Consider the following 144179-nt stretch of genomic DNA (forward strand, 5'->3'; position numbering starts at 1 on the left):
ATGGAAATCTACTCATGCAAGATTTAATTGAAACTAATAATGATAAATAACTAAATCTATGAATTGAAACTACAATGATTTAATGAATTGAAACTAGATTATGAAGAACTAACTAACTTTATTGATCTAATGAATAAAATAACAATACCGATTCAACTACTGAATTTAAAACAAGATAATAAAAACTAATTAATGGAATCTAAAAAAACTAGATCTAAAACTATTCTCTCAACGGCTACCTACAAACTAGAATGCTTAAGAGTTAAGTCTTGTGTGTTGAAATGGAGGAGACCAGATCCACATTTTTGTGCATGGGCTGAGGAGCCATGTTTTGGGCCGGAAAAACGAGCCCAAAACCCAATTTCTTCAGTCCACATAGGTCTTTTAAGTTGGATTTGACTTCAACAGACTTTTTGTCTACTTCGACTTCTCCTATTGGGTTAAGGCTTGGACCACTGGAAAGCCCTTTCCGATCCAGTCGTTTTGACATAAGGAATGCCCAATTCCGAGGTCTGAGTCCAAAGATACAGCCTTCGGAAGTTCTGCTGACTTTTGTGCACTGTTTCTACACGCGTTGACTTTGACTTGTTAGCTTTGACCGGGATTTAAAAAGGCTTTTTCTTCTTGAATCTTGGCCTTTAATCATAGAACTTCTTAGCAACCAACCCTTGCTTTTTTATCTCGCCAAAGTGACACATTTCTGCACATAATTGACTCCAATGCCTGAAATACATAAAAGCACGTAATCAGCATTAACTCTTATTTATTACTCGCATAATTGGTCTAAAAGTATTATTGTTAAGGGGTTAAAACTAATGTTTTTGGCTCTTATCAACTCCTTTACTTTATAATTTTTCATCATCCATATGTCAACAACTTGTTCAGAAGAGCAGTTTACCAATGACAGAGACCCCTCAAGCACCCGGAGTATGTAGTATTTTGAACAACATCTGAAATTAGTATTCAAGATAGGCAACTGACTCAGGTACTGGAATATTGCTGAACTCTTCTGCCCCCAATTGCCATGCTAAAATGAGCAGCCTGAAACTGGAAGATTGATGACCAGTGTGTTTTATTGGTTCCCTTGTTATCTAATGAAAGGAATCATTGATGAATGCCGACGAGACCTCTTCAAAAGCATTAATCAAGTGAGCGGAGCGAACGTTCTAGGCAGAAGGGGGGGGTACGCAGACCAAAATGTGTTTGGTTGGTTTTTGTCTGTCCTCATCTCTTCTCTTCTCTTCATCCCTCTCCCTCTTCTGATGGAAAGGAATCAATAAATGATGTTAGAAAAAGATGTAAGCATTTTAAAACCCTAATATTAAACTATTTTTTTCAATTCAACGATTTGGCTGAGATTTTTGGAGACGAAAAAGCTCAAAGTGCGCGTAATATATGGAACGGACCTCTTAAAACAGTTTATATAAGTGATTGTGGAGAGCTTAAAGTGGCCAAGTTTTTGCTTTCTCCTAGTCTGCCTTGATTGTTCCTTTTCGAGATCCATGTGGTATGTTCATAATTTGAATGTTTTACTTAATCTACTAATACATTTTGTTATCCCTTATTAATTACATGGTCAAAGTGGTAAACACGCTTCATGCTATTTAATTTTCTAAAATAGTATAAGCACTCCCCCCTAGGTCAGATTTCTGGCTCCGTTCAGCCGTTCCTGTATTTTGATTATGCGTATACACTTGCCCCCCCTAGGTTAGATTCCTGGCTCCGTCCCTGGTCACACTTTGCCAAGGATAATGGGCAACATACCAAAAGGCTATCACTTTAGTGTCTAAAAGTTTGTAACTAAAACTGTAAGTGTGAAACTTTTGTTATTGTAGCGGATCTAGAAGATGACCATGCGTGTGATGAAGAGAATATGTAAAAATGAAGTAACTTTGCAATCATATGTAATAACAACTGCAATACGCCAATACATCTGTTCATCATCTTCCCCACTGAGATACGTACACAGGAAGCTTAATTACAAATATTAAATATCAACGAACTTACTTTTTCGGATCGCCATTGTTGATTTCTCTGTTTCAAAACTGAAACTTTGATTTTGGAGTGTGCTGAAGTACTGAAGTGAAGTTGTGAGAATATATGAGAACTAGTGTGACAATGAGAACTAATGATTAGTCAAGGATGAGTGGGCCTAAGAGGGGCACTTTTTATGAAGAGTTGTATGGTTCAGATGATGATTTTTGCCAAGGGGCAAGTCTGTTGTGAGAAGTTTGTGAATGGATGTGGCCTTTAATGCTAGGCGCGAAGAAGAACAAAGTTGATGGGAAGTGTTTGTGTTGGTACTGATGCAATGCTAATGGTTGCATGATCTAACTTGATTACACTGATCTAAATGAAGGAAAATGTGCCAGCAAACAATCTCATCTAAAGTACTTCCCACATGGTCTTCATATAAGTTACTAGGTCAGTAGATCATTTGGTGTCTACTGTAGCATATCATTCTATAATTTTGATTGTAATGATTACATGTCCAATTACATACTCCCTATTGTCTGCATATGTCAGTTAACTAGAACCACTTACCACGTCCTAACCTAACACGCGCCCAAAATGCCAATCCTTTTGACATACACTCTCTTCCTAGTTGAAATCGTACATATGAATGCTCTACTATTAGCATAGTTTAGTTTGTAATATGTTGGTGATGGCAAAATAGATACTTAAGAGACTAGTCAAAATTAAGTGATCATTTCTTTAGATTAAATCGAAGTCATAAAGCGACTAAGCAAGAGTTAGGCATAAAAGGACCACAGGCATTATCTCAAGTTATGCACATACATGCATTCCTTCAAAATTATACATACATGACAAAATTCAATTGATAAATTCATTTCGAGAAGTAATTGTGCAAAATTCAAGATCCTGCACAAAAAAAATTATATGCTAGGTTTTCGTTTTAGGGCCTATATACCGTCTATAGCCTATACCAAGGAACAAAATATCGAATTCGGTGAATATCTCGATGTACCAAAAAACCTAGATATATCGGAAATATCGGAGATATTCATTTTTTTGTTGACTAGTCAAAATTTTATTTTGTATGTCAATGTATCGGATATATTGTCTATTATATCGGAAATATAGTCAATATATCAGTCAAAGTCAACAATATTCGGTCAAAGTCAAAAATATCTGTCAAAGTCAAAAATTTATATTGTATATATCGGTCAATATATATCGTTATACTTGAAATTACGAAATATATCGGGAAAAAATAAATTCAATATTCGGTTGAGATATATCGGGTATCCATCTCAGTGTACCCAAAAAACGATATATATATTGGCGATATCTCGGATATCTCGGCAATTATTTTGGCATGTTCAATTACATACCCTTCTATCAATTAGACTATGAACGAGGCAATCTAAGAAGGAAAAGATGGAATTGGAGAAAGTATGTCATCGAGCTCCAAGTGCAAAACGAGTCGAGCCGGGAGCCGTGTTGAGCTCTAGCTATTAGTAGCACTGGACGAGTCGAGCTTCAGCTTCAATATTAAGCTCGAAGTCTAATTCAAGTCAAGCTTCTGCATGTGTGAGTCAAGCTTTAGTATAGCAAAACTCGACTTGGGTACTCGGGTAGCTCGATGACCAGCCCTACCGAATATTCTTTGTTCATACCACAATTGGACTATGAACAATGATTGTTCATAGTCATGAGCTATGAACATTCTTTGTTCATATCGCAATTGAACTATGAATAGTGATTGTTCATAGTTCGGTAGCTATGAACACTCACTATTCATAGCTATGAGCTATGAACAATGAGTGTTCATAGTCCATACTGAACGTATATGAACAATCAATGTTCATAGTCATGAACTATGGCCATACGAGGCAATAATTCGTAAAATATCAATATCGGTTTGCTAAAAAACCGGCATATGTTGTCATATTTCGCGGCAGTGCAGGACTATAACATAATATATATCATACGTCAAAGTTATGTCACTCCCTGTGACATAATACATTGACTTTTCATATTCGGAACTCTACTGCATGGGAGGCTGACAAGAAGAGGATAAACAAATTTGGTTACAGATTAATTGTCAGGCATCATATAGCCTAGGTATAATTGTTTGAACCACTCACCGTTTTGATCAGATACACCATACATGTTACTTTTCCATTTAAGTATTTAACTATTGTACAAACTGTTGCCAGTGTGGATCACATATGTTGAAATTCTTCTGTTCGGCACTAAAGAGTCGAACAGAGCCAAATGTGAGATTAGAGTTTGGGGTATGACACTGTTGGTGCCATACACGTACCAATGTGTCTGTTTGGCATGCAGTAGAGTTCCGAATATGAAAAGTCAATGTATTATGTCACAGGAAGTGACATAACTTTGACGTATGATATATATTATGTTATAGTCCTGCACTGCAGTGAAATATGACGATATATACCAGTTTTTTAGCAAACCGATATCGATATTTTACAAATTATTGCCTCGTATGGCCATAGTTCATGACTATGACCATTGATTGTTCATAGTACGTACAGTATGGACTATGAACCCTCATTGTTCATAGCTCGTAGCTATGAACAATGAGGGTTCATAGCTACCGAACTATGAACAATCACTGTCATAGTCCAATTTTGATATGAACAAAGAATGTTCATAGCTCATGACTATGAACAATCAATATTCATAGTCCAATTGTGGTATGAACAAAGATTATTGCCGATACATCCACTGATGCCATGGCTACCGGTGAGATATTCTTGGCAAAAGAAGCTGCTGAGAAGAGAGCTTTAGAGCTGCAGATCTGGGTTGACCAGCTCTCGGCGAAAAAGAAGAAATTTGATACTGGCTTCAAGAAAATGAAAGATACTATCTCCAACCTTCGGAGCTCTCTAGAGAAAGCCCAAAAAGGAGCTGCTGATGCTGGCACTTGGAAAGTGAAGTTCCGAAATCGGATTGGTACCTGGATCACTGTTTGGCTTGAGTTACACCACTGGCTTCTGGTAAGTTGTTGTTCATGGATAGATAGCATCGAGAGGTGATTTTTTGTGAATCTATTAGTTTGCTCTATACCCCAACTTCTACTATGATGTGACGAATGACTTGAAAAGAAAATAAAATTGGTGTTCAAATAAATAGTCGGATGGTGACCTACCCATGCCCTATTGTTCTCAATCTATGATGGACTTGTCATTACAATAGTCTCGTTATTTTTGTTTACTTATGGTTAGTTCTATAATTGATGTAATCATTAACAGGTTATTGTAAGTTTCGTCTTTCTTGCAGAGGGAGCGCTCTGTTCAGTTTGCAAAGTTAGTTGAACCAATACTGCTAAATACTCGTGATCGAGAAATCCCTCCATAGTTGCGTTCGATGCTTGCTGAGATATTAAAAGATTCCTCAATACAGCAAAACCCACGTACGAGTAGCGAGCAATGTGATCTGACTGCAACTGATCCTGGATTGGTATCAACTTATACAAGCTCCGATAGTGGCAGTGACACGGACGAAGAGGCGGAAGATGGCAGTGATGATGATGCTCCAATTGGTGACACTTTAGCTACTCATCTTCATAGCAAATCAATTAGGGCCCATTATGGAGGGATTTGGGTTAGTAAAAAGATAAGAGGGATGAAAGTGTGGGTGTACAATGGTGGTCAAGTTGTTGATTCTCCAGAGATGCAGCTTAATGAAATGACAAGAGCGAAGTTGTTTAATTGGATACGAGAAGTTATTGAATGTCCCTCTGATGAAAATGTTACTGTTTGTTAGCTGGTTAGGGGCATGAACATTACACTAGAGACGGACGACGCGGTGATAGAGTTCTTTGCCAATTCGACTCCGTACGAAGATGGGCTCTTTCATATTTATATGGACTTTGTGCAAGATCTGACTGAGATGGTCCTACCAAGAATTCAACCAACCAGCCAAGATGGTGAGTATTCCTTTTCCATCTTCACTTGTCATTGTCACATGATTTTCCTAAGTTCAGTGGGTGAAACTGAGAAGGACTGAAAGACTAAGAGTATGAACACTGATTGTTCATAGTCCAACAAGAGTATGAACATTCTATGTTCTTAGTCCACTATGAGTATGAACACTGATTGTTCATAGTCCAACAAGAGTATGAACATTCAATGTTCATAGTCCACTAAGAGTATGAACACTGAATGTTCATAGTCCAACAATAGTATGAACATTCAGTGTTCAAACTCCTAGTGGACGAACACTGAGTATGAACAACAAAGGAAAGGAAGGAGAGAGAAGAAATGGGACCCATGATTGTCCTTAACTCATTACTAGTTTTGGCTATTGAGTTCTCGACTCAAGCTCAAAGCCATATTCCTCTGAACAAAGTACATGGCTGTCCACCTAAGCAAAAAACTGGCCATTAGATTAATTGATCCGACACGCTGATAAGAGCCCAAAACTGTAGTTTTAACCCCTTAATAATCATACTGTTAGACCAATTATGTGAATAATAAGTAAGAGTTAATACTGATTATGTGTTTTTATGCATTTCGGGCTTCAAAGTCCATTATAATGCGAAATGTGCCACTTTAGCGAGATAAAGGAGCAAAAGTCAGTGAGAACTTCGAATGCCATATCTTTGGACTCAGACCTCGGAATGAGGCCTACCTTATGTCAAAACGACCGGCTCGGAAAGAGCTTTGCAATGGTCCAAGCCTTGACCCAATCAGAGGAGCAGAAGTGGACGAAAAGTCTGTGGAAGCCAACTGCAGCTGAAGAGGCCTTTTTGGACTGAAAGAATTGGGTTTTGGGCCTGATTCTCTGGCCCAAAACATGGCTCCAAGCCCATGCACGATTTTTGGATCTGAATGTATAAGAACAAAAGCTTAACTCAGTGTTAATGGCAGTTAGGTTAGGTAGATAGCTTAGAATAGAAAGTAGCCATTAGAATAGCTTCTAGATATAGATTTAATTGTTTTATTTAATTAGTTTCAAATCCTTTATTAGATTAAACCTTTGGATCTTGTTCTTCATTTGATTAGATCAATAAAGTAGTATTTTTTATCAATTTCGATTTTGTCATTTCCATTTCTAGATCTAATTTCAATTCTTGTTATCATTCAATTCTTAGTTATTAATTAGATTCCATTATTGTTTCATTAAGTAAATTTCAATGCTTTATATTATGTTTAGTTTAAATTTAAATGGAAATGATTGCGGAATGATTCAAGGCTAAACCTCCATTAGAGGGGGTTGACAAACCTTGATGAAAGCTTGATTCCAATTATCGGAGATTGTCGTAGTTTCCTTTCCACTCTAGAAACGTTTAGTTCACCATGAGAATGGGTTTAATCGTTCACATGCTAATTATTAATTGGTAGAAATGCCATGTGTAGTTAGGGATTAGGAAGAACCGATTGTTCTGCTTAGCAGTTCAATTCGGATTACGACGACTCGTCGCTAGTGGATTAAGTTGAGTTAAGGTGGAATCAATCCCCCTCTAACTCCTTAACATCGAATCAACGTAGCATTCCTTAGTATTCGATAACCGACTAGTGCATTTAGGTGGGTAGTTGCATCGTAGTCTAGTCCCCTTTTAAGTAAAGCTCTCATTGACTTTAAGTAGAGTATTGAGACTAGAAAACAAGCATACGGAAGGACTAAGAGTGGAACGAATCACTCTACTCCACTATATCTCATAGGATTGAGAGTAGAAAATATCTTTGATAATAAGGAACAAAAGATAGTTGTTAGTTTACTTACGTTGTGAATTCATGACTCATTTCGTAGGTAGACTAATCATTTTTACATTATCACACGCTATTTAGAGTACGAAAGTGAGTAAACTGTGGTGAGTAAACCGATCCTTTCCCTATATCTATATTTCTTCGGCCGTTTGAGAGTCAGTTGACTGTGAATTTGTTCTTTACTTAAATAGTTCAATTTGTTATTTCGGTATATTAGAGGACATCTGATATATTTGACAATATAGCTAAAGACAATATAGTGTTCTTAATTGTATATTATTGTTTTTCACATATACTGATGTTCTGAGGCATCTAGCTCCATTGCCTAATTCCACAACTGTCAAGGAAACGCAAGCAACTACAACGACAGTGCAAGGGGCATCAGATTTTCAGCAAGAAGGACCTTCGGTGCAACAACTACAAAGAGATGTAGTTGACGTTAGCAAACAAAAGAAGGAGAATAAGCGGAAGCTTGGTGTTGAAGAGTCAAATTCCACTCCTAAAGTTGCCAAGATTACAAGATCGATGAAACGTTTGGAAGGCTGACATTTGTGGAGTTTTATGCCAAAGCAATGTTACATTGGTGTAGTGTTTCTCTTCATAAACAGACGAGTGATTCTCTTCAGCAAGTATTTTGGCAATGTAAATAATCAGGTGACAAAGTTACAATCTGAGTTTGAAGTGTGTTAGTTGGCAGCCGATGCAAATCCAGATGATTGTAAGCTTCTTCAAGACTTGGAAACTAAAGAAAGATGTTTAATCAATGCATAATCAAATAGATTCCATGCCAGCTTCAGGATAAAATCAAATAGATTCCATGGAAACTATGTCCCAATCGAAATTCAATTCTATTACTATTGAGACATCTGTACAGCCTAAGCCATGAAAATCCATGAAAACATATAATCAATCAATCAATTAGTATATGACATTTACGTTAACTTAATGTGAAATCCGTGGCAATCAATCCTCCCTACATCAATTGTACCAGTCATTTACCAAAAAACCAAACCCAACAGAGACTCAACTGTACAGAAATGAAAAGAAGCCTTGATTGCAGGCATCCATTGAGGGATTCAAGCCATCATCCGCACATTTTCGTTTAACTACGTACATGGGATTACAAGCCTGCCTAATACATCAGACCTAGTCAATTAGGATAACACCCTCCCAGCCACCACTACCATCACATCAAAGCCATACAATTCACTTTAATCTTCTTAGCTTACATGACCCATACTTCCACCAAATCTTAGTCTCATGTCTATCAAAGACTCATTTTAACACCACAATGATTCATTACATTTCAAAATCTTCATAGCCATCTTTGCACGATGTTTCAACATTTTCTGTGGAGTGAAGCTACTCTTATTGAGCTCTTTACAATTAAAAAAATTTCACATAATCCTGCACACAAATACGCCACAGTCCACCCTGTTACATGGAAAATATTATTAGTATCCGAACTTTATCTGTTGCGATGAAATGAACTAGTTCTTAAACATCTCTAACAACGACAGTATAATCAATATAAAGCTAAGATGACTATCACCATCCATTCCTTCTAGCTTGCCTGACCAAACCACCATGAATTATACATACACGTGTATTAACTTGCATTTCAAATCGAACATGTATACATTATCTATCACACATTATCTACTCAGAAATTCTCAGAAGATACCAGAAAGAAACCATAAAAAAATTATCTGGTAAAGGATATTTTACTCGGGATGGTTATATTCTGAGGAAGTTACCGGTTCCCCCAAATTGCTTATCGATACCTGAAATGCAACTTGATGGAATTAGCATTATGTCATCTATAAGTTCATACTTAATGTCACTGACTATTATTTCTCAAGTTATGCAACGGTGCTTTCAAGTCTTGGTGGTTCTTAATTCTTGTCGACCAAATCATGTAGGTGAACCTTATTTCGTTCAATTACCTTCTTCTTCAAATGTAATCCGTTCAGCAATTTTGAGTGGGAGACCAATTTTATTCACTTCAACCTGATGAGACTTGAAATTTGGATGACCCGATCTTGAGCTCTTTATAATTTCCACTTGTTTAAGAAATTTCCTGAGTATTGACCTTGCCTCTTTTTTGTGTGTGAGATATGGTATATGGATGATGTAGATGGTGTATAGTCGTTGAACAAAATAGAAGCATATCAAAACCTAATTATCCCTCAATAAGTAAAGGATGAGTAGGGTATCATTCCACTTTTAAGTGTATGTTATGTGAAGGACAGGACTTGAAAGGGGCTTTAAGGGATTAAAAACTATGATTGTAGAGATTTTAGATTCTAATGCTAAACTAAACTATTGAGAATTTATAAGAGAGGGAATTCAAGAGATTAGAATCCACCAATACTTTTGATCTATGACCTTCTACTTCATGGTTGTTCTCACAAGTAAACTACAATTAGGCAAACGAGCGAGTGCCGATGCCCTCTTGGACGAAACATCATTAACGAATAACTCTACTTAAGGTTCTTCCTATGTTCATGTTACTAGTATCTTCTTTACTCTTTACTTTTATGTGAGCTTGGGTAGCTATTCAATGAATCACCATCTAAGGCAAATACAAGGAATACTTCCCTTACTCTAAAACAATACACAACTAGAAGAAAAGTAGAGAATAATAGTATAATATTCAATTACAATAAATAAAACCCTATTCTTGCATTGTATTCAATTGCAATAAATAAAAGAATGTTACTAACAAATATTCAATTATAATAAATGAAACCCTAAATTAGCATGATATTCGATTGCAATAAATAAAAACCTTAATCTATACTTCCATCCCCTGGTCTGGGCAATGGAACTAATAACTAAAAACATAAAGAACTAACCTGATTGAAAAACACCATGAACCAGAAGAATCATTAAACCTTAAACACCGGCTTCATCTTCTCCCTTGAAGGAGAAGATTAGCCTTCCATAAAGAAGGAAGAATACGAAGAACGAGAAGAAGAAGAGTTGAAGAACATAAGACTAGAAAGACTAATTTATTAAGACTCGACTAGTTAAAACCGATCTTTTATTATTTCTCTCTCTGCCTCAAGTTCGAGACAAGAGTATAAGTGAATTGGCAAAATTACATGAGGCACTTAGGTCCTCTATTTATAGAGGCTACAATGAGCTCTAGAAGCATTCCAAACCGTCATTTGTTTCCTAATACAAATAGACTTCTTTTAGAGTCCAACTTTGTCTCCAAAACTGAGAAGGAATTGGCTATAGTGTCGATTCATACGTTCGGATGCACTATTCATGCGTCTCAGACGCAAGAAATGCGTCCGGACGCTTCGAACCATGCGTCCCAGACGCGTTAGCCGATTTCGTCTCTTCTGCTCTATCTTTCTATCCTCTTTTGCGGGCTTTGGTCCAAGCAATGAATCCTTTGGCCTTGGGCTTCCAAGTAGACTTTAAAATAGGTCCAAGTTGCATCTTTAATAGCTTCAATTCCTTAGCCTTCTCCATGATTGTCCACGGGCTTCCCATGTGATCCTTAATACTCCGAATTGCTTCGTTTTACCCCTTTTTCTCCAATATTCTACAAAACTCTTTTTTTCACCTGTAAAATCTTAAAGCATAAGTTACAAACACTATTAGTCCACTAAGATGGCTAAACAAGAGGCATAATCGAGGGTTAAATAGCACTTTTTGAGCATTTATCACAACTCCCAACTAGCCTTTTGCTAGTCTCTTAGCAAATAAGATAAAAACTAGATAAGTGATCAAAATCACATCTTAATAACAAAAATAAAATCCTAACTCATTTTCGCAAGCATCGCGATTGCATTTACCATATGCAACAAGGCTTTAAACCTTTAAGTTCCCCAAAAAGGACGAGTTATAGTCTCGTGAGGGTTTTAGGTGATATACCCACAAAATCAATCAATAGCATGTTCAAGACTGATAGTATTTTTCAGAGAGAGAAATTCCTTACCCACTTAGTACTTACCCCAACAAACGGTCTCCATTGCTAACTACACTACTGCAAAGACTCATAGATTATGATGGAAGATAGTAAAAATTGACAAAATTCTCAATCAAGGCTTATGTGTGTACTTAGTCAATCTCCTATACTCTCCTATCCAAGAAAAGGAATCCCTAGTTTACCATAGGTAGATAATCTCGACTTTCAATCCTCACCGGTCATACTCTCAGAAAAAAATCTCTCAGAAGATGGTCTACTATTTTACCTCATGTATGTGGGGAAAAGAATAATGTATACGAACATCCCACATACTACCTTGAAAAATAGAGTTCTGAATAAAAGTAGTCTCATTGAAAGAATGTCAATCACATATGAAATGTCGGGTCCTTCACTTTAGCATCCTCTCACCTATTCTAGACTTTGTATCATACTGTAGTGATAAGTCATGGGTTGTAACTTGGCTTGGGTATTGGTTTATGAAGGAAAGGTAAAAAGGATTCAATGGTTGTTTATGAAAAACACTAAGGGTTTTGCTTCAATATTTGGTGGAAGATTTCTTCAAATTCTGTATTATAGAGAAAATTCTTCCTTTGTCTTAGCTTTTCCATCCATTCTGTTCAACTTTTTTTTTTTTTTTTTTTTTTTTTTTTTTTTTTAGCTCAGTGGTATATCCTTGATTAGTACTGGATATGCTTGTTTTCCACTAGCTTCTTTCACTTAGAATAGAATGATGGTCTTCATTGTATCTCTCTGGTATTTCCTTGTAATCTTCCTTTTGTGCTCTTTCTTCCTCTTTATGCCCCTCGTATTCTCAGAAACATATGGGTATGGCTGATAAATATTTTGGATATACTCCTTGTCTGGAGTTGGGTAAAGGGTAAAGGGTTTTATGAAAGAAAATGGCTTATTGTAAGGCTTAAAAGGGTTTAATATGATGGTCCTACTAGGTGGGATAAAAGCTAAATGGGTTCACTACTTGACTTATTAGTATGATACTCTGTTTCAAATAGACTACAAGACCTAATGGCTATCTCCCCAGTTGATGTCACTTCGTGATTAACCAGATCAACAAATAATGAGACTATATTACAACGACATAAAGAACTGAAAGATGTTGAGTCACTAAGACTCGGATTTTTCGTAAGAACTCTCCAAAGAATGGGTATAAAGCTCAAGTCTCACGAGCTAAGTCTAAAAATTCTACTTCCAGTTTACCAGGGGTTTAAATCTCTCTTCTAGCAAAAGTACACAAAACTGACCAAGTATTATGGTGGTGGTGCCTTGATAAAGAATTCTATCAACAAGAACTATGTCCGAGCATAATAAATAGTCTAAGCGATAATGAAATCAATAATATCAACTATCTATCAAACTCAACACTAAGCAGTATAGAATATATCCCAGACTCATCATTAAAATTCATTTTTCTCATTCTACTGATATAGAAATACAAATATTTTTGTTTTTGAAAACTAATTTTCGAAATTTATTTCTCAAGTACACCCTCCCCCTACTTATGCATGCATTGACCTCAATGTATAAAGAAGTAAATGAAATGGATGAGAAAAAGTTAGGATATTACCATTGATGCCGAATATCAAGAATTAGTTCAAGAAACAAATTTTAAGTCTTTTTACGTCAGATCCCCAAGACGTAATGTGAGTCTTTTAAAGTCAGATTCTTAAGACTTTTGAGTCCTTTTATAGTCAGATCCTCAAGATTATATATCATGCATTATCAGTTTGGAGTGAGGAGATCAAATTTTCTTACCCAAATCTGATGAATGTTTGGAGGACAAAGAGGTCTCACCTTGTGGTTTGTCAAAAATACTCCTTGATATGCCGAAAAGATTGCTGGTGAAGTTGCTTCTCTACCTTGAACTATTTCAGGTCTGATGATTCTGTGATAGGCCTTGTGGTTCCTCTGTGTAGAAGATTGACAAAAATCTTTCTTTCTAACAGGACAATAGTATCTGATGTGCCCTTTACCACCACAGTGATGATAATGGATGTCTAGCTAATTGTGCTCAAGGTGGGCGGTAGACTGGTTCACATACTTCTCTCATTCAGACAATGATGGTGTAGAAGAGGCTTCAACAGTGCAATGCTTCTTATCAATATGGTCCACTTTCTGCTTCAGAAGACTCATTTTAGTTTCTAGATTCTGTTGTTTTTCCAAAACTTCTTTAAGCTGATTCTCTAGTAACTGATTTTTCTGGGCAGAAGTCTGTTGTTCATCCTTAAATGTAGAGTTCATCTTCTTAAGGTATGATACTCTCTCTGTTAATTTTCCATTCTGCTCACTTAAATCCTGAATTTTCTGCAAAGATTCCAAGAACATGGCTAGCAACGCCTCTGTGGTGGGGTTCTCAGGTTCATCACAGTTTTCTATAAATTGAGCACTCTCAATTGTATCTTTGAATGGGAAGAATTCTTGTATCATGCTATCAAGGAAGTATACCTCACCTTTGGCGTCATCACAATCCTGATGCAACAGGTGAAAGATATTTATGTCCATGGACATCTTACCAAAGTTGATCTTCATTTCACCGTTGTGACAATTTATCAAAGCTTTTGCGGTAGCGAGGAAAGGTCGGCCTAGAATAATTGGAATTTTATGAAAGGCCTCTTTGGTGTCTATCACAATTAAATCCACTGGATAGTAGAAATCGGCTACTTTAACAAGAACATCCTCAACTATACCTCTAGAAATCTTGGTAGAATGGTCAGTTAACTTCAATTTGACTTTTGTAGGCTTTAGGTTCTCCAGGCCCAACGCTTGTTACACATGATATGGCAAGAGATTAAAACTCGCACCAAGGTCTAAAAGAGCATTACCTATGAATTTTTCTCCTATCTTACATGAAATTGTAGGACTTCCTGGATCTTTGAGCTTGACTGGATCTTGCTGATGGATAATAGATGTTGTTTGTCCAGCTAGAAACGCTCGCTTCGGAACATGAGTACTTCTCTTTATGTTGCATGCATCTTTCAAGAATTTAGCATATGATGGCAACTGCTTGATCGCTTTGAGAAAGGGGATATTAATGTTATCTTTCTCAAATGCCTCCTTCATCTCTAAAAATTGCTTGTCCTTTTTGTTTTGAGCAAAAAACATAGGAAAAGGTTCCTTCAGTACAAACACATCAGCATGTGTCTGTTCTTCTTTCTCTTTGGCATTCTTGCATATCTTGTCTTGACAAATGGGAGTTGAAAGGATTTCTCCCACTTCCTTTTGATCTTCATTTGAAATCTTGACCGATTGCTCTTTAGCAATGTCATCATGAGAAGGTAAGTCAACCTTGTTGTCTATCTTCAATCCTGATCTGAGAGTAGTTACTGAGCTAACATGATCATGGAGTTGATTAGTACTAAAAGTTGTCCCAATGTGGCATACATCTTCACTCTTCAATATTGGTTCCAATAAGCTAGGTTGAATGGCTTGTGTCTTTACATACAAAGCAGTAGTAAGTTGGTCGACCTTAGCTTCTAGAGACTCCATTCTAGAACATTGACTTGCCTGAGATTGCTGGAGATTGAGCTGAGACTGTGCAAGAAGCTCTAGAACACTTTCAAACTTCTGATTTTTCTGTGATAGCAAAGTAATTGCATTCTCCAGGTTGGCAGGTGTGGCATAATTTCTCCTAGGATCAGGCACTAACTCTCCACTTGTATTGGAATTTTGTTAAGAGTATAATTGTTGTTGAGGGACCAACTGTGAAGCTTGACTTGTCTGTGGAATATAATTTTGATCTTGAGAACTTGGGGGTCCAGCGTTTTGTCTCCAATAATTGCCTTGAAAGTTATTACCACCTTGGTTGGGCCTCTGAAATGAGTTCACATTGTACTCTCCAACTGATGCATGTTGACAGTAACCAGGACTTTCTAGAGTTGCATGAGAAGTGTCCGAACAGACTTCGCAGTATTGGCTAGCTTGCATGACTGGGGGAGATTTAACTTGAGACTTGTTGATCTTGGAGGGATTCATAGAGAACTGGTTGAATTTCTTACTCAGAGTTTCAATGTTGGTGGCCAGGCTGACCAATGTAGACTTCAATTCTTGATATGCTTGTTCATGTGCTTGGTAACCAAATTGCTTTGGCTCCCCCTCCATGCTAGCGACATCCTCGTTGCTAGTAGTCCATTGTTGTGTTTCTTCAGCTAAATTCTCGAGAAAGTTGTAAGCTTCCTCTCCATCCATCGATGTAAACTTGCCTTTGTGCATTGATTGTATCTTCTACTTGTTCATCATCGAGAGCCCTTAATAGAAAAAATGAGCCAATGTGCTCTTGTCGTATCCATGATGTGGACATGAGACTAGCAGATTATTGAATTTCTCCTAGCTTTGATGATATTCTTCAGTCACCTTCCCTTTGAAATTGCTGATAGCTTGCTGCATGGCATCTGTCTTCTGGGGTGGGTAGAACTTGTTCATAAACTTTGTTCTCAACTTCTCCCAGTTATTGATTGAATTGATTGGTTGTGCAGTTAACCATTCGGAGGCTTTACCTTCTAGTGAGAGCAGAAAAAGAATCAACTTGATACTCTCATCTTTGATATTCTGGTTCTTGAAAGTTCTGAGGACTGATAGAAATTTGTTCATGTGAACATATGGCTGAACATTGTCTGAACCATTGAACTTTGGAAGCATAGAGATTACTGATGCTCTAAGTTCAAAGTGGTTAGATTTTGTCTCTGGAAAAACAATACTGCTGGGTGGGTCTCCAATGATTGGCGAATAGAAATCGCTCAGCTTCTTTCTCTGTTGTGCTTGCATGGGTGAGATAGCTTCAGGATTATTGGTGTCTACAAAACCTCCATCATTGTGTGCAGCCATTGTTTCAATCTCGTCTAGTATTCTTGTGAGTCGGTTGTTGAACCTTGTCCACTGTTGTGTTCTTACCAGATGATGATATGGATGACGGGGCATACATTAGAAAATATTATGCGAAAAACTATCCTACTATGCTTGAATGCAATTAAACTAATATGCAACTATTCTAAATTATACTAAAATGCAAAACTACTTTCCTTCAACTGGGTTGGGCTTTGCAGCTAGTATCTCGCCCGTTGTCTAAAGCTGTCTCTTCTAGGGTTATGGTGAATCACTTGGATTGCTTAAGTACCACAGCCCACAGACGATAGTCCGTTTGTCAAGATTCAGACAAGAAACACTAGAGTTTGATGTTTCACTGTATTGGCTTACAACTTTAATTGTTGAAAAGGTCCTAAATGCAATTATACTAGAAAGCAATAAAACTAAACTACGATGCAACTATACTAAGAAAGTACTAAAACTAAACTACGATGCAACTATACTAAGAATGAAATAAAAGAATGAAGATTCAACTAACCTGGATGGTAGATCTTGTCTTCAAGATGTCCTTCAAGCTTCTTTCTTTCTCAAAAGGATGGATGATGCGGCTAAAATTATGTCAAGATTCAAAATTCTAATCTTGAAAGAAAACGTTAAACATAAAGAACTTAAAATGGCAGCGGCGCCATTTGACCTTGCCTCTTTTTTTTGTGTGAGATATGGTATATGGATGATGTAGATAGATGATGTAGATGGTGTATGGTCGTTAAACAAAATAGAAGCGTATCAAAACCTAATTATCCCTCAATAAGTAAAGGATGAGTAGGGTATCATTCCACTTTTAAGTGTATGTTATGTGAAGGACAGGACTTGAAAGGGGCTTTAAGGGATTAAAAACTATGATTGTAGAGATTTTAGATTCTAATGCTAAACTAAACTATTGAGAATTTATAAGAAAGGGAATTCAAGATATTAGAATCCACCAATACTTTTGATCTATGACCTTCTACTTCATGGTTGTTCTCACAAGTAAACTACAATTAGGCAATCGAGCGAGTGCCGATGCCCTCTTGGACAAAACATCGTTAACGAATAACTCTACTTAAGGTTCTTCATATGTTCATGTTACTAGTATCTTCTTTACTTTTATGTGAGCTTGGGTAGCTATTCAATGAATCACCATCTAAGGCAAATACAAGGAATACTTCCCTTACTCTAAAACAATACACAACTAGAAGAAAAGTAGAGAATAATAGTATAATATTCAATTATAATAAATAAAACCCTATTCTAGCATTGTATTCAATTGCAATAAATAAAAGCATGTTACTAACAAATATTCAATTGCAATAAATGCAACCCTAAATTAGCATGATATTCGATTACAATAAATAAAAACCTTAATCTATACTTCCATCCCCTGGTCTAGGCAATTGAACTAATAACTAAAAACATAAAGAACTAACCTGATTGAAGAACACCATGAACCAGAAGAATCATTAAACCTTAAACACCGGCTTCATCTTCTCCCTTGAAGGAGAAGATTAGCCTTCCATAAAGAAGGAAGAACACGAAGAACCATGAGAAAAAGAGTTGAAGAACATAAGACTAGAAAGACTAATTTATTAAGACTCAGCTAGTTAAAACCGATCTTTTATTATTAATCTATCTCTGCCTCAAGTTCTGGAGACAAGAGTATAAGTGAATTGGCAAATTACATGAGGCACTTAGGTCCTCTATTTATAGAGGTTACAATGAGCTCTAGAAGCATTCCAAACTGTCATTTGTTTCCTAATACAAATAGACTTCTTTTAGAGTCCAACTTTGTCTCCAAAACTGAGAAGGAATTATCTACAGTATCAATTCATGCGTCTGGACGCACTATTCATGTGTCTCAGATGCAAGAAATGCGTCTGGACGCTCGATTCATGTGTCCCAGACGCGTTAGCCGATTTTGTCTCTTCTCCTCTATCCTTCTATCCTCTTTTGCGGGCTTTGGTCCAAGCAACGAATCCTTTGGCCTTGGGCTTCCAAATAGGCTTTAAAATAGGTCCAAGTCGCATCTTTAATAGCTCCAATTCCTTGGCCTTCTCCATGATTGTCCACGGGCTTCCCATGTGATCCTTAATGCTCCGAATTGCTCCGTTTTACCCCTTTTTCTCTAATATTCTACAAAACTCTCTTTTTCACCTGTAGATTCTTAAAACATAACTTACAAACACTATTAGTCCACTAAGATGGCTAAACAAAAGGCATAATTGAGGGTTAAATAGCACTTTTTGAGCACTTATCAAGTATTGATAAAGATCCTGGAAATTGGTTTGCCACTCGAAATTGCCCAAAGGATTACATTTGAAGAGAAGGTTACTGAACGAAATAAGGTTCACCTACAAGAGTTGGTCGACAAGAAATAGTTTACCACCAAAACCTGAAAGCAACATTCCATAACTTGTGAAATTATAGTCAGTGACATTAAGTAAGAACTTACAGATGACATCATGCTAATTCCATCAGAAATTTCGGGTATCGACATAAAATTTGGGGGAACGGGTAACTTCTGAAGAATATAGTCATCCTGAGTAAAATATCCTTGACTAGAAAGCTTCTTTCTAATATCTTCTGAGAATTTCTGAGAATTTTTTATTGGAAGATACTTTGTCATACTATGACGTATTTCTCAGAAGATACTCTGTGATACTCAGTATTTCTCTGAATATCAGAAGATACTCAATATTTCTCAGAATAAATTCTCAGAAGATACTCTCAGAATATATGGCATGTGTATATACATACACACGTTTGATTTGAATGCAAATTAGTACACGCGTACGTATAATATAAAGGATATAAGAATTCCCACCTAAAGCCAACTGAATATATATATATATATAAAGACTATGACCATTCAGGTTTCCTTCTATCTTGCATGACCAAGCCACCATGGATGAAGCTAAAGTTTCAATAGTCCAAATTGGTAACCAAAAAAACTAATATACAACCACAGTGACTCATCAAATGATATATTCTTCTAAAATATGAAAAGAGTTCTTACTTTAGACTCAGAAGAATAATCAAAATCATCTTAACCAATTTGGGCACCTAAACTGTCAAGCATCTCAAAAGCAATGAATTCAACTCTACCATGTCAACTTTTGATCTACAACTTTGGTGAGCCCATGACATGCCATTCAGGCCCCTAAACTTCAATGGTTTGATCATAAAGTTACCTAGTTGCCCATTTTCGTAAGAAACTCCACCAACCCTTGAGCAATGGTGTCATTTCACATAGCAGAAGTGAAGAACACTTCAACTAAGTTAAATAAGGTAATTGAATGGGAGAAGGGCACAAAAAATACTATTAATGATCAACAAATTGTGTACGTTTTCAAAGCTTAGTATCCTTTTAATGTATTGTCTAAGACTTGAATTCAACTAGGTAAACTAGTAGAAAACAACTTCCTACCAACAGTAGAACTCAAAATAACCATTAATTTTCTTTTCTAAATAATTAAATATAAATTATTGAGGGCATAAACTATTAACTACTGAATGACATGACAACTTTAATTGGTAAGAAATTAAAATAAACTAATACTAGAAAAACTAAAGGTTGTCGATTTTGTGATTGTCGGACACTTAGTTATAGGATCCTTGTATACCACACGTGTTGCACCCACTCCGAAACCTCAATTTTGCGCTCCCCAATAGGATCCTCCTTTGAACCTTGCTCCTAACTAGGTTACAAAATAGGTTCAATAACTTGCATGATATAACTCGCTATGGAATATTCGCTTATTTACCCTTTTCATTTACATAGTAATAAGTTAATGAATTCAAATTGATGTATGTCACACTTTATAGCAGTATAAATTTGGATTTCTCTATTATAATTATGACGCTAAGAAATTGAAGAATGGAAAACGATATATGATACGATATACGATTTGATAACTATGAATCTTAATATCTTGTAAGTCCTTACCACAGTACTGTTAGAGTATGCCACTATTGGCAACATATGTTTGAATCTGTTCGGCATTACAGAGCCGAACATATCCAAATGAAAAATATGACACTATTGGCAACATACATGCAGAATTATGTCTGTTCGGTGTTTTAGTTCCGAATGAGAAAAGCGGCCTGCTGAAGTGACATAACATTGAAGTATGGCTTTTATAATGTCATGGTCGACAAAACTTAGACCTGCACATGTGCCCACACTATATAAGGGAACATTGTTTTTAGTACAACAAGTACCACTAGACTTCCATTGCACAACAAGTACCACTAGACTAAAACACAAACAAACCAAATACTAGTAGTATTCAGCACAAAACTTTATATCTTGGGATGAAATGAAATAGTTCTTAGTACTTACGAATCCGAAGGTTGTTGTGGGCAATCAGCAATCGATATGGCTTTTCGTGGATTCTGATCATGATGTGGAGGTTCCAACTGAGTGTTTGCAACTTCTTCCTAAACCTTTGTCTTCTGTTGAATGAGAAAATACAGGTCTAAATATTAAGCTTAATATTAGATTGAAGGAGCTAACTAATAAATTTGGTTATGGAAGACATATTACACGTGTTATTCTATTTTCATTTTTTACCATTTCCAGTGCAGCTTTGTAGTGTGGGCAATTATTTGGATTTCCTCTTGCTTTGATGGAGTTGTAGAATTTCCAATTCATTTCTAAACTCAAATCTATCTCCAATAGTGTGAAGTGGCTGTCCACAACGATAGGGAAGTGCACATGATGCACCTCGCTATGGTCTTTGGCCATCATTTCCAACCTTCTCGTCACCAAGCGCTTAAAACACTTTTCTCTTAACTTCTGATCCTTCGTCTCGAGTGATATGTATCTTTATGGGGAAAAAAAAACTGTAATATTAGATGTCAGGTGTTATAGACTATATATTGCCCTCATAAACTATAAGTATGTGGAATTGAGTTTGATGTTCTTACGTATGCCCAAGAACTAAACATGAGCGATTTGATTTCGGTTCTTGGGTTATTTTCAACATAACTTCCGTACCAGTCGACTAACTGTAAAAAAAATAAAATAAACAGAAAAAGATGTGTAGTTAGTAAAATGTTGAATTACAGTAGTGTATGATTGAGAATTTAGGTAATAACTTACGTTGCCTGAGAGCATATTACTATGCAGCAGCCGTTCAAGCTCCACTCCTGCCAAACAACTTTCTCCTTCTTTGTCCTCCCATAATATTGTGCTCTTGAAAATGTTTTTATAGCATTGCGTTAATCTTTCTCTGTCATCGTCCCTGATATATCTCAAGCATTTTGATCGTTTTAGCTCTTTTAACCTCACTTCCTGTTGACTAACAGAAGTGAAATCATCGAGATCAATAACATTGACCTCTTTTTTATTCATCTCAGTAGAAATCCTTTTCTTCTTGTTTTTCTCCCCTGCCACTTCGTTGCCTCCTGTTTCACCCGAATACATGAAGAAACCCTTCTTTGATATGGTTATTCTGCCAACAATTGGTGAAGAAGTAAACTGTGTTTCTTCTAAAGCAACAGTACAGCACCGCTTTTTACAAATACTTACTCCGGCTACTGGTGGCTTCAATGTGGGTCCAATTTCAATCTGTAGGTCTGATGGTTGTTGCTCTTGCACTACTTCTTGTGAGGATCCTGCAATAGATGGACTTCCGTGAGAAAGACTAATAAAATAAGCCATGAAACGACATACAAAAAAAAATCACAATGACACAATTCCTTATGAGTGAGACTTATAAGAAATTTAACTAACTACATTCTTACTGCATTCAAAGTAAATAGTTCGCCATTCGCTCAATAAGTTGGATCGCCATGCCAAAGAATGGATTGAACATGGTCATAATTCATAACAGCTATCCTAACCCCACATGACTCAACATGGTCTGTATGCCCACTTCTTTCAGAGTGGGGGGTTTAAGAATTTCGACTTGAGCAATATGGGTTCAACTTGAAGTCATCACACACAACCAACAATAACAAACAAGAGTATGACAATTTTCCCAAGTATATACATTGCAAAACTGCAAGAAATAAAACCTCAGGAGTCAGGAGTCGAAACAAAATTGTTGCCGTCAAAACAATCTTTTAAGACATTATCTATATATATGATAAGACTATCTATATGACAATCACTCCTTGATACAATTTCAGACGATCAGACCTCATCGTGTATGACTCCCTATACCGGTGACCAAACCCGACACTCGTACCCGTATGCATACAACAAAAGAGTAAACAATATGCAATTGACAAAGTAAGAATTAGGTTAAAAAAAAAACTTACCTTTAGTACAAGCAGCCGAACTTTGCTCACCGAGCCTTTCATTTCCCACAACAGTGGCAATCTTTCCTGGATCACCTCTACTTTGGGTTTTTGTAGTTCCTTTCTTTAATGGAACATCTATATAAGAAAAGGGATTGTTATAGACAGACATGTTATATACACAAGTATTGACAACTGAAAAGGGATACTGACCATTTCCAGCTTCATCAGTGTCTTCTTCTGAGTCTCTACCACTATATGACCTTCTAGCACCATGCTCACTCAACAAACCCATTCCACTATCCCCCTGAACTGCTTCTCTTGCAATCGATTTGCCTTTATTATTGCTATCTACACAAAAATATCAGATGCATTAGAAATGGACATAACATATTTAATGCACAACTGCATTTACATTGAGGAAGATGGACATGCTCAAGTGGTGACCGCATGGAAGTTTTTGGGTGACCATTGGTTTCAGCCTGTCCATCAGTGTTACTACCACTAGTTGGGGAGGAATAAGTGGGTGCCACATAAAGATCCACTTCCAGATGGTCCGTTTGCAAACCACTTTCTTTCAACCGGCTTCTACGCGATCTCTTAATATTTCATTGTGCAAGTCTCTCAACTCTTGAGGGATAATGACACCAGGGATTTGCTGAAAAACAGGTTCAAGCATTCTCGCTAAGCGAAAACAACGATTACTCTATTAGAAAGCATAAGTAGTGTTAGTTACAAAGATATTGGGACTTGACACATATGCAAAGTATAAACCGTAGGACAAGAAAAACTCACATAAGTAGTTAAGGTTAACTAAAAGTGCCAAAGTTCAAGCTTTATAAAGATACAAAATCCAATTTTTTTTTATAAAATCACAAAAGCATGGCATTATGCATTCACAATTACTACATATATAACCTGATTTATACCATATTATATGGCCTACTGCCTAGGCCCATTGCCCATAATGCGTATGCATGATCAAGTTAATACCATAAATAAAAATTTAAAATTTAAAAAAAAATTAAAAATATAAATTGACCCCTCACAACTTAAACCCAGAAGTCATGAATGATCAAGTTTGATTAATTGTAGGTCAGGTCTAAAAGAAATCATGGCATTCAATCAATACAAAATCAATAGATTGTGGCAATAAGGCAAATGAATAAATCATGAGGCATTCAATTTGACGATGAACACAAAGTGCAAAGGTTTTAAGAGATTATTTACTATTGCTCACAAAGGCATATATTTCCATAACATGTACTACTTCTACAAATTTGAACTCAGCAGAACATGTTATGGATATTTTGCACTTACCACAACATTAAGTACTATTAAGCGCCGATTTTGCATAACCAATTAGTTATTGAATAAATTAGTAAAGAAGTACTGGAAGTAAACAAACTCGCAGATTTATAAAAGTATCACCTGTTCGTTTAGTCTATCCTTTAGCAATGACTCGCGACTAGACAATGGTCTGATGTGAGTGACACTATGAATCTCATACCATTCAAGATACGCTGCCTGTGTTGCTGCAGAAAATCTTACTTCCGCCTCGACATAGTCCCACAACCGCCATTGATCCCACTTTGTGCATGCGGCCGTCATATTAGCTCCTTTTGCTTTCCGGTTCCATCTAAGTGGGATAGGCGGTATGTGTTGTTGTAAACCATACTGCCTCAAACATCTCTCAGGCATAAACCTCTCGAGGATGTCAAAGTGGATCAACCATGTAGACAAGGGTTGAATACAAAAAGAATCCAGGGCTAACTTAGGAGCATCCCCCCATGAATACCACGGCAACCAAATTACCTAATGAAATACACGTTAGTTTATATTTAACGTATACATTTATTTCAAATTCAAGAATACCCGACTCATAATCATAAAGGATAGCTTCATGTTAGATATATATAATATGACTGGTATTATTAACTACTTTTTCACATGACCGCTAAAAAGTTGAATTGAGAATCAAACACACAACTAACCTGATCTTCCCGAAGTTTGTCCAACTCCTCACTCAAAAATCCGTATGTGTGCTTGCAAGGTCGGTTTAAAGAGTTGTTCCATCGGCAAGCAGCAGGGAATACAATCGCTGGTTGACGCCTTGGTTGCCATTTGCTAAACCTCTCGTAAAACCACGACTACAACCAAATTTTCATTAGGGAACAACAATTCATCAATACACAATAAATAATTAAAACGATTAAGTTTGGAACCAAAAATACCTACCGACAATAGAGTAGAAGAGCCACACAGATTCGAAACAATGCAATTACTTCTTCGACCATGCATGTTTGGTTCACGCCGAAGTGACGCCCTCCAAAGTGCGTTGAATAGGAATGCAAGAACAGCACTGCCCCAAGCATACTGACCACACTTGAGCGTATTTGCAAGGATAGGTAGGTGATAAAAGATAAAATGATAGTCTACCTATGAAATGAACGATGAAACTCAAAATGTAAGTAAACTAAAACTAATTTATGAGCCTAAGATTTATCAAGTTTTCTACTCTCAAATCTATCGAAATAGAGTGGAGTAACAAATTCGTTCCACTCCTAGTTCTTTAGCATGTGATGTTTTCTAGTTAACTAATCGGTCTTAAGTGTAATGAGAGTTTTACGAGGGGGAATTATACTACGATGCAACTACCCACAAGATACAAACTATAATTGATTCAACTACGGAAATACTACGTTGATTCTATAATAAGGAATTAGGGGGGATTGATTCCACCTTAACTCAACTTAACTCACTAACCAATAATCGTCAGAATCGAATGAATCGCTACGCGAGAACAATTGGTTCTTCCTAATCCCTAATTACACATGACATTTCTACCAATTCATAACTAGCATGTGAACGATTAAACCCATTCTCATGGCTAATTAATCATTTCTAGAGTGGAATAGAAATTACTTAATTTACTCTACGATAATCGAATCAAGCTTTCATCAAGGCTTCTCAACCCCTCTAATGGAGGTTTAGCCGAGAATCATTCTGCAATCATTTCCATATGAATCTAAACTAAACATAATATCAAGATTCGAAATTTACTAATCTAAATTAAACAATAATTAAAATCTAATTAACAACTAAAAAATGGTAACCAACAATAATTTAAACTAGATCTAATAGATTGAAATAACAAAAATCGAAATGACAAGAATAATAACTATTTTATTAATCTAATGAATGATATTCAATGATTCAAGAAATTAATCTAAAACAAGAAATGAAATTCTAAAACTAAGTTCTAAAACTCATTAATGGAGGCTAACTAATCTAATTCTAATCTAGGTCTAACTAGGGGTGTAAAATGGGCCGGGCTGGCCCAGCCCCCTTATGCTATGAGGGTCGGGCTTGTGAGGGCCAACACTTGAATTATACAGCCTTTGCCCTCACCTCAGCCCCCTTTAGAAAACGTGGGCGGGCCGGGCACGAGGGGTCTATGGATCGGGCTGTACAACTTGTCAATTATTCAAAACTCTTGAATACAACTTGTTTAGACTTCATTAGCATATTTGGTTTTTATCAGATTTCATTAACTGATTAATATATTCATTACAAAAATTCATTAAAACCTATCAAACTTCATTAACATATACAATAGAATATATGAATATATTCTATAGAATAGAGATATATCCATATAATACAGCTGTATCCTATAGAATATATTCACATATTCTAACAATATATTCATTACAAGAGAGAGAACCTCCATCAAGGACATTATACGTACAACTAAGGGTATTATACGTAATTTTGTTTAGAAAATCTAAATATCAATGAGGGCCTTAATACGGGCTTTGTGAGGGCTTTAGAGGGTCGGGCTGAGGGCCGCCCTCATGTTTCCATATCTAGGCCCTTACCCTCCCCTCAAAACATGAGGGTCGGGCCGGACCTGCCCTCAAATTGCATGCGGGCTTAAATTTGAGGGCTTTTTTTGTCTATGGGCGGGTCTGGCGGGCTGAGGGCTTGAGGGCCGTTTTTACACCCCTAGGTCTAACTATCTACCATTAACAAAGAGCTAAGCTTTTGTTTTTATACTTTCAAATCCAAAAATTGTGCATGGGCTTGGAGCCATGTTTTGGGCCAGAGAATCAGGCCCAAAACCCAATTTCTTTAGTCCAAAATGGGCTCTTCAGCTGCAGTTAGCTTCGACATATGTTTCATCCACTTCTGCTCCTCTGATTAGGTCAAGGCTTAGACGATTGGAAAGCTCTTTCCGAGCCGGTCATTTTGACATAAGGTAGGCCCATTTCCGAAGTCTGAGTCCAAAGATATGGTCTTCGGAAGTTCTGCTGACTTTGTGTGCTGTTTCTGCCCGCGTTGACTTTGACTTTTCAGCTTTGACCGGGCTTTAGAAAGGCTTTGTCTTCTTGAATCTTGGCCTTTAATCACAGAACTCCTTAACAACCAACCATTGCTCCTTTATCTCGCTAAAGTGGCACATTTCTGCACATAATGGACTTTGAAGCCTGAAATGCATAAAAACACGTAATCAGTATTAACTCTCACTTATTATTCACATAATTGGTCTAAAAGTATGATTATTAAGGGGTTAAAACTACAGTTTAAGGCTCTTATCAACCACCCCCAAACAGCATTTTGCTTGTCCTCAAGCAAATATGAGAAATTAGCATAAGTGACCAAAAATGGAGTTCTATCTACTCTCATTTCACTGAGTGCGATTGCATTGACCATATGCAACAAGGCCTTAAACCACTAGGAATTCCCTAGTGGACGAGTTATAGCCTCGTGAGAGTTTTCCAGTGAAGGTACTCACAAACTTCATCTATACTACAACGACTAAGAAAGAAAACTATTGTTTCCTTATTCATGCTCCAAATTATCTATACATCTCACTAGCTATGAACAAGAATAACCAAGTCAAAAACCTAAGCTAATATATGCATAATAATCAATCATCTACAATAAACATATATACAATGAGTAATACTATGAAATGCAATAGCAGGTCCGTTTCTGAAACTCGGAATAGCGTCCTTAAGTAGGTTCTCACAATAATAGTCAAGATACAATACTCTGATTTTTCCACTCAAGTTTCGCTACTCTTGTGCGCAGTGGGCACACTTTATCTTACAATCTCAATGACACACAAGGAAGCCGGAGTCGATCAAACACATCTGCCACTTACTATCACACTAACATATTCCTAATTGAACTAGAGGTCTTTATTAGGTGTTCCGGGGATTAGGAGATGGTTTAAGAAGGAAGAAAATGGATATTCAAAAAGGACAAGTTTGAGATAATAGAGTCTTCATATTATGTAACTAGAGAAAACCTTGTTATTTACTTTTGCTTCTACACTTTGTTTCCATCCTTAGCCATATTTTTTTTCTTTTTCTTTGGCTTTTGACTCCTTTTATTCTATTTTTTTGAGTTTTTATTTTTCTTTTCTTTGGATGGAAACTTCTTTTCTTTATTTTCTGAAGCAATTAACTAATTTTTGTTTACACAGGTTTTTCTCTTCTTCATTCTTCCTCATTCTATTCTCAGACTTATTCTAAATTGGGTAGGTTGATTTTTTTTTTTTTGTTTTGTTTTTGTAGCAGGGTAAAGGATTTGTGGTTTATGAAAGGCTAAAGAAAGGCTCAGAGGGGCGACTAGCGGAAAATAATTCATAGGTTTGAATTTCTGGCCATATTGATCCAAAGAGGGCCTAAATTCTCGCTTAGGATATGGTTTAGTGATCAAGCATGTGGACGTGTGATTTCTCTATCCGGATTTTACTTCTCCCTTGTGTCATTTCTCAAATGTTTCACTCTTATAAGGCTTTAGGCTATATTCTCACGGGATTTGTAGAATAAGTACTCTAGCCTAGATTTCAGAAACTTACTGCTAACAATCATAGATACTCATGTAATATATTTATAGATAGATGCAAAGATTATTATCTACATATTAACCTAAGTTTCTAAAAATTATTCTAATGCAAAAGCTACGTGAGACTTCTAGATTGTTAAGAGCATAGAGAAAGAAAACAATACCAATATTCCTAAGTGTATAGCATAACTTATTTATTTATATTTTTGAATTTTTAAAATTTTAACTAGAAAACAAGTGCATATTATACATATCTATATCCTAACAGATGCCTTAATTACACGTGTTTCTATGCCCACCCCCAAACAAAAAGCATGCTTTGTCCTCAAAGCATTTAAATAAAGAGGGTAGAAAAATACCATGGAAATGCGTGAAATTTTGGAACATCTGCAAAACAAGGTTAAAACATACTAATATAAAAACCGACGCAACTCTATAAGAGTTCCACCCATTATGGGGTTAACAGAATTAAATTGCTTGGGATATAAGCAGACACTAAATGGAATTAAAAACTGACCTTATCTCCCAGACATGCATATTATCTACCCAATAGCACCATGGGTCTTATATTTCAGCGGGCATGGCAAGTCCAAGAACAAATGCTAGCAAGAACCATAAGCGGTTCCCAGCCTACGTGTGTGATCACCTCGCGAGACCAAGCACCATAAGTAGTGCTTTGGAACAAATCTTCGAAAGACTGTTCCGGTATTATTGTAGGAGATGTCATCTCGAAACTACGCTCTGGAACAGCTGCAAATAACCCGGGAACAACCCGCAGAAAATTGATAATTTTCTGGTCTACGGAAGTCAGGGCGCAGGCGCGCTCCACTTGAAGCGCAGAAGTGCCGCTCGATTGCTAAATTCGGGAAAATGTGTAGAGCTTTGAGGTGCACTCTACTTGGGTGCCGGTGCACTCCGAGGTGCTGATGGTTGAAAATTGAGATGAACAACGGGAAACCTGGGAGTGAAAGGTGAGTGATGGAAGTTAGGTGTAGTGTGGGTTGTGAGTGTAGAATGAATGAAGTTTATCTAGGTTTTAAGTTGCTAAAACGAATCGGGAAGTTGCCAAAAAGCTTTTCTAACAATTTCCAAAAATACTAAATTTTCCGAACCCGAAAACGGAAACAACTCATATTCTTGATTCTAAAACAACCCTAATATCTTTTAGGTTGAATTTAGGATAGAACCTACCTATTTTATCAAGATTTCATCCTACCATGATATTTATTCATAGATATGCCTATTCGGCAATATTCTCACCCTGACTCCGAAATAACTTCTATAAAAAAAGGAGGTCATATAAAAATCATGCTGGACTACGTAATACCACCCCCAAACAATTTGGGAAAGTGGAATCAACATTAAACAACCACGCACAATGAAAATAACCACATTATATTAATATTGTCATTCAAACAACATTTCACTACAAAAGTCAAAATTAACTACGGAATTTAACAACGTAACATCCTATCTACTAAATATAATAAAAAAACAACATCAAAACAACAAACAAGAAGAAATCTAGCTACTCTTCAAGGGAGCGAGGTGGGGGTAAGAATAGGAATTTGAGTGATCAAGAATGGAAAAACCAACACCCCACCCCCAAACAAATTTTTGAAAACCGGTTTGTAAAAATTTGTTTTAAAACGTGGGTCTTTTAAAGTCAGATTCCCGAGACTTGCTAGATTACTATTTTTATAGCTTTAAACTTTTTTACTTTTTATGAATTAGGTTTAATATAAAGGAAAACAATAAGCAGTAAAGACATAATTCACACCATAGAGAAACATGACTCAAAAACCAAGAAAACATGCAAGAGTGGAAAACGTGAATTATGTGAAACGTGGACTTAGGATCCGGTACTTACAACCACACACTCCATAGGGAGGGCCCGGTTACCTGAATGGTGCATTCACCAATATATGAAAATAAAAGGAAATGCACCAAACACAAAAATTGAGTCGTTTATAGCCAGATACTCGAGACTTTATCTAAACATATGTATGAATATGCAATTTATCATATATCAACAACCGAAATAGTTGTGGATTGTTCCATAAATAAATATCACAGAAAACATATCCAAACACAATCAAGCACCAAGATTTCCTACAACGCAGCCTAGTGGAATGAAAGCGAAGTCGGATAGACCTATAACATAACCGAGCATGCACCTTGTGTTTCGTCTTTGAACGAGAGGGTGTCCTAGTGAATAAGTGTGGAAAAGTGAATGGTTATGGAAGATATGGTGGATTGGGATAAGTTTTAGAGGGAAAACATGGAAAAAATGAGGATGTGGGTTTAGCATAAAACTCATTCATGGTGTAGTTAGGGACTGTCTCAAGTCTGAAAATGAAGGTGTCAAGTGGTTTATCCTTGGGAAGTATTTGTTTACTAGGTGGATTTAAAAAATCATGAAGCACAGGAGAAACTAAAGGATCGAGTGCAAACTCGAGGTTCCTTTGAAAAGGTGGAGGGTGGGGAATATTGGTAATGGAAGGTGAATGATTCTCAGCTAGAGCTCTCAAGTCCATATCATCAGAAATCTTGATATATGCAAGACATTCCTCAATAGGTGGGTCAAAAGGATCACTGGGATAGAGATTGAAAAATTCATCTTCCGTCATAGCATCAAGGGATGAATGGTTGTTGGCAAGGGGGGACTCGCAAAGTGGTAAAGAAGCAGTGCAAAAGAGTTGCAGGAATTCTTCTTCGATTTTGTCTACTACCAGGGAGTCATTGTTAAAGTCGAAATTTCCGAAGAAAAGGAATTTGTTAATCTGTTTCTCCGGAAACATATTTTTGAAGTAATCTTGAGCTAAGCTCTCGATCATGCTAACCTCTCCATTTGTAGATGAATCGGGATATTGTGTCCTCGTTTTGAAAACATTTACCTCAATAGAAAGATGGCCAAAGGACAAGGACATCGAACCATCGCGGCAGTTTATGAGTGTGTTGGCAGTAGCCAAGAAGGGACGCCCTAAAATGATAGGTACAGAGTCGTTAGTGACTTCTGTGTCGAGGATAACGAAGTCGGCTGGGTAGTAAAAATTTTGGACTTTAACCAACACGTTTTCAACCACACCCTAGGATACTTAATAGACCGATCAGCTAATTGCAATGTCATTTTAGTAGGTTGCATCTCCTCTAGACCTATTTGTTTATACAAATAAAACGGGAGTAAGTTAACACTAGCCCCTAGGTCTAGTAGACGATCGTCGTGTGAGAATCTCCTAAGGTGCATTATCTGATGGGGCGACTAATTGGGGTCCTTGTACTTAACAATTCCATTATTTTCAGATAAAGTTGGGAACTGTTCAGTTAGAAAGGCGTCTTTAGGTATGTTGGTCTTACACCTAGTAGTGCACAACTCCTTAAGAAACTTAGCGTGGTTAGGTAGCTTTTTTATAGCTTCGAGAAAAGGAAGGTTTATCGTTAGATTTTGAAAACGTTCCTAATCTCCTCAAAGTTAGTATCACTGGTTATCATGGCTAATTTTGAGGGAACGGTGGTTTAAGCTCTATATTTAGCGTATGGCTCGACTTGATGTGTAACCTTGGCTTTCTGTTTCTTAGGTTGTGGTTTAACCGGGTACCTCTACGTGGTAGGTTCTTGAGTTTCTATTTCGTATCTAGTTCGATATCCGGTGTAGGGAGTACTGATGGGGTAACTATAGGCATAGTTACTTTGTTATCAACCACTCTTCCAGAACGGAGAGTGGTGATGGCATTTAGCTTACCTACGGTTGTAGTTTCCGTACTAGTATTACCGTTTACCTCAAAAGCTGTGTTTGCTGTTCTAGGGTTGGGTATCGCTTGGCCTGGAAACATGCCTTTTGGTTGGGCTTTCTCTTGGGCTAACTGTTGGTTTAAATTATTAACGGATTGTAGAATGTGTTGGTTAGATTGAGCTATGGTTTGGAAAAGTTGTTGGCTCACTTGTATGAAGGTGTCAGGACGATCCGGTTGTGTTGGTGTAGTAGTCACGGGTGGTGTGACTGGAACTATCTCGCGTTGATTATTTATAGGCGGATTGTGATAGTTATTATTTACTAGAACGATACCTCTATTAGCATTATAATTATTATAACTACATTGACCTTGTGCTTGACCTTGTCGAGGTTGCACTTGGTTGTTATAATTATTATAATTACCCTGATCCTGTCCTTGTTGTGGTGGAGCTTGGTTATAACTGTGCGTTGGCCTAACATATTGATTATTGTACCCTGTAGGTGTGACTTGTTGGTTATTTCTCCAATCAAAGTTGGGATTTTGTCTCCAAGGGGCTTTAGGTTCACTATTAATGGAACAAGAATGTTCATAGGCTATAGGACAGTGGGAGTCGGGATGCTCAGGACTCCAACAGAAACTACATGGATTTGAATTTACATTCATGACGGGGATAGGCTTTTGTTGCACAGAAATGGCCTCTACCTTTTTTGTGAGGGATTTAATTAGAGTTTTAAGCTCAGGATCTGATTTAACCTCAAACATACTGGTAGCCATAACTGTTGAAGAAAAACTAGCGGAGCGAGAGTAATCGTCACTACCCCCCCCCCCCCAATTATTATTACGCTTAGTCTGATCTTCCAAAAATTTATATGCCTCTGAGGCTCCTTTACTTAGGAAACTACCTCCATTCATTATGTCTAGGACTTCTTTATGGTGGTGTAGAAGTCTTTTGAAAAAGGCACGAACTAACGTGTCTTTTGCTAGGTGATGGTGTGGACACTCTATAAGGAGATCGGTGAAACGATTCCAAGCCTCGAAAATGATTCATGAGGATTCGCCGAAAAGAAGTGAATCTTGGAAAGCATTTTCATCCGCCTTTAGGGGTGGGTAAAATGTTCCATAAACAATTTGAACAAGTTTGGCCCACGAGTCCACGTAATTAGCTTTGGGAAGTTAACCAAGACGCCTTAGCAGCTAAGGTGAAAGGGAATACCCTCAATTTAATTTGTTCCGCACCAACCGTAGGATGGTGGAATGTTATAAGGACTTGTTCAATCCTACGATCTTTGATAAGGTTTTTCATGGTCTAAACCATGAAAAACGGGTAACAAATTAAATATATTTGGGGGGATGCGGAAATCCCCCACTGGGTCTGCTAGAACGATGCAAGATTTAGGGCTATCGCTCAAGGCTTTATAAAAGTCAGAGAGAGGAGTCTCTCTTTCTTCAGTCATAATATCAGGTGGTGTGTGTGAAATAGTAGCTAGAGGTGTGGTGGGCGGGAAACTAGATAGACTTGTTTGTTGACGTTGCTGTGTAATTACGTTAGTTGTTTTTCTTCGACCAGACCTTAATCTCATGCAAGACTAAGTCTAAACACGACAACCCTCCAAACAACCTTGATATATTAGTATAAACCTCTAACTAGAGATCCGAGGTATGGAAGAAAGGAATACCTGATTGCGTCCTTGCTTCGTTCATGAATAGTGTCTTGTTTACGCGTGTTCAGTGTATATAATAAGTTAGAACACTGAAAAACTTAAAAAATCGAAGTTCGAAACAAACCTGTAGAAATCCGGAAAAATTTAGCTTTAGCGGGTGCGCTTTGAAGCTGTCGCTCCGTGTAACTTCAAGTTACACAGTTTTTAGGGCTGGTCGCTCAAGGTTCCAGCGTTTGGGGCAGTGCGTTCGCCGCTTTTGTCGCTGGTCGCTCTCGTGTAATTTTTCGCGAAACTTTTCAATGCTGAAATGGACAACCACAGTATGAATCAAACAAGGGTGGGTGGGTGAAATGGGACTTAAAAATGACTAATTATACTATGAAAACAATGCTAAAGTGAAACTAAGATGGCAGCGGCGCCATTTGATAAAAGGTAAAATGATAAAGTTTACCTACGAAATGAACGATAAAACTCAAAACGTAAGTAAACTAAAACTAATTTATGAGCCTAAGATTTATCAAGTTTTCTACTCTCAAATCTATCGAAATAGAGTGGAGTAACAAATTCGTTCCACTCCTAGTTCTTTAGCATGTGATGTTTTCTAGTTAACTAATCGGTCTTAAATCTAATGAGAGTTTTACGAGGGGGAATTATACTACGATGCAACTACCCACAAGATACAAACTATAATTGATTCAACTACGGAAATACTATGTTGATTCTATAATAAGGAATTAGGGGGGATTGATTCCACCTTAACTCAACTTAACTCACTAACAACGAATCGTCGTAATACAAATTGAACTGCTACGAAGAACAATTGGTTCTTCCTAATCCCTAATTACACATGACATTTCTACCAATTCATAACTAGCATGTGAACGATTAAACCCATTCTCATGGCGAATTAATCGCTTCTAGAGTGGAATAGAAATTACGACGACTCTACGATAATCGGAATCAAGCTTTCATCAAGGCTTCTCAACCCCCTCTAATGGAGGTTTAGCCGAGAATCATTCCGCAATCATTTCCATATGAATCTAAACTAAACATAATATCAAGATTCGAAATTTACTAATCTAAATTAAACAATAATTAAAATCTAATTAACAACTAAGAAATGGTAACCAACAATAATTAAAACTAGATCTAATAGATTGAAATAACAAAAATCGAAATGACAAGAATAATAACTATTTTATTTATCTAATGAATGATATTCAATGATTCACGAAATTAATCTAAAACAAGAAATGAAATTCTAAAACTAAGTTCTAAAACTCATTAATGGAGGCTAACTAATCTAATTCTAATCTAGGTCTAAATATCTACCATTAACAAAGATCTAAGCTTTTGTTTTTATACTTTCAGATCCAAAAATCGTGTGTGGGCTTGGAGCCATGTTTTGGGCCAGAGAATCAGGCCCAAAACCCAATTTCTTTAGTCCAAAATGGGCTCTTTAGCTGCAGTTGGCTTCAACAGATGTTTCGTCTACTTTTGCTCCTCTGATTGGATCAAGGCTTGGACCATTGGAAAGCCTTTTCTGAGCCGGTCTTTTTAACATAAGGTAGGCCCAATTCCGAGGTCTGAGTCCAAAGATATGGTCTTCGGAAGTTCTGCTGACTTTGTGTGCTGTTTCTGCCCGCATTGACTTTGACTTTTCAGCTTTGACCGGGCTTTAGAAGGCTTTGTCTTCTTGAATCTTGGCCTTTAATCACAGAACTCCTTAGCAACCAACCATTGCTCCTTTATCTCGCTAAAGTGGCACATTTCTGCCCATAATGGACTTTGAAGCCTAAAATGCATAAAAACACGTAATCAGTATTAACTCTTACTTATTATTCACATAATTAGTCTAAAAGTATGATTATTAAGGGGTTAAAATTACAGTTTTGGGCTCTTATCAGTAGGTACTTAGTTTGTACATTATGGCCTCCGGGCTCTGAAAAAAGTGTGCTTCCAATTAGGAAGAGCACATACGCTATTGTGCATTGTCTTTCGTCAACATTTAAACCAGCTTGAACTGTGGAAAATGTCTGTGTCAACCAACATAGTTTAACACTCTTCCCTCGTACTGCTGTCTTTGGAGGTTGTGCACCCAAATATTTTTTACATGCTCGACTTGCAGACAATTTGGATTTCCCGACCACCGCTTTCCCAAACACATTTAAGCCCAGTATATACGCTACATCTTCAAGCGTAATGGTCATCTCAAAAGCAGGAAAATGAAAAGAATTGGTCTCCGGCCTCCAACGATCTACTAAAGCAGATACAAGGTGTTTATCTGCTTGAAAATGCTCAATGTTCCTCAGCTGCTTGAATCTCATATCTTCGATCATCTCCTCTTGGGTCTTCGACAGCTCCAATTGCTTTAGTTTCAAATTGTGGTCGTATATGCGCACAATTGGTCTAGGCTGTTAGCCAATTATAAGAGTTACTGATTCTAAAATAAATTAACAATCTGAAAATACTAAAAAAACTAATAATAAGATTAATTAATTGAGGATAGTTACCTCTCCAGCCAATAGTAAGGAAGAAATGTGGTCATCCTGCATATACAAATGTGATCTATTTATTAGCACTCTATCCATGGAGATTTAACAACACCTATGTCAATAGAGATTACAAAATTTAACAAAGCTTTGTCTGTTCAAGCACACACACATATTGTATCCATTGACTACAAACCGGGCATGTAACATGGCTCTTACCACATACATTGCTTGTCTCATGAACAATCAAGATAGTACCAAGAACTTCACTCATTTATTAGGATCACCAATTATTTCAAGGTCAGGTACATACTACATTCCACATGACAAGTGAAGCGATGAGAATCTAAAATACTAACTAAGGTATTATACAAAGAAGATGAACCATCACGAGACTCAAAGAATGGCCGCAAGAACCTTTTGAAGGAGAAGGAGACAAAATATATCAAACATCATTTAAGGCCTTAAGGGTCCCTTAGTTTTGTTTATCTAATCTCAATAAGGTTAATACTTTAAGGGGACCTAAACATTGTCTGCAATAACTTAGTGTATAAATTTGTATATATTTCATTGAACTGAATTATAAGTTGGACAGTGTATTGTAAGAAAGTAGTGTGCACCAAGAAACTTCAAATGTATCTATAGAAAGTAGAAACATTCATTAACCTTGTAGTAAATTATACAATTAGTCACTTTTAGTAAATTACACAATTAACTAGATCACTCTTATCTTTTTACAGGGTTGTCTCTCTGTATAGGTTATCTCTCAATCTTGATAGCTTTCAAGATTAGCTATCAAGATTGGGTTTTCTCTGACTTTTGTGATGCCTCTCTTGTGTTTTCTTGGTGTTAGGTTTTGCCAAAAACTCTAACTCTTATTGCAAACTCGCGGTCCCAAATTTCTTCTAAAAATAGACTTGGGCGCGGGTCGCGCTGAAAGTACTGGAAGTATTCCACGGCATGGGCGCGGGTTGCGCCTTGGTCAAGGCCAATCTGAGCACGGATCGCGCTCAAACATTTCCACGCAGAATGAAATCCTTTCGTCCTCATGTGAGGGATAAAGCCAACAATCTCCCCCTCCTGAACAGTGAGGGGGATACCTCCATGCAATTTCCAAGTCAATAGGAGGAGTGTGCTGCCATTCTAGCAATAGCACAACAAATATCAAACTTACCTTTCGGTAAGACTTTGGTCATCATATCCAACCCGTTCTTGTCGATATGGATCGTCTCAATACACAAATGCTTGTCTTCGAGTACTTCTCTAATCCAATGATAACACACATGTATGTGCTTGGATCTAGAATGAAAACTCGGATTCTTGCTCAAATGGATGGCGCTCTGACTGTCACATAGAACTACAAACTGTTTCTGCTTTAGCCCTAGTTCATCGAAGAACCTCTTCATCCATAGCAACTCTTTGCAACATTCAGTAGCTGCAATATACTCGGCTTCTGTAGTGGAGATAGCAACACACTTTTGTAACTTTGATTGCCAAAAAACTGCTCCCCCTGCAAAAGTAACCAGATAACCGGAGGTGGACTTCATCGAGTCAACATCACCTGCCATGTCTGCATCAGTGTAGCCTTCAAGTAAGGGCTTACTTCCACCAAAGCACAAACACAATTTGGAAGTGCCCTTGAGGTATCTCAATATCCACTTAACACCTTCTGAATGCTCTTTCCCCGGATTTGACAGAAAGTGGCTTACAACGCACACGCCAATAGTAATATCCGATCTTGTCCACACCATTGCGTACATCAAGCTACCCACTGTGGATGCATAAAGAATCTTTTCCATCTGACTCTGCTCATGCTCACCCTTTGGACACATCTCTTTGTTCATGCGAAACTGGCCACCAAACGGACAATTGACTGGCTTCGCTTGATCCATGTTGAATATTTTCAACACCTTCTCAATGTAGCTTTCTTGAGAAAGCCACAACTTCCCACTCTTTCTGTCACGAGTGATCCGCATCCCAAGTATCTACTTTGCTTAACCCAAATCCTTCATCTCAAAGGACTTACTCAAGTTTTTCTTCAGCTTGGATATCTTGTTGATGTTTGGGCCAACTATCAACATATCATCCACATACAATAATAGCTCTATGAAATCCCCATCTGGAAATCTCTGAACAAACACACAATGATCGGAAGCAGACTTCTTGTATCCTTGCTTCGCCATAAAGGAATCAAACTTTATGTACCACTGTCTCGGTGCTTGCTTCAACCCATACACACTCTTTATCAGCTTGCATACACCATGCTCCTTGCCATTGACCTCAAACCCCTCTGGCTGGTCCATGTAGACATCTTCTTCAAGGTCTCCATGAAGAAAAGTTATCTTAACATCTAACTGCTCAACCTCTAGGTTCATACTTGCGCTCATACCCAATACCACCCGGATAGAAGTCATCTTCACTACAGGAGAGAAAATCTCATCAAAGTCAATCCCTTTTCTTTGACCAAATCCCTTCACAACAAGGCGAGCTTTATGCCTTGGGTGAGGATTGTTCTCCTCATGCTTGACTTTGTATATCCACTTATTCTTCAGAATTTTTCGTCCTTGCGGTTTCTCAACTAACTCATAAGTGTGATTCTTATACAAAGAATCCATCTCATCATGCATGGCCTTCAACCACTTTTCTTTGTCTGTAACTTCAAGTGCCTCTTGATAGTACATAGGTTCTCCACCATCCGATAGTAAAACGTATGTATGTGGTGGATACCTGGTTGAAGCTAGTCTCTCTCTGTCTGACCTCCTTGACCTATCTGCTGGTGCCTCAGGAGGATGCACTTCTGCTTGCTCTGGTGGTGGTTCATGCATCTCATCTGAATCTTCTATACCAATAGGTTCTATCCCATCATGAGTAATAGGATTCTCGTCATGAGCTTCAAACTCATGGTTCTCTGCATTCTTAATGCCTTCTGCACGTTCCACGGTAGGAATAACTTTTGGTTCTAAATCAACAAGATCATTAGTGAAAGCTTGTAGCTTCTCACCCTCCTCAAAATCTTCTATGGTTTTGGTCTTCCAAGAACACAACATCTCGACTTCGGATTACCTTCTTGTTAATCGGATCATAGAGTTTGTAACCAAACTTTTCATCTCCATAACCCAGAAAAATGCACTGCTTGGCTTTGTCATCAAGCTTGGATCACTCATCCTTCGGAATATGTACAAATGCCCTGCACCCAAATACCCTCAAGTATCCATAATCAACATCTCTGCCTGACCATACTCTCTCAGGATAGTCACTATTCAGAGGCTTTGATGGCGATAGGTTGATCACATGCACGGCTGTACCCATTGCTTCTACCCAGTAGCTTCTAGGTAGCTTAGAGTGAGATAGCATGCATCTCATCCTTTCTACAATGGTACGGTTCATTCTCTCTGCTATTCCATTCTGTTGCGGTGTCTTGGGAATGGTCTGCTCATGACGAATCTCATGACTCTGGTAATACTCTTCAAACGGCCCAATGTACTCACCCCCATTATCTGAGTGAATACACTTCAACAACTTCTCAGTCTCTCTTTCCACCATGCTGTGGAATTTCTCAAACACGCCAAGTACTTCATCCTTGGTCTTCAGACTATAGGCACATATCTTTCTTGACGTATTATCAATGAATGTCAATAAATACAAAGCTCCCTGGTGGAACTTTACTCTTATAGGACCACATAAATCAGTGTGCACTAGTTTAAAGATATTGTCCTTTCTGTGAGACGGGAATCTTTGGAAAGATACCCTGTGTTGCTTTCTTACCAAACAGTGAGTACATGTATTTAAATGTGTACATTTAATGTCTGGCACGGCCTTTTGCTTAGCAAGAACTTCCATCCCTTTTATGCCCATATGACACAGTCTATTGTGCCACAGTTCGGAGGAAGCTTCTTCTTCTGCCGCATTCACTTCTACTCTACACAAACTAGCCTGTGTTTTGTAAAGAAAGCAAGTTTTCTTTCCTCTGGCTGCTACAATGGAACCTCTGCTCAGTTTCCATACCCCATTACCAAACGAGTTTACAAAGCCATCGTCATCTAATTTCCCAGCCGAAATTAGGCTTAACCGTATGTCAGGGACATGTCTTACATCCTTGAGTGTCAAGGTGTAGCCGACATTGGTTTCTACATGAATATCTCCAATGCATATAATCTTCGAGACTCCACTGTTACCCATCCTCACTTCACCATATTCACCACAGCTGTAGGTAGTGAAAAATCCCCTGTGCGGTGTGACGTGATAGGATGCTCCTGTATCTATCACCTACTCTGTATCCTGACATGAGGTACTAAGACAACACACACCACAATCTGACACAATTCCCACTAGGTCATCGACTAGTGCGGTAGTATCTCTACCTGTGTTTCCGTTCCTCTACACCATGTCTTCATGTTCACAGTTATTCTTCTCATCCCTCTTCAGTATTCTGCACTCATATCTGAAGTGGCCCTTGGTGGCACAATAATAACATTGCCTCTCTGCCTTAGGAGTTCTAGCTTCACCCCTAGATTTACTTCTGTTATCACCTCTAGAACGAGATGGTTTTCTGTATTTACCTCTCCCCCGTTTCTCTGTGACAAGGATCTCTGAGCAAGACGAGCTGCCTTTTGAACTCCTTCTAGTCTCCTCATTCAACAAAGACGTAGTAGTCATCTCCATGGTAACTATTCCATCTTTGGCTGCTCCGTGTAGAGAGACTGCTAATGTCTCCCAACTTTCGGGTAGAGAGCATAATAGAAACAAAACCTCAACTTCGTCTCCCAAATTAATCTTCATCAAATGCATCTGATTGATGATATTATGTACTTCGTTAAGATGCTCAGACATTGAAGAACCTTCTTGGTACTTCGTGTCAGCAAACTTCTTAACGACCAACACTTTGTTTCCTCTCGACTTCCTCTCGTAGAGGTCTTCGAGTTTCTTCCACAAACTGAAGGCTGTAGTCTCTTTGGACACATGGTGAAAGACACTGTCGGCAATCCACTGTCGAATGTATCCTATCATTTTTCTATCAAGCTTTTTTCACTCAACCTCATCAGTCTTTTCTGGTTTTACTCCCTCATTCTCAATGGGAAGTGTCAAGTCCTTGCAGTATAGCAAGTCTTCCATCTTGGCTTTCCAGATGGTGTAGTTCTTCCTATTTAGACTCGTCATGCGAGTGTTCACGAAATGGTCTATTTCTACAAGTTATTTAAACTCAAATCTTCTCTCAGGAGTTTTGTCAAACACCTTCTAACCAAGATTTAGATAACACCCTAGGCTAATCTAACCAACGCTCTGATACCACTTGTTGGGGTTTATACCAATACCAATCGATTCCCCCACTACACAGATAACTTGTATTTGAACACAATTCAACTCCAGACAAATTCTAAATATCAACTATAACCTATACTAACATGCCCAACTCGCTAAACAACTATTAACAACAAATAATAATGTAAAGCAGTAAAAGCAAACCACTACACAAAGATATACCATGGTTCGGCCAATGGTGCCTACTTCTACAAGAGCTACTTCTTTATAAAGTGGGAAGGAAGATTACAATCTCTCCCTTCAGCCCTCTCACCTTACTAGATCACTCTTATCTCTTTACAGGCTTGTCTCTCTGTAAAGGTTATCTTTCAATCTTGATAGCTTTCAAGATTGGGTTTTCTCTAACTTTTTGCTGTCTCTCGTGTGTTTTCTTGGTGTTAGGTTTTTGCCAAAAACTCTAACTCTTATTGCAAACTCGCGGTCCCAAATTTCTTCTGGAAATAGACTTGGGTGCGGGTCGCGCCTCGGGCAAGAACAAACTGAGCGTGGGTCACGCTGAAAGTACTGGAAGTCTTCCACGGCATAGGCGCGGGTTGCGCTCAAACATTTCCACGCAGAATGAAATCGTTTCCTCCTCATGTGAGGGATAAAGCCAATAGTTTATTGATTGATTGAGTTCTTAATTGGCTTCATTATGATGTTAAAGAAATATAGTGTTTTGAAAAATCGCCCGATTAATGTCAATTAATCCCCAACCAATTACACCTAGTCACTCTTCAAACGAGTAGTGACCGAGTACCGATTTAACTACGCATTCCCAACTTAAGTGCTTATATTTAGCTTATATTTTTCTATATTTATTATTTGTTTTTCTCATATTTGTTATCCCATCTATTTTATTTACGTTATTTGTTTTTGTTTTATTAGTTTAATACCATGTATCACTTACAACACCATCACCATCACATACAAATAGGACACGAAAAAATATTGTTCATTTATGACTGAGCCTATCTGACGATTAAGAATAGTAATCTCGTCATCTAAACTAACATGATGTTAATCGTTTCATTCTGAGCGAGAGAGACATGAATTAGATAATAAACCATAGTGACTACTATCCAAACCACCATGTTGCATTGGGCTACTGTATCACAGGTCGTGCAAAAAAAACCAAAAAGTATGTGTGAACATTTTGTGTAGAGCTTTTTGTGTATCCTAAAAAAGTAAAAAAGCTAAAAAGTGCAATGTGATCATTTTGTGTATCCAATTCAATTAGTCGAACCTTTTTAAAGCGTTTACACAATGAATTGTAAAACCTACACCAATACACATCATGGTCAGTATCATCTCTGATGTGTACATATCTCTTATTAATTCATGGAATGCTGGCAAGGGTTGACAGAGCCCTTGTAAGTAGGGCAAGGAATCGGGTCAGGTTTTACCCAAACCGGACCCGACCCAAATCTGAATAATATTTCAAGTTCGGGTCAATTTTCATATTCACTTGTTTATTTGGATTCAGTTTTGGATCTATTTTTTGGGCTTTTTTTGAATTTGGAGTGTTATCCGATCGGGTCGCTTCGGGTTCGGATTGAGAATTTAAATTTGATTCGGATTCGGGTTCGGATATTGTCAAACTATTAAGGTCCGGATTCGGAAATAGCCATATCCGACCCGAACCCGGCCCGTTCCCTGCCCTACTTGTAAGCATGGTCTTGAGTTTGGGACTTGATATACTTCAAATTGGCTTGAAACAATATAAGAAATTGCAGATTTGGCTTGTGCTTTTCATACTTACACTTTTCGGGCGGAGAAAGATATTGATCGTTGGATGGAAAACTCGTTATCTCTATCAACGAACTTTCTACACAATGTAGATGCAAAATCGGGTTTGAAGCTGGTTAGTGGACAACTGGACATGGATGATTACATGAAAACTGTGGGTTAAGATGGTGAAGTTCGGGTCGGACTAATCCTTATTGGTTTTGCAACAATAGCTAAAGTGCTGAACCGCCCATAAGGTGGCTATCAGATTTTGGGTTTGGCTTGGTAATTTAAGATTATTCTTATAATGTAACTTGTTAGGCTTGCTTAATAGGGGATTAGTAGATTAACTAGTTTGTAATGGTTGCTCCCTCTAATGATCATACTCTTAGAGTGGAATGTAACTTTGGTTATATACAGGTGGCGGTCTGCCTTAACCCCAGCTTATTTTGAAAAAATAAATGGTTTTGCAACTCCCCCTATTTGACCGGGATTCGAAACTCCCCAAGTTGACTTTTTACTATTGAACCGGGTTGAACGAGTTTTTTGACGGTTTGAACCATAGTACAAAATATTGCGATAAATATCTCATTTAAGCAAAAGATATATAAATATGCCCTCATATAAATATCGCAATAAGTTTAGAGATATATACAACTGTAAATATCATCAATATTTTGATGATATTTACGATATTTTAGGATATATTGTGATATTTGGGGATATTTAGTTTAGATAACAATCTTATTTAATATTTACCATCATATTTCAAATAAATATAAATGATATATCATGATATATTAAAAGATATCCACAATATCCACAATATTTGTCGATATAGCCTTTTAGATAGATACTAGATTTTGGATCCGGGCATACGCCCGGGATCTATTAAATATTTTATGTGCTGAAAAGGCTTTATAAAATATCTTACACAAATTTTCGAATAAGAATATATTTTTATTGAAAATAAACCGAAATACGTTAATGACCAGCGATTATGGTGCATAAGTACTTGGAAACTAAAGGATCAAATTGAGATAGCATCATCACTTTGTGGTTTAGGATATTAATCCGTAATTTTCAAATAGAATTATCTTAAACTCGATCTAGTTTGTATAATAGTTTTATTAGATTTATGGTGATTTAGCGGTAAATCATCACCGTTCGGCTTACGTACTAGTGTGTACAAATCACTAAAAACAAATTGATTTTTTTCATATCCTCAAAGAATACACTACTCCCACTTGAAAAGATTTACCACATGAACATGTCTTACGAACGGGTGCCACTATATTAAATTATTCTGACAAATATTAGCAACTATGCATAGCTATGAGATATAAAAATTATATTAATTACTCATTTAAATTTCTTGCACTGCTCTCTATAGAAAGGAAGCACCAAACCTTGATAAAACTCATCGACTTATTTTTATTGTTAGGTTTAATAATTGAAGTTTGATTGAAGTTTTGTGAGAATGCCCAATGTGGCGAAAATAATATTGAAGCTACTTGAATAGCAAGGCATTCTCAATCACAATAAAAAAAATTATAATAAACACTATTTAAAATGCAAAACTATATTTGTCGAGACATTTATTCCCCTTACATATAATACAAATATGTTTTAGGGTTATTAGTTCAATGCATTTGCATCAAGTTTCTGATTTTCCATTAATTATTCTTTGAGGTTAGTTTAATGTAGTACGTTGCATCCAGATTCCAATTTCTCATTAATTATTCTTTGAGGTTAGTTCAATGTAATTGCATAAGTTTTCGATTTCTCGTTAATTATTATTTGAGGTTAGTTCAATTCAATTGCATCCACTTTATGATTTCCCGTTAGTTATTCATTAAGGTTAATTCAGTACAATTGCATCCAGTTTTCGATGCTTCGTTAATTAGTCTTTGAGATTAGTTCATTGTATTTGCATCCAGGTTCCAATCTCCCATTAATTACTCTTTGAGGTTAGTTCAATACATCTGCATCCAGTTTTTGATTTCCCGTTAATTGTTTTTCTAGGTTAGTTCGATAGTTTACAATTTCTATACAGTTTGCATACATGTAAGAGTCTGTTTTTATAAACTCACTTTCATTTTGGGTTCCTAATTACTCATGTGAGAAGGCTAAAAAAGTGGATATTTATGCTTTGAGGTTAGTGTGATGCAGTTACATCCGACTTCTTATTTCTAGTTAACTATTTTTTGAGGTTATTTCAATGCATTTGCATCCAATTTCTAATTTCTGATTTCCCGTTAGTTAATCTCTTATTTTAGTTTAATACAGTTGCATTCAATTTTTTATTTTCCGTTAATTATTCTTTGAGGTTAGTTCAATGCAATTACATTTAATTTCCAATTTTATGTTAATTGTTCTTTGAGGTTAGTTTAATGCATTTGCATCAACTTTCCGATTTCCCGTTAATTATTCTTTGAGGTTAGTTTAATGCATTTGCATCAAGTTTCCGATTTCCCGTTAATTATTTTTTGAGGTTAGTTCAATGCAGTTACATCAAATTTATAATTTTCCGTTAATTATTTCATTGCAATTTCATCCATTTTTCAATGTTTTGTTAATTAGTCTTTGAAATGAGTTCATTGCATTTGGATCCAGTTTCCGATTTCCCGTTAATAACTTTTTAAGGTTAGTTCAATACATCTGCATCTAGTTTATGATTATTTATGCTTTGAAGTTAATTCGATATAATTATATCCGGTTTCTGATTTCCCGTTAACTATTCTTTGAGGTTATTTAAATGCATTTGCATTTAGTTTCCGACCCACTAATTATTCTATGAGGTTAGTTCAATGCAGTTGCATTCGGTTTTTAATTTTCTATTAATTATTTTTTGAGTTAAGTTCAATGCATTTGTATCCAATCTCTGGTTTCCCATTAATTATTATTTGAGGTTTGTTTAAAGTATTTGCATACCATTTCCGATTTCTTGTTAAATATTTTTCAAGGATTTGCATCCAATTTCTGATTTCCCATTAGTTATTCTTTGACGTTAGTTTAATGCAATTGCATCCAGGTTCCGATTTATAGTTAATTACTTTTTGAGTTTAGTTTATTGCATTTGCATGAAGTTTCCAATTTCTCGTTAATTACTCTTTGAGCTCAGTTATGTATTTGAATCCAATTTCCGATTTTCTTATAATTATCCAATGTGGTGTGTAATACCAACTTCTACTAATCCATTTGTAGTGTCCTTGCAAACATGACATAAAAATTAAATTATGCTTAATTTACTATGTGGGATCATCGAAGATTATCCAGTTCCCGATTTCCCGTTAATTATTTTTTAAATTATGCATGGCTCGCTATGTGGAATCTTTAAAGATTATCTACGAACGGGTGTTGTTATATTAATTATTCTGAAAAATATTTGCAAATATGCATAACTATTATGTATTAATATTATATTGATTACTCAACCAAATTTCTTATAACGTGAAAACCTCACTCTCCATTAAAAAAAAAACTCACCTTTGATAAAACCCCTCAACTTCATTTTGTTGTTTAATAATAGAAGTTTGATTGAAGTTTTGTGAGATTATCTAATAAGGCAAAGTTCATATATATTGAAGCTACTTGAATAGCAAGGAGATCCTAATCATACGGAAAGAGATAAGATAAACACTATTTTTAATGTAAAACTATACTTATCGAGACATTCCCACAACATATAACCCAACTATGTTTTGAGGTTAGTTCAATGCATTTGCATCCAGTTTCTGATTTTCTGTTATTTATATTTTGATGTTACTTCAATGCAGTTGCATCCAATTTTCAATTCCCGTTATTTATTTTTTGAGATCAGTTCAATGCAGTTGCATCAAATTTCTGATTTCTCGTTAATTATTCTTTTTCGGTTAGTTCAATACATTTGCATCCAATTTTCAATTTTCTGTTAATTGTTCTTCGAGGTCAGTTCAATGCATTTGCATCCAGATAATTATTGTATTAATCCAAATTCAAGAAATGTAAATTATTATTTGAGGTTAGTTATTGTTTGAGGTTAGTTCAATGAATTTGCAACCAGTTTCCGATTTCCCGTTAATTACTTCTTGAGGTTTTGCATCCAGTTTATTTTTTGAGATTCGTTCAGTGCAGTTGCATCCGGTTTCCAATTTCCCGTTAATTATTTTCTAAGATTAATTCCACACATTTGCATTATATGTTTCCAATTTATAATTAATTTTTCTTTGAGGTTAGTTCAATGCAGTTGCAACCAATTTCCGATTTCCCGTTAATTTAATCTTTGAGGGTTAGCAGTTAGCTAAATGCATTTGCATCCAGTTTTCGATTTTCCAACAATTATTTTTTGAAGTTAGTTTGATGCATTTCCATCCAAGTTTTGATTTCCTATTAATTATTCTTTGATATTAGTTTAATGCAGTCGTATCCATATTCCGATTTTATAGTAATTACTTTTTAAGATTAGTTTAATGCTTACCTTTGCATCCAGTTTTCAATTTCCCGTTAAATATTATTTGAGGTTAGTTCGATACATTTGCATCCAGTTTTTGATTCCCCATTAATTGTTTTTTGACGTTAGTTTCATTTAGAATACATATTTTAAAATATTTGTCATTATTGTTTTGCCGTTATTTTTTATTTTTTCATTTTCTATTATATCTAAGGTATGAATTTCTAACCAAATCGTGAGAACCCTTTATTCCGTTGCGCATGGTTTTCGCGGTTTGTAAACTGCAACCATAACGGTTCCTACAGGCGGTGCCATCTGAAGTTTTATATTGTGGTGTGTAATCTTCAAAAGAGTTTGTAAGAAGTGAGGTTCATCCTAAATTGTTTAGAGTTTGAGTGTGGGAGTTAAGAAAAAGAAAGGTAGACTCTTGGTATAGATTGATTAGTTTTAAGCTAAAGAAAACATGAAAACTCAAGTTGTTTGGTAGGGAAACGACATGAAAACATTGAAAGAAGTATTGAAATAAGAACAACAAGATAAGATTGATTGATTTAAACAAACAAAGCAAAATAACAAGATTTAAATAAAGGAAATGAAGAACAATAAAGTAAAGGACTTGAATTAAAAACTAGACAAGAAAATTAAAACAAACCAAATAGTTTGGACCCTAAAGCAATGAATGTTTTCTCTCTCCCTAACTTTTAGATTATATACCCCTACTTTTGCCTTTTATTGATTTGCCCTCCTCCATCACTTTTGAGACACCTCACACTTCACTTTTGCTTTTGCTTTTTGATTTCTTCTTGACCAAGGTAGGTTTTGGAGAATGTCATATTTTGAGATAAGGGCCTCCATCTTTGGTCTTCTGAGTTGAGGGCTTTGACCTTTGACTATTGACTTTGACTGTTGACTTTGACCGTTGACTTTGACTTTTTTAGCACTTTTCCATAGCAACTTCTGGTCTTCATAATAAGCGTGATTAAGGCTTTTTTTTTTGTGCTAAGACGTAACTTTTATGATAAGTGGTCTGAAATTCTCCATATCCTGAAAAAGACAATAAAAGCTATGAGTTGTCTTTTCGTTAAGCGTAAGACGGCCTGTAATGCAATAATATAAGAGTAATAAAACGTACATTTGGGACCTGATCATTAACCAACACTAATAAGCTATATGAATTAAAAATTCATAAAAAATGTGACAAAATAGTTAAAAAAAGGTTTTGAAAATGAGAGGTGTTACACTTTTATAGTTACAAAATGAAACAATGAGATACTATTGATGAATAATTAGACATAAAGAGAAGGTAATGTTTTTCTTCTTCTGGTAACGTATTTAATCTTCGTCGGTTGCTGCCCCTATATTCATAGGTGCGGTGGTCAATCAATTTGCAGGTACATTTATAACATGCCGCATTATTTGATTGTCCATCGTACCTATGAATATAAGGACACGATGATGAAGAAAAACGTTACCTAAAGAGGAGAAAACGTTACCCTCGATCATATATGTTCTTCTACAATTCAATATTATTTCAATATTCATTTTGTAACTATAAAAACATACTTTCACTGAATGAGAATCCATCTGAATTAGAGACTTTTATTTTTGAGTTTCTTATTGTTTCATATCACATATCACGTTATTAGCACGATTAGTTACCACTTTAGCATTTAGTTTTTGCTTAACCCTTTCAACAAGAAATTGAATCACCTTAAACATTACCACAAAACTTATTTCCAAAACTATTTTTCCAGTACTCGTTTAGCGGATCATTTCTTTGTGTTTAAGGTGAAGTTAAGAAATGAATCAATATTTGCTCTCTACTGGTTTAGTTTTAGAATCTTCTCACGTGCAGCAGGTAATCATTTATTTCTTAAGAAAGAAAGTAGCACAAATCACTTAACTGTCAATTTTAACAACTATACACATTATTTAAAATGATACCTTTTTCCTATTGAAACAGTCTTCTTGAAAGCTATCTCACAAGTTTAATATGAATAGTTAGCTACTATTCTTCTGTTAGAATACAGGGTATTACTCCGTGGGGTCGGCTTCGTGGTGGTCGCGCTTCACTTTGGGCAAGTGTGTGCTTTCGATGTAAACTTTCCGTTATTGTGTTTGGCTGGTCTACCAACTTAAACTTCGAAGTTACAAAGTGTTTGAGCTGAGCGAAGTCGCACTTTCGGTTTGGTTTGAAGTCGCCTCTGGAAACTTCAAGAACTTTAGCGCAGGTGTGCTCCTTTGGGGCGTAGGTGTGCTCCGTGCAATTTTATTTTATTTTTTTTTTTTTTTTTTTATTTTTCCGAGGAAGTTTAATGGTGAAAAAGGCAACCACAGTATGAATCAAACAAGGGTGGGTGGGTGAAATGGAACTTTAAGAATAGTACTTATACTACGAAAACAATGCGAAAGTGAAACTAAGATGGCAGCGGCGCCATTTGATAAAACATAAAAAGATAGTTTACCTACGAAATGAACGATAAAACTCAAAACGTAAGTAAACTAAAACTTAATTACGTGTCTAAATTTATCAAAGATTTCTACTCTCAATCCTATTGAGATATAGTGGAGTAGATGATTCGTTCTACTCCTAGTCCTTTCGCATGGTAATGTTCTCTACGTATAAGTAATCTTCTTAAAGTCTAATGAGAGATTTACGAAATGATAACTAGACTACGATGCAACTACCCACAAGATGCAACTAGTCGACTATTTAAACAACTATGGGAATACTACGTCGATTCTATGATAAGGAGTTAGAGGGGGATTGATTCCACCTTAGCTCAACTTAATCCACTAACGAATTTAATCGTCATAATCTGAATTGAATCATGAGAACAATCTAGTTATTCCTAATCCCTAATTACACATGGCATTTCTACCAATTCATAACTAGCATGTGAATGATTACACCCATTCTCATGGTGAACTAATCATTTCTAGAATGGAAAGGAAATTACGATGACTCTACGATAATCGGAATCAAGCTTTCATCAAGGCTTCTCAACCCCTTCTAATGGAGGTTTAGCCGAGAATCATCACGCTATCATTCCCAATCAAATTCGAACAAGACATGATATAAAGATTTGAACTTTACTTGTTTAAACTCAATTCAAAACTACTCATGCAATAATTGAATTAAAATAATAATGACAAATAAGTAAATCTAAGAATTGAACTAAATAAGTAAATGGAAAATGAAACTAGATTACCAAGAACACTATTTTATTAATCTAATGAATAATAAAACAATGATTCAAATACTAAATTAATAATCTACTTTGTTCTAAAGTAATTAATTAAACATGAAACTAGATCTAAAACAAGATATGAAAAACTAATTAATTAACTAATTAAAATTCTAAAACTAAGTTCTAAAACTAATTAATAGAGGCTAACTAATCCAATTCTTAATCTAGGTCTAACTATCTACCAGTAACAAAGAGTCAAGCTCTTGTTTTTATACTTTCAGATCCAAAAATCTTGCATGGGCTTGGAGCCATGTTTTGGGCCAGAAATTGGGTTTTGGGCCAGAGAATCAGGCCCAAAACCCAATTTTTTCAGTCCAGAAAGGCCTCTTCAGCTGCAGTTGGCTTCAACAGACTTTTCGTCAACTTCTACTCCTCTGATTTGGTTAAGGCTAAGACCATTGGAAAGCTCTTTCCGAGCCGGTCGTTTTGACATAAGGTAGGCCCGATTCCGAGGTCTGAGTCCAAAAATACGGCCTTCGGAAGTTCTGCTGACTTTGTGTGTTGTTTCTGCCCGCGTCGACTTTTCAGCTTGTGACCGGGCTTTAGAAAGGCTTTGTCTTCTTGAATCTTGGCCTTTAATCACAGAACTCCTTAGCAACCAACCATTGCTCCTTTATCTTATCAAAATGGCACATTTCTGCACATAATTGACTTTGAAGCCTGAAACGCATAAAAACACGTAATCAGTATTAACTCTTAATTATTACTCACATAATTGGTCTAAAAGTATGACTGTTACAGGGTTAAAACTATAGTTTTGGGCTCTTATCAATTGACCAGATATTTTGATGAATTAGTATATATATTTGTATACTTGTGAATTCTGACGTTTTAGTTTTTTTCTTTGGAATATATATATTTTAAAAGACTTTGGCTACCGTCTTTTTTTAGCCCGAGGAGATTGACCCCTCGTCCTGACCACATGCAGTTGTGTAAAAACACTTGAAACTTGTAAATGGCAGGACAATATACATGGATGTGTCTAGTAGACATGCGTAGGCTGTGAATTTCTTTCAGCACACAGCATACACTCCCTTAGTTCACATTTGTACACAAAAAACATGGATTAACTAGTACTAGTAAACGGGCACGTGCGTTGCACGTGCTAGGAAAGAAAAATTGAGAAAAAGAATGAACGCATGTAAATTAGAATAGTAAATTAAAAAATTCAATAAGGAAAAAACACTTCAATACGCTAGTTGTATTCTTTGTTCGATTCGAATTATTATGCTTTACCATCAACTCTTTTTTTTTTGTTGGTTTAAATAAGTAGGTAGCTTGGACAGAGAAAGAATTTGTAGCTAGCTTAAAAAAACAATTTTTATTTATTTATTTTGTTTTTATTTAGAAAAGATCACATTTGGAAACAATTAGAAAAAATGAATTGGACACTGTTAATATTTGGAGTGAATTGAATGTGTAAATAATAGATTTCCGAAAGATGGTTATGTAGCAAGATTACAATTTAAAAGCTTTCAATATAATGTGGATCTTATTTCATGTGTATAGAGATTGAATGATTCAAATGTTGGAGTGTTGATTTTTTCAAACCATATGTATGGAGTAGCTAGTTGCATCGCTGAATTCTTACATTGGTTATTGGTCCCCATTCTGAATTTGTTATTAGCACCCAACGCCACATGCTGAACTTTGGCAGGTTTTAGGCTTCAACTTGATTAACATAATGCAATGGAATGTTGGTTCTTTGAGAGTCAAATTAAGTGTAATGATTGAGTAGTTAGGAGCAGGTGCAGAGTGCACGGTGAAGGAGTGCAAAGGCATTATAAGCGTGATCCATTGTGCATAAGCACTATGCTATGCCTAGATGATTATAAAAACATTTTGTCAAGCGGCAACAATTTGATTATAGAGGCATCCTTAATATAGACGGGTGTGCTGGGAAAAATGGTAGTGTTCTTCAGAAGAAAAAAAATTGTTGAACTGGTATTAAAAACTCTAATATTGCTTCCAATAGACGGAACGTCTGTAGAGAGGTGCCATGTTGAATAAAAAACCTTATCTAAAAATGTCTTAAACCAAGGTTTTCTTCCATATGTTGGCTTCTTATCATTTAATACTCTGGAGTCAAAATAAAGAGTCTCCATGTTCAAAAACAAAATTCACCATAGATATAACTTGACCATCGTTTGATTCCATGAGTGAAGAAAATTTAAGGCAACAGAAAACAGTAGTATAAAAAGTAAGTTTATTTATAGTAGTGCAAAAAATAAACAAACTGCATCACACTTATACATGCAAGAAGGAAATAATGAGACTGGAACCTAAGCGTATTGGCAAAAAAAAATTTTGATGCGCTTTCTAAACCCTAAACCCTAAGTTTTACTGATAATTGCATGTGTTTTTTTCAGTGCAGTGAGCAACGCATTGTTTTTTTTATAGCTAATGTGAAAATATGAACTTACCCTAAGTAAAACTTATTTAAAAATATATCAGTATATATCAGCAAAAGTGCAATGTGATAGACATATATCATTATGGATATTAAGAGGAAAAACTAACAACCTGACATAATGGAATTGTGCAAAGGAGCACTTAATTCGTTGGTTAGTAAGTTGCTTATGACTTGTTACACATGATTGGTGCAGTAAGACATTTAGACCAATAGGTACCAAAATTCCTCGAAATGGTTTCATTTAATAATAAGTAATTACTTCAAACATGTATAGTGTTAAAATATATATCAATAACGTTTCAATATAAATCTAACATTTAGGCCTCAAAGTATTCCAAGTATTCAAAAATATATATGAACATTGAGACGTATATCGTGTCTCGGACAATTTTGCGTCCAACAATGTTGGTGAACATGCATCCTCTCTCACTTAATATCTTCATCAGAGAGTCTGCTAGATCTTGTCATGCAAGGTCAAGACGAAGGATGGAATGGACCGCGTGAGAAACTCCATCACCAAAACCCATACCTTAATATATATATTATCATAGTTCCCAAACATAATGACAAAAGGTCAGATACGGTTGTGTTAAATCCTAAAAACACCAACCTGTTGTACGACCACTGGCATAGAGAGAAAACACAGTCCGAATTGTAATGCTTACGCGATTGATCTTCCTTCTACATTCAACATCTCAAACACCTTTAATACGCAAACACCTTCCATACTAAATCCTCTTCTTTCTTGCTCAGTGAAGATCTCTTCATCTGTTTTCGTCTATTCGAGATTCTCGAGTCATCACATGATCAAACTCATAATACTTTAGTTGAGTCTTAATGTGGGAGGTGGCACACGGCATGTCAACATGACACTCATAATGGGATTCCCTGTCTCCATACACTGAAGCCGCATACACCCACACCAATGTATGTTTGTGGAACAATAGTTAAAGACTGATTTTTGTGGAACAAAATTTGTATCAAGAAACTATAAACTCTATTCTGATGTCCATCCAAGATGATATCTTTTGTTACAATCTTACAACTTCTATTTTATTTGGTTTATTTGTGGTTTTCTTTTGCTTGGAGCTTAAGAAACTCTTGTTTTTTAGGCCTTCAGAGCTTCCAATTTCAGTAGCTATTTTCGAGTAATAAAGACTTCCTTGTAATTAGCCTATTTATGGCTTTGTTCGAATTTAAATCGATTCTACATCTATGGTTTTTATCATTCAATATTCAATAGAAAGGAACAACATCCACTCTAAACGTAGCAAATTGGCTATGCAAAAAAGTACATACACCAAAAGACCAAAAAAAAAACCACATTGAATAAACATGTACGCAAATATATTAGCCAAAGCCCCAGACAATGGATTACACACTGGGCTTGTGATCGGGTTCCGGTTTTAAAGTGCCGCAGTATAATATATAATCAACATATGTGGTTGCGCGTTCACCCAATACTAAGGACCCAGTTTTCTCCTCGTCTTCACTAACCTTTTCTTCTAGTTCCGAATGCTGAGGCCTGAACTTGAACCCAACAAACACATACATCAAACATGCTGTGAATTCCCTGAGCATAACGCTGAGCCAGAGGTAGCGAGGCGTGGGCGGTAATGCCTCAAATCCAACGATAATTGAAAGCAGAATACAGTTGTAGAGCATAAATACCATGTAGAGTAAGCAAAATTGTCTGAGCTTACGGGAACTTTTCCCTATAGCTGTAAAGCCACAGTTCAGAAAGCAACACTCGTTTGATGGCCGAGGCTCATAATCAACTCCAAATGTGCCAAACAGACACAAAGCACAACCTAGTCAAATTATTTTATGCAGCCAATTTCACCTTGCATGAAACAATCTCATAGTCTCATAATTGTACGCACAAACTTACAGTACGCCTCAAGTCTTACACTTCTATTCTAGGCCATGGTATCATCACCCAAAGGTTTTACCGACTTTGCTAGTCAGCACCTGTCTTTGGTTATGCCTGTCAATTAATTTAAAAATGTTTAATATGTGTTACAATGTTTCGCAAAGGCACTCACTTATTTACACCATCGTTCCTTATCATGATTCACTCAATACAGGTATTGTAAAATTGTTAGTAAGGCGCGCTGCATTTGCAACTCTTCTGGTACTGGTTTTATGGAGAACTGTGGCCTTGCTTCTCTTCTTCAAGGATCTGAGTTTCCTATTGGTGGTGTGGTAAATAACATTGATAACTATAATGCATAGTTTTATTGTTGTGTTTTAGGGAAAATGGCTACCTCTACACACTCTAGCTGCATCAGGAGATTTCTATCTTGTGGATGCATTGCTGAAACACGCTATTGATATAAATGCAGCTGATAAGGTATATTTTCTTATCACTTGATGATAAGGTTTTGTTTTGTAGACCACTATTTAGTAAATTCATTTGTAGAACTCCAAGATTATGTCGGTCATTGACTCATTGCATTACATCATTAGCTTTGGTTTTGAGTTTTGCGGTTGATAAACCAATTTCCTTTGCAGGATGGTTTGACTGCACTCCACAAAGCAATATTATGCAGAAAGCAACCTGTTACCAACTACCTTTTGCAAGAGTCAGCAAATCCTTTTATCCATGATAGAGTAAGCCCGAACTTTCGAAAGACCACTATTATTTTCCAGTATTAGTTTTCAGTGACGCTGTCATTTTCCTTATTTCCTTGCATTTCAATACTAATCACTGATGGTTATTATTGCGGAACCAAGTTACGATTGAAAACTACTGATCAAATAATGAATTAGCATTATGTAATAACAAAAAGGAGAAAAATAAAGAATAGCAGTCAAATCTAAAAGTTTCCTGCCTGATTCAGGAATGCTTATGCATAATGCATAATTCTTTGTAGTGGTTGTGGTAGATTCCTCTGGGGCTTCTTCAATTCGTGTTTATTTGAGATCATAGAAAAGATCAATATGTCAGATAGACTCTTTTGAATTGATTTTTATCCATTCAATGACTAATATATTGAGAACAATATGCTTTTTAAAGGGCCAGCTGGGGAAACAAATGTATACACTTTGGGGTTTCTCAGGCACTGCTTAAGATGCTCTGACACAGGAAGATATTATATCTGGATTACCAAACAAATACCACAATGTTCTCTTTCACCCTTTCAGAAATTGTAAACAAACATATATTTATGTCCACTAACAATTATCTCCAACTACAAACTAAGTGGGATTTGACAGCAAAACAGAAATATAGATAGGAAATCATCAACAATTTATTTGAACTCACAATTTTCCTGACAGCATAAGCATAACGTAATTTTAAATATAAAGATACACATTACTAAATATAAAAGAAAATTCGACATACGCTTGATTCTAGACGGAAAATAAAAGTAGCAAGGGCATACCATCTCCATAAAAGAAACCCAATACACAGATGTACCAAGTCATTCAGCTGTCGTCAGCATTCCTTCGCGGTTTTTAACGATTGCAACTACCTCCATATTCCAAACAAAATATATGAACTTCCTCTAGTCGCCCTTCTGCAACCGACAACATGTTGTACGGTGGTTGCTTGATGTTAATTCTGCTCAGTAAGAACCCAATCCCAATTCAAAATTCCGTATCTGATACTAACCAATAGAGACTGATTGGCTTCAATTACCAATGTACTGATTTCAATGTATTCTGATTCACTCTTTACCTTTTTCTCTTAGTAAAATGCTACTTAATCCGAGTCTCTCCATCAGTATATTATCAATTGTATCATGTATGAGAAACCGATATGAATACCACAAATTGGCATCGCTTTCAATAAAGCTTCTCCATTAACCTGTAGCGGAACAAATTTGCAGAATACCAATGTTGTAGATCGTGAAAGAAGCTTTATGCTGACTCGCGTGAAAGTATATAAATCCATATACAGAAGAAGTGATGTTTCATGTAATTTTTCCAAATCACATTTACTAATTCAAAGCAGGTTAAGGGCTGAATCCAAACATGCAAACCCTGACAAAACCATAAGGATCTATTAGATGATCCAAACAGATACTTCATAATCCAAATGTAGATATACACTCAGGAAAGTGAACATATGGGGTGAAAAAGGAGCCTACGACTGCATCATCGAGCCAGAAGGGAAAGCAACTTCCAGGTACTATCAGCAAAGGACACATCCGAAAAAGCGAAAGTAGAGTAAAATAACTGTTTAAGCAACGAGCATCCGTAACAGGGGCCAAATTTGATAACATTATCCATAATCAAAGCAGTGTAAGTCATCTGAATTTGGCAAGCCAGAACTAAGATTAGCATAAGGACATCCCATATCTTAAGGTAGGGTTTCATGTGAGACCAACCAACTAAGATGAGAACCATCATTGTGACTGGAGGTGCTGTACTTAGAAACAGCGTAGCAGCTAAGCAATAGGAGGATGACGAACATTGGGAGCAGCCAGTGAGAAAGATATTATGTTCATTCACAATTTCCAACACCAAGCTAATTGCTTTAAAGATCAAAACAAAAAACATAGAGACATGAATCCTACACACTCGGGATTCATATTTGTGTAGAAAATAGGCCCACAGAAAAGCCAAAGAGACATAAAGTAATAAGATGCAGAATGGAATTTTCTAATGCAATATCTTCTCCATATCAGCCCAGTTGGTAACAATCCCATGCTCAATTAGGTATTTCAACATAAGGATACCTCTTTTAGACTGGGCTTCATCTCCCACATATGCATCTTTCTGCCCCATTGCAAAGAGAAGAGAACCATAAGTGCATAAGAGTTGCATCATAAACACACTTAAGTCGAATCAATCGAACATAAACATGGAACTATGAAACATTCATATGATCATGAACGAAAACAAAACAAACATACGATCCATTATCTAAAAGCACTATAATGAAACTTACTTTGTGCCATTTTTCCGAAAGCTCGTTGCTACTTGCAAGAAAATGCAAGGTTAAACCTCCTGGATGTGATGGATTCATTCATTCGTATCCAATAAAATTTCTTTTCTTTCCTTAAGAGCTGCTATCGAGCATGTTCTGTCATTCTTCCTATTATTTATGTTAACAAAACTATTTTCAGGGAATATTAGAAAAAAGAAAAGAAACCGACTATGAACATAAAGGTAATATTTGGCTTCTTGTTAAAATCTAGACACGAAAGTTATGCACTGTTTAACGTTGTTGTGGTAGTCGTAAATGTACCATCCTTATAAACAACGGTATGAGAATGTACAGAAACTGCATGTGCCGAGTTATTAGAATGTGGCAAACTTGGTGTGGTCCTTTTCCTCAAAAACTGATCGCACACACAATTATTATGCCTTTTGTTGAGTTTCTGCCCAAGGATATTTTTTCAAAGGAAACTTGACTTCCTGGCCTCCCTTCTCCCTTGTAACATAGACCATTGTTGCTTGAAGCAATCTAGATTCAGAACAAATACTTAAACAGAAATATCAAATGATAAAATTGACAATGTTAAACAAAAAAGAATGAACACAAATTCTATGGAACTAAGGAAACCACCATTATTTAAAGGGATAAAAAGTCAAAGTATAGACTAAATTAAGCAAATCATTTGTAGTCTGAGTATACCCCAGGTAACCATTAAGTTTGATAGAGTTACCTCTGTAAGTCTGTTCCTCAGTTGTTGAGCAATCACAGTGCTCCATATTAAAAGCACTCGCCATTTTTGAAATAGGTCGCAATTAATTTCGGAAATATGTTGCACTATTTGGTTTGAAGAAGAGGATGCATACCTAGTTGCTAGTATTCACATGTCATCGTTGATCATCGTCACCTTCGTAGTCACATGTCATTCTAATCATCAAACAACAACGATAACGATCGTGAAACAAAAAATAACAAATAGATGAAGATAATAAAAAAGGAAAGAAAGGAATTGAAGAGTTTCAGTAAATTCATCTATGAACTTGTTTGGATTCAATTAAAGAATTAGTTCTCTTCAAAACCCTGAATTAAGAAACGAATTCGTTTTCTTCAAAACTCCTAAATTCTACCCTTCTCTCGTTACACTAAAAATGACGAAAGAGAAGTCTGTAACAATGTATGTGAGACATTTTTATCAAAGAAAGTGATACTGTCTAAACAATTGATGCCTTTGAATTATACCACCCCTTGGTCTGTTAGTGTACTGAAGCTTCATGCTAGAAGCTCAGTCACTGTCCTCTGTTAGTAGCCCCCTTCCCCGCTAGCTTGTGGCCATTATCAGAATCAAGGCCGAGTTGGTCCCAAAAAAATGAAGGAAGAAAGAAAATGAACCATAATTTGTTTCTGAAAGGGATTAAGGGTGTAAAAACATATTATGTAGCCCTGTCTAGTGCCTACAATATTAACCATGCAATGCCTATACTATTAGTGAATAGTAAGCTAATGCGGAACTTGGAATAGTTGGAAAAAAAAACATTTGGAATTTGGATATAATTCATCATTCAAAAGAACAATCCGATCCATTGAAAACGTCAAAACCAAAACTTCAATTTTGAACATTCAAGGCAATACCATATATTGCAATAAAATTTTCATCCCATTAATTAAACAATTTCTAAACCATCAATGTAGAATTCATTTTTACATACCTCCTATTTGTGCTTGTTCAATTCCTTTCAGGGTTGTACTCATTCTCCCTCTTCTTCTGCTTTATAATAGGTTTAGAATATACCATAAGGTCGACAAGTATTTCCCTCATCAACACATCCTTTAACAAACAAACAATGATAAAACATTAAGATCATCCCTGAAAAATTCATAAAAGAAGGATTGAGTTGTCTATATCTAGTAGCTACTCACCAAGCACCGTAGAGATGAAGTCTCACAAATAGTGAGTCGGCCGGTCGCTATATGTGAAACTTGCGTGCATGGTTTCAAAATTACTGAGTTGAATGGGAAGGTCCTATACAAAGAGTTAGAACTAAAGTCTAGAAGAGAAATGAAAACAAAGCTTAAAGCATTATTTTCCAAAGTTATGCAACATAATGTCTACTTGAGCATATATACAACAACAACGCCCTATAGGAATTCAGTAACCACATAGGAATTCCTGTAACCTTGTGGTATTCATTAACCACATAGGAATTTGGCCACGGAGTGCACAATTGCCAACAGCAAGGATCATCAAGTTTTTAAACCCAGTAATATTTTGTGGAATTTCTTCTCTATGGAAATTCCTTGTGAGAATAAGAGTAGTTAGACTATGGCATTGCTGAAGTACACCCAACGCCCCTGGCAAATTCTTAAAGCTATTGTTTAACAAAGAGAGAAATGAGATGCGAGATTTGCAAAATCGTAAAGGATCTCCCCATGGAAATTATTCTTAGCAAGGCATAAGGTTTTCAACTTCCTACAACTCAATAGAGTAGAGTGAAGTTAGATTGGGCATTCGATCTTGTAAAATTGGGACTGATGTTCCCTGTAAGAAGAGAATTGTTCGAAGGTCGAGCACTTGAAGCGTTGGACAAAGCGATAAAGAAGGTAAAAGGCCGAGAAATTATTGGAGTGTGCACTGGACTGCTCTAGTTCTCTTAGATTTCCAAACACATATGGAAGAGGACGAGAAAATCTATTTCCATAAACAACTAAAGTTTTAAGTCTGAAAAGCTTACTTAGTCTCTTGCTCAACTGTCCAGAAAAGTTGTTGAAAGAAATAGATAGCTGCTCCAAAGATGACATCAAATATAGTGCGTTTGGAAGATGGCTAAAAAGCAAATTGGAATCGACATGCAGCTGTCGAAGAGACGTACTGCAATTGGTTAAATCTTCCACAATGAGCCCTCCAGAGAAATGATTCATAGATAAATCCAGAATCTGAAGCGCATTTGAGGCATCACTTATATTGAGTACATCAAGATTCGGATTCGGATAAGCATAAATTTCAAGCAAACCCCCAGTAAAGAAATTGTTTGATATATTAAGCGACAGGATAGATGTCAGACCACCGAGCACCTGTGAAACTGATCCAGATAACAGGTTGTAGCTGATATCAAGAACCTCCAACTTCTGCAAGTTAGAAAAAGAATTAATGTCAGGGATTCGGGTAGTAAATTCTCCGACAGAACTTCCCAGATGTCAGGAATGGAGAAGACGAACAATTTTTTTTCCTTCTTCATATGTACAATAGAAGGGAGCGCACCTGTTTATGAAAAAGGATTGCCTACAAATTGGAAACAAAGAATAACAAATTAGGAATTCAGTGAATTAGAATTTGATTATGAAATTTTAAGAAAAAATAAATCAGCAAACTAACCTCATCCATTGCGGTTGCAGAGTATTAAACGTTGGTAACAATTCGTAGGAAAAAAAATGAGGGAGAGAAGATACGATCACGAAGATGGAGAAATCAGCGAGGGATTGAAGGACGCCTTTTTTTTTTCTTTTGTGGAGATAGAAAGATCTGAAAGAGGGGTGATTGGTCAAGGAGATTCGAACTTTTTTGGGAGAGAATAGCGAAGACGAATAGTTATTTGGGGAAAACAGGCGACGGAAAATGGGGTCGAAACGATGTCTTTTGTGAAAGCAGAATTTCCCGTGTTTTTATCCGTTTTTTGTTGAATGACAAATTTACCCTTGTACATAAGTTCTGTAAAAAATTTAAAGTTGAAATTTCGGATACCCTTTTGATTTAAATGATTGGTTTAAATTGTAGAATACGGGAACTAGTAGACCGCGGCTAGTTTTTCCATTATATCTCTACACTATATGATAGCCGGGTTTGTAGGAACCACACTTCTCAACCGAATAGTGTATTTCTAATCTCTCAATTTTAAGATTTTAGAACCACCTCCCTATGTTTATTTAAATTACATCTCTCCTATTTATTAATTACAATTGGCTCCTTAATTTCTATTAAAATTGAACCACTTCCTTCTTCAATAATTTTAGGATAGTCTTCTTAATTTAAAAGCTAAATTTTATGTATAGGAATTGTATATCTTTCCCATTTTTAGAAAATTGTTTCTCTTTTCTTAGTGAGATTCACAAAAAATTGATAGCCGGGTTTGTAGGAACCACACTTCTCAACCGAATAGTGTATTTCTAATCTCTCAATTTTAAGATTTTAGAACCACCTCCCTATGTTTATTTAAATTACATCTCTCATATTTATTAATTACAATTGGCTCTTTAATCTCTATTAAAATTGAACCACTTCCTTCTTCAATAATTTTAGGATAGTCTTCTTAATTTAAAAGCTAAATTTTATGTATAGGAATTGTATATCTTTCCCATTTTTAGAAAATTGTTTCTCTTTTCTTAGTGAGATTCACAAAAAATTGTTTTTCTTTAGTTTTTTTAATAATTTTCATTTTAGTTCTTTACAACTTGGCGAACTGATGCATAGCACAGGACACATACTAGTAAGATATATAAGATATATTAACTCCAACTCCCCGAGGACCCCCCCCCAACTAACACATATATATCGCGGGACTTTCTTGTATGCCGGTAAGAACCATTCCTATTATATTACTTTATTAATTCCCACTTGTTTTATATGATAGCCGGGTTTGTAGGAACCACACTTCTCAACCGAATAGTGTATTTCTAATCTCTCAATTTTAAGATTTTAGAACCACCTCCCTATGTTTATTTAAATTACATCTCTCCTATTTATTTATTAATTACAATTGGCTCTTTAATTTCTATTAAAATTGAACCACTTCCTTCTTCAATAATTTTAGGATAGTCTTCTTAATTTAAAACTAAATTTTATGTATAGGAATTGTATATCTTTCCCATTTTAGAAAATTGTTTCTCTTTTTTCTTAGTGAGATTCACAAAAATTGATGTAGGGTTTGTAGGAACCACACTTCTCAACCGAATAGTGTATTTTTCTCAATTTTAAATTTTAGAACCACCTCCCTATGTTTATTTAAATTACATCTCTCATATTTATTAATTACAATTGGCTCTTTAATCTCTATTAAAATTGAACCACTTCCTTCTTCAATAATTTTAGGATAGTCTTCTTAATTTAAAAGCTAAATTTTATGTATAGGAATTGTATATCTTTCCCATTTTTAGAAAATTGTTTCTCTTTTCTTAGTAAGATTCACAAAAATTGTTTTTCTTTTTTTTTTTTTTTTTAATAATTTTCATTTTAGTTCTTTACAACTTGGCGAACTGATGCATAGCACAGGACACATGCTAGTAAGATACATAAGATATATTAACTCCAACTCCCCGAGGACCCCCCCCCAACTAACACATATATATCGCGGGACTTTCTTGTATGCCGGTAAGAACCATTCCTATTATATTACTTTATTAATTCCCACTTGTTTGGAGAACGTTGTTGGGAAAAAGACCGGAAATGAGGCCACAGATAGTTTTATTTGGAGATTCAATAACAGAACAATCTTTCAGACCGGGTGGTTGGGCCGCTGCTCTTGCTAACACCTATTCAAGAAAGGTTGTTCCTCATTATTATCAACATTTCTTCTTTCCGAAATTATTAATCAATATCGTTTAATAATTTTGCAGGCTGACTTGGTCGTACGCGGATATGGTGGATACAATACTAGATGGGCCTTGTTTTTGTTACACCACATTTTTCCTCAGGTAATTAACATTCCTTTATTCCCCATGCACTTTCATTCTCATTTTCGGTTTTCAATCAATAAAGTACATTATAAAGCAGAAAGGCATTGTATTGGAATTGAAGAGAGAAAGGTTAATGACTGGTCTTAGGTTGTGTGTGTGGGTGTGTTCTATTCATAGACATTCATTGACCAAAACTCCAGTTTGGTTGTCAACTCGCCTGGTTAATAACTCTCAACATATAGAAGGACTTTTAGATATATGGGGCAATAACCTATACATTCTTACTTTAGGGAGGTTTTTTTGAGTATTTTATAGCTCGGTCGGATTGTCTTATCTTCGTATGTTCTTAGCCATGGGGTGATGTATTGTACTGTATTGCATTTTTTTTTTGTCGTTTTATCCATTGTATGCTATTTATTTATTTATTTTCACTCGCAATGTAGGCCTTCTCACCTTCCTTTCCCTTTATCAATGACATTTCACTTTACCGAGCAAAAGATAAAAAAACAACTAACCATCACCATTGGCTTTTTTCCCAGTTTGTTGTATTGAACATTCCAATCTATCTTCGGTCTTATCCTGTTACGCAGCATATGAATATATTGTTTGGACTTTCGGTGTTTCCAAATTGCCCCTGTATTACATAGCCTGCCCACGGCCACCTCACAGAACTTTAATCATTTGATTGAAATGCCTTTCACATGGCACTCTCAAGTAGAGATTTGCTCTATGATGTCAAATGCAGCGGAGTTGTGGCAAAGGTGGCAATTTTTAGTGAAAATAGTTAAGTGGAATAGACAAGATATCTTTTCCACTAATTTAGAGACACGAAGAGGATGCATCTGTGTTTATCCCTTTTCCTAATAAGGGAAAATGTGAAACAAATTAGATTTACATAAATAATCTGACAAAATGGCTGGCAGTAGCGAATGTTGGAAAAGAACAGTTTCTAAGATAAACATATTTAACATTTAAGGTTTAAAATAACTGAAGGTTCATGATCAATAGATTAAATAAAAGTAGGTTGAGAATAATGTTGCTGTGATATAATTTTACTTGTGGGTAGACTACTCATATAATCGCACTTGTGGACATACTACTCAATGGACTTGAAATGTCGTAAACAACAATATAGAGCTTAATGCTTTGGCTGCTGAGGTGTGCTTAGGCAATTACCGAGGGTTAACACCTGCCCCGAAGGAAGGTCTATGCAGTAGAGCTCCTTGGATCTGTAAGTGACTTTGAATCTTTCTATAATGGCATTATGTGTGAGAGGGAAAGTCCCTTATGAGATACCTCAAGCCTGATTCATATTGCTTTTACGATTGCCAAAATCCAGTTTTATGGTAATTCATCTCAAGGAGTTAATGCCACAGTATTCAGATTATTTTGAATTGTAAGTTTATTTGTTGTTTAATTGGATGATACTTAGACACTAAAGCTTACCACTTCTTTCAGAACTGCCGGAACCTGCAGTTGCTGCAACAATTTTCTTTAAGCTAATGATGCTGCTATTTTAGGGAGGACTAGTGAGCGCCAACATGTGCCTGTTGAGGAGTACAAGGAGAATCTCAGAAAAATTGCATACCATTTAAAGGTTAGGAATCCTAGAATGCTTACAATGTACAGTGTTGGATACTGACCTAATGATTGAGTTGTTTAGATCTAATATACAGGTGAACTAACCCTAGAATGATGTGTAGAAAGTTCTTTCATCTTGCACAAAGCAATTCAACAATGATTGTATTTGAATAGAAATGCTCCAAATTGACAAGTTCATTGGAAATATTCAATTGTTACTTAGAAGCAGATATATGGCTCCTTTCTTCTTAGCAACTTTTTACAAAAGCAGGTTTAGTAGGAATTCAGATCAGAGAAAACTATTTTTTAGAAAGTAGTCTGTTTTCTGGAAGCGCGTCCCCCTCTTGTACATATTATTCCACTTTTTGAATCAATAAACTTGCTGAACACCCTGCTTTGTTAAGAGTGTTTTACACACACGCACACACACACAAATTATCTGAAAGACCTTGGAGTGCGAAAGCTCCCTTAATCTCTAATAAACCTACGTATACACTAGATGCGCTCAACTACTGAAGACTATGAACTTCTTAAAGTTATAATGACTAAAAGAGATTGTATTTTCAAGAGTTATGCTAAACATCTTATAGTTAGGATGGAAAGTATACTTTTGAGTTTTGAAACCCAATTTTGGTTCAACAATTATTATTCTTCATGTTCTTGTTTAGAAATGAGTGAGCTTTTTGTTTCAGCCAACATGTTCTTGTTTAGAAATGAGTGAGCTTTTTGTTTCAGCCATCTTAATGGAATTTTCCTTGTAATTGGTAGATATTCTAATTAAGCGTCTGCATCTTTATGCATATGAGGCCAAAAGTACCCCTGGCGGAGTATCTTGAGTACCAAAGATCTGCCCCTAGCATGATTTCCACATTCGCCCGAGTGTATCTCTTCAAGTAAAGTATGAGCCTCATCATGAGTAGTAGCAAACACGGTGAGGTCCTAAGTAAGACTTCTCGTACAAGTTGCACCAACAAGTAAATAACGTCCCATTTTGGCTAACAACTTTCGTGCTTCTGTCTTCTCTGCCGAAAGAGTGCCATCCAATAGATAAGAACGATACGGATCCATCCATGTCCCCACTGGAGCTTGCAAAATTGGAGCCACAAGACAAACTAATTCCCTTTCAATACTAGGTGTTGTTTGATATTTGACGGGAATTGAACGAGCGTCGACACTCCCAAGCAAAGAAGCTAAGTAGGCAAGTGTTGCATGCCTGTTGTCTAGTGTGGGCAAATTTTCAAATTTTAGATCTTCAAACTAAGAAGTAAGTGATCTAAACAATTCCAAATATTGAGCCATACGAGAATCTCGAGCTTCGTAACCACCCTCAATCTGTTGTACGACAAACTGAGAGTCGCTGAATACTGTGAGATGTCGTATTCCTAAGTTTAGTGCCATAGACAAGCCTGCTAACATAGCTTCATACTCAGTTTCATTGTTAGATGTCTTTAATCCCAAATGCACTGATTTCTCTAGCTTAGTGTTATCTGGAGTCAAGAGTGCGGCACCAATACCTGCTCCTTGGTCATTGGAAGATCCATCTACAAACAACTTCCAACCTGGGATATGACTCCAAGGTCGGACCTAACTAATAGGAAGTGAGTCAGGGTCGTCCGACTCCATATAGTCAGGAGGTGACTGCTCTGAATCTGCTACCATTGTTGAAGCTGAGGTCTCTAGAGGAAAGTCGATCAAGAACTCAGCCAAAGCCTGCCCTTTTTCAGAAATTCTCGGCACATAAATAATATTGAATTCCCCTAATTGAATGGACCATTTCAAGAGACGTACAGCTCTATCAGGTTTTGCCATATGTCCGGAAGTGTGATGCTTGCCAGAGACATGCTCACTACATCCATGTTCCAGCCGAAGAGCTACATCCTTTGGCATCCCCGTGGCCATTCACTCAATGGGGAATGGACATTGTTGGTCCTCTACCAATAGCTCCTGGCAACACGAAGTTCCTTTTAGTTGCTACAAATTATTTTACTAAGTGGATAGAGGCAGTTACTTTAGCGAATACCAGGGAAGTTGATGTCACGAAATTCATCTGGAACAATATCATTTGTAGGCTCGGGTTACGTAAAGTCATTCTTTCTGATAATGGTACACAGTTCCGAGGCACCAAAACACAAGCTTTTTGCCAAGATTGGGGCATTGTGCGACTTTTCTCTTCTCCAGGATATCCTCAAGGTAACGGTCAGGCGGAAGCCTCTAACTGTTTTATTTGGGATAATTTGAAACGGAAACTCGAAGATAGAAGCGGGTTGTGGGTTAAGGAGTTGCCTAAAGTACTTTGGGTTTACCGAATAACTCCTCGACGTTTGACTGGAGAATCACCTTTCACTTTCATTTATGGTACCGAAGTTGCCTTTCCTACTGCCAAAAGTCACCTTCGACAATGAAGAAATTCTTTGTCAGGAGTTGAATTTGTTTGATGAAAAAGGAGAATCTACCGCCTTACGACTGGCATCTTATCAACACCAACTGAAAAGGTCTTTTGATAAAAGGGTACGACCTCGATCTTTCAAGGATGGGGATTTGGTCCTTCGTATGGACCCAGCGCCTTAGAAGTTAGGAGCTAACTAGGAAGGTCCATATATCGTAGATAGGATAGTTGGTAATGGTAGCTATTATCTTAAGTCCATGGATGGTGAAGTTTTTGTTAAACCTTGGAATACTACGAACTTGCGCAAGTATATTTAATAAGTCATCTTTCTCTTTGCAGAGTGTTGTTTCTTTTATTATTTTTCTGTTGGGATACTTTTTGGATGTTGGGTGCAAGATCCTATATATTGACCAAATTTGTATCAGAACCTTTAGAAAACTTTCTGGGGATAATGAGTGGAAGATCTCATGTGTTGTTCTCTTTGTATGCTTGAGAAGGTTTACAATTAGCTTAAATTTCATCCAGCTAAGAGCAGTGCTAATGCCTTATGTCTATAAGTGTAGTTTTATGCATTAGCTTTTCCAATATCAAGGTCTTTACAGGAACTAACAAAGGGGTACACCCTCCTTTCCTACATGATCTTTCTTTATTGTCCCAGATAAACTCGGGGTCAGTAGAAGAGTTAAGAAAACTCATAGCACGCATACTTGATGATTTTGAAACAAATTTAGCAAAGTTTAACTCAAAATAAACACTTAAGTATAGCTAATCAAAAATCTATTGCTAATAGATAAGCAAATTGCAACTAAATAGCATTTTAAGGAATTACATACTGGGATACAATCAAGTTTCTTCAGGAGCTGCAGACGAGTTCTCAGATGGAGCTAATCCTTTAGGAGTTGATTCGAGAGCTGTCTTAGTCGGCACTGCAATTCCTGATCCCTCAGTCAATTCCTCTTCTTCATGCACATCTGCATCATGGTCTTCTTCTGAACCTACTTCCAAACCTTCCCCCTCGCAACCTTCAACTTCATTTTCTTGTTGATACTTTTGTGAGGCCAAATCATCCTCTAACTTCTCTTGAAGTTTGTTGACATCAATCTCAAGATTGGGATACAGGACGTCATCATCGTGAGGGAGGGTTCCGGATGCCCAAGCTTTATCGAGTTTCTCACCGTATCGCTTGTCGTACTCTGGTTAAAGAATGTCAAGCATGCAACAAGGGGTGGAGATACCATTCTTGTATGCTTTGGAACTGACCACATCAACTAGCCCAGTATAGAATTCGGTCACCTCCTTTATGCTCCTTTCAGGAGCTTCAAGAATCGGAAATCGGAACTGGGGCAAGCAAGGAATTGGAAAGAGATGCAAGTTGATCTTTCAATAGCTCAAGCTCTGCATTAGCTTTGCTTAGTGATTCTCCCAACTCCTTATTTATCAATCGAGAATCTATCAACTCCAGTTTTGTCAACGTGGTATTTTTGTTAACTGCGGATAGCTGTGGCCTTATCCTCATAATGCATTTTTTGATTCTTCAACGTTGCAAACTCGCCATTCAAACGGTTTCGGTCAGCTTTCCATGCCTTACAACAGCCGTCGAAGTGGGAAGCTCGTTCGGCTAGGTTGTTTTTTACTTTAAGAACTTCCCAGTGCTCAAGTTTTGTGAATTCAAGGTCTCTTTCATGACTCTTGTTCTTCTCTCTAGTCTTTCTAAGATCTCTCTGAACAGTTCTAACATGCTCAATCTCATCGGCTAGGCTTTCATTCTTGCTCTTGATAATATCATAATCACTTTCCAATCTTTTAATCTTTTGGTTGGAAATGAGGAGTTGCTTAGTCAAGTCACCTTTCTCTTTTGTGAATTTATCCACTTCATCCTGATTCTTACGTAACAAAGCGCAAGCTGTGGACACATCCATGCTAGCCTGCGGTGTCGGAAGAATTATAATTTAAATATTTGGAACTATTGCATATAAACAAAAAGACAACGGGAAATGATGTAAGGAATTGAAGTACAAAATGGTTACCTTCAATATATGTCGACACATTCGTTCCAGGCCTGCCGTTGCGCGAAGTACTCTTTTATGTTTAGCTTTCTCTTTGGGAAGCCTCATAGATTCAACCAATCCCAAAGCAACTCTAGGGCCCTTAAGCGTATCTTGGTCAGTAATCAAGGGGTTATCTAGTAATCCAAGCACTCTGGGAACTGGAACGAATGGTTTTGGAGCAAGTTCGGAGTTAAAAGATGTCGATTTACTCTTTTTCCTTAAGCGACCGTCCTCATCTTGAGTAATTGGAGAAGCAGACTTCCTTTTGTTTGACTCAATGGATGGAGCATGGTTACTGTCAGATATGATACTAGCAAAGCATGTTTGTTCCACATTTTCTAGGTTCGTTATCAATTCCAGATCGGATTGTACGAAGTCCACATTCTCAGTATCAGTCAAGGAGAAATTGACATTATTGTCTACCCCCATAGTGTCAACACCCGCTTCAACATTTTACTCATTTGTATCATAAATCGAAAATTGTAGGTTCGGTGTCTCCATTGTACTCTTGATTCCTGAGGGTCGAACGCACTCTAGACTTTTAGTTCTAATGGGACTTTCATCTTTATTGAGAATGATAGCGTCGGAAGCTTTCCCAATTCCTCGTGCCGTATGATATTTTTTTCATAGCCTTACTTATCTTAGGCTTGCACACCATCGCCAAATCTAACAACCTTGGGAGGAGGTTTATTTGATTTTTAGGAGCTCTCTTTTTATGTTAGAATCGACTTGGAAATAAGACCAAGGACCTTCTTTGGAATAAGGGCCTCCCTTGGGTCTGGTTATAGCAGTTCCAGGGTTCCCACCCATATGCCAAACTCTGGGCTCCAAAGCTTGCAACTCCATTGGTGACATAGTCAGATACTTTGAGATTAATAATGGGTCTGGAACTATGGACACAAGGCGTTTCTCGGAGCTTGGGAGTGTGATAAGGGCTGTCACAACATCTAATTCCACGGTAGTTAAAGACAGGAGTCCCACGTCCACTCTCTCCTTTGACAAAGAAAAGCCAAACCAGATCATCTTTCGATTATTATCAAAAGGTGACATCACCCCCCTCACCACCAGTTACACGGATAACATATTTACGCCAGTAGTCATCATTGTTTTTACCTTCGTAAAATATGACGCATTCAACTCTAGGTTTAGCAGATAAAGTACAATCTCCATTATCTAGTGTCATTAGCTTATAGAAATATGATAAAACTCCACAAGTCACTACTATATTGTGTTTTCGGCCCAATATGTGCATGTATGTGACGTTGTGAACGAACCAAGGCATTACTCTGTTGATCGAGACTTGGAAGTACTCGAGGGCATCTGCCATAAACGAAGGCAAGGGGAGTCGGAGTCCAGCTTTTAGCAGTCCAAGGAATATCAAGGGACTTTCATTGGTACCTGAGGCATGTTCAGGAAGATATCAAGGGATTTTCGTTGGTTCCAAGGTCGGCAGTCCATGGATATTCAATTTGATTTCTTTTGGAATTGCAAATGTGTTACGAATCTTTCCCAGATCCGAAACATCACCTAATGGAATAATATTCCAGTCAAAAGTGGGGATTTTAGCTTTATTTGCCGGGTCGAAAAGAGGTACATCTGTAACTGCTCTATAACCCGAACTACGATGTCTTTTGCTGAACCTGAAACTGCATGGTGGCCCAGAATTGAGTCTGTTTGATTTGGATTTACCTCGACAATTGGAGAACCCGACATTGATTGATAATATATTGGCGTTGCACGGTCAAAGTGATGGCGGTTCAACACCTTGTGTATGGCAGTCTTCAAAGCAAACAAACTCAAGCTTTTAGAAAATCTTCAGTGCTTGTTTTTTTTTTCGACGGAATCAATCAACAGTGCAGAAACAAGTTACTTTCTAAAACAACAAGCAAACACCTTGAAGTTTAAGTGAACGGCAGCAAGAATATTTGCAATGGATGGGCGCTCAAAATTTGATAATATCAAGTTTACTTTTTGAGAAATTGTCAATGGGGCAAACTATAGATCTGAGGTGGTAATGGACGCTCACAAGAGAATTATATAGTGTTAACAACTAAAAGGAGCTACACTAATATCATTAGTATTAGTCAATTAGACTATTAGTAGTATATACTATACAGGAAACAGAAATAGACTTCAACAAGTATGTAGGAAGTCTGGCTTCACACCTCCTGACCAAGTAAAGTAGAAGCAACTTCTTTTATTTCCTCTTCCGGATGAATATTTTCTTCACCAAGTAAAGTTCAACTCCGGATGGGTGAGTGTGGGATCTGATTTCTTATTTTTATAACCAAGTATAGGCGGTTAGATAATTGTGGGCTTGACCTTCTATTTTTCAATTCCGGATGTTTGTTAGTGGACTTAACAAAGAAGTCAAAGGGTATAAGGAAAGTAAATATCAATTTCTTATTTCCTTTTCCTACTCCTACATGGAAGGTAATGCACTGCTTTAACTAAGTCAGGATGGATTAGCTTGACATGTGCTGCCTTTGAGTGATTTCTCAACTCCGGGTCATGGTGAGGCATTGCTACAGGTTCAGGTTCAGATTCCTTCTTAATCCCAAGTCCGGTCTTGTGCGGCATGTGCTTATTTGCTCAGTTTCGGTCATTATAATTTGTGAGGCATGATAGGTCCAGGTTATCATAAGGCTTGGTCCAGATCTGCTCAGGTCTGGGTTATATAATAAGACATGTCGGACCAGAAAAAGTTTAGTTCCTATACCTTGACACTCTTGATCTATTTATCCAAGTCCGGTCACGGTGATTTGGAAAAAGTCTTGATATGTCCACATCGGGTTATTATAAGACAAGTTCGGGTTATGGTTGCGGCATGTCCGGATAATACAATTCCTTGAGTTGAAATAATGCGAGATTTTGGGCATAAATTCCAAGGAGAAAATCGTGGTATATTGCTCGTGTTTTTACGTGGTTCTACGCGTCGAATAACAACTTTTACCCTTTTTCCTTAAGGGTTTGATCAATATATTTTAAAAAGGGGGCACAAGTGTTCTAAAAAGCGGCCTAGGGCGGCCGCGTCTAGGCGGTGCCTAGTCCGATCTTGATTTTCACCCTAAACGGTTGATAAACGGTGGACCGATTAATCGGGACTAGGCGGTGGATTAATCGGCCTAGGGCGGTCTAGGGCGGGTCGGGCGGTTTACAAGCCCAATTAAAAAAACAATCGGTCCGGGCTTAAGTTAAAAAAAAACTAAAAAGCCCGATGGGGCTTAGAAACAATCGGTCTTCTCTCTTCAGGTTCTCAACAAACAAACAATCATCAACAAACAAACAACAAACAATCATCAACAAACAAACAATCGGTCACTCTTCAACAAACATCACTGCAATTCTCGGTATGTATTTTCTTTTCTCTTGCTCTCTTTTTTTTTCTTCTTTTTTTTTCTCTCCAAAGAAGGCAAAGAACCAAAATAAATTAATTCTTCTCGCTTTCTTTTTTTTTTCTTTTGTGTCAATTCACTTCAACCAAGAGAAACAGATGAAAGAAAGAAGAAAAACGATGACCCATTTTTCCATTTCGTTTTGCCTTTTCAATTCCAACAACTTTGATATCAAGCTAAGTCTTGAGGTCTTGCCGCAATATCAAATAAGTGAAATAACTTTCTATCCAGAGAAAAAAAAATTAATTATACAATATACATATATATTTAAAAATTAATTAATTAAATAATTAAATAAAAACTTAGCCTAGTCGCCTAGGCCCTTAGAAGGCCTAGGCGCTCCCCTACCGTCCGACTACCGCCTAGCGTTTTTTAGAACATTGGGGGGGCATCTGTGTGTACATATTTTAGCGAATAAATATGTGCCACGTGGCAACATCTTCTTAACACTCGGGTATGGTCTTAGTGTGAGTAGGAAGTACCATAACACACTTTAAGTCCAAGTCCTGACTAACTCACTTCCTAAGTTCGGAAGTGAAATAAGAAGAGGAGGTTCGGAATTGGTTGGAGTAATAGGTTCGGATTGCTAACTTCTGATTAGGAACTCCAAATCCGGAACTACCAAGTTCGGAACTCCAACTCCCAATCTGAACCTGAAGACATGTTTCCTTGTTGTTCAAGTTAATAAAGAAGACTTATTGATTTGGGAAACATGAGCTTCTAGAAGAGTCTGGATAGGACTTGACAAGAGATTGTTTCCTAGTTAAACACTAATTACTTAATTCACAAGTAATTATGGAAACCTAATCTATTATTATAAATAGAATAGTTGAACTACGTTTTGAGTTTGATTCCTCTTCCCAGGATACGTAGGCAGCCATTAAAGAACGTGGTTCAACTCATTATCTTCTAGATCTCTTATTCTTCTTGATTCAATACTTCTAATTGTTCTTTGATCATCAACAAACACTATATTTTATTTGCCTCTCTCTGACATTGACTTTTAGGAATGCTCCCCCAACATGTTGGTAGTTCTTATTACTCCACCTCCAGTTGATGAGGAAGGACGATTTGAGTATGCAAGGTACTTAACTTTTCCTATCATTCACGTGCATTTTGTAGTTTGAATTTTTATCTATTGGTGAAGTACGGTATATTAATGTTGATATTATGAGTATCTTGAAAGAAGATATTTAGTTATGAAATAAAGAAAAAGCATTATCTCGGAAAAATAAAAAACTAACAATCATGTGTGTGGAAGCAATAAGAAACATTGTCAAAATCCTCTTAGGAAACTAGATCAACTGCTTTGCGGCAACGGGGCCTCATTTTAGGCGCATTTCAGTGAGACTTACAATTTCTTTGGCTTTTATTGGTAGCAAAGGGAAAATTTATTTCTTGGTGGAACGGAGACACTTGTGCTAAAGTTTTTCTTAAATCAAATTTAGGTAGTAGCTCTCCACATATATACATTTGGGCTCATTGGATCATTAAGCACATCTGAAGACCGTCTTTTGCTATTCAGCAAGAAGCCAAGAACTTATGGTTACCAATTTCTTTTTAGTTAATTACGTTTTACAAGCTGGAGTCAGAGTGCCTTGTAACTTGTAATTATGGAATTTGGCATTAAGCTTTGACAATTCTACGAGAACCTCACTTTTTGGTGCTGCAACAAGATTCTAATTATGGTCCCAGAAGCAAGAGCACTCTTGACATTGATGATGCTAAAGTGACAGATCTTATGATTCTCATCTCAGATGGGCTATGAAATAGTATCGTGTTGAACATTCCTGAACGTCGATCAATTAAAAAGGTGGATATTGCAACTGATATTAAAAAGATTACCTTGACGAAGACAGAGTACCGTGGACTCCAGACTCCAATGGAACTTTCACATCCAAATCAGCATACTTGGGCCTTGAGAACCATCAAACAACATTTAAACTGATGGAAACTTGTTTGGGGTAAGATAGTGGTGCCTATGCATTCTTTTACGTGTTGGAAGCTCTTTGCAGGATCTCTACCCACTCAGGACAGACTTATTCACAGAAAAGGCTTGAACTCTTCATGTTAAACTCTCTGTGACAATGCTTATAAGTATTTCAAGCATTTATTCTTTTAGCTCTCAAGTTTGAAATGCGGTGAAACAAGCACTTAGCTTGAACATTCAAGGTAATATGTTGAACTCCAATAGACAAGGTGATATGCTTCTTGCAATCTGCTCTAAGAAACCCACTTACTCGGAGGTCTTAGGTTTTCACTTGTGCCACAATATATTATTCATGAAGGGAATGGGATATCAAGCGCTTCAGAGTGGACAATGTCATCAAACTGTTAGTGATAGAATTTTGAGAGATGTGAAACTCTTCACTCTGCTGCAGCTAGACATAGCTACTGACTCCACTCAGCTTAGAATTCTGCTGGATAGACTGGGACTAAGCACAGAATTCTCAAGAAAGGAACCAATTTACTGTAAATGGAGGGGCTCCAGAGGTGGGACTTTTCAAAATCACAGAGTTCCATGACTGACATTGGACAAGGCTTTTGGTGGATCGGTCTTTGGAGAGGTACTCCTCAGATATTATGATTATGGAGTGCTGGTGTGTGTGTGTGGCGGGGGACAAAGTTCAGTTCTGTTCCCGGAAGTAAAAGACATTGAGATTGGTTTCCAAATGATGACATATGGTGTTTGGATTCACTATGGGCCATTAAAGCTATTACTGGAGCTGAATGGGAGCTTTGGTTAGAATGCAGCTTTTTGTATCTATTCAAATTCTTCCATGTTTCTGGGGTATTCAATAGAGGAGCAGACATGATAGCCTCTATAGGAAAGGATTCAGGTATAAGTTATGACTTATGCCTGCTCTAAGAGTCTGAGTGTCCAATTCTGTATGTTATGTGTATTCTTTGACTCAGGTATATGTTATCACATAGGCATGAATGTCTGTTTTGTCAGTATATGCACGCTTTCCTTCCTAATTATTTTTTTCTTCCCATCCCATTACCCAGATGTCTTAGTTATGCTACATGAGATGAATGATCACATACGCACAAGATGGGTCAGACATTATCTGTTCTGATTATAACATCTGGTCTGATTTGTCTCCCCTGATGTAAAATCTGGAATAATAATGAGCCTTCACTCATAACCTGAAATTTCTGACCATTTTAGTAGTCTGATTGTTTCTTGAAACACAGATCCGTGCAAGTCATTGGCAAATATAATACGCTAATGCTCAATGTTTAGCGGAAAAATACAAAAAAGTTATGATTCCCATTTACTGGAAAAAGATTCAAAACTGTAACATCTTCTCGTACTATTCCATAACTGTTGCTCTTATATGCATTAATTAGTTGTTTTTTGATCGATTTAGATCTTTGTATGGTGAAAAAGCAATGGATGTACCAGAACGGACAAATGAAATGGCAGGAGTTTATGCAAAGCAATGTATTGAGGTTGCTAAAGAATTAGGTGTTGGCTCGATTGACTTGTGGTCAAAGATGCAGGAGACGGAGGGCTGGCAGAAAAAATTTCTAAGGTCTGTGATGTTACATATTTATTTCTGTAATTTTTTCAAAACAGATTACAGCATTCAAACGATTGTCTGCTGTACATCGCTCAAAAGAAAACTATTAATAATATAATATGAAGACTTAGCTCTTGGCCTACTTTGTATTACTTCATTTCTTACCGATTCACCAAACGAAACTATAATCTACGTACGTTAGCCAGTGTGTTGTTTACATATAATTAAACATAAATATTAGATAAGAATATAGAAGCAGAGGAAAGGTTTGTTGACCATCATAGTGTCAAGGAATATATAGCTTATATTGCTAATCAAACCATTCTTGTTTTCTGGTGATTTACACAGAAAAATTGACTGTCATTTCTTTTTCTTATGTGTTCAGTGACGGCTACACACCTGACAGAAGTAGGCAATGAAATAGTTCACCAAGAGGTTGTGAGAGTGTTTAGTGAAGCATGGCTACATGCTGAAGAAATGTCATTTGATTTCCCTCATCATTCTGTAATTGATGGAAAGAACCCAGAGAAGGCTTTCCAACCGCAATGCATGCACAATTAATTTCCCGTGAAGTACATTGTTTTGGTTTTAAAATCGTAGTTGAACTCATCAGTGGTGATGAACAAAGAAGAAATAAATAACCTACTTTCTGTATTATATGTACCTGTTTTCTTAGATGCTTCGATTTCCAAAGAAGATTCTAGAAAGTAATTTGTTACAACAACTTTAACAGAATTTATTACAATGAAAGGAGAGCTTTATCGAATTTTCAGGTGTTCGGCATCCATGTATATATCACACTCTAAATTGAAGGTGCTGAAGAAAGCATTTATGGGTTGTTCCAAGAACAAGCTTTTTAAGTGTCATGAGAGTTAAAGAAGTAACGATAAAACTACACAGCTTATAAGAGCAGCTACAGAGCAATGTGAATGACAAAATGGAAAAGCAGATTTCAAACAAAAGACAGAATGTAATTGGTTATAATTTGGAGATAGATGTAATGTGTAGTTGCCATGTGCTGTCAGTGTTGCTTCAACGGCTCTTTATCATCTATTCTTTCTGTTTCGTGAGAGGAGTATGGTTCAATTCCAAGTTTTGCGTAGAGCAGATGAGGCTAACTTTGATGTGGCTAAATGACTCTCTATTTGCCTAAGTATCAAAAAGCCTACTGATATTAATGATATGTACTCTCCTGCTCTTTTCTATGCTATTATGGATGCAATAAGGCAAAGCCTACTGATATTAATGATATGTACTCTCCTGCTCTTTTCTATGCTATTATGGATGCAATAAGGCAAATTGGGAATAATAAAAGATTTCAAAGCTCTAAATCTAACCAACAGTCAAACTCTTCCCACATTCTTACAATATCTTGCAGGATTGGAATAGAGTTTTTACTGATGATATAGAGGTTACTAATGAACAGATGAAGAATGATAGCACCTCAATCGCATCGTTGTTGGGTAAAATTAAATTTTGATGCCAGTTTTCATAAGGATTATTATCATGCAAATACAGCGGTGATTGGCAGAGGTAGTTGAGGAGAATTCGATTATCAAAAAAAAAAAAAAGATAGTCGAGGAGAATTCTTGGGAGGAAAAGTTAGCAGAGTCAAAGCCTCTTCACCTAGAGAAGCAGAAGCCTTAACATCGGAACTGGCAGTGAATTATGCAGTCCAGCAACATTAGAGAGAGGTCATTGTAGAAGGGGATGCTAAATCAATCATCTTAGCATGTGCAGACATGATTTTAGCATCTTCATGGACCTGAAACCAAGCTATGTGCAATATTTCTATGAACTCTAGTAGTTTTAATTCAATGTTATTCAGATTCACCCGTCCAACATGCAACATGTCAACTCACAAACTGGCAAAATGGGCAAGGTGGAGGGAGTCATTATCTGTACTAGATGTCTGTAATAATTTTTTGAACCAATTTTTAAGTAAGGAATAAATAAGGTGCCCATGAATTACTCACTATCAAAAAGAAAAAAAAGGAGGGGAAGAAACTGCATTTAGAATATGGATTATGATCAAGGAATTAGACTTAATGAAGCTGGGTTAGCTAGTACAGTTTCAATTGATACTTTTAAACTTTTATGAGGAATATGGATTATCATCATAAGGAAATACTATTTATTCTTCAAGATCTGGAAGTGACAGGAATTTTACTCGGGAGTACAAGGATGATTTGGACAAGGATGTATCTGATGCAGAAATCAAATAAGCTCTATTGACATGGAGGATAACCTCTATTGATATGGAGGATAACAAGTCGGGCCCAAGACTAGATGGTTATGATGTTTTTTTTTTCTTTCCAAATAGTGTATTGGCTGGATTAGTAGTGGTGGAGTAGGACTTTGTTAGAGCTGCTAAACTTATTTTGAAGTATAGCTTAGACTTTATTATAATCCCAATAGATCCATAATCATCACCATAAATAGCATTATGCAATGTCACTAATAATAATAATACGAGGATGTATTCACAATATTTTAATATTGCGCTACTGTGGCAACTACTGGCCAAAACAACTTAATTTGTGAGTACCAAATCTGTTATGATCAATAAAGATTCTAATATTAAGATGGTAGCTGAAATAAAGCTTGTTTATTTATCATTAATGGAGTTTACAATCTTCCTCTCCTTCTCTTTGGTTTACAAGTTTTCAAGTGGGAAAAACTAAATGAATTCTCTATCCTCTTTTGATCTTTATATAGTCATCATTTTCCTTCAAGTCCCAATCACTTGCTCACGCGTGTCCATCTTCTTCCTCTTCCTTTCCTCTTTCCCGCCTTTCCTGTAACATACAAACCTGAGAGATATCGACCCTTATGTCGATATCTCAGTTTATAACGAAATTAAAAGTCAATATAGTATACACGATATTTGGTCACCACATCCCCCCCTCTCAAAATCTTCAAATTTCAACGCTTCAAATTTGAATTTTTCGAGAAGAAAATGTGGTACTGTTTTCAAATTTTGAAAAGAAAATGCAAAATTGTTGTGACCCAAACTTTTGGGCCCAACTCGAGAGTATAAAAACCTCTCTTTCTCTCTCTTTTTTATCTTCTAAAAACAAAAAACGCAAAAACAACACGCAACTGCCGCCTTATCAACCCTATCTTTGAAGAACCTTTCTATGACAAACTCTTTTCTTCAACACCCAATCTATCATTCTCTATACTTTGAAACAGGTTATTAGAAAATTATGCTTGTGCTACAGAATAGTCTTTTTTACTTTGATTACCATTTTGTCTGTTCAACTCTCTTATTTCTAGGGTTAGGGTTTGTGTTTAAATCTTTATAGTTTCGATTTTAGATACTCTAGTAGTTTATAGGTGTTTTGAATTTGGAACTTTATCTTGTTTCAGTTATGGCTAGAAGAAAAACCTTTGGTAATTTTAGGCATACTGTCTCTATGCATTTTTGGCTACGAATCTAAGGTTGTATGACAGGGCTTCGGATTCCTCCTATAAGACCTCCTTCACCACCACCTCGTAATTTTGATGTGTATTGTAAATAATGTTATATATGATCGTACTGAATATAGTGAAACTAGTTTCGATCGTGGAAAAAAGTATTGTAATAATTCTAAATTTATTGTTTATAGTGATGTTGAAATGTCTAGTGAAGATACTGAATCAGAAGTAAGACACAATACCTCCACCTCGGCTTCAACATTTGATAGGTGTGCCTAGAATGAACAAACTTAGGAATATGTTGATTATGTCGATGGTTTGCCATGTTATCCTTCGACCTACTAAGTCTCGAATCGAGCGTGAAGTTGTTGAAGATACAAACAAAGGCATCTTTGGTCTTAATCCTTGCTTTCCCAAGAGACCAAATTTAGAATTGGTTCATGCAGCCTATCAAATACCGATGATATTCAACTCGACATTACACTCGAGTTGAGCCAGGAGAGGTGCCTGATATCAATGTGGTGATCTTCGATTTACCATTGTGACTATTGGGCAACTCGCCGCAGGTTTAAGATTCTCGTTATCTTAACTTGATCGCCAACTCTTGAACCATTTAAACCTCTCTCCCAGCCAAGGAATGGGGAATTTTTGGAGATTGATGTATGTTTGCAACTATTACAATAGTCATTTATTCCCTAATGAGTATGAAAACAAAAGAATAAAGTTATCGGACATCCTTGTCCATTATACTTTTATTGAAAGTATCGTCAAAGGGGTCACGGGTCCCAAGAAATAGACAGGTTATTATTACACCAAAAAATGTAATAAAGTTGGATTAGTAGGAATTTTGAGGCAGAATTGAGATAGTGTTACTATTGGATAGTGGGTGAGTATTGGGTTGTCATTGTTCATCTTAAATCTTATGTTGGGGAGAATGGATGGATGGATAAAAACTAAACCTTTCTCTAAACACTCATTTCTTATTTGTAGTTTTTGATGTTTAAAAGATGGTGGAAACACTAGTTATTAGGAGTTGATGATTGAAACATGAATGCTTAATTGGTTTGGTTCAACACATGAAAGTAAATGATGGATTGATGTAATTTGGTTAGCAAGTCATACTCATTTGATTCATTCAAATGAGTATAACAAACTTTTGGGTTGAAATGAAATGAATAGCAAGATGTTGAAAGAACTAGTTGAAGGAAAACAAGATTTAAACAAGTTTCAATGGTAGAAAATAAGTTTGATTCATAAAAGCTTGAGCTTGAAAACAACAATAAAACTAATTAAAAAACTACATCTAATTAATGTTATGCTACTCCTACTAGATTCTAGTTACTACTTAGCTAGCTTTTTTTTTTCCTGGGTAATCTCTACACTTATATAGTTGTGTATATATGTACAAGTTTACCCTTCCTATTTCTTCTCATTCAAGTGACCTATTCTAGAACATTTCTCTACTCTTCTTTTGTCTTCTAGAGTTGAGTGGATAAGACCAAGCCTTTGGGCCTAAGCCCATGTCTTTGAAAGGTTGAGCCTTTGGTCTTTGAAGTTTTAAGTGTTGAGCCCATGTCTTGGAATAGGTTGGGCCTTTGGCCTTTGAGTCTTTAAGTGTTGTTTAAGCCCCTGAGTTAACTTTGACTTTGACCGTTGACCGTTGACTTTGTTTTTCCCAATAATCTTTATTTTTCACAAGATAATTTTGCCTCCTTTTGCCTCCTTTTGGCTATAGAATTCGCCGTTTAAGATAATTCATCGAGAATAGACTTGTATCCTGAAAAACAATAAGAACATGAGTTTTCTACATTATTGATAATATAATTAGACTAAATTATATTGAAGCATTATAAGGGGATAACAAGCATATTTGAGGTCTAATCAACTACCCCTAAACAACATTTTGCTTGTCTCCAAACAAAGATGAGAGATAAGAAAGAAGAAGTCAAATATGTGTTTATTTTACTAATATCGTTTAAGCAGTGTGTGTGCATGCATTGACCATATGCAACAAGACCTTAAACCATCAGGAATTCCCTAGTGGATGAGCTTAAGCCTCGAGAGAGTTTTTCAGAGAAGGTATTCACAAACTTCCTCTATCTAGCACAAAGGGTCTTGTCTCTTTATTTATTCTCAAAAGTCCATACATCTCATTAGCGGGGGAATAATGACAAACTCCTTTGAACTAAGGATAACATATGTACAATAACTTAATCATCTAAAGATAAATGCGCAAACATGAGCAATGAAATGCAAAAGTAGAGTTGTTTCCAAAACTTTTGGAGAGTGTCTTTAAGGTGGGTTCTCACAGGGATATGTTAAAACACAAACTCTCTGATAGATTCACTCAAGTTTCGTCCTCTCAAATGCAAAGGGCATTTATATTCCTCACATACACAAATCAGTTTGTGTATGTGAGGAATTGCCAATTGCCACAATTTCTCACACCAATTGCCAATTGCCAATTGATCACAATTGCCACTTACTATCACACCACCCTATTCCTAGTCGAGCTAGAGGTATTTTATTAGGATTTACGGGGCTAAGGTGGTGGTTTAGAAAGAAAAATGGAAAGGGAAAAACAAAATCTGATAAGTTGAGAAATCGGGTCTTCAAGATACTTGTAAGAGAAGAACCCCGTTTTGTTTTTTGCTCTCGAATTGTGATTCATACTTTAGCCTTTTGGCTTTGTGACTCCATATGATGTTGATTTTTTGGGAATTCTAACTTTGCTTTTGTTTCTTTTGAAATCGACTCCATTTGATTTTTGAACTTTTGGGAGTTTCAATTTTTGATATGAATATTTATTTTATTTTATTTTCTTTTCGAAGCAACTAACTGTTCTGTTTTTGTATAAGGTCTTCTTTTCTATTTTTACTATTCATCCAATTCTCAACTCGTCAGCTGGGTAAACTTTTTTATTGTGTGTAACAACGGGTGAAGGATTTGATGGTGAAGAATAAAAAGGTTTATTAAATTTTTGAAGGCTCAAAAGGGGGAAATTAGAAGAAAAATTATTTTTTAGGGTTTTTAAGGTTTAGTTGGCTATATCAATCCAAAAAGGGCCTAAATTCTCTCCTAGGATATGACGTGGTGATCAAGCAAGTGAACGTGTGGCCTTTCTATCTGGACATCCTTTGTGTCATCACTCAATAATCATTCAGATGAGACTTTTGGCTAGATTCTTACAGGATATGGAACTTAACTGTTCTAACTTTGGTCTCGGAAACTTACTGCTATCTACAATCAATGATGCTTATGCATGCCATTCATGAAAAGATGCAGAAACTATTGTACGTATATTAGTCTAAGTTCGAAAAGCGAATCCTTACTCTATTGCTATAATGAGACATCTAGACTATGCATTCATCATAAAAAAAAAGGAAACAAAACTTTTAGTACTAAACATAAAACTATTTTTGGTCTTTTCGAAAACGTTTTAAGAAAGAAAGAAATATACTAATATACCTAATATACACTTAACGGGCATAATGTACAACGTATTTTACATTTTTTTTTCAATTTAGACACTTTACTTCTTTTTTTCACTACAGTACTTTGTACTTTGCATTTTCTTTTTCGGTGACGATCATGGGCAAAATTCCGCTCAACTTGTGCTCATGTGGTCAACACGTGTCATGTTTTTCTAACATGGCATGGGTTTCTGTGACATTGTGCCACACAAGCTTAAAATGAAGCACGTTAGAAGCATGATAAGCACCCAAAAGTGTATTATGAAACCCCGTTGAGACATATAAATTTGGTTAACTATGTGTTTAATAACCATGAAATAAATATGTTTTCATACTTTTACGTGTATTCAGCAGTGAGACATGGAAATATGGTTTTAAACCTACGATAAAGCACGAGGAACGACATATATATGAAATCTTCCAAATCCGCACAGAAGCATCAAACTTCCGAAGCTCCTGCCTCTTGAACCAGGACTCCGAATGCGACAAGTGAGCTGCTCAGACAATCGTATGATGAACTCTACGCATAGGCGGGAAGTTGTAAAATTGCCCAAAGACCGGACCGCCACTGGACTGCACATAGGACCCACTATACGAGCCCACAAGATTGGATGAGTCATCAATCATGGAGCATGTCAAGACAAAAATGACAAATTATTGGTGCAAAGTTGACACCTTGCATATAATTAATTAGATTAGGTGTTAATAGTGAAAAAAAGGCAAGGTGTCACTTTGTTTTAATGTGGTGGATAAAAATGAAGTAAATGTGGTTTGATGTTTCACATGGGAGGAAATGAGATGTCTCTCAACTGAAGAAGAAAACAAAACAAGGGGACACTCCATTTACTCCCTTGACTTCTTTTCCTTACCTTGTATTATATTAGTTCCTTAGTCATTCTTATTATTTAGTTTTTTGTTTTGTAAAAAAGTTTGTAATAGTTTTAATAGAGGAAACCTTGGTTTTCTTCTAGGAAATAAATAAAAAGGCGAAAGTGAGTTTAGTTAGTTTTTCTTTTTCTTCTTTTCTCTCTTTTTGTTCTTCTAGCTTGTAATTCATCATCCCAAGGATCATGAGCTAACTTCTCTTTGGGGAGTTAATCCATCTCATGTGAGGGAGAATATTTGTGGTTGGTTTGGTAGGTTGTTAGGAATAACAACTAGACCTGCATCCTATCCCAAAATGATAGTTGGTGTAATGTTTAGTTAGGAATCAAAGTAATGAGCTTAGAGATAAGTCATTCCTTGGTTCCATTTTGCTAGCATGTATGAACTCTTTAATGAGCCATACATGTTAGGGATCAAGTTTTCTTCCATTAGGGCTTGTCTATGAGTCTAGGAAGAATCAAATGAACATTTTCAAATCAACAACTAAATGTTATTTTCACATGAGGAGGATTAGCTCTCCACCTTTTCTTTAGTAAATTGAATTTTGTATTAATTGCATGATTTCAAATCTTAATGTTTTTTCTTTAATGTTTGTATAGGAAAGATACCTAGCATTAGTAGTAAACTTACTCACTAGTTCCCTAAGAGTAACAACCAATTTGTAGTTGTCCTAGACTTTAGGTTGGTTCGAATCCTTATTCCAACTTTACGAAACGAAGATCGTGAGTAAGGAACTTTGAGTTCGCTTTCGCATCAAATTAGAGAGTCAAATCTCTAACGAACTAAAAGTGAATATCAAAGCACATGACTCAAACTTCCCTCTCATTTCTCATTTTTCGCGCTCATTTCCAACAATTAAGTGAAAATAGCGGATCTATCTTAAAACCCTAATTTCCAACATTTGTCCAACATCTCTCTCTCCCCACATAAACTGAAAACCATAAAACCCTAGAAGTTTTAGAAAGTTGTTTGTGAACTCGCAATGTTAACTAATATTGGGAATTAATTTGATTCAAGTAAGCATAAATATTATTCAATTAGTATTAAAATATTATTCTTGTTAATTTATTATTAATATAATGTGTTGTTTAATTATGCAGTGAATATTATTTCTATTCATCTCCATCATGGAGGAGGATTCGCTACGACTCCAAAGCTTCACTATCGTGGGGGTAAGGTATCATATTTTTACAATATTGATCATGATAGGTTTGGTTATTTTGATTTGAAAGAACTTGTGGATGGGTTGAGTTATTCCAATATCATCAAAATTCACTTCTCTAGGTTTAGAGGCACTAGGTATATGTTGGTTCATGATGATAGTGGTGTGATGGAAATGTTGAAAAAAGCTAAGGTTAGGAATGGTATTGAGGTGTATACTGAGCATGAGTTGATTGTTGAACATGCTGTTGAAGAAGTTGAGTTAGAGGATGCGAAAGAGCAAGAGATACAAACTCAATTACAGAATGATAGGGTTTATCTTTCTTGTAGTGAGTCTGAGGATGAATTTAAATTTGAAGATTTGCCTGAGTTGTCTGATAATGATGAGGAGCTGCTTGAAGATAGAAAAATGGTTGAAGAAAGGAAAAAGCTAAGAAAAATTTAAAGAATGAAATCTATTTGGGATGATGATGAACTTGAAGATATTCCAGTGACTGAGAATGGTGGTGATGAAGGAGTGAATGGTGAGAGTAGTGATCAAGCATTGAATGGTGGAGTTGTTGATCAAGCTGTAACTAGTGATGGCAGTGATGTGTATGAAATAGTGAATGTTGATGAAGCAAGGAATGTTGCAAGTGATGAAGAGGTGGAACTGAAAGATGTTGATAGTGACTATTTAGATTCTAGTTATTATGATAGCCCTGATATAGATGAGGATGTGGATGAGGATGATACCATACTTAGACAGTCCAAGAAGATGAAGTATCCTACTTTTGATCCCAAAACTGATGTGTTTCATATGAGACCCGCATTAGGGATTGTCTTTATGAATGCTAATCAATTGAAAGATTGTTTGAAGGACTTTGCAGTTGCACATGGGTACCAATTGTGGTTCAAGTTGAACAACAAGAAAAGAATTCTTGTAGTCTGTGCTGAGGGGTGTCCTTTCAGATTGTATGCTAGTTGGATGAATACAAAAAGAAGTTTTCAAATAAAGTCTTATATAGAGCAGCATACATGTTCCAGGGTCTTTGATGTTCAAGTTGCTAACTATAAATGGATTGCTAGGATCTATCATGACAAGATACTTAAGTACCCTAAAAGGAAGTTGAAAGATTTGAAAGAACATATATCTCATAAGTTTATGCTGGATGTGACATTGTGTCAGTGTTGTAGGGCTAAGAAGAAATTTCTTGATGCAGTGGAAAGTAGGTTGGGTGGAGTATATGCAAAGTTGTGGGACTACCAGTTTGAGCTTAAAAAGAGTAATCCTGGTAGTACAATTGAGATTGTGACATCTAATCCCGAACCTAATAGACCTGCAGTTTTCAAGAGTATGTATATAGGGTTTAGAGCACTTATAGATGTTTGGAAAAGTGGTTGTAGGCTAGTTATTGGGGGAGATGGATGTTTCTTGAAGGGTTATTGCAAAGGGGAGCTACTTGCAGGCATTGGGAGGGGTGCAAACAATCAAATGTTCCCAATAGCATGGGTTGTAGTACAAGTAGAAAACTCAGAAAGTTGGAAGTGGTTTCTTGATTTGTTAATGCAAGAGTTGGGTTACAGTGAGGGACAGGGACTTGGCTTGACCATTATAAGTGACCAATAAAAGGGCCTTGTACAAGTAGTTAAAGACTATTTGCCATTTGCTGAGCACAGGAATTGTGCTAGGCATATTTATGCCAATTTTAAAAAGTCATTCCCTGGTTTACAATATAAGTTCTTATTTTGGAAGGCTAGCAAATGCGGGACACCTCAAGAGTTTGATGGAATCATGGAAGAATTGAAGAAGTATTCTGCACTAGCATATGAACACCTGGTGGTGAAGCAAAACCCGCATCTATCTTTCTTGTGAGGGGTTTGATTAAAGTTTTAATCTCTAGATCTAATTTCACATCAAATATACCACTAGCCTTAGATGTACTAGGTTGAGCTGTTCTGGAATTGTTTATGTCCCCCCAATGGTTAGTCTTTTCAGCTTGGTTTTCAAGAAAGCTTAAAGCCGGGTTAAACCTCTATCCAAAAATTACCATTACTCATGATGTCGGGGTTACTTTTCGATAGGGTTATATACTAAAAGCATTACTTTTGTATTAACTCTAATTCTTTATATTTTGAATGAAAATCATATGGGCAAATGTTATGTATATTATATATGTTATTAGTTATATGCATGTGTCTAATACTTTATGTTGTAGATGATATGGTGTGTGGTAACAATACGTAAGATCATATTATCAGTATCTTATAAAGTATAAGTAAACGTTCACAACCTAGATGAATTTGGACAAACCATTGGTAAGGTTGTAGTATAATCTGGTATTAGTCTATCTTGACCACAGGATTACACTAGTACACTTTGTGTGTATGAAACGGGACCAAGTGAGGTTGTTTCTCTTTATACTGATTATATAAGAGAACAAACACCTCTGTTATTATGGATGTTTGTCCTCTTAATCCGGATATAATAACGAGCACTTACGTGCATTGTACATTGCTTTAAATCATCAATGAGTGAGATTCATTTGTGAATCAACAAACTCGATGGATTGGGTAATGACATTATATGTAAGGTGTGTTGTTGATTATAGAAGGAATCCGTGACCCGCAGGAAGTCGGGCTGATGATGTCCCCTTGAGGAGCTCATAAGGATTGTCATGTAAACCCTGCAAGTGGATAGTGGATAGTGGATATAATCCGACATAACAATGAGGTTAAGTGGTGCTACTCAAGGACATAAGAAGTTGATTAATGTAGTTGCCAGTAACTTGACTTAATCAACGGGCATTCGATATCTTAAACACGGGGAGATCAACAAGCATATAATATGGAGCCCATAAACATAACACGTAATTTGGGATTAGGGCGGTAGTGCAACAATGGCCTTTAGTGGAATAAGCCATTTGTTGATGGACTTGGGCCGTGTGTTCTGGGCGAACATGGGAGGCCCAACCCTAATTTCTCCTCATGGTCCCTGTTGTAGCCTATAAATAGAAACCCTTCTCTCCTGGCCATTTTTACTATTCATTTTGATTGAAAAAGAGAGGCAAGGAAAGAGAGAAAAAAAGGGTTGGTAGATTGTTGCCCACACAACGTCCATTCTAAGGATAAGAATACAACAGAAGATCAAGAGGTTGCTGATTTCATAGAGCTTGGATTCACAGAGTTATCACAGCTGATCTAAAGGTATGATTTTCTATCCAAAACAGTGGACACCCCTTATTCCGCTGCGCGTGGGTTTTCGCAGTTCGTAGATCATTCGATGCAACCATAACGGTTCCTACAACTTCGTGTTCTTGGAGAAGGCATTTGAAGAAATATTGGACAAGAGTTGATTTTTCTAGTTTATGGTGAGGACATGAATGGGGTAGGTCAGAGAATCTATCCCATGCTTCAAAAAATGTCTTACTCAGATTCTATCTGAAGAATTGTATCTTATTTCTTATCTCTTCTATTTTCTTAGGCGGAAAATACTTCTTCATGAAGGAGAACACAACCTTTTCCCATGTATCGAAAGAATCGGGCTTCTAAGAAAGAAGCCAAGCGTGACTCTTACCGGCTAGAGTGAAAGGAAACACTCGTGAGCTTCACTTGATTGCTGTGCGGACGGATGGTGGAAAGTATTGCGTACTTCATCTATCCGGCATAGATGTTCGTACGGTAACTCATGTTCAAACCCGTGAAAGATGGGTAGAAGATTAAACACGTTTGGTGGAATGTGAAAGTCGCTCGTGAGCAGTGTGAGTCGTATACAAGATGGAGATCTGTTTTACAACGGTGTGTAGAAGTTGGAAATAGGCTCTTCTGCTTACACTACTTCATCAGCCATTTTAGTAGATGGAGGAATAGAAATAGGAGATTGTCTAGGATGACGTGCTATCCTACGTGAGTAAGTTTTATTCTTGCTAATACCTGTAGTGCCCTAACGCAAAGATCATGCACTTTTAGCAAGAAAGCAAAACTATCCTAACATGCACAAACGATGCAAGGTATGCTCAAGCAATCGAAATTCATTTTTGCAAGTATGGTGTTTTGAAAACTTGGCTTGGTCTATACTTTACTATTCCCCTCGTTCAAGGGAACAATTGGCAATTGACTAGGATGCTCTACTACACGCCTCGTAAGAGTCAAGTACCACTTCACCAAGTCGTGTGCTACTAAGAATCTCACTCACGATGAATAACGGGGGAGGGGTGAGGAAGGTAGTTGGTCTACTGGAATCTAGTAACTGATTACTCTAAATACTCGTGACTATATTTTTGTCCTTTTCTAGAGGAGCGTGACTATTTTGGACTCTAGTTGATTGATTTTAATTCATTTTTTTGGTCTAGGGCTTCACCGAATCAAGCATCTTCCGATTTATCTACATTGGGGAATGACTTCCTAATGGTTGTTATGTGGCTTGAGTTTAGCCTTATGCGTGAATGTAAATTGCAATGTGGAAATTAAATTTCAAACAATCACGTAAGTATGCTTGAACATACAAGGTATCCTCTTACATAGGCTTCGAGGAGGTTTAGAATTTACCTCTCAAGCCATGCTTACACTCTACTTGAGGAGAAAGCGATGTTGGTTGGCGCGTGATCTGAGAATGAAGCCCAACCGTTCGAGCTTTTCCCTGTTTTATGTTACAAAAAAAAAGGTCCACTTAAAATGCCCACAGTCCGGGTTTTTGATAATTAAACAATTTTGCCTTTAAGGGCCCAAAACATAAAAGTAAACTAACACTATACTAATCAAATATATTATCTATATTAACTAGAGCTAATCGTAATTAGAGTGTTGATTACCATGTTGATTCAAAGTACGCGATCATATGATTCACGACTCGCCTTGTACACTTGAACTTCCCAAGGCAATGAAAACTCCAACTCTTGGTAAGTTGCACAACTTCAACCAAGTGTTCCACTCACATCAATCCAAATAATCAACCAAAACTCTTTTTTTTTCTTTATCTCTATCTACTACAAACAAGTTCCACTGATTTATACTACTCTATTACAAAATCCGAGTTCCACAGTACAACCACACACAGAAAACAACTGAACTGTAAAAAAACCAACTATCACTGTGGAGGTGGACTCGCGGTCGCCCGCGTGATCGCGCATCAGATGTGTGCGAAGTTTGGTCATCCTCCAACTGCATCTTCAGCTCCTCTCCAGCATGTTGACCTCGAACCTGGGCTTGCAAAAAAGTAAGTCAGTAATGAAAAAAAACAAAATAAATCAACAAAAATTAGAAAAATAAGAAGTGAAAAGGTGAGAGTGATGCTTCCCTCCTTAGATGATCAACCAAGCATTCTTGCTCCTTCAATCCATGACGGCGGTGCCATTTGAAGTTGTAGTTGTGGGAGTCTTCAAAATATATTGAATGAGGTTCACCATAAATGGTTTAGAGCTTGAATATTTGGGAGTTTTAGAAGGAATGAATGTAGATTCTTTTAGTTTAGCATTTGTATAGTTTAAATCTATTGTATTGAAGAAGTTTGAAGAGACTAAGTTGTTTAAATGATTGGAAACATAACTTGAAAGAAATAAATGATTGATTGAAAGAAGAACAACAAAGAAAATAAATGATTGATTGATTGAAGAACAAAAAGTAAATGACTTGAATGAAAATAACTAGAAAATAAATCCTACATGATACTAGAATAAGTCTAGGTTCATTCAATATGTGTATTACGTGGATGGGAACCTTTTTCTGGGCGATAGGGAGTGACATAACTTAAGTCATTCAAATGATCTTGTGCTCCTCTTTTTGCCGCTTTTCGTCAAAAAGTTTAGTTTGGTGTATAAGCTTATCTTCGCTTCTTTTTTCTTTCCACTTCGGGTAAAATCCATCACCGGGTCACAAATGGAGTTGTTCAAATGAAGCGTCTCTTTTCCTTCCAGTCTGGGGTAAAATCCTCCGTAGCTTAACTGTGTGAGTTCTTCAGGACTGGAACATAAGGATTGATTCACACCCTCTCTTTTCTCAAGATTCTTCCTTTCAATGGCGTCAGCATTCACTCCTCCTCAACCATTCCGATGGAGCTCTCTTTTTCAAAATGCCAAATCAACTTTGGCATCTTCTAACTTTGTCTTAGAACTGTGCACTCCATCCTTTGACGAGGGGGCAGCAGTAGTACCCCAGGATATTATTGATGAGGGTATTACTGAATGGGAAGAAGTGTTAATAGGTTACTTCCTGGATAAAAGGATGAGTTTTCCCTTTGTTAAGAATGCTTTAGAGAAAGCCTGTAAGTTAAAAGGGTCTATGGATATTACTACAGACAGGGACTTGTTTTACATAAGTTTCTCTGCTTCTGAAGACAAGCAAGCTGTCCTTGAAGGTGGTCCTATATTTATTGCTAGCAAGATCTTTGTCGTTATGCCATGGTCACCGGAAGCGGAAAGTCAAAGGAATAACATTTCAATTGTGCCAATCTGGGCAAAACTTTCAAAAGTTCCGAAAGAGCTATGGACTAAGAAAGGACTATCTTTTCTAGCTAGTCTTATTAGGGGTCCTCTCTGTATGGATGGAGCAACGTCTATGAAGAAAATGCTCGATTTTGTGAAGGTCTGTGTTACAATACCTTTGGACTTTGATTTTCCAACATATATTGATTAAATTGAAGATATGTGGCAAACATGTTTATGTCGACGTGGAGTACCCTTGGAAACCCCTGTCATGCACTAGATGTTGTAGTTTTGGACACCCAATAGCTAGATGCCCAGCAGCTTCTACTCAAGTGTGGGTTCCCTCTGCTGCAGCTCTAGCCGCTTGTTCAAGCATGCAAGATGCCACAAATCTGAATTTTACTGCCCCAGTTGTTTCTGAAGTAATATCTACTATTAATGACGCAGTAGTCACTAGGGAATCTCCTAGTACTGCAAGGACGTCAACACGATCTCCTACCTCTCTCATGGATGTAGTAGTCTCTAGGGAATCTCCTAGTATTGCTATGGCGACAATGGGATCTCCTTCCTCCCCACCTCTACCTCGGCCAAGCTAGTCTCTCTCACGATATAATGAGGATAATTCTAGTTCGCTAGGCCCTCTACTAGCCACTCCTCATATTTCTCGGCTTCTTAAAACACCCTCTGATGGCTCTTCGTTGAACTGCCTACTTGGAAATTCTCCCTTTTCTTTGAGAAATTCAGGTAGCCCTACCTTCTCTCGAGTATCAGTGCAGTCCAGTGGAAACTCCCGAGGAAAAGAAGTTGTGGTCTATACAACTCATGAACAGAGACAATCAGTCCTTGAACAGGAGGAAGGTATCGTAACGGAAGAAGAACTTTTCCAGTTTAATGTTGACAATAATGCATATACAGCCTTAGTCATTGAAGAGGATGGTAGAGATGACGAAATCTTAGACATGCATGATGAACCTTTTGACGATCATATTGTGGCCTCCCCGCAAGTCACAAGATTGCAAATGTCATCTCAAGTTGTTACTAGAGCTCAGCTGCAGCAACAACAACTGCAAAGCTCAGGAAAAAGAGGTAGAGGCAGAGCCAAAGGCTTGGGTAACAAAGGAAAAAACAAAAGATGATCCTATGAAGATATGCACTTATAATGTTAGGGGTTTAAATGATTTGAATTAAGCAAAGGCTCTAAATGCTTTCAGAGTCAAGAATAAATTAGCTTGTTTTTGCCTTTTGGAAACTAAAGTTCGGCAAGCAAATTTTTTGAGTATTAGCAATGTCTGTTGCCCTTCTTGGAAGTTTGAACATAATTACTCTAGTGCAGTTGCTGGACGCATTTGGTTCTCATGGGACCCTTCAGTTCTTGGGGTCAAAAGATTTTGGAGAGCGATCAATTCATACATGCTCAGGTCACCATCCTTGCCTCAGCACAAATGTTTCATTTTACAGCAGTCTATGCAAGTAATAATATATCGTAAAGGTTGATACCGCAAGATCTCATTAGACTTTTACTCATCCTTCTTGGGTCCTTGGTGTGTGGTGGTGATTTTAACAATGTCCTCTATTCTCATGAGAGGATTGGTAATTGACTTGTTGCATCCTAGGGAAACTACTCCATTTGCAAATTGTCTCAACACTGTAAGTCTCTATGATCATAAATCCAGTGGTGGTTTCTTTACTTAGACTAACAATGGTTCTGGTTCCATGTGGAGATGGTCTAAGATAGACAGGTGTCTTATCAATTCCTTGTGGGCTACCCATTTTTCATCTTCTGGAGTGGAATTTTTACCGCAAGGTCTTTCTGACCATACGCCTATAGTTATCTCGATCTCCAACTCTTATACATGCAGGGTACCATTCAGGTTCTGTAATTACTGGGTTGTAAATCCTTCTTTCAAGGACACTCTTATAAAATGCTGGTCTATTCCTAGACAAGGAAATCCATCTTTCATGATTTGTAAGAAATTAAAGATGTTCAAGGAAGCTCTCAAAGGCTGGCCTAGATTTAGTTCCACAGACCTTCAAAATCAAGTGGTAGCTGCCAGGGCCAATCTAGAAGACATCCAAATGTATATGCAGAAGCAACCTTTCGATTCTCATCTCTCTAATCTAGAAAGAATCCGTGACTGGCTATCCTCATGCGGAGCACAAACATTGACTGGCTATCCTTTGGTGACAGAGGTAATGCTTTATTCCACAATGCTGTAAAAGAAAAGAAGACTAGGAACAACATTTGGTCTATATTGGATTCTCAAGGAAACCAGCAGGAGGGCCAGGCTAATGTTGCTCATGCTTTCATATCTTTCTATAGAAATTTGTTGGGTACTTCTTCTTCATCCTCATGTAACCCTCGGATTCTGGAGCAGCTTAATCTTCAGGTGTTGCCCCCTGAGAGTGCTGCTAGATTGATCAAGGATATAGATATCTTGGAAATCAAGGAAGCACTCTCTTCTCTATGGATGATAACAAAACGCTGGGGCCTGATTATTTTAATTCTTTCTTCTTTAAGAAAGCACGGGATATTGTTGGTGAAGACTTATCTCTTGCAATCCAAAGATATGTTCAATCAAAAGTCCATATCAAGAGGTATAAACTCCACTCTCCTTTGTTTAATTCCAAAAAATCTTGCACCTTCAAAGGTTGATGAATTCAGTCCCATTGCTTGTTGTAATACTATTTACAAATGTGTGGCCAAGCTTCTAACAAGTAGGATGAAGGAATATATGCCCATCTTAATCTCTTCGGCTCAGTCTGCCTTTGCACCAAGCAGAAACATCCAAGATAACATTATACTTGCGCATGACCTTATTCGAGGTTACACCATAAAATATGGCCCCAGGAATTGTGCAATCAAGGTAGACATAAGAAGGCTTTTGATTAAGTCAATTGGGAAGCTATAGGTATGATTTTGTAGAGATTTGGTTTCCCTCCTCTCTTTATAGAATGGCTATCGATGTGCTTCACCATCCTTTCTTATTCTATTATCATCAATGGAATATCTGAAGGATTCTTTGAAGGTGAACAAGGACTAAGGCAGGTGATAAGAGCCCAAAACTGTAGTTTTAACCCCTTAACAATATAGTTGTTAGACCAATTATGTGATTAATAATATATGTTTTCACTAATTACGTGCTTTTGAGTATTTCAGGCTTCAGAGTTGAATAAATGTAAAATTGTTACTAATTAGGCGCTAAAAGGAGCTAAAGTGATTGCTATGAAAGTTCTATGAAGAAAACCCAAGTTTCATGGAGAAAAAGCCCTTAAAAAACCCAAGGCAAGCTGTTAAGTGAAAGTCAAACCGGATTAGAAAGCTGAAGAAAAGTCAACAGAACTTCAGAAGGCCATATCTTTGGGCTCAGACCTCAGAGTTGGGCCTATTTTATATCAAAATGACCGGCTCAGAAAGATCTTTCCAATGGTATAGACCTTGACTGGATCAGAGTAGTATAAGTTAGTGAAACCTTGCACTACAGTAACACGATCAGAATTGGAAGTCTTGGATTCACCAAATTGGGTTTTGGGCTCGATTTTTTGGCCTAAAACATGGCTCCTCAACCCATGCACGAATTTAGGGATCTAGCTCTTCTATATCAAGAGACAAAAGCTTAGCTCTTAAGCCATCTAGATCAAAACCTAGTTCTAGTTCATAAAAATTTAGTTTTGTAATATAGAATTAGTTTTAATTCATTAAATTAGTTTTTATAGATTACTCTAGTTAGTTGTCAATTTTATTAGTTGTTAAAACAAGAATGAATATTATTTATTAGCTAGACCTAGATTAGAAAAATAAATTAGCTTAGACTCTATTAATTAGTTTTATTACCTTATTTTTAATTTAGTTATTGATTCATTGATAATTCTTCATTAGATTAATAAAAGTCAAGTTATTGTTCTTCATTATGTTTTCTTATTATTCATATGTTAATGATAGTCTAATAAATTCTAGCTAAACCTCTATTAGAGGGGTTTGATGAAGCTTGGATGAAAACTTGATGTGTTAGTTAGAATTATTGCATTTAAGAGTTCACTCTAGTAGGTTAGTTGATTTGTCATGAGAATGGGTGAACTTTCTCACATGCTAATTATTAGTTGGCAGAGATCGCCATGAATAATTAGGGATCACAATTAATTTTAATTGGTTATGATTGCAATAATCTACACTAGCATATTAGGAATTTATTTAAGTGAAATCAAATCCCCCTAATCTCTTCTCCATATTCTTTTCTATATTTTATTCAATTCAATTGCTTAGTTAAATTATTATTAGTAAATTCATATAATTACTTTCATAGTGTAAATTCATCTCTATAAATATTGCTCTCACCATTGTTCCCTTGTGTTGATTAATTGATTTCTTTATGTCTTGGTAGTTTAGGAGTGAAATAATTCCGTACTCTATATATTGCATAAATCTATATGTGAGAGTAGGAAATAAATAATTGATACTGTAAGAATAAGGTTAGAGTAATCTAGTTGAGTTTTTATGGGTTATCAGCAGGGAGAATCTATTTCACCGTATCTATTTGTCCTTGTGATGGAGGTGCTCTCTGGCCTTCCAAATCAAGCCCTCTACACTGGACACATTTATCTGTATTCTAAATGCCGGAGGCTAAGTATCTCTCCCTTATTTTTTGCGGATGATGCTATTCTTTTTTGCAAAGGAGATATGGCTTATATTCTTGCAATAAAGGAAATTCTTCTACAGTTTTCGCTCCTCACAGGATTGCATATCAATTCAGCAAAATCATCTCTGTTGGTTGGTTGTATGTCTTATGAAGCAGGACTGGACTTGGCTAATGCTTTGGGTATACCCCTTATATCTCCGCCTCTTATATATATTGGTCAACCTCTTACTTCTTCAAGGCTAGGTATACAAGATTGTCTTCCTATGGTAGAGAGATTGACTTCATGAATCTCAAATTGGAAGAATATATCCTTGTCAAGGGCCGGTAGACTTGAACTTATCCAGTCAGTTCTCTCATCCTTTCAAGTCTACTGGTCAAAAACCTTTGTATTACCAAAGAAAGTCCTGGACAATGTATCTAAGATTTGCAATCGTTTTTTATGGTCTGGTCTGAATATGACAAGGAAGATGCATCATGCCAGCCATGAAGTATTGAGGTATGCTAAAGAGCAAGGTGGACTAGGTATGATAGATGCAAGAACTTGGAACAAGGTGGCTTACTGCGGCCTGATTTTCAGATTAGCTGAGAAGGATGGATCACTGTGGTCAAACTGGACATGGAGCTAACAGATAAAGCAGTCCTTCTTTTGGACTATGAAAACACCAACAAGCTGCTATTGGGTATGGAGGGGGATACTGAAGCATCGGAACATTGCTCGGAAATATATCCGATATGTTATAGCTGACGGGACTAACACCTTCTTCTGGAACGACCCATAGTGTTCAAGTCAGCCGCTTTGGGAATCAATAGTTGCGAGAAACTCATTTGCTCTACCAATTGATGCAAAGGTTAGTGATATTTTGAATCAAGGTAACGGTCTTCTCGGTGACATCTATTTGACAGTTCCTTGAAAAATCTCATCTTAGGTAATCTTGGTGAATTTTTACCTAGACAAAGATGAGGTTATTTGGTCATCGAAAGTAGCTCGGGTGAATTCTCAAGAAAAAATCATTATGTAGTTTTCTTAAAAAGAGAGACCAAAGGTAAAATGGTACAGAGTGGTCTGGGGAAAACTCTCTATCCCAAAATTCTCATTTACATTGTGGCAATTGCTTTCAAATTGTCTTCCCACCCAAGATCGTTTGATACAGAAGAAGACCTTGCAATTCTCTGAATGCAGTCTATGCGGTATATCTTCTGAGCACTCAAAGCATTTATTCTTCGATTGTCACTACTCTAAATAGGTTTGGGCCACTGTGAACAACAATCTTGGACTAGGGGAGCTGGTAAAAGATTCTACTTTGGAATGGTATAGTATTTTCAGGCTATGTCGACAAAACTCCACTTGTGTCGATATCTTTAAAGCTTTTGTTGGAGCCACTGTTCACGAACTCTGGTGCGAAAGGAACATACGGAAGAAGAAGAACATCTTGTTGACGACCCAACAGCTAAGCTCAAGGATTATGGCCACAATGAAGCTTTACATTCAGAAAAATCTGTCAGATGTCAAACACTCTTACTCCCTTCGAGCTCTTGCTACCAGGCTAGGGCTGCAAATAAACTTCAAACCTCAGGAAGTTCTTTGGTGTAGGTGGAAGTCAGTGGAATAGGAAGCTTTCATGCTCAATACTGATGGATCGGTCTAGTAAAATGGAAGTGGGTATGGAGGGACTATACGAGATGGCTTGGGGTATGTTGTTTGCGCTTATGCAGGTTGCTCATCAAAGAACTCTGTCATATATCAGGAAATTCAGGCCCAAGAGTTGGGTATCGAAAATCTGGAAGTCAATTCTGACTCTCTGGGAGCCATAAACACTTTAAATGGTAGTGAGTGATGCCCATGGTATTATTCTAATATGGCCGCCTATATTAGAAGTCTTACTCGCTCATTTGTAAAATGCTCTTTTAGTTATATCTTTCGAGAAGGAAATTGGGCAGCCAACTACCTTTCAAAAATGTATAGATCGCCAGAAGAAGGTGTTGTTTTATTTTCGCTTCCTTTAGATGGAAAGTTACATCATATAATAGAGGAAGACAGAATAGGCACTATGTATACATATTTTTCATCTAATACAGGTTGAGGTCAGCCATAATGATAAGAGCCCAAAACTATAGTTTTAACCCTGTAACAGTCATACTATTAGACCAATTATGTGAGTAATAATTAAGAGTTAACACTGATTACGTGTTTTTATGCATTTCAGGCTTCAAAGTCCTTTATATGCAGAAATGTGCCACTTTAGCAAGATAAAGGAGCAAAGGTCGGTTACTAAGGAGTTCCGGGAGTAAAGGCCAAGATTCAAGAAGACAAAGCCTTTCTAAAGCCCGGTCAAAAGCTGAAAAGTCGTGGAGTAAAACATCACACACAAGTCGTGAGAACTTAGAAGGCGTATCTTTGGACTCAGCCCTCGGAATGGGGCCTACCTTATGTCAAAACGACCGGCTCGGAAGGAGCTTTCCAATGGTATAAGCCTTGATCCAATTAGAAGAGCAGAAGTGGATGAAAAGTCTGTTGAATCCAACTGCAGCTGAAGAGGCCTTTTTGGACTGAAAGAATTGGGTTTTGGGCCTGATTCTTTGGCCCAAAACATGGCTCCAAGCCCATGCACGATTTTTGGATCTGAAAGTATAAAAACCAAAGCTTCACTCTTTGTTAATGGTAGCTAGTTAGACCTAAAACTATAGATAATTATAGATCTAGTTTTCATGTAATAAAATTAAGTTTAGTTTAAATTCAATTCTTGTTTTAGATTAAACTCTTAGAATCATTATTCTTAATTAGTTTGATTAAAAAAATAGCCAGTTTGTCAATTTCGATTCTTGTCATTTACAATTGTTTAGATCTAATTTTCCTTATTACGTAGATAGCTAGACTTAGATTAGTTAGATTATTAATTTAGTATTTGAATCATTGTTTTATTATTCATTAGATTAATAAAATAGTATTCTCCATAAGTTAGTTTCATTTCCATTAATTGTTTAGTTTCAATTCGTAGATTCAAGTAATTGCCATTATTAGTTTAATTCAATTATTGTATTAGTAGTTTTGAATTGGGTTTAAACAAGCAAAGTTTCAATCTTTATATCATGTCTTGTTTGAATTCCATTGGGAATGATAGCGTGATGATTCTCGGCTAAACCTCCATTGAGGGGGTTGAGAAGCCTTGATGAAAGCTTGATTCCGATTATCGTAGAGTCGTCGTAATTTCCTTTCCACTCTAGAAACGATTAGTTCACCATGAGAATGGGTTTAATCGTTCACATACTAGTTATGAATTGGTAGAAATGCCATGTGTAATTAGGGATTAGGAGTAACCATATCGGATTCGCGGCGATTCAATTCGGATTACGACAATTCGCCGTTAGTAGGATTAAGTCGAGTTAAGGTGGAATCAATCCCCTAACTCCTTATCATAGAATCAACGTAGCATTCCCATAGTTGTTACGATAGTCTAACTAGTTGCATCTTGTGGGTAGTTGCATCGTAGTCTAGTTGCCATTTCGTAAATCTCTCATTAGACTTTTTAGTTTAGAGTACTTATACGTAGAGAACACAGCATGCGGAAGGACTAGGAGTGGAACGAATCACTCTACTCCGCTATATCTCATAGGATTGAGAGTAGAATCTTTGATAAAATTTAGGCACAAAAGATAGTTTTAGTTTACTTACATTTTGAGTTTTATAGTTCATTTCGAAGGTAAACTAGTAAAATCACTTTTATCACATAACCTCTAGATTATTAAAAAAGAAAAAAAAAAGTCTAGGTGCATTATTTCTCCCTAATTTTTAGTTCTTATACCCCTACTTTATGCAAATAACTGATTTGCCATTCTCCATTACATTTGAGACACCTCACCCTTTGCTTTATGCTTTTTCTTTTTGATTTCTTTTTTATCAAGATAGGTTTTAGAGATAGCCTTCTTTTGTGATAAGGACATCTATCTCTGGTCTTTTGAGTTGAGGACTTGACTTTCAGCTCTTTGGTTGTGAGTCTTTGACTTTTGACATTTGACATTTGACTTTGACTTTTTTCAAACTTTTTTATAGCAACTTTGAGTCTTCATAAGAAGCGTAATTAAGGCTCCTTTTGGTGCTAAGATGCAGCTTTTATGATAAATGGTATAAATTTCTCTGTAACTTGAAAAAGGCAATAAAAGTTATGAGTTGTCTTTTAATTATGCGTAAGAAGAGCTGTAATGCAGTAATGTAAGGGTAATAAAATGCACATTTGGAAGCTGATCAAGCGGTGTGAGTCATATACAAGATGGAGGTGCATCTTGTAACGGTGTGTAGAAGTTGGAGAGAGGCTTTTCAGCTTGCATGACTTTGTCAACCATCTTAAAAGGTGGAGGACGAGAAATAGGAGCTTTTCTAGGATGACGTGCTCTCCAACGTGAGTAAGTTTTATGCACGCTAAACCTTGTAGTGCTTAAACGCAGTATCAAACACTTTAGCAAGACTAACAAAATTACCTAAAAATGTGCAAACGATGCAGTGGATGCTCAAACAATCGAAATTCATTTTTGCAAGTTGGAGTTTTGGAAATCTTTGCTTGATCTATAAATTACTATATACCCTCGTTCAAATGAGCGGTTGGGCACCTAAACTATGTGGGATCTACTACGGCAAAAAAGAGTAGGCAATCACTTCACCAAGTGGTGTGATACCAAAAAACTCACTCACGGTGAATCTAGGGGAGGGGAGTGAGGAAGGTAGTTGGTCCATTGGAATATGGTAATTGATTACTCTTAATCCTTATGACTATATTTTTGTCATTTTCTGGAGGAGCATGACTACTTTTGACTTTAGTTGGTTGACTTTAATTATTTGTTTGGTTAGGCCTTAAGTAACAAGCAACGATTGATTTATCTACATTGGGTAATGGCTTCCCAATGGTTGTTATATGGCTCGGGTTTACCCTTATGTGCATTAAAGTAAATACAGTGTGGAAGTTAAACACGAAGTCAAGCAAGCATGCTTTTGTAAACACCAAGTATCCTCTGACTGGGAGTTGCGAGGAGGTTGAGAGTTTTACCTACCAAGCCATGCATACATGGTGCTTGAGGTGTAGTCGACGTTAGTTAGTGCATGATATGAGAATCAAGCCTAACCGCTCGATTCGTTTTGTTGATTACAAATTTTGACTGTCTCTCAAGAAATGTAAAGTGGGCTATTGGGTGTGTGATATTTGTAAAAACACAATTTTACTCCTACTTAACTAATTAAACTCAAACAGAAGTAAAAACTTGAATTAACACTAGTTGTTATAAAAGTTGACTCTTGATTATCTTATAATAAAATTGATTCAAAATTCGTTCCACTCCTAGTTGCTTAAACGTAACAATTTCTCAAACTTAAACAATTCTACAATATCAATGAGAGCAATGATTTAATTAAACTAATATGGTGAAAATAACTAATTAAGATATTCTAAATTATACTATGGTAATTAAATACGAAGATGTGAATGAGAAGAAGAGATTAAGGGATTTGATTCCACCTTGATTAATTCTTAATATGCTAGTGTAGATTTTGTTGCAAATCTTTATATTTTCACATAAAGGTTAGGTCTTTTTATCTCTAATTATTCATGACATCTCTACCAACTAATAATTAGCATGTGAAGCAATTGAAATCCATTCTCATGGTGAATTAACTATATTCTAGAGTGAAATATCTTACTACAACTATTCTATACTAACACATCAAGTCTTCATCAAATCTTTAATTAAACCCCTCTAATAGAGGTTTAGCTATGAATCATAAAACTATCATAAACATAATAATAAGTAGAAAAAGACATAATGAAGACCTACTTTATTAAAGATAACTTGACTTGAATTAATGGTGGCTAGCTAGGCTAATAAAAAATAATAACTAGGGTTTAAAACTAAAAAGAAGAAAACTAATTTATTATCTAATGGGTTATATTTAGTGTTGTGCCTTAGTCCTTTTTATATAGGAGAGGTCTAGGTTTACAATTTTCGGCATGGGCTTTGGAGCTATGTTTTGAGCCATTAAATCATGCCCAAAACCTAATTACTTAAGTCCAAAAAGGGTTTTCTGCTAGAAATTATTGGAATAATTTTTTTTTGTCTACTTTTACTCCTCTGATTTGATCAAGGCCTAAACCATTAGAAAGCTCTTTCCGAGATGGTCGTTTTGACATATAGTAGGCCCAATTCGATAATTAAGTCCAAAGATACGGCCTGTGAAAGTTCTATTGAATTTTATGCTCTATTTCTGCTGCGTTGACTTTGACTTTTCAGCTGACCTGCTTTTTAAAAGGTTTTTCTCCTTGAAACTTGGGCTTTAATCATAGAACTTCTTAACAACCAACCTTGCTCCTTTCTCTTGCAAAAGTGATATATTTCTTCACATATTTGACTCCAATACACGAAATACACAAAAACACGTAAACAAGATTAACTCTTATTTATTATAAACATAATTAGTCTAAATATAATATTATTAAGGGGTTAAAACTACAGTTTTGAGCTCTTATCAAAACACCACCAAACAACAATTCACTTGTCCTCAAGCAAATATGAGAAATTAAAATAAGTGACCAAAAATGGAGTTCTAACTAATCTCGTTTCACCGAGTGCGATTGGATTGACCATATGTAATAAGGCCTTAAACCACTAGGAATTCCCTAGTAGACGAGTGATAGCCTCATGAGAGTTTAACAGAAAAGGTACTCACAAACTTCATCTATACTACAACGACAAAGAAATAAAATTACGGTTTCCTTATTTATTCTCAGATATCTATACATCTCACTAGCAATGAATACAGAATAATCAATTCGAAATCTAAGTTAATATGTGCGTAATAATCAATTATCTATGGATAAACATATATATAATGAACTATGTTTATGAAATGCAATAACATGTTCGTTTTTGAAACTTTGGAATAGCGTCTTTAAGTAGGTCCTCACAAATATGTGAAGACAAAAACACTCTGATTTTTCCACTTAAGTTTCGCTCTCTCCAGTGTGTAGTGATCACACTTTACCTTACAAACTCAATGACGTACAAGGAAGCCGAAGTCGATCAAACACATCTGCCACTAACTATCACACTAACCTATTCGTAATTGAGCTAGAAGTCTTTATTAGGTGTTGCATGCGGGGATTAGGTGATGGTTTAAGAATGAAGGAAATTGATATTCAAAAGGATAAGTCTGAGATAATAGAGTCTTCAAAATATGTAACTAGAGAAAAACTTGTTCTTACTATGCTTCTACACTTTGTTTTCATCCTTAGCTTTTCTCTTTCTTTTTCTTTTGGCTTTTGACTCCTTTGATTCTGTTTTTGGAGTTCTAACTTTTTATTTTATTTATTTATTTATTTTTTTTCTTTGGATGGAAACTTTCTTTTCTTTTCTTATTGGAAGCAACTAACAAATTCTTGGTTTTCCACAGGTCTTCCTTTTTTCTTTTCTTCATTTCATCTCTAATCTCAGACTCATTCAAAAGTAGGTAGGCTGATTTTTATTTTGTTTTGTTTCTTATAAAAGGGTAAATGATTTGTGGTTTATGAAAAGGCTAAGGAAAGGCTTAGAGGGGTGATAAACGTAAAATTGAATTAACTCTACCTACGAATAAAAGATAAACTTGTAAACACAAGTAAAACTAAAACTTTTACGAAGATAGTTCTTATCAAAGATTTATACTCTCGATACTATTAAAATAGAGTTGGAATAAAATATTCGTTCCACTCCTAGTTCTTTAGCATTCAATGTTTTCTAATATTGCGAATCTATCCAAAGTCTAATGAGAGTAATGGTGGGATTATACTATGATGCAAATTCAAATAACAAGATACACTAATTCAACTACGAAAATGCTAAATTGATACTATATGGTAAGGAATTAGGGGGGATTGATTTCACCTTAACTCGACTTAATCAGCTAAAAAAGATTCATTGTGATCCAAATTTCAATGCTTCACATGTCAAAATGGTAATTCTAATCCCTAATTATACATGACATCTCTACCAATTAATAACTAGCATGTGAAGCAACTAAACCCATTCTCATGGTGGACTAATTACTTTATAGAGTTTAATAGATTATCACGACGATTTCTAAGTTAACAATGATCAAGCTTCATCAAGGCTTCTTCAACCCCTCTAATGGAGGTTTAGCCTAGAATCATTATGTTATCATTTCCATATAAAATTGAATTACACATAATATAAAGATTCTAACTTTATTAAATTCAAATAAACAGTAATTGAATTCTAAATTAACAACTAAGAAATCATTAAATAACAAGAATTGAAATTAGATCTAAGCATTTTAAATGACAAAATTGAAATTATCAAGAACTAACTATTTTATTTATCTAATGAATGATAAACAATGATTCCAATAACTAATATAAAACAAGGAATGAAATTAATTAATAGAACGAAAAATAATTAATTAACTAATTCAAAAACTCAAAACTAGATCTAGATTATTCTCTAATGGCTAATTTCTATCATAAGCTAATTCATTTTTAAGAGCTAAGTCTTGTGTGTGGAAATGGAGGAGACCAAATCCACATTTTCGTGCATGGGCTGAGGAGCCATGTTTTGAGCCGGAAAATCAAGCCCAAAGCCCAATTTCTTCAGTCCACATGGCCCTTTTTAGCTGACTTTGAGTTCAATAGCCTTTTAATCCACTTCTGCTCCTATGATTGGGTCAAGATTAGACCATTGAGAAGCTCTTTCTGAGCCGGTCGTTTTGACATAAGGTACGCCTAATTCCGATTCCTGAGTCCAAAGATACGGTCTTCGGAAGTTCTGCTGACTTTTGTGTGTTGTTTCTGCCCGCGTTGACTTTGACTTTTCAGCTTTTGACCGTGCTTTACAAAGGCTTTTTCTCCTTGAATCTAGGCATTTAATCACAAAACTTCTTAGCAACCAACCCTTGCTCTTTTTATCTCGGCAAAGTGGCACATTTCTGCATACATAATTGACTTCAACACACGAAATACATAAAAGCACGAATCAACATTAACTCTTATTTATTACTCGCATAATTGGTCTAAAAGTATTATTGTTAAGGGGTTAAAACTACAGTTTTGGGCTCTTATCAAACCACCCCAAACAGCATTTTGCTCGGCCCTCAAGCAAATATGAGAAATTAGCATAAGTGACAAAAATGGAGTTCTAACTAATCTCATTTTTTTGAGTCGCGATTGCATTGACCATATGCAACAATATTTTAAACCACTAGGAATTCCCTAGTGGACAAGTTATAGCCTCGTGAGAGTTTTCGGTGAAGGTACTCACAAACTTCATCTATACTACAACGAATTTAAATAAAACTATTGTTTCCTTATCTATGTCTCAATTATCTATACATCTCACTAGCAATGAATACGAATAATCAAGTCGAAACCTAAGCTAATATATGCATAATAATTAATCATCTACGAATACACATATATACAATGAGAATACTATGAGATGAACTAGCAGGTCCGTTTATGAAAACTCGGAATAGCGTCCTTAAGTAGGTCCAAAATGTCAAGACAAAAACCACTCTGCTTTTTCCGCTCAAGTTTCGCTACTCTAGTGTGCAGTGGGCACACTTTACCTTACAATCTCAATGACACACAAGGAAGCCGGAATTGATCAAACACATCTGCCACTTACTAGCACACTAACCTATTCCTAATTGAGCTAGAGGTCTTTATTAGGTGTTGCGGGGATTAGGAGATGGTTTAAGAAGGAAGAAAATAGATATTCAAAAAGGACAAGTCTGAGATAATAGAGGCTTCATATTATGTAACTAGAGAAACCCTTGGTCTTTACTTTTGCTTCTACCTTTTGTTTCCATCCTTAGCCATATTTTTTTTTTCTTTTTCTTTGGCTTTTGACTAATTTGATTCTATTTTTGGAGTTCTAACTCTTTATTTTCTTTTATTTTTTTTTATTTGGATGAAAACTTACTTTTCTCATCTGAAGCGACTAACAAATTCTTGATTTCAAAGGTCTTTCTCTTTTCTATTCTTCATCTCTATTCTCAGACTTATTCAAAGAATTGGGTAGGTTGATTTTTATTTTATTTTATTTTATTATTTTATTTTTTGTAACAGGGTAAAGGATTTGCGGTTTATGAAAGACTAAAGAAAGGCTCAGAGGGGTGACTAGAGGAAAATAATTCATAGGTTTGAATTTCTGGCTATATCGATCCAAAGAGGACCTAAATTCTCGCTTAGGATATGGTATAATGATAAAGCAAGTGGACGTGTGATTTCTCTATCCGGATTTTACTTCTCCCTTGTGTCATTTCTCAAATGTTCACTCATATAAGGCTTTAGGCTATATTCTTACAGGATTTGTAGAATAAGTACTCTAGCCTAGATTTCAAAAACTTACTGCCAACAATCATAGATACTCATGTAACATATTTATAGATAGATGTAAGGATTATTACCTACATATTAGCCTAAGTTTCTAAAAACTATTATAATGCAAAAGCTTCGTGAGATTTCTAGATTATCAAGGGCCTAGAGAAGGAAAACAATACCAATATTCCTAAGTGTATAACATAAACCTTTTATTAATATTTTTAATATTTTTGATTTTTTTAACTAGAAAACAAGTGCATACTGTACATATCTATATACTAATAGATGCCTTAATTACATGTGTTTCTATCCCCCCCCAAACAAGAAGCATGCTTTGTCCTCAAAGTATTTAAATAAATAGGGTAGAGAAATACCATGGAAACGCGTGAAATTTTGAAACATCTACAAAACAAGGTTAAAATATACTAATATAGAAAATAAAAATTGACGCAACTCGATATGAGTTCCACCCGTTATGGGGTTAACAAGAATCAAATTGCTTGGGACATAAACATACACTAACTGAAATAAAAACTAACCTTAACTCCCGTTTAATACTCATCCTCATTTCCCTCTCCAAAGAGAGGAGGTTCCTTTGCATCCTGCCATGCCATGATAACTTGCCAAGCCCGCCGCCGTGTGTCGTCAACTTGTGCTAACCTGTCTAGTGTTACTATGTCTGATGGGGTGTAAGGAGCAACTAAATGAGGTTGCACCTGCCATTCCGGCCAAGTCATTACTCGGAATGAGCGAACCACCTAATTAGTGGGTCTCATGATTTCAACCCTTTTCCAATCTGTGAACTGGGTATAGAATTCAGGTAAACAACTGAGTATGATGCGGCAAACCAAAATAGGCATAAGAAGATACTTATGTCACATGCTTTGGGCTCTCTTAAGACTAGCCACTAATACTCGGGGAATGTCATATCGGTGACGTCCCTCAGCTAAAGCAAGGAAAACGTCACCAGTGGTACTATTTGCAGAGGTAAACTGCCAATCCCCTAAAATATTCATCAGGATGAATAACATAGTGGTGCCTACATTTAGGGACAGGCTACCAAGGGCTATGTTGTAACGCCCTTGGTCTATTATACGAAATACCCCTCCCCCATAATACTCACGGAAATATGTATAGTTATAGAGGTATGCATTATCGGTCATATATCCCCACGTGTGAATAGGATCATGTATTGGTATTCCCGAAACTAACGCTACCATATTCTTATTGAATTCTAGTGGTGTGTCATCAAACCGTGATGGAGAATTCTTATTCTCCATCCTGGTTACAATAGAACTTAACATTATTGTAAAAAAATTCAGTAAGCTTAGGTGAATACGAGTCGTCTTCACTTACCAGTAGATGCCTCCATCCTTACTGCAAGATCCTTTCGCAGAACCAATGTCCATAAGTCTCGCTCCCAAACAAGTGTTCGAAAGACTCCTCCGGTATTACTATAAGAGAAGTCATCACAAAACTACTCTCTCGAACAGCTGCAACGATCCTGGAACAACCCACAAAAAATTGGAGTTTTTCGTGCCCACGGGGGTCAGGGCACGGGGATCAACCTATGCCTGGGATGGGCGTGTTGGAACCGTTATTTTCAGAATGAATATTTCTATAAACCGCAAGAAGCCTCGCGCAGTGGAATCAATGGGGCCCGATTTTGGATAGAGAACATACCTTTTGAGAATCGGCTTAGATCTAATCTCTGAGAATCAAAGCTTTATCAAATCCGAAATCAACCCCTTGATCTTCTGTTGTATTTTTTTAGAATAGATTAGGCGTTGTGTGGACAACGATCTACCAATCCCCTTCTTTCTCACAAAGCTAGATCCAATTTTGGATCTATTTTTCCTTGCCTCTTTTTTTAATCCAGTGAATAGTTAATAGGTTAATTTCGGCCAAGAGAAAGAGTATTCTATTTATAGGCTACAACAGGGACCATGAGGAGAAATTAAGGTTGGGCCTCCTGACAGTTGGGCTTTCCATGTTCGCCTAGAACACACGACCCAAGTTCGTCAACAAATGGCTTATTCCACTAAAGGCCATTGTTGCACTACCGCCCTAATCCTAAATTACGTGTCAGCGTTTATGGGCTCCATATTATATGCTCGTTGATCTCCCCGTGTTTAAGATATCGAATGTCCGTTGATTAAGTCAAGTTACTGACAACTACATTAATCAACTTCTTATGTCCTTGAGTAGTACCACTCAACCTCATTGTCATGTCGGAATAAATCCACCTGTAGGGTTTACATGACAATCTTTTTGAGCTCCTCAAGGGGACATCATCAACCCGACTTCCTGCTGGTCACGGATTCTTTCTATAATCAACAACACACCTTACATACAATGTCATTACCTAATCCATCGAGTTTGTTGATTCACAAATGAATCTCACTCATTGATGATTTAAAGCAATGTACAATGCACGTAAGTGCCCGTTATTATATCCGGACTAAGAGGACAAACATCCATAATAACAGAGGCGTTTGTTCTCTTATACAGTCAGTATAAAGAAAAACAACCTCACTTGGTCTTGTTCAATACACACAAAGTGCACTAGTGTAATCCTATAGTCAAGATAGACTAATACCAGATTATACTACAACCGTACCAATGGTTTGTCCAAATCCATCTTGGTTGTGAACGATTACTTATACTTTATGAGGTACTGATGATATGATCTTATGTGTGTTCACACCATATCATCTACAACATAAAGTATTAGACACATGCATATAACTAATAACATATATAATATGCATAACATTTGCCCATATGATTCTCATTCATAATATAAAGAATTAGAGTTAATACAAAAGTAATGATTTTAGTATAGAACCCTATCGGGCGCTGGCGGGTTGCGCTTGAACGGTGAACTTCGAAGTTCAGTGCACTTGCAGAGGAGTGCTCACTTTTGCAGGATGGGCGCTGGTCGTCGGGGATGAAATCTGGAATTCCAGTGTTTTGGGCACAGGTCACACTCAGCTCTAGGCTTGGTAGGGCGCGGGTCGCGCTCTGATAAAATTCTGGCTGACAGTGCCTAGGGCGCAGGTGGCGCTCCACTGGGGCGCAGGCGCGCTCCAAGCTGCTAAGTTGCTAAAATGGAGAAGAAAAATGGGAAACGTGGGAGTGAAATTTGAGAGATGAAAGTGAGGTGTAGTGTGGGTTGTGAGTGTAGAATGAATGAAGTTTTTATAGGTTTTAAGTTGCTAAAATGAATTGGGAAGTTGCCAAAAAGCTTTAAGGCAATTGCCGAAAACAAAAAATTTCCAAAACCGAAAACGGAAACAACCCATATTCTTGATTCTAAAACAACCCTAATATCTTTTAGATTTAATTTAGAATAGTATCTTCTAAACTCGTATAGATTTCATCCTACAACCACATCTAATCCTATGCATGCCAATATCGGCAACATTCTGAACCATCACGTCAAACCAAATACTAAAATGGAGGATCCTATAACAAATCATGCTAGAGTAAATAATACCACCCCCAAACAATTTGGGAAGGTGGGATTAACAATAAACACAAAGAACAATTTGAAAATAACCATATTATATTAAAATTTGAATTCAAACAACATTTAACAAACAAATTCAAATTTAACTACAGAATTCAAAAATTAACATCCAAACTAAATAAAAAGTAAATACAAAACAACATCAACTCATAATATTCCTAAACCACTCGCTGCTGGTAGTGGAAGGCACCTGAGAAGGAGATGGCTCCTGAGCTCCTGATGGGCTAGAGCCATCCGTCCTGCGGCGACGATACTCGTGCCTCACAGAAACCTCCTCAGAAGAAGAACCCGCCTGGGGTGGAAAGCGTGCAAGCATATTGTCTCGGAACTTGCGCTGAGCTTCCATCTCGGCCTTCATCTGTTCCCAACGCTTATCCTCGCGTTGGGTGATAAATGATAAAATTGAATAGCTTACCTACGAAATGAATGATGAAACTCAAAACGTAAGTAAACTAAAACTAATCTTATGTGTCTAATTTATCAAAGATTTCTACTCTCACTCCTATGAGGTATAGTGCAGTAGAGTGATTCGTTCCACTCCTAGTCCTTCCGCATGCTTGTTATCACGTGTAATTACTCTACTTAAGGTCTAATGAGAGATTTACGAAAAGGCAACTAGACTACGATGCAACTACCAACAAGATGCACTAGTCAACTATTAGGATAACTAAGGGAATGCTACGTTGATTCTATGATAAGGAGTTAGAGGGGGATTGATTCCACCTTAACTCGACTTAATCCTATTAACGATGAATCGTCAGTAATCCGAATTGAATCGCCCATGAGAACAATTGGTTCTTCCTAATCCCTAATTACACATGGCATTCCTAGCAATTCATAACTAGCATGTGAACGATTAAACCCATTCTCATGGTGAACTAATCGTTTCTAGAGTGGAAAGGAAATTACGACGATTCTACGATAGTCGGAATCAAGCTTTCATCAAGGCTTCTCAACCCCCTCTAATGGAGGTTTAGCCGAGAATCATTATGCAATCATTTCCGATTAAATTTAAACTAAACATGATATAAAGAATTGAAATTTACTAATCTAAATTAAACAATAATTAAAATCTAATTAATAACTAAGAATTGAATAAGAAGTAATAAATGAATCAGATCTAACACAAATGTAAATGACAAGAATCGAAATTTAACAACTAGCTATTTTATTAATCAAACTAATTAAGAGTAATGATTCTAATAGTTTAATCTAAAACAAGAATTGGATTGAAATTAAACTTAATTAAAAACAATTAAATAAAAACTAGATTTAGAAGCTATTTTAATGGCTGCTTTTTACTCTAACCTATCTACCATTAACTATCTACAATTAACAAAGAGCTAAGCTTTTGTTTTTATACTTTCAGATCCAAAAATCGTGCATGGGCTTGGAGCCATGTTTTGGGCCAGAGAATCAGGCCCAAAACCCAATTCTTTCAGTCCAAAAAGGCCTCTTCAGCTACAGTTGGATTCAACAGTCTTTTCGTCCACTTGTGCTCCTCTGATTGGATCACAGCTTAGACCATTGGAAAGCTCTTTCCAAGACGGTCGTTTTGACATAAGGTAGGCCCCATTCCGAGGTCTGAGTCCAAAGATATGGCCTTCGGAAGTTATCTTTGACTTTGTGTCTTTTTTTACGCCGTGTCGACTTTTCAGCTTTTGACCAGGCTTTAGAAAGGCTTTGTCTTCTTGAATCTTGGCCTTTAATCACGGAACTCCTTAGTAACCGACCTTTGCTCCTTTATCTCGCTAAAGTGGCACATTTTTGCACATAATGGACTTTGAAGCCTAAAATGCATAAAAACACGTAATCAATGTTAACTCTTAATTATTACTCACATAATTGGTCTAAAAGTATGTCTGTTACAGGGTTAAAACTACAGTTTTGGGCTCTTATCAAACCACCCCCAAACAACATTTTGCTTGTCCTCAAGCAAAGATGAGAAATTAGAATAAGTGACAAAAATGGAGTTCTAACTACTCTTCGTTTTTGAGTCGCGATTGCATTGACCATATGCAACAAGGCCTTAAACCACTAGGAATTCCCTAGTGGACGAAGTTATAGCCTCGCGGAGAGTTTTCCAGTGAAAGTACTCACAAACTTCATCTATACTACAACGACTAAGAAATAAAACTATTGTTTCCTTATTCATGCTCTAAATTATCTATACCTCTCATTAGCAATGCATATAGAGTAATCAAGTCGAAACCTAATCTAATATATGCATAATAATCAATCATCTATAATAAACATATATACAATGAGTAATACTATGAAATGCCTAGCAGGTTCGTTTTTGAAACTCGGAATAGCGTCCTTAAGTAGGTTCTCACAATAATAGTCAAGATACAACGCTCTGATTTTTCCACTAAAGTTTTGCTACTCTAGTCTTGTGATGGGGCACACTTTACCTTACAATCTCAATGACAACAAAGGAAGCCGAGTCGATCAAACACATCTGCCACTTACTATCACACTAACCTATTCCTAATTGAGCTAGAGGTCTTTATTAGGTGTTGGGGATTAGGAGATGGTTTAAGAAGGAAGGAAATGGATATTCAAAAGGACAAGTCCGAGATAATAGAGTTTTCATATTATGTAACTTAGAGAAAACCTTGTTATTTTCTTTTTCCTTCTATACTTTGTTTCCATCCCTAGCCATATTTTTCTTTTTCTTTTCTTTGGCTTTTGACTCCCTTTTATTCTATTTTTGGAGTTTTTATTTATTTCTATTTTTTTTTTTTCTTTTCCTTGGATGGAAACTTCTTTTCTTTATTTTCTGAAGCAATTAACTAACTTTTGTTTACACAAGTTTTTCTCTTCTTCTTTCTTCCTCATTCTATTCTCAGACTTATTCTAAATTGGGTAGGTTGATTTATTTTTTTATTTTGTTTTTGTTTTTGTAACAGGGTAAAGGGATTGTGGTTTATGAAAGGCTAAAGAAAGGCTCAGAGGGGCGACTAGCGGGAAATAATTCATAGGTTTGAATTTTTGGCTATATCGATCCAAAGAGGGCCTAAATTCTCGCTTAGGATATGGCATAGTGATCAAGCAAGTGGACGTGTGATTTCTCTATCCGGATTTTACTTCTCCCTTGTGTCATTTCTCAAATGTTTATTTCATATAAGGCTTTAGGCTATATTCTCACAGGATTTGTAGAATAAGTACTCTAGCCTAGATTTTAAACTTCTTGCTAACAATAAAAAATACTCATGTAATATATTTATAGATAGATGCAAAGATTATTACCTACATATTAACCTAAGTTTCTAACAATTATTCTAATGCAAAAGCTACGTGAGACTTCTAGATTGTTAAGAGCATAGAGAAGGAAAACAATACCACTATTCCTAAGTGTATAACATGAACTTATTTATTTATATTTTTGAATTTTTAAAATTTTAACTAGAAAACAAATGCATATTAACTCTATCTATATCCTAACAGATGCCTTGATTACACGTGTTTCTATCCCCCAAACAAGAAGCATGCTTTGTCCTCAAAGCATTGTAAATAAAGAGGGTAAGAAAAATACCATTGAAAGCGTGTGAAATTAGGGGAACATCCGCAAAACAAAGTTAGAACGCACTAATAAAGGAAATAAACTCGACTTAACTCTATAATGAAGTTCTACCCATTATGGGGTTAAGAAGAATGAAATTGCTTGGGACATAAGCAGACACTAACTAGAATGAAAACTTACCTTATCTCGATTACTCATCATCTTCCTCATCCTCTTCTTCCATAAAGAAGTGAGGTTCCTTTTCGATCCCTGCCATGCCATGATAATTTGCGGGCTTCCCGCCATTTATCATCTGTTATTGCTAACCTATTAAGAGCCACTTGGTGCGATGGGGTGTAGGGTGCAACCCGATGAGGTTGTATCCTCCACCCTTGCCAAGTCATTGCGGAAGGATCGAATAATACTATTGGTGGGTCAGATCGGTCGACCGTAATCCAATCCGTGAACGCGTGTACAAAAACAGGAAAGAAACATAGCATAATACGGAAACTAGAACGGGCATAAGAAGGAACTTATACCTCATGCTATGGGATCGAGCTAAACTAGACATCAAGGTTCGGGAAGGTCATGACACATACGTCCCCGTGGCTAAAGCAAGGAAAACGGCGCAAGTGGCATCATTCACGTAAGAAAAATGCCATTCCCCTAAAATGTTTAGCATGATCCAAAACATAACAGTTCCTATGTTCATGGACAGGCTACCAAAAGCGACGTTATAGTCCCCTTGGTCCTCGATACGGAAAATGCCCGCCCCATACGACTCATGCAAAAACTCATAAGTGTAGACATACATATTATCTACCCAATAGCACCATGGGTCTTGTATTTCAAATGGGCATAGCAAGTCCAAGAACAAATGCTAGCAAGAACCTGGTAATTTCCATTGGTTCATTATCAATGTTGATGGAGAACACTTGTTCTCCATCTGGTCTTTCAAAGAAAATGCAGTTATCGTAAAAATAAGATGCTAGTGTTGGAGAATAAAGTGCATCCGGTCTTACCATAAGCGGCTCCCAGCCAACGTATGTGATCGCCTCGCGAAACCAAGCACCATAAGTAGTGCTTTGGAACAAATCTTCGAAAGACTGTTCCGGTATCAGTGTTGGAGATGTCATCTCAAAATTACGCTCTGGAATAGCTGCGAATGATCCGGATACTACCCGCAGAAAACTGGAAATTTTCTGGTCCACGGAAGTCAGGGCGCGAGTGCGCTCTGAGTATTTGAAATTTCCAGTGTTTGAGCGCGGGTCGCGCTCAGCTTGGGCGCGAGTGCGCTCTGACAAAAAATGTGAAAAAATATATCTGAGGCCTTGGCGAGTTCGGAGTTCTTTGAAACTTCGAAAATGAGCCGACGCATTGGGAATCGTGGGAGTGAAAGGTGAGTGATGGAGTTTAGGTGTAGTGTGAGTTGTGAGTGTAGAATGTATGAAGTTTATATAGGTTTTAAGTTGCTAAAACGGATCGGGAAGTTGCCAAAAGTATTTACGGCAGTTTCCGGAAATTCTAAAATTTCCAAACCCGAAAACGGAAACAACTCATTATCTTGATTCTAATTCAAACCTAGTATCTTTTAGGTTGAATTTATGATAGAATCTACCTATTTAATCTAGATTTCATCCTACCCTTATACTTATTCCTAGATATGCCTAAACGGCCATATTTTCACCTTGACTCCACAATAAATTCTAACACGAGGGTTATCTAAAAATCATGCTGGAATAGATAAAACCACCCCCAAACAATTTGGGAAGATGGGATCAATATGAGACAACCACGCATAATAAAAATAACCGCATTATATTAAAATTTTCATTCGGAGTACATTTCACTACAAAATTCAAATTACGGAAATAAACTTACATTAAAATAAATAACAATAATGAAACTACAAATAAACATAAAAACATCAAACGATGCTATCCCTAACTACTCCGGAACTGGTAGCGGAGGGCACACGGTCCGGAGACGCGCCCGGGCTCCCGATGGGCCAAAGACTATTCGATCGGCGGCGACGGCTTCGTGCCTCGATGGTGTGTCCTCGGAAGGAGAGTCCCCGTGAGGTGGGAATCGTGTAAGCATCTCTTCCCCGAATCGGGCGCCGAGCTTCTAGCTCGCCCTCATCATCTGTTCCTACCTCGCCCCTCTCCGGTACGGACCCTCGGTTATGATGCATCGTTGCCGTCGAAGTCTGGAGGTCTTCGTGAGATAGTGTTGAGCTTAACGCGATGCCACGATGAATCACAGCCATGCGTTCTGCATTTGACCAGCACCTCTCCAAGGCATCCGCATCAAAACACGTCAAATCCTCCCCATCCTCCGAGGCATTCTGATTTCCCCCAGCCTCCTCGGCATTCTCCTCTCCACCAGCCTCTTCTTCTTCTTCTCTATCCTCAGCCAACCTCCAAACCCGTTGGACACACTCCCTATAGATGCGCGGGTTATGGTGTAGGGTGATGTAAGTCCTATCAGTCGCCTGAGCTGCTCTCAACTTCAACATGATATTGGTTATCAACACAGGGAGAGGGGGCGGACTTTCCTACTCCCCTAATCATGCTAAGTAAAACTCCAAGATGCAGAACTCATACTTCCGCTCCTGGAGTATCCATAAGATGTGGAGGCAGATTCAAGGCCGATGTCGCCGACCTTCTCCTTCCCGGGGATCGTTCCGACCAATCCATCGAGCTGCGCCCCACCGGGTTGGTCCTAAAGGAAGCTTGTCGAACACAATGCGATCTCGCATTGTAGTCCCTCCAATAACTGTCTCGTTCATCAATGGCTCTACCCCATTATGTTGGGACTCCCGCGGGGTGACATCAGATGGATTCTAGGCGGAATGCCTAGAATCTCGACCAACAACCCGATCGTCACTTCCTTCTTCCTCTTCGCCCACCACAACAAAATCCTAGTCCCTTCCAACTCCCTCGTATTGTAGAACCGTCGACTAAGTCCTCGTGGTAATAGGCTTCGGTCGAAGTACCACAAGCTATTCCAGTCTCGATCGATCATTTTCGATCACCGTAAAAACGGCGCGAAGTGGTCGCCGATAAAAGCTTGCTCTAGTAAAATTCGGCGTTGTTGAGCCATTAGAAGTTTGGAATGTAGTGGGGGTTTAAATGGGATGTGGTGGTGGGATTTAAATCGACCAACTGAAGCAACAGTGGTGGTGGTGGAGTGGTGGCGCGGCAGCACCAAAATTTGGAGTTTTCGGTGGTTTTTGGTGATGTAAATCGGTGGGGGTTGTGGTGGGAAGCTTTTAGGTTAGATTTGAAATCGATTTGAATTGGGGGCGTGGGTTAATTTAGGTTTTCTTTTTATTTATTTTTTTTTTTTGTTTGTTTGAAGCTTTTGGGCATTAATGGCGGTATGGAGAAGAAGATCGCGACTGTTAGCTAAGGTAAGGGCACGGTCGCGCTGTCGGTGGGCGTGGGTTGGGCCCAAGCCCAAATCGGAATTTTTTATTTTTTTTTTCGATTTTTCGCGAAACTTCAAATCAAAATTGCCGCTTCGTTACCGGTCCGATTTTTGCGAATGAGATATGGAAATGATCAGGAGAGAATTTCCAATCCAATGATCCATAAAACACTTTATTCCGACCGTGGATGACATATAAGATAGTGGAAAATGCCTCGAAGTGCGTGCATGACATACGTTATGCGAATAATTGAACTCTAAAATCATGGATTATGTCAACCCGAATCGTAATACAATTAAACGGCCTAAGCAACTGTAATGGGACATAAATGTTCTAGGATGGAAACATTTAACACCCACCCCAAACAAATTTTTACAACGGAGCTTAGAAAATTTGTTTTTAGCAGTGGGTCTTTTAAAGTCAGATTCCCGAGACTTCCTAGATTACTATGTTTATTCTTTAATATATATATCTATATATATATTTTTACTTTTAAAAAGAAAACAATAAACAAGAAAGACATAAACCCCATAGAGAAACATGACTCAAAAATCCGAGAAAACATGCAAGAGTGGAAAACGTGAATTATATTTAAACGTGGACTTAGGTTCCGGTACTAACAGCCACACACTCCATAGAGAGGGCCCGGTTACCTTAATGGTGCACTCACCAATATATGGAAATGAAAGGAAAAGCACCAAACACAAAAGTTGAGTCATTTATAGTCAGATACTCAAGACTTTATCTAAACGTATGTATGAACATGCAGTTTACCATATATCAACAACCGAAATAGTTGTGGATCATTCCATAAATAAATATCACAGAAAACATATCCAAACACAATCAAGCACCAATATTTCCTATGACGCAACCTAGTGAAATGAAAGCGAAGTCGGATAACCCTATTACGTAACCTAGCATGCACCTTCTTTTTCATTTTTGAATGAGTGGGAGTTCTAGTAAATAAGTGTGGAAAAGTGAATGGTTGTGGAGAATATGGTGGATATGGATAAGTTGTAGAAAGACAGCCTGTAAACAATGAGGATGTGGTTTTAACACAAAACTCATTCATTGTGTGTGTAGGGACTGTCTCAAGTCTGAAAATGAAGGTGTCAAATGGGTTGTCCTTCTGAAGTATTTGTTTACTAGGTGGATTTAAAAAATTATGGAGCACAGGAGAAACAAAAGGATCGAGTGCAAACTCGAGATTCCTTTCAAAGGGTGGAAGGAGGGAAGTCGAGGTGGATGTTGTGCAAAGTAGTTCTTGATAGGGTGAATCATCACCTGCTCTAAGAAACTCATCAAATTGCTCATCTAGATTGGTCATATCCTCGTTACTATGATAGTTCTCTACATCTTTGAGAAAGTCATCTATCTCATCCTCATCCGTAATATGTGTATCAACTAGTGTAGGGATGGAAATGTTGGAATCTGAACTTCCAAAGGAAAGAAATTTGGGCATATTATTATCCGGGAACGTGTTGTTGAAATAATCTCGAGCAAAGCTCTCGATCATGCTAACCTCTCCATCCATAGACGAATCGGGTAACTGTGTCTTTGTTTTAAAAACATTGACTTCAACAACAAGATGGCCAAAAGACATGGACATTGAACCATCGTGGCAATTAATGAGCGCATTGGCAGTTGCCAGAAAAGGACGCCCTAAGATGATCGGGACAGAGTCGTTAACGACTTCTGTATCGAGGATAACAAAATCAGCCGGATAGTAAAAATCCTGAATTTTTACCAGAACATTTTCGACGACACCCTTAGGATACTTAATAGACCGATCAGCTAATTGCAACGTCATTTTAGTGGGTTGCATCTCGTCTAGACCTATTTGTCTATACAAATAAAACGGGAGTAAGTTGACACTAGCCCCCAAGTCTAATAACGGGTCGTCAGATAAGAATCTCCTAAGGTGCATTGACGAAAGGGCGACCGGTGGTCCTTGTACTTAACAATTCCATTATGTTCAGATAAAGTTGGGAACTGTTATGTTAAAAAGGCGTCTTTTGGTATATTGGTCTTATGCCTAGTAGTACACAATTCCTTAAGAAACTTAGCATGGTGTGGTAGCTTTTTTATAGCTTCGAGGAAGGGAAGGTTTATAGTTAGATTCTTGAAAACATCCCTAATCTCCTCATAATTTGTATCCCTAGTTAACACAGCTAATTTTTGTGGAAACGGCGGTTTCTGTTATATTTAGCAATGGTATTACCTGGATGTTTAACCGTGGCTTCCTGTTTCTTAGGTTGTGTTGTAACTGGTACCTCTACAGTGGTAGGCTCTTCAGGTTCGATTTTGTATCTAGTAATATAGCAGGTGTAGGGACTCTTGGTGGGGTAACTATAGGCATAGTTACTTTGTTATCAACCACTCTCTGCGAGCGGAGAGTGGTGATTGCCTTTAGCTCACCTACATTTTCATATTCATTACTAGTATTATCGGTTACCTCAAAGGCTGTATTTGTTGTTTTAGTATTAGGTATTGCGTGACCTGGAAACACACCTTTGGGTTGGGCTTTATCTTGAGCCAACTGTTGGGTTAAATTATTAACGGATTGTAGAAGCTGTTGGTTAGATTGAGCCATGGTTTGGAAAAGTTTTTGGCTCACTTGTATGAAGGTGTCAAGACGATCTGGTTGTGTGGGTGTAGTAGTCACGGGTGGTGTGACTAGAACTATTTCACGTGAATTATTTACGGGTGGATTTTGATAGTTATTATTTACCGGAACGATACTGATAAATGAAATGCGTATAGTCTACCTACGAAATGAACGATGAATTCACAACGTAAGTAAACTAAACTAACTTTTCGTGGTCTATTATCAAAGCTTCTACTCTCGTCACGAATTGCACTAAGTGGAGTAGGAAGTTCGTTCCACTCCTAGTTCCCTAGCATGGATTGTTTTCTAAGTCTAAGAAATCTCTCTTAAGTCAATGAGAGCTTTACTTAAATGTTATGCTAACAAGACGCCGTTATTTTAAATAACTAGATATAATAAATAACAAGATAAAATATAACTAAAGATAATCTACGGCTACGGAAATACGATTGTTTGACTCTAGATAAAGAAATAGAGGGAATTAAATCCACCTCGACTCCAACTTAATAACCTAGTATAGATTGTCGTATCTCGGTTCTTACGTTTTAACGGCAAGAATTTCGAAGTCTAATCCCTAGTGTTCATGGCATTCCTACCGGATACTAACTAGCATGTGAGGTCGTCCACCCATTCTCATGGCTAAACACGACCTTCTAGAGTGGAATAGATTCTACTACCAAATTCTATACTAACCACTAAGTTTTCATCAAGGCTTCATCAACCCCTCTAATGGAGGTTTAGCCTTGAGTCATCAAACCAACATTTCCCATTGAATCTAAACTAAACATAATGTAAGAAATTGAGATTTACTTAGTTAACAATAATGAATCTAATTTAATGGCTGGAATGGAATAATAACAAGAATTTAATTTAGATCTAGAATGGAAATGACAAAATTCAAAATTGACAACTAACTATTTTATTAATCTAATCAATCAAGAACAATCATTCAAAGATTTAATCTAAAACAGGAATTCAAATGGAACTAAAACTTAATCTATTAATAAAACTAGATCTAGAATTCTATATATTAATTTAGGTCTAACTAGCTACCATTAACAAAGAATGAAGCTTTTGTTTTTATACATCCAGATCCAAAAATCGTGCATGGGCTTGGAGCCATGTTTTGGGCCAGAGAATCAGGCCCAAAACCCAATTCTTTCAGTCCAAAAAGGCCTCTTCAGCTGCAGTTCGCTTCAACAGACTTTTTGTCCACTTCTGCTCCTCTGATTGGGGCAAGGCTTGGACCATTGGAAAGTTCTTTCTGAGCCGGTCGTTTTGACATAAGGTAGGCCCAATTCCGAGGTCTGAGTCCAAAGATATGGCATTCGGAAGTTCTGCTGACTGTTGCTCTTTTATCTCGCTAAAGTAGCACAGTTCTGCACATAATGGACTTTGAAGCCTGAAATGCATAAAAACACGTAATCAGTATTAACTCTTACTTATTATTCACATAATTGGTCTAATAGTATAAATATTAAGGGGTTAAAACTACAGTTTTGGGCTCTTATCAAACCACCCCCAAACAGCATTTTGCTTGTCCTCAAGCAAAGATGAGAAATTAGAATAAGTGACCAAAAATGGAGTTCTAACTACTCTCGTTTCGCTGAGTGCGATTGCATTGACCATATGCAACAAGGCCTTAAACCACTAGGAATTCCCTAGTGGACGAGTTATAGCCTCGTGAGAGTTTTCCAGTGAAGGTACTCACAAACTTCGTCTATACTACAACGACTCAGAAATAAAACTATTGTTTTCTCATTCATGTCTCAACTATCTATACATCTCACTAGCAAATACATAAGAATAACCTAGTCAGAACCCTAAGCTAATATATGCATAATAATCAATCATCTAAAATAAACATATAACAATGAGTAATACTATGAAATGTAATAGCAGGTCCATTTATGAAAACTCGGAATAGCGTCCTTAAGTAGGTCCTCACATAAATGTCAAGACAAAAACCACTCTGATTTTTCCACTCAAGTTTAAGCTACTCGATTGTGCAGGTGGGCACACTTTACCTTACAATCTCAATGACAACAAGGAAGCCGAGTCGATCAAACACATCTCGCCACTTACTATCACACTAACCTATTCCTAATTGAGCTAGAGGTCTTTATTAGGTGTCATGGGGATTAGGAGATGGTTTAAGAAGGAAGGAAATGGATATTCGAAAAGGACAAGTCCGAGATAATAGAGTCTTCATATTATGTAACTAGAGAAACCTTGTTATTTTACTTTTTGCTTCTACACTTTGTTTCCATCCTTAGCCATATTTTTTTTTCTTTTCTTTTGGCTTTTGACTCCTTTATTCTATTTTTGGAGTTTTGATTTTATTTCTATTTTTTTTTTTTTTTTTTTCCTTGGATGGAAACTTCTTTTCTTTTTTTTTTTTTTTTGAAGCAACTAACTAATTTTTGTTTACAGGGTTTTCTCTTCTTCTTTCTTCACTCATTCTATTTTCGGACTTATCTTAATTGGGTAGGTTGATTTATTATCTTTTTTTTTTTTTTTTTTTTTTTTTTGTAGGGGTAAAGGAATTGTGGTTTATGGAAGGGCTAATGAAAGGCTCAAAGGGGCTTACTTAGCGGAAAATAATTCATAGGTTTGAATTTCGGCTATATCGATCCAAAAGGGCCTAAATTCTCGCTTAGGATATGGTTTAGTGATCAAGCAAGTGGACGGGTGATTTCTCTATCTGGATTTTACTTCTCCCTTGTGTCATTTCTCAATTGTTTCACTCATATAAGGCTCACTACTAAAAGAAGGGCTTTTTGTGTCACTTATTTTTTTTGTCTCGTGTCACTTACTATAAAAAAGTGACACACAGAGTTTTGATGTGTCACTTTTTTATGGAATGAGAGCTGATGTGTTGTTTCTAGGAAAAGTGACACAAGTAATTTTATTTTTTGTGTCTCATTATTTGAACGTGACACTAGTGGTTTGACTTGTTGTGTCACTTCTGGGTGTAAAAAAATCGAAAACAAAATTAACAAATTATCGAAATAAATAAGTGACACTAGCAATTGCTTATGCCACGAAATTGAAAGTCGTGATCTGGGCAAAAAAGAATTAACTTACTAAACCTAAAAGGAAAAGAAAAGAACACTTAGGATTTAAAAAAAAAAAAAAAAAAACTTTGTCTCGCGAAAAACATTTGAAGAGACCTCACCGTTATTCCGCCCAAGAGATTATGACATTTGAAAGCATGTCAAAGCATGGGTGGGGGCCTCAAATCTTTTGGGACGATTCCCAACCGGTTTGTGTTGAGGAATTCATACATGCTCGGGTAATATGCTATTTTGATTTCTAATTTTGAGTCGTTTTCAGGAGGAAATTGTAGAATGTTTATTGCCATTCTTAAATTGACATCATTACGGTTATGTGTTCTATTGGAATTTCAAACATTATCGCCATCGACTTGCGTGGACGAAATATCTGCTTTGATAGCAACCAAACTTAGGGAGTTCCCACTACCAAAAAAACAAGTTTACCCGACAGACGTCATAAAGAATAATCGGCGGATTAAATGCGTAGGAAGCTCTCACAAGATTTTGTCTGTCGGGTACAATCTAGCCATCTGTCGCGTATAATACGGCCATCTCCCTGGGTTCCCGACGAGTCTGCGAGAGTTGTTAACTATCAGCATATCTCTTCCAAATATAGGCCTGCCAAACTTATTGCACTTCCCACCTAAAATATTTGGAAAATTAGAATAACAAAAAGGAAATAAAAGCCCTAAAACTATTATCCCTCATTCCCTCTCTCACTCACGCTTGGTTGTAGCCGCTTCACTCCCTCTCTCTTTTCCACTCCAAGAAGGTACATCCAGTCTATCAAATATCAAAACGTCAATAATTCTCCCTCCCCTCCAATTGGCCATCTGATATATGAAATTAGATTCATTATTTTTCAGAAATCTAGGGTTTTTCACCCCTTTTATTTTTGTTTCAGGTAATTTCCATTCATTTGTGAAAATGGATAACATATTTGAAGATGAGAGTTGTTACACGATTTCAGTCCAAGAAATTGAAGATAATAACTGGTACGGTTATTATTTTCTTTTTTTATTGCCTAAAGTTTATTCTATGAGCTCGTATAAGGTTCATACCTAAATATAGTTACTTTGGTACTTATTTTATTTAGAATTTTGCTCTAACTTCACAATTATACTGTTGATTATTTATGCTAAGGAAGTTGATTTAGTTCTAGGAAGATATGAAGGGAAGGAGTGCACTTACGATAATTGTTGGTTGAAGAGGCAAGCAATATTCTCTTGTATTTCTTGTTATATCTAGTTTTACGATTGTTGTTTATTAGACATGCTGTTTTTTCTTTTACAGTATTTCTTCTTGTTGTTGTTGTTTTTTTTAAAAAAAAATATTCGTTCAGTTATTAATGGCTCTGATATGGATGCGTAGGCCTTTGAAGTGGTTTCAAGTTCCAAGCATTAGTTTTCTTCTCTTCAACTGTAAATATGAAGATATACCATAAAGTTGAACCTCCTACTCATATTACAGGAGCTCAGCTAGTAATGCATCCATGGGGGTCTTACCTTCGAAACCACCCACCGAAACCCTGCGTGGTAGTTCAAAAAGACTGGCCTCAAATGAAAACAATGCTTCTTCCTCGGTTATCACGGGAATTCAGTGTAAAAGGAGGGCAGTCCTAAAGGATGTACCTAATATTTGTTGTGAGAATTCGTACAAGGGCTCCATAGATGCAGTCTATATGCCCCTGAAATATATCGTGACCTACGTTTTAAAGAGGTCCGTATCACTTTTCAGGACTTGCTTGTGATTAGTGTCCATTTTGTATTTTTGTCATTCTTTATCTATTTTTTCTCATCTTTGGTTGTGAACTTAATTGCAACTTGTGACTACTTGTATTTGAGAGTTGGAAAAGTAGGAGTTTATGTGGAGCTCAATTTTCAAGATTAAGCTTTGCTGGCAAATAAATGCCTAAGTCGTCGTTGGATTTTCTGGAGTAAATTGTATCTTATGACTTTACATGTAATACATGCATTTATGTGTTAGGTGCTGTTAAGATCACTAGTTGCTAGTCCATACAAGTATAATTATTCGATATTTAGAAGTTTAACTTCACAGTTGTCATTTTAACATAATCATAATGAAGTACATATGGGAGGACCAGCCAGTAAAACTTGAAAATGATTGTGAAGATTGTTAAAGTTTGTTTTATATACGGAGTATCTTAAGTGGGGCCTAGGAAATATTCAATTGAATTTCGTAAAATTATTATACTGCTTTCAAATTGTCTAGTTCATAATTATGATGGCTAAGACTGGAGGTGACTGACAGCTTGGATCTGGTTACAAAATATGCAATGTCTGGTCTGGAAAAAGGCACATAAGGGTGATAAATGTGAGGGTTCAGTAAGCACATTGAGTTCATAAACTGGATATATAAAGTCTTGATTTCCGGCATATATCACAGTCATAGTTAGGTCCATATATGTTGTTTAAGATGTTTCTGTAGTTGCAAGAAGTTTGGTTTTGCAATATATGTCATGAGGAGATTAGGAGTGTATTTTACTACAGTTGTGTTGTCTATGATTATTGGCAATCGATTTAGTATTGTTCGTTCTTTTTTCAGCTCACACGAAGACCTAGTTCCAGTTTCATGGAAACACTACAACAAGATATCTTAGAAAGCATGCAAGGGATTGTAATTGATATGGCTTGTGGAGGTTAGTCTACTTTTTGTTATGTTTATTTTGTGTTTAACAATGAGTAGAATAGAGACAGATATTCTAGGGGTTTGTGCTATCTTGTTAAATGGTCGAGAAATTTCTATGCATGAAGTTACTGCTATCAGTTGCGGTTTGGGCATTTGAAAGATTCAATGTCCAAATTCTTGTAGTGCTTGTTGGTTTTCTTGCCATGGTGGTCGAGAGCTTTCTATGCATAAAGTTTTTGTTTTGATGGTATGTATTATATGCAATGTTAGCAAATTCTAAACTGAATTAGCATAGAAGCAAACAAGATGGTATTTGTAATAACACATAAGCATAAGTTGGCAACCATGATTCTAAACTTTTATGCATTACTCCAAAATTTTACGTAAAATATTTAGTTTGTAGATTTCTTAACTTAGCTGGCCACTGGGTATTAGGGATTGTAGTTACCATGATAGTTTCTGCAGTTATATTTTTGTTGGAATTTGAAGTCGGTATGATTGGCTGAAACCATGTAGAATCCTGCATTCCTTTTTATGTACTCTATATGCTCTTTACCCTTATTTCATATCTGTTTACATCCTATATTACTTTTCCAGATATCATTCTTTTCAAGTTTAATATTCAGTAAGAGAAGCAAAAGGTTGGTTTAAAAGTAAGTCGCAAGTTGTATGTTGTGTCTTGTTTTTGTTTAACCGGACCTATCAATGCTTTTTCTTGACGTACTACTATCAATGCTTTCATCTATCTATGTCCATGAGAGACTGTTATCCTTCGAAAAACAAGCATTAATCTGCGTTTGGATAGATTGTGTTTGTTTGTAGCCCGATCTTTCTGATTTTCATGTGGGTCCTGGTTGGAAGGGGTCCAAAAAGAAGTTACCGATGTCATTTTGGCATGCTAACAAAGAAGACTTTTTATAAGATTCATATCGAGTTAGTTACTTATAGCTACAAAATTAATCAAATTATTTTTGCTGTGTTATCAAGTGAAGCAATTTATGGCATTTTCTCTTCAAGTCTCTAAACCCCATCAGTTCCTTAACCTTTGTTCTTGTCTTGGATTTTAGGCACATCACAAGGACACGAGTGTGCGACAAGAAGAAAAAGCAAGCTAAATTACAAAAAGTCTGATTCGCACCATGAAAAGGCGTCGTGTAGTTTTTTATTATTATTATTATTTTTAATTTATTTTGATTATTTTGGTATTAGAATGACTTATTTTGTTGGGAGTCAAACTGGATAATAGATACTAGGTTTGATCAATGAAATCAATAGAAGTTAATTGTTTTGAATGTTGTTTCTTTTTTCTTGAGTGGATGTTGTTTCCATATCATAAAGCAGGTTAAAGTGATTTTGGTTGTGATGTTTTGATAAATGCATGTGGATGTTGTTTATGTCATAAAGCAGGTTAATGGGATTTTGGTTATGATGTATATGATGCAGGTTGAGAAATGAATATGATCGAATACAAAAATGGGAAAATGTTATTAAAAAATAATTATTTTCATTTGTCTCACTTTTGGAAAAAGTGACACAACTGACCACTCTTATGTGTCACTTTTGACGTACTTGTGTCTCGCTCTGGTCCAAAAGTGACACAACTGACCACTCTTATGTGTCGCTTTTGATGTATTTGTGTCGCTCACGGTCCAAAAGTGACACAACTAGTATACTTAATGTGTCACTTTTGACGTACTTATGTTCACGGTCCAAAAGTGACACAACTAGTATACTTAATGTGTCATTTTGACGCACTTATGTCAAGCTCGGTCCAAAAGTGACACAACTAGTATATTTAATGTGTCACTTTTGACGTACTTATGTCTCGCTCTGGTCCAAAAGTGACACAACTAATATACTTAATGTGTCACTTTTGACTTACTTATGTCTCGCTCTAGGCCAAAAGTGACACAACTAGTGTACTTAATGTGTCACTTTTAACGTACTTATGTCTCGCTCTGGTCCACAAGTGACACAACTAATGTACTTAATGTGTCACTTTTGACATACTTATGTCTCGCTCTGGTCCAAAAGTGACACAACTAGTGTACTTAATGTGTCACTTTTGACGTACTTATGTCTCGCTCTGGTCCAAAAGTGACACAACTAGTGTACTTAATGTGTCACTTTTGACGTACTTATGTCTCGCTCTGATCCAAAAGTGACACAACTAATATACTTAATGTGTCACTTTTGACGTACTTATGTCTCACTCTGGTCCAAAAGTGACACAAATAGTATACTTAATGTGTCACTTTTGACGAAATGATATCCCACTCTGGTCCAAAACTGATACAACTAGTGTCACTTTTGACAAGCATTGTGGCACTCTTTCTTAAAAGTGACACAAGAGGCTATTCTTAAGTGTCACTTTTATTAACAAAAAGTGAAAACATTTAGTCAGGCTTTTGTGTCACTTTTGGTAGAACTTTATGTGTCGGGGGCTTATAGGTCACTTCAAAATTAGTTTCAAAAGTGACACAAATGACTTTTTGTGTCACTTAAAAAGTGACACAAAAAGCCCTTCTTTTAGTAGTGGCTTTAGGCTATATTCTCACAGGATTTGTAGAATAAGTACTCTAGCCTAGATTTCAGAAACTTACTGCCAAACAATCATAGATACTCATGTAATATATTTATAGATAGATGCAAAGATTATTACCTACATATTAACCTAAGTTCCTAACAATTATTCTGATGCAAAAGCTATGTGAGACTTCTAGATTGTTAAGAGCATAGAGAAAGAAACAATACCAATATTCCTAAGTGTATAGCATAACTTATTTATTTATATTTATAAATTTTGAAATTTTTACTAGAAAACAAATGCATATTATACATATTTATATCCTAGCGGATGTATTAATTACACGTGTTTCTATGCCCCCCAAACAAAAAGCATGCTTTGTCCTCAAAGCATTTAAATAAAGAGGGTAGTAAAAATACCATTGAAGCCGTGGAATTTAGGAACATCGCAAAAGAAGGTTAGAGCGATACTAATATAGGAAATAAACCGACTCAACTCTATAATGAGTTCTACCCATTATGGGGTTAAAGAATGAAATTGCTTGGGACATAGCGGACACTAACTTAACTAAAAAACTTACCTGCACCCCAACATCTACTCGTCATCCTCCTCTTCTATATGAGGTTCTTTTCAAGCATCCTGCCATGCCATAACAACTTGCCACGCCTTCCTAAGTGGGTGTATCATCAACTAGTGCTAACCTCTCTAGTGTTATTTGGTCCGATGGGGTGTAAGGGGCAACCAAATGTGGTTGCACAGACCGCCATCCCGCCAAGTCATGGCTCGGAATGATCTTACCACGATTGGTGGGTCTCATGATTTCGACCCTTTCCCAATCTGCGTATCGTGAGAATAAGGGTAGGCAAAGCCGCGTAAAGGCAGCAAACCAAGACAGGCATAAGAAGGTACTTATGCCTCAAGGAATGGCCTCGCTTCAGAGTAGCAACTAAAACTTCGGGAATGTCATACCCGACGACGTCCCTCGGCTAAAGCAAAGGAAAACGTCACCAGCGATATTATTGGCGTATAAACCTGCGTTCGTTTCTAGAATGTTCATCATGATGAACAACATGGTTGTGCCTACATTCAGCGATATAGGCTACTTTCGAGTGATGTTATATTGGTCTTGGTCCATGATCTGAAACACCCCTCCCCATAATACTCATGGAAATAGGCATATTCATATAGGTATGAGTTATCATCATATATCCCACGTGTGCATAGGGTGGGGTAATGGCAACCCGAAACCAAAGCTATCAATTGCTTACTGAATTTCATAGTCGTGCCATCAATAGCAAGGGAAAATTTTTGTTCTCCTTCTTGGGTACAATAAAAAGTAATATTATTATAGAAGAATTCAGTTAGCTTAGGTGAAAAAGAGTCGTCATCACTCACCAGAAGATGCCGCCATCCTAACTGCACGATCCGCTCGCGGAACGATGCTCCATAGGTATCGGTTCCCATCAAGTCTTCAAATGACTGTTCAGGAATCACTATAGGAGGTGTCATCTCAAAACTACTGTGTAGAACAGCTGCGAAAACCTGGAAGAAACCTCAGAAAAATTGGAATTTCCTGTGTTTACTGATGGAGGGCGCGGGCGCGCTCGTATAGAGCGCGAGTCGCGCTCTTAGGTTTTTGAAATTACAGTGTTTTAGCTGGTCGCGCTTTCTGCTTGAAGCTGGGCGCCGCTCTGAGATTTTTAAATTATTACAGTGTTTTAGGGCGAAGTCGCTCTACTTTGGCGAATCGCTCGAACAAAATTCGACAAAAAGTGTAAAGGCGGCGCTTCGACAGAAGCCGCAAGGCCCGAAGTGCAGAAACTGAGTTGACAAGAGAAACAAGAAGAAAAAGCTTGGAGTAAAAAGTGAGAGATGATTGTGGGGTGTAGTGTGGGTTGTGAGTGTAGAAAGATGGAAGTTTAAATAGGTTCTGGGTTTCCAAAACGAATCGGCAAGTTGCCAAATTGTTTTAAGGCAATTTCGAACTTGAAAACCGCCAAACCGAAAATGGAAACTATCCATAGTTTTGATTTCCTAACAACCATGGTATCTTTTAAACTTGGTTTAGCATAGTAACTTCTAAACTCTCCTACATATCATGCTATCACTACAAAAATCATAGCTATGCCGATATCGGCCTAATTTTCAACTCTAACTCCAAGACAACCTTACGAAAGATGATCAAAATAAATTATATTAAAATAATATGAAATCCAAGCAATCTAAAACAAACAACTTAATATTTAAATCTAACTACTGAAATAAAATTCCACTAACAAAACAATAAAACAATGAAATAACGGACACAAACCGATGGTGAACACCTAGGCGTGAAGAAGATGGTCCCCGAGATGGAGACCGGTTCGTGGCGAAGAATGGCTTGAGCCATCGGCCTCGCGGCGACGGCGCTCATGCCTCTCGGACTTCGGTGAGAGACGGACTCATCCACGAGTGGCATATGTAGTAGCATCTCTATCCCGAACAATATTTGTGCTTCCATCTCGATCTTGAGTATCGCGATCTTTGGGCTTGGTGATTCTGGTGGATAATCTCCAAGTTAGACAAGATATCTTCCTGACCCCTTTCGAGCATTTCAACTCTCGTCTGAAAGTTCGTTTGCTTATTTCGAATTACAATTTGTCTATGTCGGATATCTTCACAGATACGATAACTGCATCGCAACCCAGTTTGCAGCATTATCATTCGTTCTAAATTAGAAGTATGACTATCGAAATTATCCTCAACCAACCATGTCATATCTTCGCCTTCATTATTCGACTCAACTGTATTCTCTGCAGACAACGGCCAAGTCTCTTGGATGCATTCCTTATAAATACTTGCATTAGAATGCAATTTGATCTTAATAGGAGCAGATTTTAGCGACGACTCTAAATGAGAGCATAATCTTAGTGATCAATACGGGAAGAGGCGCCATGCTCTTCCCCACTCCTCTAATCACATTCAAAATTACATCGAGGATGCAGAAATTACACTCATCCGTTTGCAAAATCCAGAGAACGTGCAGACACTGAAGTCCGATGTCGCTGACTTTGTCTTTGCCGAGGACGTTCCTACCAATCCACTGAGCTACAGCCAGTTGATTGGTTCTCAGGGTCGTCTGGCGAACGCAATGAGATATCGTATTGTATTCACCCTCTATGACCGTATCTTTCATCAAAACAGGAACTGCAGTATACTGGGGTTCCTGAATGGTCGTATCTAGGTTGGTTCTGTGCGTGATTCCTAATAGCTCAGCCAACAACTGTCTCGTTACTTCCCTCCTCGTTCCTGGCTATCCTAATGAAAATCCTATTTCCCTCCAATTCTCGTTTCTTATAAAACTGTTCTACCAAATCATAGTGATAGAAACCCCGGTCGAATACCACAGTCTGTTCCAATCCCTCTTAATCATATTGGCGTCGTAAAATGGTGCGAATTGGTCGGCCTCAAACGCGTGCTCCGGCAACATTCTTCGTCGTAGCGCCATTGGAGTTTGAACTGATTTGGGGTTTGTAGATGGAGGTGGATGCAAGTTTGATGAAAAACAAGGAGAAACAATGGTGGTGGCGGTGGTTACGGTGGAGGTTTGAAAACTTGAATTGGTGGGTGGTTTCTTGGTGGAACGGTTGGAACTTGTGTTGGTGGTTCACAAGGGCATGGGATGTCTTTCTATTTTGATGTATTCTATTTTTATTTTTATTCTATTTTTTTTTTATTTTGGTTGCTAGGGTTTGAATCTAAATTTGTGACAAGCGGTTGAGAAGATGAACTTCGCGTTTTGAATTTTGGAAAGGGAGCTGGCGTATGGAGGTGTGCGAAGTTGGGCCCAAGCCCAATTCGATTTTTCGACTTTTCGCCGATTTTCATTTAAGAACTTCAAACTAAATTTGCCGCCGTTATCGGTCCGATTTTTGCGAATGAGATATGGAAATGATCAGGAGAGAATTTCCAATCCAATGATCCATAAACTACTCTATTCCGACCGTGGGTGACATATAAGATAGTGGAAAACGCCTCGAAGTGCGTGCATGACGTAAGTTATGCGAACAAATGAACACTAAATTAGATGACGTCAACCCCAATGAAGTATACTAATGGACCTAAGCAACGCATAAAGGAAGGTTCGAGCAATCCGGATGCAAGGATCGATCGCTTGACCCCCAAACAAATTTTTAAACACAAAATTTGTTTTAACATGGGTTTAAAGTCAGATTCCCAAGACTTGTTGGATTGCTAGTTTTATGGGTTTAGATATATATCTATATCTAAAAATGAAAACAATTATTATTATTATTATTATTATTATTATTTTTATTTTTATTTTTATTTTATTTTTATTTTTATTTTATTTTATTTTTTTTTTTTTTTTTTTTGGAACTATAAGCAAAAACATTAAGCAAATAAAGACATAATTCACACCATAGAGAAACATGACTCAAAATCCGAGAAAACATGCAAGAGTGGAAAACGTGAAATATGTGAACCGTGGACTTAGGATCCGTATTTACACCAGCCACACACTCCATAGGGAGGGCCCGGTTACCTTAATGGTGCACTTACCATTAAATGGAAGTGAAAGGAAGTACACCAATGACAAGGGTCATTCCTCATATATGGGTCTGTAAAAGGACTTCCCTCTATATCGGGACAGAAGTTCGTGAAAATGTTTTAACCATTGACCGTTAACTTGAAAGGTATTTGTTGTCCTTGGGATTTTACCAAGGTAATTGCCCCGTAAGAGGTGACTTCAAGAACTTAAAAGGACCGGACCAACGGGTTTTAGTTTCGGGAAAATATGTAGACGGGAGTTGTAAAGCAAAACCTTTTGTCCGACCACAAACTCTTTGCGCTAAGATATGCTTATCATGAACACGTTTCATGTTAGCTTTATAATCCTTCAGCGAGATCGTAAGAATCGCCACGGATTTCTTCAAGCTCATTTAATTGTAACTTGCGTTTTGACACCGCCTCATCAATATTGTAGTTAAGGCTTTTATAGCCCACGAGCACGGTGCTCTAATTCAACGGGCAAATGACATGGTTTCCCAAATACAAGTCTAAAGGGAGACATACCTATAGGGGTTTTGAAAGCAGTTCTATATGCCCATAAGGCATCCGATAGACGCCGACCCGATCTTTCCTATCGGGGTTTTCTTGTTGTTTCTAAAATCTTTTTGATTTCCCTATTAGAAACTTCTACTTGTCCGCTAGTTTGTGGATGATAAGGAGTTGCTACTTTGTGTGTAACTCCATACTTTTTCACTAGGGATGCAACAACTCTGTTGCAAAATGTGTTCCACCATCACTAATGATGGCTTTAGGAATGCCAAACCCACGTAAAAAATATATTCTTTAATAAAAAATACCACGGTCTTATGGTCATTGCTACGCAAGCTAGGGCCTCTATCCATTTAGACACGTAATCCACGGCAACTAGAATATAAATATAACCGTGGGAAACAGGAAAGGGCCCATGAAATCAATACCCCAAACATCAAAAATTTCTACTATCAAGATTGGATTTAATGGCATCATATTACGCTGCCATTGATTAAGCCCAAGTTGTTGGCAAACGAATACACGCCTTGCAATGCACTTGAGCATCCTTAAAAAGGGTAGGCCAATAAAATCCACATTGAAGGACTTTAGTGGCTGTTTTCATTCCGCTAAAGTGGCCACCACACTCTTTGTCATGGCAGAACGATAGAACTTCATTATATTCCCACTGGGGAATGTAACGACGAATAATCTGATCCGCACAATACTTAAAAAGGTAGGGCTCATCCCGGTAGTATAACTTGACTCGCCAAGAACTTCTACGTTCATTTCTTGTCCAATTATAAGGCATAACATCAGCCGCTAAATAATTTACGATGTCCGATACCACGGTGATGAAAAATAGCATACAGATGCTCATGGGAAAAGAGTCCGGTATGGACTCGGAATCACTACTATCGCCATTTGTAAGTCTAGATAAGTGGTCGGCAACTACGTTTTCGACCCCTCTTTTGTCCTTTATTTCTAATGTGAACTCTTGCGGGAGAAGAATCCATCGGATTAATCTCTCGCTTAGCATCCTTCTTTGCAAGAAGGTACCTAATGGCTGCATGGTCCGTGTAAACTAAAGTTTTAGAACCAACCAAATAAGGGCCTAAACTTATCTAAAGCGTAAAAATGACAGCTAAGAATTCTTTTTCAGTAGTTGAATAATTCCGTTGAGCATCGTTTAATGTTTTACTAGCATAATAAATAACAGTGGACTTATTATCTAGTTTCGTCCCAAGACAAAGACCTAACCGCATAGTCACTAGCATCACACATGAGTTCGAAAGGTTTAGACCAATCGGGAGGCTGTATAATAGGTGCGATGGTTAGCGGCTTTTAAGGTTTCAAAAGCACATTTTTACAGATTAAAATTAAAATCAAAGATTGCATCCTTCAACAAAGGTTAGTTAAAGGCCTAGCTATTTTGAAAAATCTTTAATGAAACGCCTATAAAACCACCGGATGGCCTAGAAAGGCTCTAATCTCACCCGGACAGTCCGTGGTTTAGGGTAGGTCGCTATCTTATCTAGTTTGGCTTTATCTACTTCGATGCCATCACTAGATACAATATGACCTAAGTACTATGCCCTTTTGACCATGAAATGACACTTTTCCCAATTTAAAAACGAGGCTCTTTTCTTCACACCGTGTCAAGACCTTAGGCGGGTTAGACAAACATTCGTAGAAAAGAGTCTCCATAGATAGAGAAATCATCCATGAACACTTCCATAAAGCCTACCATGTCACTAAATATATGAAGCATACATCATTTGGAAGGTACTGGGGGCATTACAAAGGCCAAAAGGCATTCGTTTATAGGCATATGTTAGAAGGGACATGTGAAGGTTGTCTTTTCTTGGTCATCAATATCAATAATAATCTGAAAATAGCCGAGTAGCCATCCGAGAAAACAATAAAAGGCATGACCAGCTAGACGTTCTAGCATCGATCTATAAATGGTAAGGGAAAGTGATCCTTTCGTGTCATAGCATTTAAACGCCAGAATCAATACTGATTCTCCATTTCATAGGACCTCGAGTGACAACATAGTCACCCTTCCCGTTACGCACCATGGTAACTCCCGATTTCTTAGGAACTACATGAATGGGACTTACCCATTCACTATCGGAGATTGGGTATATAATACCGCGATCGAAAGTAATCGCAAGACTTCTTCCCTAACCACCTCTTTCATGGCGGGGTTCAAGCGACGCCGAGGTTCATGAGAAGTCTTGGCGTTATCCTCCAAATGGATACTATGAGTGCAAACATTGGGGTCAATTCCCTTAATATCGGCTAGGGACCAACCAATCGCAGACCGATGTTCCCTAATCACCCTTATTAAACATGTCTCTTCATCCTTAGTTAACAGAGAAGATATAATTATCGGGTGACTACCATCCGGATCAAGTTGAATATATTTTAACTCCGGGGGAAGAGGTTTAAGCACTGGTGTGGACGGAATGTCCGTTGATGTTTCATAAGTGTCCTTATCTTTATAGAATGAAGACTTGCTTAGGTAGCAAGTCTTCGTAATCAGTATATGGAGCAACCGACGGGTCTACAATTGGTGTGGACTCCAGGATGGTGTTGACTTCCTCTAAGTAGGAGTCATTTACAAAATCAGAAGGTCCAAAAGAAAGGAATTTGTACATATTGTTTTCAGGAAACGTGTTGTTAAAATAATCTTGAGCTAAACTCTCGATCATGCTAACCTCCCCATCTACAGACGAATCTGGTAACTGTTTCATCATTTTAAAACATTTACCTCGCATTGCATGATGGCCAAAAGATAAGGACATCTTTCCATCGCGACAATTTATAAAGCGCATTGGCGGTTGCCAAGAAGGGCGCCCTAAAATGATCGGTACTGAGTTATTAGCGAATTTCGTATCGAGGGATAACAAAATCAGCGGGGATAGTAGAAATCTCGAACCTTAACAAGCACGTTTTTCCACTACACCTTTAGGATACTTAATTGACTTGTCCGCTAATTGCAACGTTATTTTTGTAGGTTGCATTTCTGTAGACCTATTTGTTTATACAAGTAATACGGGGAGTAAGTTAACACTTTCGCACCCGTGTCTAATAAGGCGGTCGTCGTGTGGGAATCTCCTAAGGTGCATTTTCTGATGGGGCGACCCGAGGGGTCCTTGTACTTAACAATTCCATTGTTTTCGGATAACGTTGGGAACTGTTCAGTTAAAAAGGCGTCTTTAGGTATATTGGTCTTACGCCTAGTAGTGCACAACTCTTTAAGAAACTTAGCGTGGTTAGGTAGCTTTTTAATAGCTTCGAGAAAAGGAAGGTTTATCGTTAGATTCTTGAAAACGTTCCTAATTTCCTCAAAGTTTGTATCCCTGGTTAGCATGGCTAATTTTTGAGGGAACGGTGGTTTCGCTCTATATTTAGTGTATGGCTCGACTTGAAGTGTAACCTTGGCTTTCTGTTTCTTAGGTTGTGGTTTAACTGGGACCTCTACAGTGGTAGGTTCTTCAGTTTCTATTTCGTATCTAGTTCGATATCCGGTGTAGGGAGTACTGATGGGGTAACTATAGGCATAGCTACTTTGTTATCAACCACTCTTCCAGAGCGGAGAGTGGTGATGGCATTTAGGTCACCTACGATTGTAGTTTCCGTACTAGAATTACCGTTTACCTCAAAGGCTGTGTTTGCTGTTTTAGGGTTTGGTATTGCTTGTCCTGGAAACACGCCTTTTGGTTGGGCTTTCGCTTGGGCTAACTGTTGTATGCCCTGATTTATGGATTGTAAAATCTGTTGGTTTGATTGAGTCATTGTCTGGAAAAGTTGCTGGGTAACTTGTATAAAGGCATCGACAACGATCCGGTTGTGTAGGTGTAGTAGTCACGGGTGGTGTGGATGGAACTATCTCGTTGATTATTTATGGGTGGGTTGTGATAGTTATTATTATTATTAACCGGAACGATACCTCTATTGGTATTATAATTATTATAATTATTCTGACCTTGTGCTTGACCTTGTCGTGGTTGCGCTTGGTTGTTATAATTATTATAATTCCCTTGACCTTGTCCTTGTCCTTGTCTGGGTGGAGCTTGGTTATAATTGTTTGCTTGCCTAACGTTTTGATTATTGTACCCTGGAGGTGTTACTTGTTGATTATTTCTCCAACTGAAGTTGGGATGTTGTCTCCAAGGGGCGTTAGGAATAGGATAGTTATTAATAGAGTAAACATTATCTTGTTCGGTGGTTGTTGTTCATAAGCTAGCTAGAGGATAATCGTCGGGGTGCTCTGGACTCAAACAGAAATTACATGGGTTGGAGTTTACATTCATGACGGGGATAGGCTTTTGTTGAGCAGAAATAGCCTCTACTTTTTAGTTAGAGATTCGATTAGATTTTTAAGTTCGGATCGGTTTTTTCTTCTCAAACATACCGGGCTTTTTTGTTGAAGAAGAACTATCGAAAGGGGGATATCATCACTACCCCCAATTATTATTCCGTTTAGTTTGGTCTTCTAAAATTTATAAGCCTCCAGGGCTCCTTTACTTAGGAAACTACCCCATTCATTATGTCAAGGACTTCTTTATGGTGGTGTAGAAGACCTTTGAAAAAGGCACTAACTAACGTGTCTTTAGCTAAGTTATGATGTGGACACTCTATAAGGAGATCGGTGAAACGATTCCACACCTCGAGAAAATGATTCATGAGGATTCCGCGAAAGAAATGAATCTTGGAAAGCATTTCATCCGTCTTTAGGGGTGGGTAAAATGTTCCATAAACAAATTTGAACAAGTTTAGCCCACGAGTCCACGTAATTAGGCTTTGGGCAGTTAACCAAGACGCGCCTTATCGGCTAATGTGAAAGGGAATACCCCGGTTTAATTTGTTCCGCACCTACCGTAGGATGATGGAATGTTGTAAGGACTTGTTCAATCCTACGATGTGCCGATAAGGTTTTTCATGGTCTAACCCATGAAAAGCGGGTAACAAATTAAATATGTTTGGGGGATTCAAAATCCCCCAATCGGGTCCGCTAGAACGATGCACGATTTAGGGCTATCGCCAAGGCTTTGTAAAAGCCGGAGAGGAGTCTCTCTTTCTTCACCATTATGTCAGGTATGGTGTGTGTGATAGTAGTTAGAGGTGTCGTGGGTTGTGTACTAGATAGACTTGTTTGTTGCGCGTGTAATTACGTTTGTTGTTTTTTGTTCGACTGGACCTTAATCTCATGCAAGACTAAGTTGAGCTTAACTAAACATGCAACACTCCAAACAATTTCGATATACTAGTAGAAAACCTCTAACCGGAAATGCGAGGTATGGAAGAAAGGAATACCCGACAAGGCCCTTGCTTCGCTTTATGAATAGCGTCTTTGTAATGGCGTGTTCAGTGTATAGAAGAGATTAGAACACTGAAAAATATGAAAGATCAAAGTTTAAATCAAAACCGTGGAAATCGGAAATTTTAAATCGGGTCGGCACAGATCGCATAGAAGCGGCTCGCTCAAAGTAATTTTCAGATTACAGTGTTTTTAGGTATGGGTCGCTCCAAATGGGGCTGGTCGCGGGAAGTCGAAGTTCGGTGTTTGAGCTGGTCGCTTTTGGTATATGGTGGCCTTCGAAGTGGTAAACAAAATTCCAAGAACTTAGCTGGTCGCTCTCCTTGTATGCTGGCCGCCCGTATTTTCTCGAATTTGTCACGCTGAAATGGGCAACCACAAGATGAAACAAACAAAGGGTGGGTAGGTTTAATGGGACTTAAAATTGACTACTTCTACTATGAAAACAATGCTAAAGTGTAACTAAGATGGCAGCGTGCCATTTGATAAATGAAATGCATTATAGTCTACCTATTTAAATGAGCGATGAATTCACAACGTAAGTAAACTAAACTAACTTTCGTGTCTATTATCAAAGCTTCTACTCGATCGCGAATTGCACTAAGTGGAGTAGGAAGTTCGCTCCACTCCTAGTTCCCTAGCATGGATTGTTTTCTAATTTAAGTCTAAGAAATCTCTCTTAAGTCAATGAGAGCTTTTACTTAAATGTTATGCTAACAAGGCGTTATTTTAAATAACTAGATATAATAAATAACAAGATAAAATATAACTAAAGATAATCTACGAAGCTCACGGAATCACGATTGTTTGACTCTAGATAAAGAAATAGAGGGGAATTAAATCCACCTCGACTCCAACTTAATAACCTAGTATAGATTGTCGTATCTCGATTCTTACGTTTTAACAGCAAGAATTTCGAGTCTAATCCCTAGTGTTCATGGCATTCCTACGGATACTAACTAGCATGTGAGGTCGTCCACCCATTCTCATGGCTTAAACACGACCTTCTAGAGTGGAATAGATTCTACTACCAAATTCTATACTAACCACTAAGTTTTCATCAAGGCTTCATCAACCCCTCTAATGGAGGTTTAGCCTTGAGTCATCAAACCAACATTTCCCATTGAATCTAAACTAAACATAATGTAAGAAATTGAGATTTACTTAGTTAACAATAATGAATCTAATTTAATGGCTGGAATGGAATAATAACAAGAATTTAATTTAGATCTAGAATGGAAATGACAAAATTCGAAATTGACAACTAACTATTTTATTAATCTAATCAATCAAGAACAATCATTCAAAGATTTAATCTAAAACAGGAATTGAAATGGAACTAAAACTTAATTTATTAATAAAACTAGATCTAGAATTCTATATATTAATTTAGGTCTAACTAGCTACCATTAACAAAGAATGAAGCTTTTTGTTTTATACATCCAGATCCAAAATCGTGCATGGGCTTGGAGCCATGTTTTGGGCGAGAATCGGGCCCAAAACCCAATCTTTTTCGGTCCAAAAGGCCTCTTCAGCTGCAGTTCTCTTCAATAGACTTTTCGTCCACTTCTGCTCCTCTGATTGGGGCAAGGCTTGGACCATTGGAAAGCTTTTTCCGAGCCGGTCGTTTTGACATAAGGTAGGCCCAATCTGGAGTCCAAAGATATGGGTCTGAGTCAAAGATATGGCATTTATCTCCCTAAAGTTCTCGCACATAATGGACTTTGAAGCCTGAAATGCATAAAAACACGTAATCAGTATTAACTCTTACTTATTATTCACATAATTGGTCTAACAGTAAAACTACAGTTTTGGGCTCTTATCAGATACCTCTATTAGCATTATAATTATTATAATTACCTTGACTTTGTGCTTGACCTTGTCGAGGTTGCACTTGGTTGTTATAATTATTGAAATTCCCCTGACCCTGTCCTTGTCGTAGTGGGGCTTGGTTAAAGCTGTGCGTAGGTCTAACATATTGATTATTGTACCCTTGAGGTGTGACGTGTTGGTTATTTCTCCAATCGAAGTTGGGATTTTGTCTCTAAGGGGCGTTAGGTTCACTATTAATGGAACAAGCTTGTTCATAGGCAATAGGATAGTGTGAGTCGGGATGCTCAGGGCTCCAACAGAAACTACATGGATTTGAATTTACATTCATGACGGGGATTGGCTTTTGTTGTACAGAAATGGCCTATACCTTTTTTGTGAGTGATTTGATTAGAGTTTTAAGCTCGGAATCGTGTTTAATTTCAAACATACCGGCGGCCTTAACTGTATTTGATGAACTAGCGGAGCGGTGGATATCATCACTACCCCCCCAGTTGTTATTTCGCTTAGTTTGATCCTCTAAAAATTTATAAGCCTCCGAGGCTCCTTTGCTTAAGAAACTACCCCCATTCATTATGTCTAGGACTTCTTTATGGTGGTGTAGAAGACCTTTGAAAAAGGCACGAACTAACGTGTCTTTCGCTAAGTTATGATGTGGACACTCTATAAGGAGATCGGTGAAACGATTCCAAGCCTCTAAAAATGTTTCATGAGGATTTTGTCGAAAGAAATGAATCTTGGAAAGCATCTCATCCGTCTTTAGGGGTGGGTAAAAATGTTCCATAAACAACTGAACAAGTTTAGCCCACGAGTCCATAGAATTAGGCGTTTGGGTAGTTAACCAAGACGCCGCCTTATCGGCTAAGGTGAAAGGGAATACCCTGAGTTTAATTTGTTCCGCACCAACCGTAGGATGGTGGAATGTTGTTAGGACTTGTTCAATCCTACGATGTCTTGATAAGGTTTTTCATGGTCTAATCCATGAAAAGCGGGTAACAAATTAAAATATTTGGGGGATTTGGAAATCCCGATGGTCTGCTAGAACGATGCAAGATTTGGGGCTATCGCTCAAGGCTTTGTAGAAGTCGAGAGAGGAGAGTCTTCTTCGTCGGGCATTATATCGGTGATGTGTGTGAAATAGTAGCTAGAGGTGTAGTTGGTGGTATACTAGATAGACTTGTTTGTTGACGTTGTTGTGTAATTACGTTCTGTGTTTTTGTTCGGCCAGACCTTAATCTCATACAAGGCTAAAACCAAACTTAGCTAAACACATCAACACTCCAAACAATTCTGATATACTAGTATAAACCTCTAACAGGAGATGCGAGGTGTGGAAGAAAGGAATACCTGACAAGGCCCTTGCTTTCGGCTTATGAATAGCATCTTGTTTACGCGTGTTCAGTGTGTATAACAAGTTAGAACACTGAAAAATATGAAAAATCAAAGTTCGAATCAAAACTGTCGAATCCGGAAAAATTTGCTAAGGGCGCGGGTCGCGCTCACATAGGGCGCAGGCACGCTCCGTGTAACTTGGTATTCCAGAGTTTAAGAGCGGGTCGCGCTCCACATGGGGGCGCGACCCGCTCTTGCTCCAGGCTATAAGGCGCAGGTGCGCTCTGCTAGGGTGCGGTCGCGCTTAGTGTTATTTTGTCGGAACTTTCCAACGTTGAATCGGATAACCACAGTATGAATCAAACATGGGTGGGTGGGTGAAATGGGACTTTAAGAAAAGTACTAACACTACGAAAACAATACGAAAGTGAAACTAAGATGTCAGCGACGCCATTTGATAAATGATAAAATTGAATAGCTTACCTACGAAATGAACGATGAAACTCAAAACGTAAGTAAACTAAAACTAATCTTATGTGTCTAATTTATCAAAGATTTCTACTCTCAATCCTATGAGGTATAGTGGAGTAGAGTGATTCGTTCCACTCCTAGTCCTTCCGCATGCTTGTTATCACGTGTAATTACTCTACTTAAGGTCTAATGAGAGATTTACGAAAAGGCAACTAGACTATAATGCAACTACCCACAAGATGCACTAGTCAACTATTAGGACAACTAAGGGAATGCTACGTTGATTCTATGATAAGGAGTTAGAGGGGGATTGATTCCACCTTAACTCGACTTAATCCTATTAACGATGAATCGTAAGTAATCGAATTGAATCGCCCAGCAGAACAATTGGTTCCCTAATTACACATGGCATTCCTACCAATTCATAACTAGCATGTGAACGATTAAACCCATTCTCATGGTGAACTAATCGTTTCTAGAGTGGAAAGGAAATTACGATGATTCTACGATAGTCGGAATCAAGCTTTCATCAAGGCTTCTCAACCCCCTCTAATAGAGGTTTAGCCGAGAATCATTACGCAATCATTTCCGATTAAATTTAAACTAAACATGATATAAAGAATTGAAATTTACTAATCTAAATTAAACAATAATTAAAAATCTAATAAATAACTAAGAATTGAATAACAAGTAATAAATGAATTAGATCTAACACAAATGTAAATGACAAGAATCGAAATTTAACAACTAGCTATTTTATTAATCAAACTAATTAAGAGTAATGATTTTAATAGTTTAATCTAAAACAAGAATTGGATTGAAATTAAACTTAATTAAAAACAATTAAGTAAAAACTAGATCTAGAAGCTATTTTAATGGCTACTTTTTACTCTAACCTATCTACCAAAATACAGAATTCATATTTCTGCTCCTAGAGTATCCATAGAATGTGAAGGCAGTTCATACCGATGTCGCTGACTTTCTCCTTCCTTATGACATTCCTACCAATCCACTGAGCTACAGCCAGTTGGTTGGTTCTGAGAGACGACTGGCGAACACAATGCGAGCTCGCATTGTAGTTCCCTTCCAAAATAGTCGCCTTCATCAAAGGCTCGACCCCAGTAAATTGGGATTCATGTAATGTGGCATCGAGATGGCGTCTAGGCGGAATGCCTAAAATCTCAGCCAACAACCCAGTAGATATTTCTCTCCTCCTCCCAGCCACCTTAACAAAAATTCTATTCCCATCCAACTCCCTCGTCCTATAAAACTGTCGGACCAAATCTTCATGGTAAAAATTGTCTGTCGAGTACCACAAACCACTCCAATCTCTCCTAACCATCTCGTCACTATAAAACGGCGTGAAGTGGTCGGCAGTAAATGCATGCTTCGGCAAAATCCTACGTCTTTGAGCCATTGATATTTTAGAACGATTTAG

General features: G+C 37.0%; 2 protein-coding genes, 2 long non-coding RNA genes, 1 other non-coding gene and 1 pseudogene across 11 annotated transcripts; 4 read left to right on the forward strand and 2 right to left on the reverse strand.

Annotated features, from left to right (window-relative positions):
- Window positions 1-56851: 56851 nt before the first annotated feature.
- On the reverse strand, window positions 56852-59289 carry LOC147497599 (uncharacterized). 2 transcript variants are annotated; one of them, XR_015195188.1, is made up of 3 exons: window positions 58818-59289; window positions 58518-58664; window positions 56852-58345 (listed from the first exon to the last, which is right to left on the reverse strand). It is a non-coding gene; the product is annotated as an uncharacterized LOC147497599 (long non-coding RNA). The 2 variants fall into 2 exon arrangements; XR_015195187.1 differs by having other exon boundaries at window positions 58518-59289.
- A 19-nt stretch (window positions 59290-59308) lies between these two features.
- Window positions 59309-62157, reverse strand: LOC147497600 (receptor-like protein 18). 4 transcript variants are annotated; one of them, XM_086560029.1, is made up of 7 exons: window positions 61876-62157; window positions 61719-61782; window positions 61373-61628; window positions 61235-61283; window positions 60423-60525; window positions 60212-60330; window positions 59309-59432 (listed from the first exon to the last, which is right to left on the reverse strand). In XM_086560029.1, exons 1-6 carry the CDS (start codon window positions 61878-61880, stop codon window positions 60229-60231), a joined length of 579 nt encoding a protein of 192 aa, XP_086416155.1. In that variant the 5' UTR covers window positions 61881-62157; the 3' UTR covers window positions 59309-59432; window positions 60212-60228. The 4 variants fall into 4 exon arrangements, with proteins under 4 accessions (XP_086416155.1, XP_086416151.1, XP_086416154.1 ...); XM_086560025.1 differs by having other exon boundaries at window positions 60423-60505; window positions 61235-61628; XM_086560028.1 differs by having other exon boundaries at window positions 60423-60505; window positions 61235-61628; window positions 61762-61782; window positions 61876-62155.
- Window positions 62158-63862: 1705 nt separating this feature from the next.
- On the forward strand, window positions 63863-77763 carry LOC147497601 (SGNH hydrolase-type esterase superfamily protein). Its single transcript, XM_086560030.1, is given in 8 exon segments — window positions 63863-64038; window positions 64110-64171; window positions 65614-65663; window positions 65666-65766; window positions 74587-74663; window positions 76954-77118; window positions 77492-77498; window positions 77500-77763. Coding segments are annotated over 8 exon segments (729 nt in total). The 5' UTR covers window positions 63863-63939; the 3' UTR covers window positions 77668-77763.
- Window positions 77764-89387: 11624 nt separating this feature from the next.
- Window positions 89388-89493, forward strand: LOC147497602 (small nucleolar RNA R71). Its single transcript, XR_015197201.1, has one exon. It is a non-coding gene; the product is annotated as a small nucleolar RNA R71 (small nucleolar RNA).
- Window positions 89494-124057: 34564 nt separating this feature from the next.
- LOC147497603 (uncharacterized) lies at window positions 124058-127514 on the forward strand. 3 transcript variants are annotated; one of them, XR_015197167.1, is made up of 6 exons: window positions 124058-124338; window positions 124471-124561; window positions 124714-124777; window positions 125037-125285; window positions 126132-126225; window positions 127283-127514. It is a non-coding gene; the product is annotated as an uncharacterized LOC147497603 (long non-coding RNA). The 3 variants fall into 3 exon arrangements; XR_015197165.1 differs by lacking the exon at window positions 124714-124777 and having other exon boundaries at window positions 127283-127336; XR_015197166.1 differs by lacking the exons at window positions 124714-124777; window positions 127283-127514 and adding an exon at window positions 126813-126872.
- Window positions 127515-141582: 14068 nt separating this feature from the next.
- LOC147497604 (small nucleolar RNA R71) lies at window positions 141583-141676 on the forward strand (annotated as a pseudogene).
- The last annotated feature ends 2503 nt before the right edge of the window (window positions 141677-144179 follow it).

Source organism: Coptis chinensis, chromosome 5, assembly GCF_015680905.1.
Source record: "Coptis chinensis isolate HL-2020 chromosome 5, ASM1568090v1, whole genome shotgun sequence".
Lineage (NCBI taxonomy): Eukaryota > Viridiplantae > Streptophyta > Magnoliopsida > Ranunculales > Ranunculaceae > Coptis > Coptis chinensis.

Coding starts and splice junctions, on each gene's coding strand:
- LOC147497600 (XM_086560025.1), bottom strand. Junction 61,629..61,718: donor ATGAAGAAGGAAAAAAAATT/GTTCGTCTTCTC, acceptor TCTAACTTGCAG/AAGTTGGAGGTTCTTGATAT. Junction 60,331..60,422: donor CTTCATCTCTACGGTGCTTG/GTGAGTAGCTAC, acceptor TGTTTGTTAAAG/GATGTGTTGATGAGGGAAAT.